This window comes from Quercus robur, chromosome 10 (assembly GCF_932294415.1).
Source record: "Quercus robur chromosome 10, dhQueRobu3.1, whole genome shotgun sequence".
Taxonomy (NCBI): domain Eukaryota; kingdom Viridiplantae; phylum Streptophyta; class Magnoliopsida; order Fagales; family Fagaceae; genus Quercus; species Quercus robur.
The window spans coordinates 29,336,480-29,480,658 of record NC_065543.1 but is presented as its reverse complement, the minus strand read 5'-3'; the positions used below and the strand labels follow the sequence as shown (position 1 = coordinate 29,480,658).

General features: G+C 35.8%; 9 protein-coding genes and 1 long non-coding RNA gene across 14 annotated transcripts; 3 read left to right on the top strand and 7 right to left on the bottom strand.

Moving 5' to 3' along the window:
* Nucleotides 1–16,220: 16,220 nt before the first annotated feature.
* On the bottom strand, nucleotides 16,221–17,767 carry LOC126704029 (uncharacterized). Its single transcript, XM_050403071.1, has 3 exons — nucleotides 17,183–17,767; nucleotides 16,875–17,119; nucleotides 16,221–16,557 (listed from the first exon to the last, which is right to left on the bottom strand). The coding sequence occupies exons 1-3, from the start codon at nucleotides 17,765–17,767 to the stop codon at nucleotides 16,221–16,223; spliced, it is 1,167 nt and encodes a 388-aa protein (XP_050259028.1).
* Nucleotides 17,768–23,218: 5,451 nt separating this feature from the next.
* Nucleotides 23,219–23,935, bottom strand: LOC126704028 (secreted RxLR effector protein 161-like). Its single transcript, XM_050403070.1, has one exon. It carries the CDS (start codon nucleotides 23,933–23,935, stop codon nucleotides 23,219–23,221), a length of 717 nt encoding a protein of 238 aa, XP_050259027.1.
* A 16,002-nt stretch (nucleotides 23,936–39,937) lies between these two features.
* Nucleotides 39,938–43,778, bottom strand: LOC126702287 (uncharacterized). Its single transcript, XR_007647705.1, has 3 exons — nucleotides 43,578–43,778; nucleotides 40,481–40,602; nucleotides 39,938–40,377 (listed from the first exon to the last, which is right to left on the bottom strand). It is a non-coding gene; the product is annotated as an uncharacterized LOC126702287 (long non-coding RNA).
* Nucleotides 43,779–52,014: 8,236 nt separating this feature from the next.
* Nucleotides 52,015–55,780, top strand: LOC126703159 (uncharacterized). The gene is made up of 7 exons (XM_050402087.1): nucleotides 52,015–52,454; nucleotides 52,533–52,603; nucleotides 53,468–53,530; nucleotides 53,641–53,742; nucleotides 53,955–54,020; nucleotides 54,668–54,746; nucleotides 54,932–55,780. The coding sequence occupies exons 1-7, from the start codon at nucleotides 52,091–52,093 to the stop codon at nucleotides 55,450–55,452; spliced, it is 1,266 nt and encodes a 421-aa protein (XP_050258044.1). The 5' UTR covers nucleotides 52,015–52,090; the 3' UTR covers nucleotides 55,453–55,780.
* A 1,753-nt stretch (nucleotides 55,781–57,533) lies between these two features.
* LOC126703702 (translocon at the outer membrane of chloroplasts 64) lies at nucleotides 57,534–76,977 on the bottom strand. Its single transcript, XM_050402757.1, has 13 exons — nucleotides 76,593–76,977; nucleotides 72,258–72,410; nucleotides 71,999–72,123; nucleotides 68,046–68,171; nucleotides 66,949–67,131; nucleotides 66,576–66,717; nucleotides 64,899–65,067; nucleotides 63,658–63,792; nucleotides 63,304–63,504; nucleotides 62,394–62,521; nucleotides 62,260–62,311; nucleotides 58,438–58,507; nucleotides 57,534–58,004 (listed from the first exon to the last, which is right to left on the bottom strand). Exons 1-13 carry the CDS (start codon nucleotides 76,793–76,795, stop codon nucleotides 57,922–57,924), a joined length of 1,770 nt encoding a protein of 589 aa, XP_050258714.1. The 5' UTR covers nucleotides 76,796–76,977; the 3' UTR covers nucleotides 57,534–57,921.
* A 7,502-nt stretch (nucleotides 76,978–84,479) lies between these two features.
* LOC126704027 (uncharacterized) lies at nucleotides 84,480–85,133 on the bottom strand. Its single transcript, XM_050403068.1, has one exon. It carries the CDS (start codon nucleotides 85,131–85,133, stop codon nucleotides 84,480–84,482), a length of 654 nt encoding a protein of 217 aa, XP_050259025.1.
* An 11,781-nt stretch (nucleotides 85,134–96,914) lies between these two features.
* Nucleotides 96,915–104,097, bottom strand: LOC126702258 (uncharacterized). 2 transcript variants are annotated; one of them, XM_050400932.1, is made up of 6 exons: nucleotides 103,624–104,097; nucleotides 102,855–102,989; nucleotides 102,678–102,765; nucleotides 101,885–101,979; nucleotides 99,724–99,792; nucleotides 96,915–97,475 (listed from the first exon to the last, which is right to left on the bottom strand). In XM_050400932.1, exons 1-6 carry the CDS (start codon nucleotides 103,964–103,966, stop codon nucleotides 97,315–97,317), a joined length of 891 nt encoding a protein of 296 aa, XP_050256889.1. In that variant the 5' UTR covers nucleotides 103,967–104,097; the 3' UTR covers nucleotides 96,915–97,314. The 2 variants fall into 2 exon arrangements, with proteins under 2 accessions (XP_050256889.1, XP_050256888.1); XM_050400931.1 differs by having other exon boundaries at nucleotides 99,724–99,891; nucleotides 103,624–104,093.
* Nucleotides 104,098–109,763: 5,666 nt separating this feature from the next.
* LOC126702254 (zinc finger protein VAR3, chloroplastic) lies at nucleotides 109,764–120,916 on the top strand. Of its 2 annotated transcripts, XM_050400926.1 has the most exons (7): nucleotides 109,768–110,202; nucleotides 110,928–111,045; nucleotides 111,216–111,562; nucleotides 116,794–116,910; nucleotides 119,178–119,294; nucleotides 120,171–120,269; nucleotides 120,375–120,916. In XM_050400926.1, the coding sequence occupies exons 1-7, from the start codon at nucleotides 109,862–109,864 to the stop codon at nucleotides 120,490–120,492; spliced, it is 1,257 nt and encodes a 418-aa protein (XP_050256883.1). In that variant the 5' UTR covers nucleotides 109,768–109,861; the 3' UTR covers nucleotides 120,493–120,916. The 2 variants fall into 2 exon arrangements, with proteins under 2 accessions (XP_050256884.1, XP_050256883.1); XM_050400927.1 differs by lacking the exon at nucleotides 119,178–119,294 and having other exon boundaries at nucleotides 109,764–110,202.
* A 3,390-nt stretch (nucleotides 120,917–124,306) lies between these two features.
* Nucleotides 124,307–131,010, bottom strand: LOC126702127 (disease resistance protein RUN1-like). Of its 2 annotated transcripts, none has more exons than XM_050400762.1 (6): nucleotides 130,276–131,010; nucleotides 127,281–128,382; nucleotides 126,852–127,193; nucleotides 125,696–126,769; nucleotides 124,766–125,599; nucleotides 124,307–124,591 (listed from the first exon to the last, which is right to left on the bottom strand). In XM_050400762.1, the coding sequence occupies exons 1-5, from the start codon at nucleotides 130,779–130,781 to the stop codon at nucleotides 125,363–125,365; spliced, it is 3,261 nt and encodes a 1,086-aa protein (XP_050256719.1). In that variant the 5' UTR covers nucleotides 130,782–131,010; the 3' UTR covers nucleotides 124,307–124,591; nucleotides 124,766–125,362. The 2 variants fall into 2 exon arrangements, with proteins under 2 accessions (XP_050256719.1, XP_050256720.1); XM_050400763.1 differs by having other exon boundaries at nucleotides 125,696–126,766.
* Nucleotides 131,011–137,281: 6,271 nt separating this feature from the next.
* On the top strand, nucleotides 137,282–143,271 carry LOC126702128 (stearoyl-[acyl-carrier-protein] 9-desaturase, chloroplastic-like). Of its 2 annotated transcripts, none has more exons than XM_050400764.1 (3): nucleotides 137,282–137,552; nucleotides 139,811–140,306; nucleotides 142,339–143,271. In XM_050400764.1, the coding sequence occupies exons 1-3, from the start codon at nucleotides 137,431–137,433 to the stop codon at nucleotides 142,891–142,893; spliced, it is 1,173 nt and encodes a 390-aa protein (XP_050256721.1). In that variant the 5' UTR covers nucleotides 137,282–137,430; the 3' UTR covers nucleotides 142,894–143,271. The 2 variants fall into 2 exon arrangements, with proteins under 2 accessions (XP_050256721.1, XP_050256722.1); XM_050400765.1 differs by having other exon boundaries at nucleotides 137,484–137,552; nucleotides 139,819–140,306.
* The last annotated feature ends 908 nt before the right edge of the window (nucleotides 143,272–144,179 follow it).

Below are 144,179 nucleotides of genomic sequence, written 5' to 3'. Positions count from 1 at the left end.
AATGAATGAGGCCTGTTTCTATTTAATCATCAACCATACAATTGTTATCGCAATTAAAGTGATTTTTCGACACGTTAAGTACTACAAATATTGCACTATTACAATTTTAAGTTTGAGCTAAAGCTGGAAAGACAATGTATTTTGTATGCCTAAAGGAAGTAAAGACACCGCAACAATTTAAATAAGAACTAAAAAGAAAGAGTTGTACAGATTTACATATGACCTTCTAACATATAAATTTATTTTACCTTGTATGACCAACAACTTAAATAAGTTTGGTGAAAACCTCCCTGTACACAATATTTTTTGTTTCACAACTTTGATCAGTTTCATCATTAATTATGCGGAACTTCAACCCTTCTCTACTTGTTACTCTAGAAATTGCAACATACAACTACCCATGACTGAAAACTGGTTTAGGCTAATAAACTCCCACATGTTTCAATGAATGTCCTTGGCTCTTATTTATTATCATTGCAAAACACACAGAAATTGGGAATTGTCTCCTCTTTAGAACAAAAAGGCCATTTTGAATCACTTGGAGATAATGTTATCCTCGAAATGAACACACATGTGCCTATATTAGTGCCAGTAATATTTTTTGCTTCTATAACCCATGTAGCCAACTTTGTAATAATCAGTCTTGTTCCATTACAAAGCCCTTCATTTTGGTTCAAGTTTCTAAGTAACATAATAGGTACGCCTACTTTTAATGTCAACTTATGATTTGGCAATCCTGGAAATCTTAAGCTGTTTAAAAACTCAATAAGGTATAAAATGTCTTGATCAGCAACATTCAAAGAAGCCTTGCAAATGGAATCTGAACTCAAATATTCATGTTCTACTCCATTTATTGATGAGATAATGTAGTCATTTAACTCCTCTACAACTTCATTTGTAGGGCCAAGAATTGCCCTTTCTTGTATGTAACTTGCATCCATGTATTGAGCATCCAAATCAGGGTATGTGCTATTAATAATATCTTCCAGTGGATTTAGTGTAGGTTGGATGATTAGATCATGAGGAATTGTAATGTTATTGTCACCATCACCTTCTCCCAAATCACCATTACCTATTTTTAAAATCCATTCACTAAAGTCTTGTATAGATGATTCTTGTATTTCACTCATATTGTTCTGCATAAGTCTCACATTTTGTTGTAGTTTAAAGACATGACAATAATTCCATAAGTGTGACTGACAAATTGTAGATTGGACAATATCTTCACGTCTTCCCTTTTTCACAACTGGAAGTTTTTGCCAAAAATCACCACCTAAAACCACAATTTTACCACCAAAAGTTTTTCCCAAATTCCTTGGATCTTCAATTTGTAGTATATCTTGAAGGCTGCGATTAAAAGCTTCAAAGCAATTTCTGTTTGCCATTGGTGCCTCATCCCAAAGTATTATACTTGTTTTCAAAAGAAGTTCCGTTGTTTGTGTTTTTTGCTTTATTTCACAAGTTGACTCATCATTGACATTAATCGGGATGTGGAATGATGAATGTGCTATCCAGCCACCAGGAAGTAATAGAGCAACAATACCTGAAGAAGCAACTACAAGAGCAATTTTTCCTTTTGATCTTACAGCAACCAAAATTGTTCTATAAAGATATGTTTTTCCCGTTCCACCATGACCATAGACGAAAAACATGCCCCCACTTTCAGAAAAAACAGCTTCCATTATAGAATTATAGATAGTTCTTTGTTCATTGTTGAGGCCAGATATCAAGATCTCATGTTCTCTTTGCAAACTTCCTATATCATATGACATTTCTCCTTCAATAAGTCTATTTCCTTTATGAATAAGAATATTTACATTTGGTTGAGGCATTTGAGGATAGTCTTTCAAAGATTTCCCATATTGTTGGAGGATCTGGTCAATTTCATATAAGCCATAATTTTTCAATTGACTATCAAATAATATTAGACCATGAAAATGGGAGATATGTCTTTGTCTATTAAGTATATCTTCAGTAAGAATTTTCCAATTCGAACCCCAAAAATTTAAAGGATCAGATACTTCACAAAACATGAGTATGGTAACATATAGTTGGCGTAATTGCTTGCCACTGGCCCAATGTGCAGCTTCAATTATGCATTCATGCCATTCTTTATCATCATCTAGAAGCCAAGTGCATAACATGCATCTTTATAAGTAGGATAAGTAATGTATTTTACAGTCATTATCTCTTTAAAGTTTTTTGGGTCTTTGACAATGTTAAGCAACGTTCTCAAGGAAAATCGATCTCCACTGGAAGGGTGAGCATTATATACTCTTCCAATACATTTTCTACCTTTTCTTCATTTCCATTGCCTAACATTTTGATGCCATACCCATTTTGTAGGAAATTCAGCATAAGTTAACTCGTGAGCATCTTCAAAAGCTTCATTAGTTTTCATCCATTCAGTAAATTTTGTGTCTTTGATTCCTGGCCTTTGTAAAATGTATTCCAAATTTGCATTTTCTGGATATATGATGGGATTTTCATTTTCCAAATGAAAGTTTAATCTTTCAACTGGTGGATTTCTGAACTGAATCAGAAATTCAAATATTCTCCAACATGCTACAGAAGCTGAAATATACCTACAGTCCAAATATGCTTTGGTCTCATCAACAACAATGCTTGGCTATTGTTTGTCATTACCAGTACCTAGCAGATTCTCTTGTAAAACAATTGTGACTCTATCTGGTCCCTTATTTATGTATTTAAACAAATATTTGATCGATCGAGATCTATTGCACCATTCCACATTCAAATGTAATTGGTACTTTACCAGTAAGTCTACATTATATGGCACAACATACTGATTATCCAAAGTAATTCCATTTTTTACTATTTTCTTCCCATCATTTCTTCTTCTATAAATGGGGAAACCTTCTTCATCGATAGTTGTCTCTTCATAAAAATTTTGTGGAAAATGTTTTGTACATTTTTCATTAACCATACAAGGTGATCTTGGGTTTGCATATCCACATGGCCCATGCATCATAAAATGTTTTACATCTTCATAAGCAATTGGATCTTCATATGAATCTAATATTTCTGCTGTAATAATACTGTCAATGTCTACTAGACTTGGGCACTTATCTTTTGGATCCAAGAAAAGGAGAATATGTGCATATGGAAGTCCTCTTTTCTGAAATTCGATTGCGTATACTACTGCAATGACTCTTCCAAAATGGGATTCATGCCTCAAATCATGTAATAATTCATCCAACTTTATTTTAAAAACCCTTGTTACAATATCTGGTTGGTCCTCAACATTCTGGCCTTCTATAAATTCCAAGCACTTAGTGATTTTAGACCATTTTGGATTGCAAGTAAATGTCATAAACAGATCTGGATATCCCACCTTTCTACATAGAGTCATTGCATCTTGATAGTTCTGAGCCATGTATCTTGGGCTTCTAGTAAAAGAGGAAGGTAAGATGATCCGCTTTCCTACTGTTTTTGGATTTGTATCACCACGAAGCACAGCATCTTTAAGCCCACCATATAGTTCAGATCTTAATTTCAATTGGTTTTGCCTTACCCATTGTAATCTTTCCTCTTCAATGGAAGTATAGGCATCAACTATGAATTGTTGAAAAAGCCTTCCACCAAGCAACAATGTGTTACCCTCATGAGATCGTTGTTGAAGTCTAAAAGCATAATATTCCCTCATTGTTATTGATTCTCTTTTTTTAGATCTTGTTCCATCAAAATTCTTATAAGGTATATCAAATCTATACCCATCCTCACCGTAAAAGCAATGGATATTGTTGTAAAGTCATATAGCTTAGATGACTTCCAAATATATGTTGCAATCCCAAACTTTGGTTTTCAACAATAATATCCCTTTCACAATTTTCGGTATTTAAATCTCCAACAATAATAGTAGCAACTTCAGAAGTATCAGGCAAGTTATATTGTCTAGAATCAGAATTGCAACTTCAAATAAGCCATATCCTAACATCATGCATATCAGACTCATTGAATCTGTCCCTAGCCATTCGAAAGTACTTGACCAATTGATTGCAATTGTCTAACATATTCAATAATCCAATGACAATATCTATATTCACATCTTTTCTATGATCACCAGATGTAACAGCATCAATTCTGTTTGCTATCTCATTCTTAGTATCATAAATATAAAGCTGTGCAAATTGTGTCTTTTGGCCATCAATAGGAATAAGAGATCCAATTTTGTGATGATTTTGGCCATTTAGACAAAAAAACATATGGAGTAGTACCATTATTCACTGAACGATCTATATTACCTCCCAAAGAAGTGAAAGCGAAGAGAGAATTATAGATTCTTATCCCCACTCGAAATTTGTTTGATCTCTGATCATTGCTCATGCTAAGCAATCTTTTAAGAAAAGGTGGAGGATCCTTCAAAAACAGAAGTTCAACTTTGCCTTCTGAACAACATAAACTGAATTTAGGCTTCTTAGGCTTTCTAGATTTAATTGTTCTCTCCTCATACCAAAGTTGAGCTCCACAGTGTTCACATACTTCTGTTGGAGGTCCAAAATTCATTACCTCCATAAATTTTCCTACAAAAAAAATTGAAGGATCATTTTTTGGGAACCTAATATTTAAGGTTTGTATTGAGGACTTAAAATTATAATACCTACGATGTTTTCGTCTAGGGTCAGAGGTTGAAAGATTATTTGATTCTCTATCAGAGTCATCACAAAAATCATATTCAGCAACTGTAATATTCATTGTTGAGCTTTCACTCTCTTTTGTCCGTTCCAAGTTTAAGATGTAAACAAAATCAAAAATGAATTCTTCAAAGCAAAAATACTATTTAATATAATAGAACTCTTAATATACCTTCAGCTGCAGTAGATTGAAGGCTACCTTCTAGCAAAGGCAATTGTTGCTCAGTTATATTGGTGGTAACACTCCCATCTTCATTCACAATAGTTCTTCCTAATATATTCACTAATGAGTTTCTGTTTTCAGCTTCGGGATTATATTGTCTCTGTCGAGTTCTTCTTACAAATGTTTCATCATTGCTTCCAGAATGCAATGATTGTGTTTCATGAATAGTGGTGTGCGACAATACGCTCCAAGAAATTGAGTCTCTTTCAATTGAAACTTCTCCTTGTAAAGCATCACCACAAGATAAGGGACTGAATACACCATCAGAAACATTTCTCTTTTTATTTAATAGCATTCTTCTAGTTACTGAAACATCTAAAAGACTTCCCTTTAATGAAGAATTTGTAAATTTGGTAGGTACATTTCTGTTTCTTTTCTGCGATAGAATCAGTTTTCTTCTCACTCTTGAAAATAAAGGGGACTCCATACTTCGGGAATATAATAAAAAACACAGCATTTATAGAAGATCAAATCATAACTATTATTGTATAAATCAAAGATAGCAAATAGACATTAAAAAATGGAATATTCTTTCAAGCATGTATTTATTGTTAATTAGCATTTTCTAGAAATTTAAAAATATAGTTATGTGGAATTTAATTGCTTTCAGTAATAATTTTTTATGCTGAAAATTTTTGTTGAAGATGACATTAATAATTATTCTGAATATGTAGAAAAGAAATGCAACATAAACTTTAAAAAAAAAAAAATTAGAGCAATTGTTAACAAACTTGGAGTTGACACAGTTAAGTATGCAGCTCTTTCCCTCAAAAAGTATGCAGCTCTTTATCAAAAAATGAGAGGACCTGCAAAATACACATGGATTTAAGAAATTTAATTAAAGATGAAGTGGCTAATTTAGCTTCAGAAAGTATGCAAATTGACTTAGGTTTATATAAGAATGAAAATCTTAAGATGTATTTTTTTTCAATTTCAAAGGGTAAAAAACTTAAGCTCTTTAGACATATTGCAAAGAAAAATTCAGAGATTGAATGAAATTTGTCAAAAAAGTACCAATGATCAGAAATGAAGTCAGCGCAAATTTGATCAGCAAATTTAGACTGCAAAATTGATAAATCTGTATAAGTGAAGAAATGCCTATTTGCAACCATCTAAAGGACTTCTACTTCTTACAGACCATATAGCATGGTTTTGTGCACTATTATGGCATGTGTATGCGAGTGGACAAAAAGAGATTTCATATATCTTTCTTGTTAGGAACATAGTTTTGACTATAAGTCTCACTGAATGTCATTACAACATCTAGAATGAAAACAATTCTATCCTTTTGATGATTAAATTTTTGGTTAAATTGTCATTGAAACCCATTATATTTTAAACCAATAACTTGTCCATATTAACGACATTGTTCTTAGTCCAAATCAAAAGCTTATCCAGGAACCTGTATAAGAAAGAATGCAATTCAAGGTATCATGGAGCACATCAAGTTCAGAAAATTAATCCAATTCCGAAAATGAAACCGAACATCAAATCTACTAATTAAGTACATCGGCTATCTATGCAAGATGCACAAAAAGTAGTCAATGACCAGTAGCAACTTAAACCAAGATGCACAAACTATATAGTGGCTACAAACTAATGCAAGAGTAAGTAAGGCATTTTGTCAAACACATGGTGTGCACAAAATTTCAATGTCTTAGTTATTAACATTCGTTATTATAAAAAAATAAATAAATAAAATAAATAAATTAAATAAATAAATAAAATTTAAAAAACAGAAATACACAACCTATTGACAAATTGAACAGTTCCTGCAATGCTGTTAATAACACAACAAACAAGTAGAACAAACAAATTGAAGAGTATTTAATATATGGAACTACATAACTAATTATATTCTGCCATGAATAATTTAAAGCCAAAAACCCTACTCTTCCATGGCTTTTATATTTCTCATCAACATGTCTAACATTTGTTTTTATATCACCAAAGCAAACATGGTGTAATTTGAAAATTTGACTAAAGTTGTATAAATCAAAACATACAATGGAAAAACAATATTTCTATCAAATTAGTGGAAGGTTACCATAGTGATTTTGCTGGGTTACTCTGTTTTTTCTCCACAACCTTTGTTGTGTTTCTTCTCATAGAGGGAAAAAAGAAAAATGAAAACAAAAAACAAAAAGAAGAAAACAAAAAGTCAACAATGTATATAAACAATAATAAGTAGTTACCCACTGAAACGATGTGGGTTTGAAAGAGATAGACCAACTAATGCAAGAGTAAGCAAGACCAACTAACGTTTGTGAAGAAAAGAATTACTAATAGCAGTAGCGTCAAGGGCACTCTGTTTTTTGTCCACAACCTTCACTGTAAGTAGTTACCCAATGAAACGGTGTGGGTTTGAAAGAGTTAGACCAAGTAATGCAAGAATAAGCAAGACCAACTAATGTTTGTGAAGAAAAGAATTGCCAATAGCAATAGCATCAAGGGCATTCTGTTTTTTGTCCACAACCTTCGCTAGGTTTGTTCTTGCAGTGGGGAAAAAAAACAAAAAACGGAAAAACAAAAAGAAGAAAACAAAAAGTAAACAGCGTATATAAACAATAATAAGTAGTTACCCACTAAAACTAAATAAGCACCACCGAAAAGACACAATTGTTTTCACAGCGGGGAAAAAAAAAGGGACAAACGGAAAGAAGAAAACAAAAAGTAAACAGCATATATAAACAATAATAAGTAGTTACCCACTGAAACTAAATAAGCAGACCACCGAAAAGATACATTGTTCTATGTTTTTAATGGTAGATGTGGCATTAATTTATGTAGTCACATGGCGGAATGAGAAGCGATCAACAAAAAGTCAAACGTTTCGACTATTAGTTATTAGATAGATAAAAATACATTTCATTGTTTACTTATAAATACCTAAACTAAAGGTTTTTTTTTTTTTTTCTAAAAAAAATATATTGATGAACACAAGGAAATCAGTAGGCTGAAAGTTTCGGACATCAATGATCTTAGGGTCACTTAAAAGTCCTGAAAGAATGAACACACAATCAGAGGCGACCAGGGAAGACCGGCCAAGAATCCTCCGATGGTAAAGTCAGTATCTCTCAATTTCTGGTATTCCAATTTCTTTTGAAGTGTCCAGATGACTTACCCTCTTGTAGATGAGTGCTTATATAGCACACACTTGAGATAGTTACTTGTCTAGTAACATCTCCTATCATTGAGGAGCTCGAAAGACTCGAAGGTAACTTTCATAACTGCTATGAAAGTTACATTATTTGGCCTTGTTTTCAATAACCATTATTGGAAACGGTTTGCAATAATGAACCTCGATTCTTGTGCTCAATAGGAATGTGGGGGTTGTCTAAAGCTTGCATTTAAGGTACACGCTCAGAATGTAAAGAGCTCATCCAACCTTCTTTTTGGATGGACAAGCTTACCACGGACGAGCATGCTCTATACAGCCCATCTTTCCATTCTTCCCTTGGACGAGCCATATGGACGATCTTGGAGTTAGGCTCATTTTATAACACCATCATATATAAATTAAAATAGAGGAATATTTAAAGGTAAAATTATATGAAAGTTAAAACTACTCAAGATGAACGTTTAACCACTGGTAGATATGTGTTTTTTGAAGACTAAAAGTATACTTGATTGCTTTAACTGGAACTATATAACTATGCAAATATTGTTGCGAGTAGTTCCATCATTTGCAAATTATCAAGTTTGGTGGCCTTACAAAACAAATATTTCATTTTGCAAAAAACTTTATATGAACTCCTCTTTTGTGACAACTTTTTTTTTTCTTTTTGCCGAAACAACTTAAGAATATTAAGACTTAAGTTAACACATATGGTAGTTGTAGAACACGTCAATGATATGAAAAATAGAAAGGTTTAAATATTTAAAAAGCATTTTTAGTAGATTGTAATATAAAAACATTTTTTTCTCAATATTTTATGTAACTTTTCCCTTTAAGATCAATATTGTTGGCATCCTTTAAAGAAGATACATAATATTTTTGAGAAGAAGAAGAAGCAGAGATGATGCTAACACATAATATAAAATTATTAAGTTTGCGTGATTTAAATTTGTGGCAAAAAAAAAAAATTAATGTATCTATGATAAAAGTTTTTATCTAAATGATATATAGTAGTTCATATTTTTTTTAAACCCAATAGGAAAAAAAAAAAATGAACCTATAGTTTATAAACTTAGTTCATAGATTTTATCTTATGAATCTAGTGAAATCCAAGAAATGCGTAGTTTCATCTAATGATAGCAGAAATTATCTTTATAGAAAAAGTATCCAAAAATTGTAACTTTTGATGTTGAATTTACTATTCCCAGTAGAATTGAGGTGATGATGAAGGCAAATGCTAACAACGTTAATGATAAAGCACATTTTTCCAGAATCTTGCCCCGCTTTAAATTTTTTGGATCTAACAACTATTAAGTCTATTGTCAAACCAAAGGTTGATGCAATGATTGCCAAGGACAATTTTTCCAACCTAATCACTCCATTATTTTTGGGATTTCTTGTGCTCTATCCATCAAATGCAATGCCAGAATCACCTAAATTAAGAATAGGTTTGGTTCTTGAACCTAGATAGCACCTAAAAAATGCATATTCTCAACTCTAACCAATCAATATCCAAATTTAAAATGATATCATTATGCTAATGCAGTTTACCACATAATATAGAAATAAGAAACTTCCATGCATATAAAAAAAATTTAAAAGGATTTGTCACTTTAATATTCACAAAATTCAACACATACCAATGGTTTATTTTGATTGACACAAATCCTTATTTGAAAAATAAGTGCTTTTGGGTTGTAAAAATTGCACAAAATAGCACATGGAGTTGGAGGAATTTTTTGATGCGTAGAGAAGAGGCAAGAATCTTCATTAAATTTGAACTCTGGTTTGTTTTAGTGTTGATCTAATGTAGATTGTATTGGAGCTTATTATTTTCAGATAGTTGGTTTAGGTGATTTGTTGTACATGACTATTCAATTCTTTTGAAATTAATTTCTCATTCATCTAGAAAAAAGTACAGTACAATGAATGCTATCAAAGAGAGAAAAAAAAAAATCAAACACCAGCATTCCTTATAGTAGGTAACCTAGTACACCTTAAAACCTCTCTCCTTATTTCACATGTGCACGCTTGCACGCATACACAATGATGATGCCAAAAAAACCACTAGTGAGCCACACGATCCTCACACACTCGAAACAGTCACCTGCACAACAAAAAGAGATAACCTCATAGAGAGCACCGGTGTGGTGCCGGCCAAATACCCTCCGAAGGTCAAGTTAGAATAATTCTCACAACTTTAGAGTGCCAAAGTTGGGATAAATTATGTGTACCATTTTCTTAAGGATCTTTGGGTTTTTATAGTCACGTAGAGCCAGACTCCTTTGCATGCGTAACAAGTCTTTTCCTTATGGAGAAGATCTTCATTAAGGCGCGCATATTCTGGAATCCTCCTTGTGTTAGAATTCTATTCACATTGGGATTCTATGAACTATGGCTAATCATGTGTCGCAAGTATTTTCCATTTAGGGTTTCTTGGAAACCACATAATGACAAGTTTGACGCCACGTGGGCGCTTGATCTGTCAATGTTGTGTCCGTCCATATGAGATCTATCCACTACGAGCTTCCTCATCTAACACCATCAGGTCCATCTAAATAGGTCCTTCATGTCTAGTTTTTTCCCTCTTCACACAAAAAAACACATATATAAGCATATAATTATTGCATCATCTTAAAATCAATATATGATTTGCTTAGAAAAACTTACTACTTAATTTAACTTAGTAATTATTTTAAGCTTGAGGGACCAATAGTGCATTTTGGTCTAATTTTTTAGTAATTTTGATTATGTGTTGCATTTAGATCTTATGGTTTGCTTGCAATTAGGTTGTTGATTATGTGGGGTGACGGTTCAAGTTGGATCCTGAGAAATGCACCTGTACTTGACAGGCTGACCTGATATCATTTATGACATAGGACATGTGTTGTTTTCTAAATGGCCATTCTCTTGGATCGAAGCGTCACTTCGTCTTCCATGCTATCCCTCTATATATACCAAACTCTTCATCCTTTCATTTTTTTCACTTTCTGCTGAAATTTAGGATTAGAGCGCTTCTGTCATCCCTGCCAGAAAAACGAAGCCGTCCAGTCATTGCACCTGTCGTTAATGCTCCCTCTCAGTTCATCTTCCAATTTTGGTGAGTATTCTCCTCCCCGCACTTTGAAAAAAAAAATTCTTTTCTGGCACTTCATTATATCAAAGATTTTTTATTACCGTCGTCTACTATAGACCCATCATAGTCTTAGGTTTTACCGTCACATGTAGGTCATATCTAGTGCGTCAAGTAACCAGTCATTTGTCCATGACGGGGTGGGCTACGAGGAAGTGTACCCGTCAGGTCATAAAGACCATGATAGTCCTAGGGAAGAGAGGAGTTTGTCTACCTCTTCTCACCTCAAGAAATGAGGATATGGAGATGGGTGGCCTAGAGGAAAGTTCTAGTGACGACGCTGAGCCTCCAATTCAGTCCGTCGTCGGTCCTGATGGACTAAGGGAGTTCATCATGCTACCCCAGTGTACGGTGAACGTTTTTAACTCCATAATCAAGGATAATCATTTCAAAACACTTAGGACCAAATACTAGATACTAGATAACATCTCCATCCGTCTACCATACAAGTCGGAGAAGAATTATTACAAAGGAGTGGAGGGTGTCGGAGTATATGAGCAGATGTTAAAGGCTGGGCTCAGGTTTCCCTTGAGTTCCCTTCATCGTGAGCTACTCAAACACCTAGGCCTATCCATCAACCAGGTATCCCTAAATGCCTGGAAGGTCTTCCTAGCAGTGGAGGTCCTGTACAGGGCTATAACTGATGGTGCAAGGAGGCTGATGGTGCGAGAGTTCCTCCATTACTACCGTCCAGATGAAATAGACAAATCAAGGGGGATGTATAGTTTTGTACCTAGGAGCCCTTTGTTGAGGCTTGTATACGAGACCCTGGATTCCAATAGGAACTTGAAGAACCGATACTTCTTCCTAGAGGGGGATGAGAGGGTGTACCATCCAAGGGACACAGAGCACATGCCCATTGACATAACCTGAGGCATACTACCTCCGTCTGGTATGCACCCATCCTAGTGCACAAAGTCTTTTTTTTTTTTTACGGTCCTCTTTTTGAAGTTCGTGAGCGTCCAAAAGTTACACTTAAGGAGTGGAGCTTCCTGGAAAAAATCTTTGCCAAAACAAAACCAGAAGAGAGAACTTGGGCTAAATTGGTCAACCTTGATACCCTTTATTGGTATTGTGATGGATCGAAGCCTACCCCTAAAGCCCGTCGTTACAACGCACAAGTGTGCCAACGTAAGTCCGTCACTCTTACTTGTGAATTTTGTATTCTTCTATGTGGGAGCTAAGTTCACCCGTCCACTTTTGCAAAAATGAATGATGCTAAGAGGAGGGCCATAATCAAGGCTCAGGCAGCCAAGAAGAAAGAAGCGGGAGGTCAAATCCCTAAGGGGACGAATCCAACAGGCCCATCCTCTAAAAGAAAAGTGCCTTCTAAGCAGGATCGTGCACCAAAAAGGCCCAAGGTCACATTGGAGCCCGTCGTGGGATTACAAGCGAAAGGTGCGAAGACAATTACCCCAGCTAAGCATGGAGCAGGGAAAGGCTTCATAATGGGTCCATCATCCTCTCAGGAGAAGCCACCCGTCCTCCTTCGTAAGGACTCCAAATATGTCCTGGAAAGGCTTACGTCCATCAAAACAACTAAGGATTATAAGGACTAAGGCAACCACTCAACGGAGGCGATGGGGGAGATGGGGCTTTTTGGCATTGCCCAGGTAATTTTGTCCGTTTACTTTCCATCCGTCCGTGCCTTTTAGTTTGAAACTAATTCATTTTCATTTTTCAGGCCATGGTCATGATGAAGGGGCTAATGGGACGATGCCTAAACCAAGAGACGGCCCTGGAACATGTATGGGCAAAGGTTGACTCGACGGAGGGCAAGCTGAATCAGCTTAAAGCCTGGAAGGTCAATATGGAACAGAAATTTGATCACTCCAAGAAGGTCAGGAAGGAGCTTGAGCAGGGGGTGGAGAAAATAAAGAAGGTCCTAAAGGACAAGGATAAGGAGATACAGGACCTCAAGGACCAGCTCCGTCAAGCTAAGGAAGAGGCGATCCATGAATATCGCGACTCTAGCGCTTTGCTGTCTGAGCTAGGAGGCTCCTTTGTGGAGGGTTTCGACGATGCCCTTCGTCAAGTCCAAAAGGCCTATCCTGACTTGGACGTGTCCAATATTAAAATTGATGACCAAGGCCAGACCTCTATTATGCCTGTCAACTCCGAGAATACTGAGGACCTCTTTGCTGATAATGCAATTCTCGGGGACGGGGCATCAGCCTAGGCCCATACCGTTCAAGGTTCCATTGACGGTGATGCTCGGAATGTTGTAGAGAATGTTGAAGATACCCCCCCCCCCCGGTCAATAGTAGATTTTTATGTTTTTTTTTAATGAAAAAATTGTAAAGTTTTTGGGAGAACTTAATTATTTTATCCGTCATATGTATACATTTCCCTTTAAGGGTTTTATATTTTTATTCATCTATTATTTTGCTTAACTACTTGTTCCATAGCTTTTATGAATGCAATGGGCCCGTCCTGTTTGACCCGTCTGGGTCATGTTTAAGCCTTAGTGATCCTTTTGTGGATGATGGCTCTATTTTGATGGACCCGTCCACCATATGATCCTGAGGCTGTTCATTCATGGACGTTGAGTGCGAAAATCCGTCTATCTTAAATTTATATGTCCACATTGTGGACTAGTAATAACTTATTCGTCATGGACTATTAGTTAGGTCCGTCCACTATTATTTTGCAAAAAATCATTTGTTAATGATAGATCCGTTCCAATGATGGGATGAACCGTCCTCCTTATGGACTTAAATTATGTTCATCCACTTTTTGGACTTAAAAAAATTTCATCCTCTTGGGATGATCCGTCCACTTTTTTGGACTTAACAAAATTTCATCCTCTTGGGATGATCCGTCCACTTTATGATCTTAAATTATGTTCGTCCACCTTTTTGGACTTAACAAAATTTCACCCTCTTGGGATGATCCGTCCACTTTATGGATTTTGTAAAATTTTCACCCTCCTGGGATGATCCGTCCACTTTATGGACTTATAAAATGATCCGTCCACTTTATGTACTCAATTGATATTCGTCCAATCTTTTGGACTTAACAAAATATTCACCCTCCTGGGATGAATCGTCCACTTTATGGATTTAGTAAGATTTCGTAGGAAAAACACATCAGTCATATCTAAATATTCCTCATATTATTAAACCAAAAGTAGCTCTTAGAAATAAAAGAAGCTTAAAAAGAATACGAAAATAAACCGTCTAGATGTTAAACTAGAAAACCGAAAAATGTAGCAATAATTAACTAAAACATAGTAAAAATTCACTAAAAATAAGCTGGGAATTTGTCGGACGTTGCTTTCTACTGGTAGTACTTCCTCAGGTGCTCGGTGTTCCATGGGTGGTGTAGCTTTTGCCCGTCAAGTGTCTCAAGGTGGTAGGTGTCTTTCCTTTGCCATGACATGATTCTGTAAGGTCCTTCCCATTTGGGGCCGAGCTTTCCTTGAGTAGGATCTTAGGCGGCGCCCATTACCTTTCTCAAGACGAGATCTCCGACTTGGAAGTCCCTGTGCCTAACTCTGGAATTGTAGTGCTTGGCCATGAGGTCTTGATAACACGCCAGTCTTTGTTTAGTTGTAGTCTTGACCTCGTCTAGTAAGTCCAGTTGGAGGCGCATAGCTTCGTCATTCCTTCGTTCATCATGGTGGTCCACCCTATGGCTTATGAGTCCAACTTCGGCTGGGATGATTGCTTCACTCCCTTACGCTAGTTGAAACGGTGTCTCCCCAGTAGGTGTTCTTGCTGTTGTCTAGAATGCCCACAAAATGCTCAGAAGTTCCTCCGGCCAAATGCCCTTTGCCCCCTCGAGCCGATTCTTGATGATCTTGAGTAAGGATTGGTTCGTAACCTCAACCTGTCCATTGGCCTGTGGGTGGGCAGGTGATGAATAATGGTTCTTGATTCCTAACTCCGAACAGAAATCCCTAAATGCACTATTGTCGAACTGCTTTCCGTTGTCAGGGACGAGCACTCTGGGTATCCCGTACCTGCAGATGATGTTCCTCCACACAAAACTCTGAATGCCCTTCTTCGTGATAATGGCTAGGGCTTCTACTTCCACCCACTTAGTGAAGTAGTCGATGCCAACTACTAGGAACTTTATCTACCTGACTGCTGTCAGAAAGGGACCCATGATATCTAATCCCTATTGAGCGAACGACCATGGGGCTGTCATAGGGGTGAGTTCCTCGGATGGTTGTCTGATGGCGTTGCTGAACCTCTAACATTTGTCGCAGGTTTTAACATAAACTTGTGCGTCCTTCTGCATGGTGGGCCAGTAGCATCCTGCTCTGATCAGCTTATGTACTAGGGATCTTACCCTTGAGTGGTTTCCGCAAATCCCTTTGTGAACTTCTCTCATGACGTACTCCGCTTCTTCGGGGTCTAAGCATCTCAGATAAGGGCGGAAAAACCTCTCTTGTACAAAACATCCTTCATAAGAACAAATCATGAGGCTTGGACCTTCAACTTCCTTGCGGCATCCTTCCCATCCAGTAGCATTCCATTCTTTAGGTAGGAGATTAGTGGTGTGGTCCAATTGCTTTCAGATTCTACCTCCTACACATTCGTTCCGTTATCTATGAGCGATGAAGTTTGGACGAAGGATAATACCCAATCGGGGACAAGCATGTGTTCTGTTGAGGCAGCCTTAGTTTTGTTGAGGCAGCCTTAGTAAGTCGATCGACGCATTCGTTCTCCTCCCTTGGGATTCGAACGAACTTGATTTGGAGACTGCCAATTTAACCCTTCACCTCATCGAGGTATTTCTTCATTCTTTCACTCTTGCATTCGTAGCTACCATTGACCTGACTAGTTATGACTTGAGAGTCGCAGTGTATAATCATATTTTCAACCCTTGCAGCTCTTGCGAGGTCTAGTCCTGCGATCAAGGCTTGTACTCTGCCTCATTGTTGGTCGTATGAAATTCGAGTCAAATCATGCACTCGATCCTATCTTCCTCCAGGGAGATGAGTACTACGCCAACCCCTCCTAGTTGCCTATTGGAAGATCCATCCATGTAAATATTCCACTGTGGAATCTCCTCTGCCCCCTTGCCGTCCATGAGAGTGAATTCAGCGATGAAGTCAACCACAACTTGCCCTTTTATAACTGTTCACAGACGATACTGGATATCGAATTCACTCAGCTCCACTGCCCATAAAGCCATCCATCCTGCAGCCTCGAGGCTACTCATGGCTTTTCTCAGGGGCTTATTCATCAAGACAATGATGGTATGTGCTTGGAAGTACGGCTTGAGTTTTCGTGCTACAGTTACCAATGCGAAGGCCAACTTCTCCATCTGGGGGTACCTCTCTTCTGCTGCTCGAAACGTTTGGCTTGTAAAGTAGACGGGTCTCTGAGATCCATCTTCCTCTCTTACCAAAGTTGTGCTAACAGCGGTTTGCGAAACGGCTAAGTATAGGTAGAGCTCTTCTCCTGGCCTGGATAAGCTGCAATGGGGGAGATGAAAGATATACTTTTAAGTTTTCAAACACCTGCTGGCATTCGTCCGTCCACTCAAACGACCTCTTCAATGTGCGGAAGAAGGGAAGGCTTTTGTCCATCGCCCTTGAGATGAACCTATTTAGTGCTGCTATTTTGCCATTCAAGCTTTGCACTTCCTTAACCGTCTTTGGTAGGGCTAGCCATTATAGCCTGTACTTTCTCTGGGTTAATCTCTATACCTTTTTGGGACAACATGAATCCCAAGAACTTCACTACAGTAACCCCAAACGCACACTTACTCTGATTTAACTTCATGTTGTACATTCGGAGTGTGTCAAAAGTCTCTTGGAGATCGCTCAAGTGATTGTCTTCTCGTACGCTTTTCACCAGCATGTCGTCTACATAAACTTGCACATTCCTCCCGATTTGGTGTGCAAACATCTTGTTCATTAATCTCTGGTACATCGCCCCTGCACTTTTAAGTCTGAATGGCATTACCTTGTAGCAGAAAAGTCCCTGGCTTGTAACAAAGGAATTTTTTTCTTGGTCAGCTTCCTCCATTTTGATCTGGTTGTAGCCCGAAAAAGCATCCATAAAGCTGAGAAGTTAGTGTCTCGCGGTCGAATCTACCAATGTATCAATCTGTGGGAGTGGGTAACTGTCCTTGGGGCAAGCTTTGTTGAGATCCATGATATTAACACACATCCTCCATTTTCCATTGGTCTTCTTGACCATAACCACATTTGCCAACCAGTCGAGGTAGTATACTTCCCGAATGAAATCCGCATCCAGCAACTTTTGAACTTCCTCAGCTATAGCTCTGTCTCTTTCCTGAGCGAACACTCGCTTTTTCTGTCGGATGGGAGGTGATGAGGGCGATACATTCAACCTGTGAACTATGATCGTAGGGTCAATCCATGGCATGTCCTCATGACTCCAGGCGAATACATCTTGGTTTCCTAGTAGGAACGTTGTGAGCACTTGTCGTACCATCTGGCTAGACAGCGTGCCCATTCTAGTCGTCCATTCAGGCCTTGACTCATCAAAGGTTACTTCTTCTAGTTCTTCAACCGGCTCTACTATTGCCCTTTGTTCTTCTACGCATATGGTCTGTTGGTGATTATAAATCTCGAGCATGGCAATGTAGCACTCGCGCGCTACCTCATGATTGCCCCACAGCTCTCCTACTCCATAATCTATTGGGAATTTGATCATTAAATGGTAGGTTGAAGTTATAGCCTTTCATGAGTTAAGAGTAGGCCGTCCGAGAATGGCATTGTAAGCCGACGAACAATCGACCACAAGGAATATTACGTCCTTAGTGATCTGCTGGGGGTAGTCACCTACCGTTACTGACAATGTGATGGTGCTAGGGGGAACATTCTTGTTCCTCCAAAACCAACGAGAGGAGCATTTATCGAGACCAGTTGTTCTTAGTCAATCCTCATCTACTGGAATGCCGAGTAGTACAAGATGTCTGCCGAGCTGTCATTGTCGACCAGAACCAAGTGCATGTTGTAATCCCCTACTTGTAGGCTGGCTACAAGTGCGTCGTCATGCGGGTGGTGAAGTCTTCGAGCATCTTCTTCTGAGAATTTGATGACGGGGTTATCGATCCGCACCATCTTAGGTACAGAGCCTGTAAGTTGGACGTTCTGGACCATTCTGAGGTAGGTCTTATGGGCTTTTTTGGAAGACCCGGTAGTGGTTGTGCGTCCTACGATCATTCTTATATCTCCTATGGGTGGTCTAGGGTGCTCGTTCTCCCATCGTGGGGCCTGCTTCTGGGGTGGATCAGCTCTTTCCTGGCTAACGAACCTCTGTAGCCTCCGCTGTCTTATAAGAGCCTCTATCTGCTATTTCATATCGTAGTAGTCGGCTATGTCGTGTCCGTGGTCACGGTGGAAGCGGCAGTACTTATTCCTTGACCTCTTATTGGGATCTCCCTTCAGCTTACCAGGAAACGTCAGAGCTCCTTCGTCTTTGATTTTGATAGGCCACAAATGAATGTATTGACCCCTTGTGATTAAATTAATTGATTAATTAGCCAAGTTATTAATTAATCAAATTAACATGCAAAGCGCGTGGTACCACAAACAAATCACCAATTAAACTAAGTGCAGCAGAAAATAAATTAACACGGTGATTTGTTTATGAATGGGGAAAACCAACAGGGCGAAAACTCCACCAGGTGATTTTAAGGTCACCACTCCCGAAATCCACTATTATCACAACAAGCAGTTACAAGTAAAGGAATCTCAAGTACCTTACCAACCTACAGTTGAACCCTTACCCCAATACCCAATTGGACTTGTTCTGTAGTGACAATTTCTCCTTTTGATGCACGGCTCCCAAGTACGTGACTAACCAATTTGCGCAAATCCCAGTACGCGACTTTAATCACCAACTAGAAAGGATGTTAGCTGGAAAGTTCTTCAGTTCATCCATACGATGAAGATCAAGAAGATGCTTGGTCATAAAACCCTACGGTGCACATACACAACAATCTTCTTCAAGAGAAAGAGATGAACTAGGGCAAGAACTTCATCTCCGGTCACAATTTGCTTGAACAAAGTTTGCTCAATACTTGTGCAACTTGTGAACACTTTGACGACCCTTAAAATAATCCTTTTATATGTCTAGGGTTAGGAGAAAAGAAGGCCCAAAGACATATTCACAGATCCCAAGAAAAACATGTCAGAATGCTGTTTTCGTAAACCTCAACAAATAGAAGGTGTCGAGAATCTATCGAGCAAGCTGTCCAGCACACAGGCAGAAACAGCTTCTTAAACCTCGACACATGCTAGCTGTCGAGCTAGTTGTCAAGCTAGCTGTCTAGCTAGTTGTCGAGTTTTAATGATTTTGCACTTTTAGCTTGTTTTCTTGGATGGACTTGATGGCTTCAATACTTGATCTTGAAACATAGTTTCTTATAGTATTTAAACACATCCTAATTCTACCCAAATACAAGTAAAGTGCATTTTGTCAAAGTATTAGCCAATTACATAAAATCATGACATATGTTCTTAACATATGAAACACATATATCTTAATAATCTCCCCCTTTGGCAATCCGTGACAAAACCACAACAAACAAATGAATATATGAGAGAAGTCATAAATCACTTAACTCATATTCACTTGTTTAATACAATAAAATCTATCCTAACTCAAACTCTTGAAAAATTTTGCAAGAAGAGAGTTTATGGCAAGTAGACTTTGACAACCTGTATTTCTGAAACACTTTAAATAAAACTCATCAAGGCATCATTGTGTGAAACGGAAATAATAGATTGCATACAAGTTAGAAGAAGCATGTGTATAAAGAGAGTAAAGAAACAACACATGTAGAGGTAGGTGAAAGAAAAACATACATCCACATATAAAGAAGAATAAGTACAATGTATGTCATAAATGGTCACAAGACCCAATGTACAAGAATAATGTATCTATAAAAGAAAGAAAAGATACATAATATCCTCACTACATCCCTCAGCACTCAACACTTCCCCTAACAAAAATGTCCTATACTAACTCTCCCTCTAAGTATGACTACTCTCATATACCCAAAACTACTCCTCCTCCTTTTTGTCACGAGTGACAAAGGGTACAGTGTCAAGTAGACATCTCATCGATAGAGCAAGCATTTCCATCATTATCATCTGAAGCATCATCGTCATCACCATTATCATCATCATCCTCATCAGACTCTGACTCAGAAGCCACAGGAGGTGGTGAAAGAGAAGCCTCAGGGAGCAAAGCCACCCATGATCGCCTACCGTTTAGCAATACGGCAGACACGAACGTTCACCTGATACAACTCAGTAGAGAGTGTATCAAGGTGAGCATCCATGTGCTGCAGCTGCGCCATAATGTCTCCAAGTGACACATCACCCATAAAAGAGGAGGGAGTAGATGTGGATGGAGCCGATCGTGATGGAGTCGAACGAGAGGGAGGATCTATTGAATCCTGTCACAACCTAGCCTCACTACGTTTTACGGTAGCAAAGTCTATGGCACACATGTATATGAAAGGGTCGGACAAAGGAAAGGGGACGGAGGAATGGTGTAGAATCCTCATGATAGCAGAAGGAAAAATAAGCTTATCACAGGACGCCGAGTCTTGATGAACATCTATGATAGACAGAATGAAGTGAGAAGGGAAGTCTATAGTAAGATGCTCTAGGAAGGATAACAAAAATTGAGCACAATGCTCTATAATAGAGTTATAGTGAGAAAGAAGATAGAGTACAAAGGTCATAACCATGTTCAAAAACCATAGGCCTCTTGCAAAGCCCGAACAGTAAGTGAACTGGCGCTCACCCCACTCAGAAGGGTGCTCACAAAAAGCTTACTTGAGCTCATCTTTAGACATAGTCTTAAGACGCTCACAAGTAGGATAGTCTAGAAAGTCTACCCTAGGAACCCTAAGCACATCCGCAACAAGCTGTAGTGTGACAGGAATACTCCGACCTCGAACACAAGTGAAAAACTAAGGTACAGAGCGATCAATACCATGCATGTTGGAGTAGAACTCTTGAATGAGCACGAATGGACAGGTGACCAAGATGTCACACAATGACTCCCATCCCCGAGTGTGAATGACATCGGGAAGGTTGGTGTTGGCGAAGTCCGCCAGAATGACTTGGCGTTCAGAATGAATGCCTCGACGGGAAAAGTTCTCCAAAAAAGCCTTGTGGGCATCCTCATCACGGAACCAAACAGAAAGAGGAGTAGGATCAAAAGAAGTAGATGCCCCAGAATGAAAAGGGTTCCAGGACGGAGTAGACTTACATTTCAATGCCATAGACACTACTAATGTAAACAGAAGAGAGAGAGAGAGACAATCAGAAAAGCTCTAAACTGTTCGCATATATCAAATATATTGAAATGGAGTACATATGCATGGGAAATGCATGAACATGTGACATGCAAAAGAAATTTCATCATGGGCTCAGCCCAATCCAATCCTACTAGCACACAACATATTAACATGTATAACACATAACTAAATGCATGAAAATATAGTTATAATGCACATGAAATGCAATGCATGAAGTTTTTAGGATAAAATCTTTAAAACCTATCCCAAAATTTCAACAAAAACTCATCAATTTTGAAAAATACCAAAAATTTTCAAAAACTCCAAAACCTAAGTTTCAAAGGATGAAATGCATGAAATAGAAGAGATTAGAAGCTTACCAAGTGAAGAAATTCTTGAAAAATCTTGAAGAAACCTTGAAGAAAAGATTTGAAGTGAGATGAGTGTGTTTGGGAGATGAGAAGACAGAGGTATCGAGAGAGAGATCGAGAGAAATGAGCTGCAGATCGCACGAGGTACAATATATAGACCACCAATAAATATCGACAGTTGTAGGTGTCGAGCCATCTGTCAAGGGAGGTGTCAAGAAAATGGTTGTCGACAGTTGTAGGTGTCGAGGAAGAAACCACCAGAATCAAGAACAGAAGCTCGATCGATCAACCTAGCTGTCGAGGAGCTATCGAGAGGTCAAAAACTTTGTCGATTGATCCACCAGGTGTCGAGGAGCTGTCAAGATTACGATAAGAAAAAAACTTAAGAAGCTCGACAGACAGCCAAGTGTCGAGGAGGTGACGAGCAAGCTTTTAAAAATAGTTTTTTGAGAAGAGAAAAACATAGACATGAATGCAATCAAGCATGCAACTCAACCAATGATCCAATCAACACATTAAGCTCTCAAAAACATCTCTTAACAATAATTTTAAGCACATGGATCCCAAAAACACACACACACTAAACAAGTCTAACTGATTTTATATATCAAAAACAAGTCAAGACAGTTTAGTGAGCATACATTAACACATGTAACACCTTGTGATGGCCAAATCACATTGTACTTGCACATGTATCAAGAGTAGCAAAGAATATTTCGTGTTGTGTGTGAAAAACATCGCAAGTTCGTAAATGTGTCAACATGTTATGATGATTTGAGATACGAAAAAATCACTTTAACTCATATACAATCATAATTGTTTGATGGAGACTATCACATTCGAGGTACATCTTATAACTCCCACATCTCCTAGAATACACGCTTGCAATCATATTTCAAAGCATTTTGATCTTTTTGCTATTGAATTTTCTTTGCATATTTTTTCTTTTAAGTAAATCATGCATGGACATATAAGAGATAGAAAAGAAATACCCAATTATGTTAAGCTATTGACATTCCAATTTTGCTATGCCAAAGCACACAAATGTCATTCATGATTGGCGGGCAACAGTGGTGAGATGGTTATTTATGCCTTTCTTTTAGGATTTTTTAGTCCTTCCCATCAAAAAGAGTGATACGAGTGTTAAGTATAAGAGATAACTTAATCTTACTCATCACAAACAAAGAGCCACAAACCTCACTTGCTTAGTTGTGCATAGAGATACTCATCTAAGTACAAAAGATACAAAGTTTAGAAAATTTTATTTCAATGACCATCCAAGGTACACAAGAACCAATGTACACATAACACACACTGTTTTTGTATTTTTCTGATTTTTTAATTTTTTCCTTTTTTTAATTAAAAATAAATAAAATAAACAAAACTAAAAAACAAATAATCAAAAACATGTTAAACAAAGCAAAGCATAAAACTAGATGCAGATGCATGAGAAGAAGGGAGGAGAAGAAAAGATCAACCCATGGAGATAACACCAATGTTTTGACGAAGGAATTCGAAACGTTTACTAACAAGAGTTTTGGTAAACATGTCAGCCTTCTGATCATTAGTGTGAATAAACTCAATAGTGAAAGTACCATCTTCGACAAGCTCCCTAATGAAGTGATGTCGGATCTCTATGTGTTTGGTTCTAGAATGTTGAATCGGATTCTTAGAGATATTAATGGCACTGGTATTGTCACAATAGATGGTGAAATGTTCTTGACAAATACCATAATCATGGAGTTTTTGCATCCATAAGAGTTGGGTGCAATAGCTACCGGCAGCAATGTACTTAGCTTCTGCAATGGATAATGAGATGGAGTTCTGCTTTTTGCTCATCCAAGAAACCAGATTATTACCCACATAGAAACAACCCTCCGATGTATTCTTTCTATCATCAGCATTCCCAGCCCAATCAGCATCAAAGTACCCAGCTAAGACATCACATGTGTCCTTGCTGTACCACACACCAAAATCAGTAGTGGTTTTGACATACTTTATGATCCTTTTTAAAGCAGTCACGTGGGACTCTTTGGGATTAGCCTGATATCTAGCACACACTCCAACACTATAACTAATGTCAGGTCTACTAGCAGTAAGGTAAAGAAGAATACCTATCATGCTTCTATATAGAGATAAGTCTACACTTTTGCCTAACAAGTCAACAGTGAGTTTAACATTTGGGCTCATAGGGGTTCTAACAGAACTAGCAGATTCTAATCCAAACTTTTTCACAAGATTCTTGGCATATTTAGATTGAGATAGGAATATACTTGAATCTTGTTGACGAATCTGCAATCCAAAGAAGTGAGTCAGCTCTCCAATCATGCTCATCTCGAACTCGGCCTGCATGAGTTTTGAGAATCCATGAGCAAGTTCATCCTTAGTCAATCCAAAGATGATGTCATCAACATAGACTTGAGCGACTATCAACTCGCCATCTTCCTTCTTGATGAAGAGAGTCTGATCAGCCTTTCCTCTTGTGAACCCATGTGACATCAAGTATTGAGTGAGTCGATCATACCAGGCTCTAGGGGCTTACTTTAATCCATAAAGTGCCTTCTTGAGGTACAATACATGATCCGAAGAGTGTGGATCAATGAACCCTCTTGGTTGAGCCACATAGACATCTTCTTTAAGCAGCCCATTCAAGAAAGCAGTTTTTACATCCATCTGGTAAAGTTTGAACATTAAGTGGCAAGCTAAAGCAAGGAGAATTCTAATGGACTCCATACGAGCAACTGGGGCAAATGTTTCATCATAGTCTACTCCTTCCATTTGTAAGTATCCTTGAGCTACAAGCCAAGCCTTATTGCAGATCACATTGCCCTCCTCATCAGTCTTATTGCGGAATATCCACTTTGTACCAATGATGTGCTCACCCTCCGGTCTTGGTACAAAAGTCCAAACATCATTCCTCTGAAACTAAAGTAGTTCATCATGCATTACTTCAACCCAACTTTCATCCTAAAGAGCTTCCTCGACTTTAGTGGGTTCAACCTGTGACAAGTAATAAGAATAAGACACAAAGTTAGCAACACATTTATCAACTGTACGTTTCCTTAATATGAGTTCATTCATATTTCCCACAATAACTTTTGGAAGATGATTTAATTTAATCCTGGAAGAAGGTCCTTTCTCTTCATGGGATTCAGAATCTAGTGAAGTGGGTATATCTGCAGAATCTTCTACAACACTGGGAGTACTAGGAGTACTTGGAGATGCAGGTTCCTGTTCAACTATTTCTTGAACTTTCTTAGGCTCGGAAGGGAGAATTTCTTTGGGGAATTCCTCAATATTTTTCGCAAATCCAGAATCTAAAGACTCATCAATAACAACATTTACGGTCTCCATTACCTTCATTGTTCTCTTATTGTATACTCGATAAGCCTTGCTTGTAGAGGAGTATCCTAGAAATATACCTTCATCACTCCGAGAGTCAAACTTTCCCACATCCTCTCTATCCTTAAGAATGAAACAAGTATTTCCAAAGATTCTGAAATACTTCACATTCGGTTTCCTTCCTTTCCATAACTCATATGGAGTCTTCTTGGTACCAAGTCTGAAGTACACTCTACTAATCGTATGACACCCAGTGTTAACAGCTTCTCCCCACAAGTTTCTAGCCACATTCTTACTGTGCAACATGGCTCTGGCCATCTCCTGAATAACCCTGTTCTTCCTTTCTACTACACCATTCTGCTGAGGAGTAATAGGAGCAAAGAATTCTTGAGATATACCTAATCTTATGCAAAACGACTCCATATATGAGTTCTCGAATTCTTTACCATGGTTACTTCAAATTCAATCAATTTTCAGGCTCCTTTCATTTTGTAGTCTTGTGCATAAAGCTTCAATATGCTCAGGAGCATCAAACTTGGATCGTAGGAGAATGACCCAAGTGTACCTAGTGAAGTCATCTACCACAACCATGATGTATCTCTTACCACCAAGAGACTCGATTCTAGTTGGACACATAAGATCCAGATGTAGAAGCTCCAATGGTCTACATGTAGCTGATGTCAAAGGGCCCGGATGCTTAGCTTTTGTCTGTTTCCCAAGCTGACATGGTCCACACACTACATTGCTTATTCTACTAAGCTTCAGTATCCCAAAAACTGGTTCATACTTAGATACAATAGAAAGATGTTTGTAACTAGCATGTCCCATCCTTTTTAGACTCGAAAACCTTGAAAAGAGATTGTTCTCCAGTTATGTGTCTTGAGCATCCACTGTCAAGATACCACAAATATGTGTCCATAACTTTAAATGCAGACTTCATCATAAAACACTTCGTGCTTAGATGACAAATCAATGGGAATGGTGCTTTCTCTCATCTGCCTTTTTCGTGCTAAGCCTTTAACTTTCACTTTTCTTAGACAAACTCCTTTGCACAATTTCATTTTGAGACAGTCTAGTTTCTTCTTAACCAAACTGAGATCCTTTCCAATAGTTATCACAAGTGAATTCAAATAACTTTTAGACTTGTATTTTCTGAGACACTCAAGTAAATAGAGATTAGAAAAATAAGATGTATTTGAAAACAGAGATCTCTTCATGCCGGTTACAACCATGACAACAGGGGTCAATGGATCAAACATAGCAAAGATTAAAACCTAATCAAAATATGTCTGCTCTGATACCACTTGATAGGCCATAAATGAATGTATTGACCCCTTGTGATTAAATTAATTGATTAATTAGCCAAGTTATTAATTAATCAAATTAACATGCAAAACGCGTGGTAGCACAAAAAAATCACCAATTAAACTAAATGCAGCAAAAAATAAATTAACATAGTGATTTGTTTACGAATGGGAAAAACCAACACGACGAAAACCCCATCGGGTGATTTTAAAGTCACCACGCCCGAAATTCCACTATTATCACAACAAACGGTTACAAGTAAAGGAATCTCAAGTATCTTACCAACCTACAGTGGAACCCTTACCCCAATACCCAATTGGACTTGTTCTATAGTGACAATTTCTCCTTTTGATGCAAGGCTCCCAAGTACATGACTAACCAATTTGCACAGATCCCAGTACACGACTTCAATCACCAACTAGAATGGATGTTGGCTGTAAAGTTCTTCAGTTCATCCACACGATGAAGATCAAGAAGATGCTTGGTCACAAAACCTTACGGTGCACATACATAGCAATCTTCTTCAAGAGAAAGAGATGAACTAGGGCAAGAACTTCATCTCTAGTCACAATTTGCTTAAACAAAGTTTGCTCAATGCTTGTGCAACTTGTGAATACTTTGATAGCCTTTAAAATAATCCTTTTATATGTCTAGGGTTAGGAGAAAAGAAGACCCAAATACATATTCACGGATCCTAAGAAAAACAGGTCAGAATGTTGTTTTCGTAAACCTCGACAAATAGGAGGTGTCGAGAATCTGTCGAGGTAGCTGTCGAGCACACGGGCAAAAACAGCTTCTTAAACCTCGACACATGCTAGCTGTCATGCTAGCTATCGAGCTTTAATGATTTTGCACTTTCAGCTTGTTTTCTTGGACAGACTTGATGGCTTTAACACTTGATCTTGAAACACAGTTTCTTGAAGTATTTAAATACAACCTAGATCTACCCAAATACAAGTAAAGTGCGTTTTTTCAAAGGATTAGCCAATTACATAAAATCATGACATATGTTCTTAACATGTGAAACACATATGTCCTAACAGATCTGCATCAAGACTTGATCGATCGGGGCAGTCAATAGGGTGAAACTTGTGAACTTCCCAGTGGGGGGCTTGGAGTGTCTATCTTCCCATCGTTCTCCGGCTATAGCCATCTTTCACCCCCTATCCTGCCGAGTGTCCTCCTGTCTTTCCCTCTTTCTAGGCTTCTCCTCGCGGGCCAATAACGCATCCTCCACATTCATGTATTTGGTGGCCCTGTAAAGCACATCTGACATAGTCTTGGGGTTATTCTTATATAGAGAAAATAGGAACTTACCCTTCCATAGCCCATTGGTGAATGCTGCTATGAGTATCTTGTCATCTGCTTCATCGATCGAGAGGGCCCCCTTGTTGAAATGGGTTATGTAGGACCTCAGCGTCTCATCCTCCCGCTGCTTCATGTTCATCAGGCATGCAATAGACTTCTTATACCTGTGTCCTCCAATGAAGTGCGAGGCGAATTGGGAGTTTAACTCCTTGAAGGAACTAATGGAGTTGGGCGTTAGCCTACTGGATCCTTGCGGGGCCCTTTAGCGTGGTAAGGAAAGCTCTGCACATGATCTCGTCTATTACCACCTAAAGGTGCATCAGGCTCTTGAAAGACTCCAAGTGATCCAGCGGGTCCTTGTTTCCATTGTAGTTTTCCACCTGCGGCATACAAAACTTTGGTGGAAGAGGGAAAGAAGTGACAGACACTATGAATAGTGAATCCATTCGGTGGACCAAGTCATCAAGGTCACTAGATACTCGCCCCTTGAGGGCGTTCATCATGAAATCCATCTGTTCTCTCATCATCTGCATCTCCGCAACAATGTGGGGTGGAGCCATATCAGTGATGGATGGACGACTCATGTCTAGTCGTTCTGGTCTGCTTGGGGCGTTACTCCCTTCCGACCCCTCTTGGTTTCTACGTTCAGCATTGGTACCTTCTTGGTCCTCCTCCTAGGTGTCGTGCCTCGCATTCTGCTAACGCAGCTGCTCTTCCAAATCATGGTTTTGCTTAGTAAGGCACTCCACTACCGTGGTAAGAGTCTAAACTTGTCTCTCGAGGGCAGTCGGGCGTGGTTCGTCTCCTTAAACTTTATTGGTGGTGGTCGCCATCGAGCAAGTAAGAACCATGCAACTCTTAGTCCGAGAAGCGTTTGTTATGGCTTAAAAGTCGTTTCCCATAGACAGCGCCAACTGATGATGCCGAAAAAACCACCAGTGAGCCACAAGATCCTCGTACACTCGAAACAATCACCTGCGCAACAAAAAGAGATAACCTCACAGAGAGCACCGGTGTGGTGCCAGCCAAATACCATCCGAAGGTCAAGTTAGAATTATTCTCACAACTCTAAAGTGCCAGAGTTGGGGTAAATTATGCGTACCTTTTTCTTGAGGATCTTTGGGTTTTTATAGTCGCGTAGAGCCAGACTCCTTTGCTTGCGTAACAAGTCTTTTCCTTATGAAGAAGATCTTCAGTAATGCGCGCATATTCCGGAATCCTCCTCATGTTAGAATTCTATTCACATCAGGATTCTATGAACTATGGCTTCTTAGAAACCACATAATGACAAGTTGGACACCACGTGGGCGCTTAATCCGTCCATGTTATGTCCGTCCATATGAGATCTGTCCACTACAAGCTTCCTCATCTAACTCCGTCAACTCCATCTAAATAGGTCCATCATGTCTAGTTTTTTCCCTCTTCACACAAAAAAAAAACAAATATATAAGCATATACTTATTGCATCATCTTAAAATCAACATATGATTTGCTTAGAAGAACTTACTACTTAATTTAACTCAGCAACTATTTTAAACTTGAGGGACCAATAGCGCATTTTTGTCTAATTTTTTAGTAATTTTGATTATGTGTTGCATTTAGATCTTATGGTTTGCTTGCAATTAGCTTGTTGCCATTATCAAATCCTGAACACTAAATGGTCTTGGTGACATGGACGAAGCCATTCATGGATTAGGGGGGGCAATGGCCGCCCCTATTTTTTTTTTTTTTTTAAATAATATAATTATATAACTCTATATATTTAGGTACTAATTTTAGCAACTTCGTTCAATAAAATTATATTTTGTCCCTCTTATTGATCATTATAAGAGAAATGCTGCAGTTACAAACTTTTTTACAACATTTTTACAGACTATTAAGGTAGCAAATTCTTACTGGCTTGCATCTGGGTCCACCACTTACATCACTTTTTTACTTACTAATAACAACTAATCACAACAAAAATTTGTAAAAAAATTTGTAGATCTAGTATTTTCCTCCTTTTAAAGTCCATAAAAAAATGTATAAATCTAATATCCCAAAATATATATATATATATATATATATATATACAAGCCCAAAATATTAGCCCAACAACAAAATTTACCAATAGGCAGTAGCAAAGCTAAAAATATAAATTAAAAAAAAAATGAGACTAATCAACTAATTTTACCAAAAACAAACAACTAAGCCCTTTAAAAAACTTTAAACAAAATAATTTTGTCCTTACCAACAAAAGACACTCTACACACACATAAAAATAATAAATAAAATAAACTTTTGTCGGTTAAGCAATAGAGCCAAAAGCCAAAGCCACTGCATATAGCTAACAATCGCATGATGGTGATTGAAGGTAAAATTAATAGAATTTGGCTATAAATACAATGTATATTTCTTGTTCACATTTAGTTGTGTGTGGGTATCGAGTACTTCTTGTTCACCTTTAGAAGGAGATTGGAACGTACTTGAGGTTTTTTATTCGTTTGTGAGGTCTCATTCTAGATGGAAGAAATTACCAAATTCTTGGGTTTTTATTACTCTGCTTTCAGAGTATACTTCGGATTTAGTGATGAATTAAATTTATTGGAATCTTCTGATTTGTGTTATAAGGTGGAGGAGGTTTGATTAATTTAGGTTTTGAAGTAATCTGTAAGAGCAAGACGCAAAGAGATGCAGTGGTCTGTTTTTGAGTAGATAACACACTTGTACCCCAAGCAAGTCAAGTTTTTTTACAACTATGCCCAGGGCCGGCTCAACAAGTTTTGGGGCCTTAAGCGAAAATTTTAAATGGGATTATTTTATAATTAAATATTAATAATTTCTTTGAATTATTGCTCTTTTTGTTGTATAATTTCATCATCTTCCAACTCTTTTTGATAAGTTTCTTGTTCATTTGTAATATTTTCACCCAAACTTTCTATTGTGTTTTTTTTAATACTAGTAACAAATTGATCCATAGATCCTTTTTGAGATTCAATTTGTTTTTCAATTTTTCTCTTGTTAAGAAGTTTTTCATATCCGAATAAATATTTTCTAGTAAACATTTATAATGAGAAAATATTTATAGATAAATAAAACACAATTTATAATTAAAAATGATAATTTAACTAAAAATAAAATTTAAAGTATAGAACAATAGAACCTGGTTATTGCAATTTTTCTAAAGCCATGACCACTTGAAAGTTTAAACCTGCACAAATAAAAATTAATTTAATACATGGTTTAATAAATTAATGTCACTATAATACAAATGAGTTGATATGATACACATTAAATTATTAATTGGCATAATAATTTATAATGATAGATAAAGTGTCAAATAAAAAAAATAAAAAAAAGGATGAGAAACCGTTGGACCAAATAACTGTGGTCAGTGGTCTTTAACCAAAAAAAAAAAACTGTGGTCAGTGGTCTGTCACGTCTGTGGGCTGTACTGTATAGCCCACAGACGTGACAGACCTGTACTCCTATAAAAAAAAAGTGAGAAGTTTGAGAACCATCCAGCCTTTTCTTCGCTAGATCCTATATTTCTATGGCTAAATTTTAAAGCAAAAAAAGGTCCACAGAGGGAGAGGGGCAGAATTAGAAAAGCATCATAGCAAAAAACATGTCCCATCCCATCAAACAGTTGTGCAGTGCAGTGAAAGTGTGAAACAAACTAAAAATATATATAATTTAAGTTAAAGAAATAGAAGACTCTTAAGTATTTATTTTCGGAAAGACAAAGAGAAAGAGGGGAAGAATTGAAGCAGAAGAATACCTTCTGTGAGTGCTGGCTGGTAGATTGGTATGCTAGAATCAGCAAAGAAAAATTTCAAGCTAGAGGGGCTGATTGAGTTGATGGAAAAAGATTAAAAAAAAATTAAGATGAAGATGAAGAAAAGAAAGGTAAGACTGTAAGAATATAGATGGAGAGGCAGAGAGATAGAGAGATGAGAGGTTTTTCTTTTGTTTTTGACATTTATAATCTCTATTTTAGCATATTTCAAGACAATTACGTTATATTATTAATGAATTTGTCTGCTATTAATTTTAATTTTAGCATATTTCAAGAATGGGTAATTCTACAGTACCCCCCCTAAAAAAAGGGGGGGTACGGTACCCACTAGTAGGTAACCTATTATACCAGGTTACTTTTTTCTCACATTTGACAGTTTCATCCTCACATTGTGCAGTTCCAACATCACATGTGACAGTTATTTTCTCACATTTGGTGGTTCCCATACTTTTTCTCACATTTGATGGTTCCATCCTCACATTATGCAGTTCCAACATCACATGTGAAAATTCTTTTCTCACATTGTGCGGTTCCCTTAATTTTTTTCTCACATTTGACGATTCCATCCTCACATTGTGCGGTTCCAATATCACATGTGACAGTTTTTTTGTCACATTGAGTGGTTCCTTTACTTTTTTCTCACATTTGATGGTTTCATCCTCACATTGTGCAGCTCCAACATCACATGTGACAGTTCTTTTCTCACATTTGGTGGTTCCCTTTCTTTTTTCTTACATTTGACAGTTTCATCCTCACATTGTGCAACTCCAACTTCACATGTGACAGTTCTTTTGTCACATTGAGTAGTTCCCTTACTTTTTTCTCACACTTGATAGTTCCATCTTCACATTTTGTAGTTCCAACATCATATGTGACAGTTCTTTTCTCACATTTAGTGGTTCCTTTACTTTTTTTCTCACATTTGACGATTTCATCCTTAATTGTGCAGCTCCAACATCACATGTGACAGTTCTTTTCTCACATTTGGTGGTTCCCTTTCTTTTTCTCACATTTGACGATTTCATCCTCACATTGTGCAGCTCCAACTTCACATGTGACAGTTCTTTTGTCACATTGGGTGGTTTCCTTACTTTTTTCTCACACTGGATGGTTCCATCTTCACATTTTATAGTTCCAACATCACATGTGACAGTTTTTTTTCTCACATTTGGTGGTTCCCTTACTTTTTTCTCACATTTGACGATTCCATCCTCACATTGTGCAGTTTCAACATCACATGTAACAGTTCTTTTGTCACATTTGGTGGTTTCCTTATTTTTTTATCACATTTGACAGTTTTATCCTCACATGTGATGTTAGAACTATATAATGTAACAGTTTTTTTGTCACATTTGACATTCCATCATCACATTAAGTCGTACCAACATTACATATGAGCATAGCCAACCCTTACCAACCCCACCAAATTACCTAATAATCGAAGAATATATATATATAACAAAAATGCTCTTAAAGTCTCTAAATTCCGAAATACCCTTAAATATACGAAAATTACCAAAATGCATTCTAACAATTAAAAAATTACCAAAAGTAACCCCGAAATTCTCAAAAATTATTGGGATATCCTTAAAACCTAAAAAATGACCGCGATGACCCTTGTACGGCACCGAGATTCCAAAGCCCATACTGGCCTTGGGCCCAGACCCATCTAGGCCCCGGGCCCAAGCCCATACCGGCCTTGGGTGCAGGCCCAGCAGAAAGTTCCAGTTACCTTATGCCCTTCTTGAAACTGCCTTAGAGTAAAAACAAGTTTTGGGTATTGAGTTCCCGGAGTTGACCGGTCAAGCTTTCTCGGTAGAGCGTATGAGCCATATCCGGGAAAACCATGATATGCACGGGAACGTGAGTCGCCGAACATAATCGGTCAAAATGGAACCAAGTTCCAAGATCATAAATGCTGCACCGCCCTTTCACCTAAACACCCACTTTAACCAGATAATACTGGACCTTCAGTAGCACTAACGGTGACTGTAATCATAATCTCCCCACTAACCTTGGCTATAAATAGAAGAAAGTTGGGAGAAGAAGGGGTTGAGAAATATTGAGAGAAAACAGTCAAGGAGAGGGTACTAACTGGGTGTTACTTTGAGTCTCTCTGCCGAGAACGACCCATTGTAGGAAATACTTAAGCCCACTACAAATAAATTGTGAGCCCAAGTGACCTAAGGTCCAGAAATCTCATACTTGGTTCTTACAATTGGCGCCCACCGTGGGGCTCTCCTACGAAGCTGTGGTTTGAAGTGAGACTCAAGCAAGGGAGATGTCTGAGGAGCGTTCAGGGGGGCACGTTCCGAGCAATTCCGCAAGATCTTCTCGGGGATTGACGTGGAGGGAGAGAAGGCAGAAGCGGCTGGAGGATAGGGAGCATCCAAGAGGAGAGGAAAGGTCCGGATTGGGAGAAGGATCGGCCCAGACACACCGGACGATTTCAAGCGTCTCAACACATCGGCAACATGATGATAGAGACCGGGAGCTGGAGCGGTTACGCAGATTAGTAATGGACTTGGAGCTGGAAGCAAGGGGTCGGCGCCACGAAAGGAACCACAACCCCCAACCCAGGAGAAACCGTGGCGAGGAAGGTTCCAGCCGATCTGTTACACAACGACACCGAGACCGATCACGTTCTCAAGAGTCACATCGACACTCCCGGGAGACGCGTCGTAGACGGGACCGTTCCCGGTCGCATGGATATGATAACCAAGGGTCAGAGTCGCCAGAGGAGCGGCGGCACCACAACGCCGCGATGGACGCCATGAGCAGGGCCTTGCGGATGGCAGCCCGGTCTCCATTCTCTGATGAGATTGAACGGGCACCCATGCCGAGCAGATTCACGCGTCCACCATTCAATTCCTATGAGGGGAGGACAGACCCCGTGGAGCATGTCAGTCATTACATCCACATGATGTCTTTGCATGCACACAACGATGCATTGATGTGTAAAGTATTCCCCTCTAGTCTCGGCTCTACCGCACTGAGATGGTTCAATGGGTTGCGGAAAGGTTCTATACACAGCTTCGCCGAGCTGATTCAGGAATTCGGCAGCAGGTTTGTAACATGCAGCCGAGTGCAACAACCGGTCGACGCATTGCTTTCCATGAAAATGAGGGTCGGGGAAACCCTTCGGAGTTATGCCAGCCGATACTGGGAACTCTACAACGAGATTGGTGGGGGAAACGAGAAAATTGCGGCTAGCACCTTCAGGATGGGGCTCCCCGAAGATTCTGAACTGCGGAAGTCGCTGACAAGAAGACCCCCGGAGGATATGAGGCAACTGATGAGACGCATAGAGGAGTACAAACGCCTGGAGGATGACCGGCTGCAAAGCAGGGGGAAAGCTCCTTTTACGGGGAGATCTCGGCAAAGCATCTTGCCGCCAAAGCCGAAAAGGGACTTCAGAATGCAGGAACCAGAGGTGCAGATCAAAGGGGTTAATGTGTTGTTTAAAGAGCCCGTGCACAAAATATTGGAACGGATAAGGAACGAGCCATTCTTCAGATGGCCGAACAAAATGGGGGGCGACCCATCTCGGAGGAACCAAAGCCTATACTGCACCTATCACAGAGACAAGGGGCACACCACCGAGCAGTGTAGGGTATTGAAAGATCATCTCGGACAGTTAGTGAAGGCAGGGCACCTGAAAGAGTTTGTAGCAAATTCCACTGACCGGGAGACCGGGCAGGGCGCCCAACAGAAAAGGAACCCCCTTCCACCACCCCTGGGGGTAATCAATGTCATTCATGCCGCACCGAGAAGAGCAGCAGCGGCAAAAAGGGTAATGACAGTGGCTTGCGCGGAGGGAGAATCATCCAAGAAGCAAAAGAAAGTTGGACGGCTGGACATCTCGTTCGGAGAAGATGATTTGGAAGGAACAATCCAACCTCTGGACGACGCTTTGGTGGTGACAGCCCGGATAGGCGGATTCTTGGTGAAGAGGGTGATGATTGATCAGGGTAGCGGGGCTGACGTTATGTACCCGGACCTCTTCGAAGGGCTCGGGTTAAAAACCCAGGATTTGGCAAAGTATGACACGCCATTGGTCTCGTTTGACGGGAGAGTTGTGATTCCCGAGGGGCAAATCTCTCTCCCAGTGGACATGGAGGGCAAGGAAGTCATAGTTACGTTCATAGTAGTCCGATCATTCGCACCTTACACCGCAATCCTGGGGAGGCCGTGGATTCACGCCATGGGGGCCGTTCCGTCCACCCTTCACGTGAAAGTAAAGTTTCCTACTGAGTATGGAGTTGTAGAGGTAAGGGGGAATCAACAGGTGGCGAAGCAATGCCTCGTAGCCGCGGTCCGGTGGGAAAAGGAACAGCTCGATCAAGATGAGCACGCCGAGAAAGAGACTGCGTAGCAATTACAGAAACCCCGGGAAACTGGGGCGGACGTTGCCGAGGAGGTGCTGAAGGTAAGAATTCTCCCAGATAGTGAGAAATATTTCCAGATAGGTACAAGCATGAATGACCGGGAAAGGGTAGAGATGTTGTTGTTCCTGTTGCAGAACATAGATGTCTTCGCATGGAACCCGTATGAAGTGCCCGGCGTAGACCCCGAGTTCATTGTTCACAAACTCAACGTGGACCCATCATTTCCCCCGAAAAAACAGAAGCCGAGAAGAGCATCAAAGGAACACGTCGATGCAGTAAACCTGGAGGTCGAGCGACTGAAGGAAGCCGGGGTCATAAAAGAAATATTCTTCCCGAGATGGCTAGCAAACACTGTCGTAGTGAAGAAGAAAAGCGGTAAATGGAGAGTTTGTGTGGACTTCACCGATTTAAACAGAGCGTGTCCCAAGGACCCGTTCCCGATGCCCAAGATTGATCAGCTAGTGGATGCCACGTACGGGCACCCGAGAATGAGCTTCCTGGATGCCTTCCAAGGCTACCACCAGATTGCCTTGGCGCCCGAGGACCGAGAAAAGACAGCATTTATATCCCCGAACGCAAACTATCACTACGAGGTCATGCCGTTTGGATTGAAGAATGCCGGGGCCACCTACCAGCGTATGATGACAAGGATGTTCCGAGAAAAAATTGGATGCACGGTTGAAGTTTATATCGACGACATGGTGGTAAAGAGCAGAAAAGAGTCGCTGCATACTGAAGACCTTCGGGGAGTATTCGAGATACTACGACGACACAAGCTGCGCCTGAATGCCGAAAAGTGCACTTTCGGAGTGGGGGCTGGCAAGTTCCTGGGTTATCTGATCTCCACTCGGGGAATAGAGGCTAACCCCGACCAAATAAAGGCCGTCAATCGCCTCAAACCACCGTGCAATCCTAAGGAGGTGCAAGTGCTCACCGGGATGTTGGCCGCCCTGAACCGATTCATCTCCAAGTTTGCCGATCGCTGCCGGCCATTCTATCAACTTCTGAAGAAGTGGAAGGGGTTTCAATGGGACGAGAGCTGCGATGAAGCTTTTCGAGACCTAAAGGAATATTTGGCAAAGGCGCCAAGGTTGACGGCCCCGGAGCCCGGGGAGAATCTGTTTATGTACCTTGCAGTCACCGAGCACGCCGTAAGTGCTGTGTTACTAAGGGACCAGGGAGTGCAAATGCCGGTGTATTACGTGAGCAAAACCTTAGTCGATGCCGAGACAAGGTACCTGCCTCTTGAAAAGTTGGTTTTGGCCCTGGTGCACGCCACGAGGAAGTTACCACACTACTTCCAGGCACACACAGTGTTCGTCCTCACCGAGTATCCGTTGCAATCACTGTTGAAAAGATCCGACTTCACAGGACGGATTGCTAAATGGGGGACTCGGTTGGGATCGTTTGACATAAGATACCGACCTAGAAGCTCGGTGAAGGGACAGGTTCTGGCTGATTTCATCGCGGAATTTACACCCAAGAATGAAGGCAAGGTAATCTGTAGTGCGGAGATTCGCCCGTGGAGGTTATTTGTGGACGGCGCATCAAATGCTATGGGGGCCGGGGCTGGTATTGTCATAATCACCCCTGAAGGTATGCGACTGGAACACTCCTTCAGGTTGGGGTTCAAAGCCCCGAACAACGAAGCCGAATATGAAGCCTTACTGGCCGGGTTGAGGGCAGTATTGCATCTAGGTGCAAAGGATGTGGAGATCTACTCGGATTCTCGACTGGTTGTTTATCAGATCACTGGGGACTTCGAGGCTCGGGACCCCCGAATGAAAGCTTATCTAAGTACGGCAAAGCAAATTATCGGTCAGTTTGGAACGGTAAAGATATCCCAGGTAGCCCGGTCACAAAACAAGCATGCTGACTCTCTTGCCACGTTGGCCTCATCGGCTACCGAGGACACACCAAGGCTTATCACGATAGAACTTATAAGGGAGCCAAGCATCTGTGTAAAGACTGCTCTCGACCAGGCCGGAGTAAATGGAACCAAGTTCCAAGATCATAAATGCTGCATCGCCCTTTCACCTAGACACCCACTTTAACCAGATAATACTGGACCTTCAGTAGCACTAACGGTGACTGTAATCATAATCTCTCCACTAACCTTGGCTATAAATAGAAGAAAGTTGGGAGAAGAAGGGGTTGAGAAATATTGAGAGAAAACAGCCAAGGAGAGGGTACTAACTGGGTGTTACTTTGAGTCTCTCTGCCGAGAACGACCCATTGTAGGAAATACTTAAGCCCACTACAAATAAATTGTGAGCCCAAGTGACCTAAGGTCCAGAAATCTCGTACTTGGTTCTTACAACCCTAATATCTAAAAAATGACTGAAATACCCTCTAAATCTAAAAAATGACTAAAATACCCTCTAAACCTAAAAAGTAATCAAAATACCCTTAGTTACAAAAAAAATTACCTAAATGATCATGAAACCTAAAAAATGACTGAAATGATCTTGTAACTTAAAAAGTGATAATAATGCCCTTAAAACCTAAAAAATGACCGTAATACTAATGCACTTTAAAACTAAAAAATTACTGAAATGACCCTAAAACCTTAAAAAAATTTGAAATATTCTTGAAACCTATAAAATGACCAAAATACCTCATTAAACTTGAGAATGGCAAAAATACACCGAAAAATTTCAACAATTATCGGAATACCCTTAGAACCTAAAAAATGATCAAAATACCTTTAGAACCTAAAAAATGATCGAATGACCCTAAAACCTAAAAAAAATGTCCAAAATTACCCTAAAACATAAAAAAAAAATTATCAAAATAACCAAAAAACCTAAAACAATGTCCAAAAATACCTCATAACACTTGAAAATGACCAAAATACTTTTGAAACCCTTTAAAATTACTAGAAGACCCTTAGAACCTAAAAAATAACTTAATGACACTGAAACCTAAAAAATGACCGAAATGACCTCGTAACCCTAAAAAATTACTTAAATACGCATAGAACCTTAAAAATGACCGTACTTTTATCACATTCGATAGTACCTTTACTTTTTTCTCACATTTGATAGTTTCATCATTACATTAGGCAATACCAACATCACATCTGATTATATTTTTGTTACATTTGGTGGTACCGTTATTCTTTTCTCACATTTGATAGTTCTAATGTCACATTGGGCAGTATCAAATCACATATGATCATACTTTTGTTATATTCAATAGTTCTATTATTTTTTTCAAAATAATAAAAACAAAACAATAGTTCCATTATTTTTTAGTCACATTAGGCAATTCCAATTTCACTTATACTTTTATTGATTCATAACAATCTTGGTAATAATTAAAATGCTAACAATGAATTTTCCCAAAATAGTTATAAGCTTGAAAATTAACAAAAATACCTAAAAATATATAAAATGACTAGAATACATTTTTAAACTTTCAAAATTAATAAAAAAAAATCACTGAAAATGAACAAAGTAGTGCTAAAAATACCTAGAATGATTACAATACTAAATATTTTGAAAATGACCATAATAGCGTCAAAACCACTCAATTTGGCCATGTTAGAGTGATATCTTGGATTTTTTTTTTAGTGATTGTAAAGATATTTTGGTCATGTTAGAGATTTTCAAGACAACTTGGTGATTATTGACATCTCATGAGTATTTAATCAAACACATCTCAACTTTTTTGGTGTTTTTATGGTGTTAAATTTTCTCAATGAAAAAAAAGGTGACCCAAAGCAAACGTTATTTGTCAGGAAACATTTGCTCCTCTAAATGATTCCAAAGAAGTTATATATTTAGACCATACAATGATGTAATTGTGAACCATAAAGAAGAAAAAAAAATTGAAACCTAAAACAATTTAGGCCTCAGTGTGTTTTCTTGAAGAACTTGAAATTGAAATCTAAAACAAATTTAGGCCTTAAAGCATGTTCTTGAAGAACTTGATATCCTAGATATGAAGGGAAAGAGTGTAAAATTTAGAAGCAAATAAACAATGCATTCTAATTAAAATAGCTAATGATATTCTTGTTAGGAAATAACAAAATAAAGCAACCAAGCAAAAGCGAAAACACACCTAATCAACAGCAAGCTATAGCTACATTTCAAAATAATTTTAGATTTTAAAGTCTGCCAAAATGCAATGTTATCAACAGTTAACAATTACATTCAATTGTTTTCAGTAAACATGAGCACTCCTAGCCAACCTCACACGGGCAACATCACAAATCTAATTGTCAACAACATTGCATGTGTGCATACAACACATACATTTGTAATCATGATTCATGAATGATACAAATTCAATCTCCCTTTCAATAGAAGAGAAAATTCACTAAATTGCAGCATTTTCCAAAAAATTCAGTCATCAATTTATACAAGTCACTGTCATTTGAGTGACCGAAAATAATCATGTAGTGGAATATTTCTAGCATTTTCTATTATTTTGGAACATTGTTCATTTTCTTTTGAAAGCACTAGATTTGATGCCAACTTGTATTGCAAACGTTCCGACCAGTTCTCCTACAAAAAGTAGACACTGTTGATAAAGAAGCAGAAGCAGTTAAAGCAAATTATGTGAAAACTGTAGAACAAGTGAATATATAATGAATTGCGTGAATCTTACTAATAAATTAAAAATGATCCAAATGGTCTTTTCGGAGGGCTAACTTGGAGAGCATCTTGCTCTTCAACAGCATCTTGCTCTTCAATGTTCTTCACTCTCCCCATACTCCTATCGCAATATAGCTTGAAATAAAAACAAGGTAAGCAATAACATACATTAAAAAGTAAATAAATTTCACAGTTGAAACATCCTAGAAATGTTTTTTCACTCTAAAGTATTTCTTGTCCTACAAGTTATAACACTCCATCTTTAAATCTCCTTTTACTAAACTTAAACTCCAAGTACTCTATTTTAGACTTGCTTAACCTAAAACATTTAGATTCTAAATCCTCCCTCCAGATTTGCGACAGAGGACAGTTCAGGGGAAGTTTATGTCCCCTTTAACCCATAAGGTTTTAGGTATGGTAATTGGTGAACCTATGTAACACTAACACTTGTAGTCTGTGGCCTTGTGGATTTATTTTTTGGTCTGACATTATTGGTTCAACCTGTCAAAAAGTGAAAAGCTTCTTCCATTTCACTCATTGCTGAGAAAATATATTGGGAATTACTAGGAGGCAAGCCTACCTGCATGTGTGAGCAGAGAAGTCTCACACATAGAAACACAGGGCTTAATAGTAATGACAGAGAAAGAAAGAGAGAGGGAAACTGGAGTTTGTGAAGTGTGTCTTTCTTGTCTCCACAAGCAGACAAGTGAGTTTGGCCTAAACGCCATGCATGGTTGAAACATACCATCACCCTTAAAAAAAAGTTTCAAATATCTTACATTTTCTCCAGCCTCATTTCATGCCAAAATGTGTGTGAGAAAAGAGAGATTGCAACCCCACCAACCCAAATTTCCAAGATGGTGTCTATTATTTGTCGAACAATGAGAGGGGGAGGGGGAAGTTAACAACAACAAAAAAAAATTCAAGTTCCGGACAGCAATAGGAACATTCAATCAAATTAAACAAAGGAGGAACATAAGGGCCAAAGAAGAAGAAAAAAATAAATGAGGAAGTTAATTAATAAAGCGATTCAAATATTCCCTTGAATTAGAGTAACACTTAAGAAAGTGTGTTCGCTTTTTAAATTAAAGAAAAGGCCAATATGGCCCACAAAAGCTTTCTTAAAATCTTAGTTATGAGTAGAAATATGGGTGTCTTTTTGTCCACCTCTTTAATCAAGTCTCTCAAAGACCAAGCCAGTAGCAACCTGACCTTGGAACTCATATATTTACACGCTATGCAAATTTTCACTGCAACAACACACATGGGATGGAGGGACAATGTTATGATTAGAAGTAAAGCAAGCAAAGCAGGCACCATAATAGAAATCCAAAGAAGTATAGTATAGAGCTACCTAGCTATAGCTTTAGCTTTAGCTTTTGACCTCCTCTCAGTCTATTGGTCTAAATTGGGAGAGAAAAAGTCCTAGGATCTGGTGAGTAAAGAAGAATAAGAAGTGCAATGGTTTAAGGCGTGAGGGAATCTGTTGGTGAGGTTGTTGGCTATTTTGCCTATTTGCTTGCCATGGGAGGTTTCAGAAATTAATGCAATTCAATCTTTGCAGCTTATTATAAGAGACTCATTTCAGGATATGGAGGACAGCGATTCTAAGGCATTGAAGTTCATTCAGCAGAATGATACTGAGATGCAGGGGATAGATGAACTCAGTTCAGTGGCATGTGAAATGGTCAGATTGATTGAAACAGCAACAGTTCCAATTGTAAGGGTTGATTCAGCCAGTCTCATCAATGGATAGAATGTAAAAATCGTGCTATTTGCTTAGTAAATAGGATTGTGCTAATTTAAGTCAAAACCCTATAAAACAAGTACTTCCATAGGCTGGTGAAGAAAAGAAGAGTAAATAATATGGGCAATGTTTATTTCATACTGACACATACCAATTGTAGCACATAACTGTCATGATTTCAGTGCAAGAAGTGTGTGCATAGTTGTATGCAATAACTGGTTTGCACTAATATTTACCCAAATAACAGAATATCAAGACTCAAGCAGGCATATGGGCAATGCATTGGAGTGACTAGGAACAAGTTGCTGCAAAAGTCTCGGTGAATCGACTTAAGCCTGGTCTCAAGTTGATAATCACATCACTTCAAAGTGCTATATGGCAGTGAGGTTTTTTCTTTAAAAAAAAAAAAAAAAAAAAAAAAAAAAAAAAAAAAAGGGAGAGAGGTAATGTGTGCCTTGAAATTGGACATGAGCAGGTCTATGACATGAGCAACTAAATTTACCTAGTGAGACAGTCATAAAAAAATATAAAAACAAAAAAAAAACCTTGCCATCTAGCATAAAAAGTAGCAGTCCATTTCATTCTAGTTGGCCATCAAAAAATGCTATTGACTGATTCAACATCTCAATATAAAATAACAGGATGGTTCTAAAAATTTCGTTATTTTGATCTACAATCTCTTTAATTTATTTATTTATTTATTTGATAAATCAGAAAATTTTATTAGCACAGACACCAGAAACAACCTGAGATGCAAATAGCAAGCGAAAGTACAAAAAACCCAATTCTGTACTAGCCAAAATGCAACACAACAGCTCTCAAACTCTAAAACTATAAAACTAGAAAACACTCAAAACAAAATTCAAAATTTGATTTCGAGATGCTGCAACAGCTACAGAATTACAACTTAGTTGTACACCACATAGAAAAGAAATGAAATAGAAACAAAGAAATAGCAACTCTATACCCATGTCCTCCCTAGGACATAAAAGAAAAAAAGTATTTCTTTATAAAAACCCTTCCCCCTTAAATACATAGTCGTTGCCTTTTTCCTCTGCTAACCAATAAAATAAAAGAAATACAAATAAAATTTCAACACCACACTAACAAGAACCCACACCCCCTGATGAGCAAAACACAAAGCCACAAGTTTTGGAAACTGAATCCTTAAAAAGCATTTCAACAAGCACTTTCTGTGCCACTTATATGAAAGAACAAAATTGGAACCTCACCAGCACAGAAATTTGCCAACGTTACAGTGAAATGAAATTTAAGAGCGAAATTCCAAAATTTTCTCAAAAATCAAAAAAGAAAAGGGGCACAAAACAATGACAGAGAAATTAGGGTTTTGTTTGATTCTTACCTTAAACAAAATCAAAAGGATTTGATCCCTTGAAAAACCCTCAGTGGTGAGTAAATGAGGACGCTGATGGGATGAAGTGAAGTTGACGGACATGGAAGAAGAAGCAATCTGAGGTTTTTTTAAGAGAAGGAAAAAGAGGGAGCACACGAGAGAGAGGATATGAAGTTGAGAGAGAATCACCTGTTTTTCGTTTTTTTTTTTTTGGCTTTTATATAATAACCTAGTCTCCCGGTGACAGGTTTCGTACTAAACTTAAATCAACGGTCACAATTAAAATAACATCAATTAATGGTATAGATTTAAGTGGGTACCGTACCCCCTAAAAAATATAAGGGGTATAGTAGAATGACCCTTCAAGAATGGATTAATACATTTGTCTCCTAAAATTTAATTGTGTTAGCTAAACTTTGACAATTTTTTTTTCCTTTTTAATCTTTTGCATTTTAGGATACAATAGGGCCTTTTTAATGCATTTTATTGACCAATAAAAATGCTTAAAATTTTTTTAACTAAAATATATAAATAAATATATTATATATATAATTTTTTTTTTACAAATGGGACCTTCTTTTATTTGGGGGCCTTAGGCGATTGCATCTCTTACATCTACTGTTGAGCCGGCCCTGACTATGCCACATTGCCACTAAACCCTTTTTTTTTAATGTGGAAAACACCCAAACGTTGTTCTCTAAGTTGTGTTTTGCACAATGAAAATTAAGTTGAGTATTTTGAAAACAGAAAACTGAATGCATGTGTCAAACAAGAATTCAACGGTGAGGCCCGTGAGTTTAAAAGAAAAAACGCAAACAAAAATCACAGACTCAGAATAGCCTTTACCAAACAAGATCTAACAAGCAAATCAATTGGATCTTATAGGCCTCACAAGTTAATTAACAACCGTAAATATAATGGGTAGAATCCAAAACCTTTGTTCTTTTAAATGTCTTGCGTTGTATCAGTAACTAGGTAACAAAGGCAAGCAAGCAATACAAAAATCCTGGAAACTTGGAAAACAAGGAGAGCAAGTACTTTTTTAAGACTATAACATATTGATATTCTTTGTTCCTATAAGGGACATTATCTTTTATAAATAATCTTTTAGCCGAATTCTCTAGTAATGGAACCACATATTGTTGGGGATATTACACAAAGTAATAATGGAAGAATAAGGTTAACACAAAAGACAAACAGAAAATAGATAACTTAGAGGCACCATTTCGTTTTCCTTAGACAATATTTGCCCCCCACACTTTTGTTGCTAAAGGGTTATTGTAAATTTGTCACCAGGATACAACCAAGATGTTGGATTCTACAGATAGCAATTCTGAAGAATGACCACAGGATTTCTTGTGTTTCTCTCAAACTTACTCTTTTGTGGAGTTAGTTTTTTCAAGAGAACATAAGCCCTCTATTTATACTCATAAGGTTATGTTTCATGAAAAGGCACCTATGGAGAGTTAGTTATTTTTCAAGTGAACATAAGCCTATTTCATGAAAAGGCACATATGGAGAGTTAGTCATTTTTTTCATAAAATGGTAAACAAAGATTGAAACCTCTTCAACCTTTTTGAATAGTTACCAAAAAATTCTAGAAAATTTCAGAAAATTAATATTTTCGAATTTTCATTTAGAAAATTTCAGAACTTGAATTTTCACTTTATGAAACCATATTCTCCAAACTCAAATATCATTATTACAATCTATCCTTATATATACCTATATATACAATAATCCCCCATTAGGTTGTAATAATTTATGTCTCACTTGATTGATATCCTATCATGCATAATGGAAGGTGTCTTTCAACTTAAACCTCTCTTTAGTGTAATTGCTCAAGAAATCAATAGAGTTAATGGTGGCTTGGTGCTTAAACCAAAACTCTTATGTGTTGAAATCGGAAACAACACACACATGAGAACATCTACAACACATTTAGAAATCCAAGTTGTTAGCACTATTATGGCCTTGTGCTCTACCCGGTTTAGTGAACACGTACAAAAGAAAGCCCTTTTACTCTTGCTGGAAGCGGCACCACTCCTATGTTCACAAAGGTGAAGTTCCTTCTTATGCCCCTGTTACACAAACATTTATGATTTATAAACTTCATTAAGAGTTTAAAACTCATCCTCAATTTCATCATAACAGTCTGTACTAATCTATCCTAAATTAGACACAAATTTAGTGCTCTTACTAACCACGTATCAATAGCTTGTTGTTACTCTTTAAACCCCTTAGATATAATCAGTTCAAGGTTGGGTTCTCACTATTAGTGATTCTCTTAAAAGAAGGATTTTAGTTCCATTCCAATGGATGTTATCCTTTACCAAGTCTCGAGACACACTTCGGTAAATGACCTATTTTATATATAGAATTACGTAGGCAATGGACTAGTCCAACCACACTTGACTTGCCTTACGTATTCTTGTCTTAGACTTTTAAGTCTAAGTTCACATTGTACACCATATACATTGTATATCAGTTCAAGGTTGACTTGCCTTATGTATACCATATGCATTGTGGTTTCACAATTACAGTACAAGGAATGGCTCACTATAGTCGTGGCCACGACACTTTATCAAAACCTTAGTCATTTTCTTTCCCTACCTATTACCATTATAATCAATGCTCTCAATTTAATTCTATTGTAGAGTAAGAAATACACCTTATTTCTTTAATGCTTACACATAGCACCCCCACATGTAGTGATTATCTAACTAGACATAGATGTTATCACTCACATCAATAATAAAATTAAACTTGAATATTCTATATAATAGATATTCATCACAATTAAGTACTTTCTAGTGATCAACCTCAAGTTTTAAAAATTTTGAAAGTCTACATACTGTAAAGGCAATGTCTAGTTTAGTTCCATACATGATGCGCAACATGTACTTAATTCACTAGCAAACTCAAGCTATGCATCCGCCCTTCCAGTAATTTCTTTATTTATTATTGGAATCAGAGTGTCTTTGCCTCTTTAAAGATATTAAAATCTAATAAGCAAGTTCTCAACACAATGAGATAATACAATTCCCAATAGAATGAGAAATCACTAATCTCAACAAATGGGATTACTCAAATCTCAACAAAATGAGATAACATAAATCTCAAAATGAGATTAATATAGTGCACATCTCCACTATATTTTTTTACTTGATTCTCATTCATAAAATACTTTCATTTAATTAAGTAAGAAAATAAAACTCACAGGTCTTTGAAGCAAACTTCCTTACCAAGATCACTTTTTAAGAAAGTCACTTCACATCTTTATGATGCATACTCAAATTATATGTGGAGACACAATCCAATATTTCATTATTGATCCTTGAATGTTCAATTAATGAACTCACTTGTACTCTCTTTATTTCACAATGAGGTACTTTCAAAATAGGATCACAATATGTGCTTGTTTAAACTCAAGACATATACCACACATGGCAGAATTTAATCACAATGAATTTAACATCCCTCGATGTTAATTCTCAATACCTTTATCAAGTACATCTTTGATGCACATTAGCATTCTTATGAGTTCATGACTCGTTTAAGGGTTATACCCCCACACTTTCTTGGAAATTATAATTCCACAATTTGAGTTTCTAAACCCCACAATTTGTGTTCTCAACCATTCCAAAATTCACATATATACACACACTATAGTTACATATATCAAAATGTAATAATAGAATATAGTGAATTTCTTTAAAATTATATGAATGGTTTTAAAGATATCAAACTAATAACACAAATAATTACTAGTGTATAGATATTAAAATTCTATCTTTTTCCCTTTGTTTCAAACCTTTGACTATTAACCTTAGACCAAAAGATTTTATATCTTATTCTAATACCCACTCACAACCAATTGGTTTTAAAGCTAGATGTAGATCTATTAAGACCCAATTATTATTAAATAATATCGAGTCTATCTCATCATTAATAGCTTTTACAATAGAAAGCTACATCTTTTTAGAAACACAAAACTTTCTAAAACTTTAGCATCACTTCCCTCAAAGAATACCATGGTTATTTAATTAGGACTACACTTTTATTACCTTTAACAAGGTAAACAAGGGCTTCACATGAAATAAAATTTGGATTAAAATCCTTTTTATTTCTCAAACTTTGACTCCACCTTTGTTCACTTGGTGAACGACATTTAAATCTTTAACATCACTTAATGTGATATTTAAGATTTGAGTCATTTACTCGTGTTTAAGTAGGTATCAGGGTATCCTTGAAATCATCTTTGAATTTAAACTCAATAAATTTAATATCCTTTGATTTCACTCTTATATTAGACTTTTAAGTCTAATAAACTACATACCCTCGAATTTACTCATAACCTACATATACACTTTATATAACTCTTTGACTAATTAGTCATCTTTGGTCTATCATTTACAAAAGGTTAAACACCCCCACAGTTTAAAATGATAAGCATTGGTCACTTTCTCATTTCATAACACATATGAAATACTTTTGAGATGAAACTCTATTATGCACATAGTATACACTAAGCAAAGCTTCTTCCCATTGATCAGATAGGAACTTAGTTAATTGCACTCAAGTTTATGGCATTCACCATATCAAATAGAGTTCTCTCTTTTGACCAAACAATTTTATTAGAGTGTATAAGGGAATGCACTTTAGTGTATTATGATATTTTCCTCACAGAGAATAATATACATTTAGAAATATTCATCATTTCTAGTGAATACATCATTCAATTCAAATCATCATGCTTATATAAATTATATCATTCTTTGATATAAATTTCAAGAATTTGAAATTTAAAAGTCTCAATCTAGCATGCCACAAATAAAGAATCAACAATATAAGCACAACCAAAACATATTGATAAATAACACTCAAATATTAACATAACCATTGCCTATTAATATCTCATTCTTGGACAAGACCATTCTTAAATAACAAATTGGCTTTTCTTGATATTAGGTACATGAAAATATAGCATTGGTCAAGAGAACTTACTGCCAAAACTCAATTTCACTTCAACAATGCACTTTCCATGAACTTTTGCTTTACTGTGGATGTCCACAAGCACCTCTAGTTCTATAGAAGACTCCTTATAAGTCGTGAATTGTGCCTTGTAGTTGCACACATGCAACATTGCACCTGAATCAAAACACCAATCGGAAGGATTTGTAATTACAGCCATATGAAATATAGTGATCTTTATTACATACATCACTCACCATAGCAATAATGTCCTTAATGACAATCGCTTCATTGGCATTTCTATCTTTGTCCTTCTTATTCTTTGAGAACTTACATTCTCAAATGTAATGGTCTTTCTTTCCACAAAGGAAACATGACATTCTACTTGTTATTGTTGGGATCCTTATAGTTGTTCTTGTAAAACAATTCACACACTTATTCACATTCAAGTGTTTATTGTTCTTACTAGAACTTCCAATTTTAACATTGTTCACATTCACTTTAGAATCGGTGTTAGATGATACACCTCTAACCGAACTTTCCTCTTCAATTCAGTAATGTGGTCTGAATTGATCTAAAGTGAAATCTTTTGACATGTTCCTTAATGTTTGACATAGTTTAGAAAATCACTTAGGAAAATATTCTTATACTCTATCACTTTAACAGTTTAAATTCCCATCCTTTAGATTTTCTACTTCACTTTATAACATTTAAACATGTTAAAATTTCATTTTTATATCTCAATTCAAATAAATTCGCAACACATGCAAATATTTTAACAAAGAAACTCATCAATCAATTTAAAATTCAAATTGCCATGAACAAGAAATTCATACCTTCAATGTTCAAACTATGAACATGGCTTTTAAATGCAGTCACAATATGAAAGAATCATCACCTTGTCTTGCCAACAAAGAAACTTGTTTCTTTAAGCCTTATTTCATTGAATCTTCTTTATGATCGATTCATCATTTGAAGAACTCTTCAAATCCAAGCCAATTGCTCTTTCTACTGTGTAAAATTGGTTCCATCAAAGCGATCCTATTTCACCAAACCATGGTTCAACATCTTCAAAGTTGTACCATCATTTACTCCTTGTCATGTAGTCGAATATTGTCTAAGATTGTTGGGGATATTACACAAAGTAATAATAGAAGAACAAGGTTAACACAAAAGACAAACAGAAAATAGATAACTTGAAGGCACCATATCATTTGCCTTAGACAATATTTGCCCCCCACACTTTTGTTGCTAAAGGGTTATTGCAAATTTGTCACCAGGATACAACCAAGATGTTGAGTTCTATAGATAGCAATTTTGGAGAATGACTACAAGATTTCTTGTGTTTCTCTCAAACTTACTCTTTTGTGGAGTTAGTTTTTTCAAGAGAACATAAGCCTCTATTTATACCCATAGGGTTATGTTTCATGAAAAGGCACATATAGAGAGTTAGTTATTTTTCAAGTGAACATAAGCCTGTTTCATGAGAAGGCACGTATGGAGAGTTATTTATTTTTTTTATAAAACAGTTAACAAAGATTGAAACCTCTTCAACCTTTTTGAATAGTCATCAGAAAATTGTAAAAATTTTCATAAAATTAATATTTTCGAATTTTCACTTAGAAAATTCCAGAACTTGAATTTTCACTTTATGAAACCATATTCTCCAAACTCAAACGTCATTATTACAACATATCCTTATATATACCTATATATACAATACATATAATATAATACGAATTTTGGAGAAAGAAAATTAAAAGAAAAAAAAAATCTAAAATGTCACAAGGGAAGAAAGATTACTAGAAATTTAGTATAAAAAATGAGACATGAACTGGCATATATGGGCACAACCAATCTAACATTTGCTTTATTTTTCTTTTTGCTTATTTTTTATTGTCAAATTGCTTATTTTTCTTTTTAGCTTTATCTACAGTACTCTCAACAAAAGGTTTTCAGTTTCAGCTAAATAAATTGTTCCCAAACACAACACGCACCAATATATTTTACCATCTAGATTAATTGTTATTGTCGTTCAACTAATATATTTGAAAGACTCATCTTGTTGATATTGTCTAACTTCCGTCTAAGCTAAGTGGCTTGGCCACCAACCAATACCATGACCATGCAAAATGTGTTTCGTTTCTAAGTTCTAACCCAAAATATTGTTTTTATTTAGTCAAAATAATGCATGCATTTTGAGAAATATTACAATTTGGTATTATGAATACTTGCGAGAATGTTCATGTTGAGATGTTTCCCATTCTGAGAAAGAACTTTTTGTTTAAAGTATACATGATAATTTAGAAGTAATTTGATATTTGTTCACCTTTAACTAGCAATATCACGGTATTGAAAGTATATGTTGTTGATCATTGAATATAGGAAAATGATTTGCTTTGAAACATATGATGATATAAGCACATTGACTCGGTACTGTAGCTAAGTCCTAAAAAGGGGATTGCACTTTTGGTAGCTCCAACAAAAGAAAAAAAAAACAAAACAAAACAAAACAAACAAAGATTTTATTAGTCTTAAGTTGTGTTTGTTTCCGGTGCTAAAGAAATATGAAAAAGATTTTACACTATCAGTTGTGTATGGGTTGGCTGCAAAAAACTCACTCAAACCAAAAATAAATTTCAGTTGTGTGTAAAATTTCAAGTGTAAAACCATTTACACTTGTATTTCACCTTCAAACGAATCACATCCGTTTTCAACTTCTATGAGAGAGAGAGAGAGAGAGAGAGAGAGAGAGAGAGAGAGAGAGAGCTCACCGTCACTCCAGCCTAACTCCACTGCCATCTGTGGGCAATCCTCTCATCGTCAATCACGGTAAACTTTTCCTCCCTCATCCTCTCTCTTCCTCCCTCTGCCACCAATTTTTCTCCCTCTTAGCTTCCTCCCTTTGCCACCATGTCAAGATTTAACCTCACTCTCTCTCCCTCTCTCAAGATTGGTGTCTCGTTTGAGAAAGATTGGTTTTTTTTTTTTTCTTATTTCGGATTTTATATTTATATATTGGGATTTTCTATTTTAATATTTGTTTGGAAGTGTGAAAATATGATAAATTAATAGAAAATGTGATTTTTGGAGAATTTTCAAGAGCATAACCAAACATCTTAAAATATTTTTCCTTCCAAATCATTTTTTGGGATGCAACTAGACACTTAAAAATATTTTCCTCTCAAAAAAATATTTTCACTTAAAAATAATTTACACTCTAAAAATATTTTATATTGAGTCAAACACAGCCTTAATTTCAAAGATGGACTTGGCTAGCTTTAGCTCCAAAAAGGGAGCTACCTTAGAAAGGTTCTCGGTCATTTAAAAGGAGTCACATCATTATTCAACTAGGGGATGTAAATTGAAAATCTTAAAACATGAGTGACCAAAATAATGACAGTAATAATCATTAACAAGTCAAAAAAGAGGGAGTAAAATGCAATTTGGCCAAACTTAAGAAGTGTGGAAATGTGGGAACATTCATTCAACATTGTTCATTTCCCGCGCTTGCCAAGCCAAACAGATACCAAAACCCAAAACCCAAAATGGAAGAAGAAGAACAACAAAACAACCCCAACCCCTGCCCCTGGGAAGCACTAGATATAGACTTAGACGATGAAGAAGAGAACCACTCACATTCACTACTACCGATTCTCCAACGCTGCTCTCAAACCCTAACCACTCAGTCCCAATCCCAAACCTCGAAGTCAAAGTCTTCCTCGCCTCCGCTCATTCCAGGCCCCGCCGGAGATCTTCAATCTGCAATGCACCACCGCAGAAGGACCCAAGAGGAATTGGTCCCTACTCAGGAGTTCATAAGGAGAGTTGTTGAAAATCCTCATCGCCACGATGATCATGATTTATCCACCAATCCCTGGCTTTGCGCTCTCGATTTTCTTAGCCATCAAGGTTATATATTTTATTAATAGATTTTGAGAGTGTTAATTGCCTGATTAGTGGTTTCTGACTTCTTCGTTTTTTTTCAAGGTAACGGTGTGGCGACAAGGACGACTCTGAGCTCAATCAAGAATGGGCTTAATTCGGAGAGAGTGGCTCAGGTATTGATTCATTATTGTGAATTTTATGATATTTGGATTTGTTTGTTTCCTGAGAAAACATGAGGACAAGATGAAAAAGGAAAGTGGGTTTAGTTATTAGAAAAAGATTTAGGAACTGATATATGAAATAATTTTATACTCTAGATAGTTCAATTTTTGAAGTTGGCCTCTTCTATATGAATCAAGATCATAGATATGATTTTAGCAATAATTAGAGGCTTCTTATTTGAAACACATTATTTAAATTTAGGTTAAAAAATTGTTTTCATCCTTAAAGTGTGCATGAATTTCTTTTTTTGTCCCTATACTTTAAAAGGTTTGTTTTTTGTCCTTAAACTATTGAAAATGTTTCACTCTTTGTCCTTAATTTTTTAATTAAAAAAAAAAAAAAAGATCTTTTTTTTATTCTGAACTATTGAAAAAAGTTTTTAATTTTTTTTCATCCCTATTTTCACCCCTAAACTATTTGACAAAAGGTCTTTACAAAGTTTTGGACGAAAAACGAACTACATGTAAACTTTAGGGAAGAAAATAATATTGAAGCCTTTAATTTATTGTCTTAAATACATGGTTGGTATTTAAAGTTTAGCACACGGGTGATTTTAGTTCCTAAAGCTTAAAGTAATCATTTTTAGTCTCTCAAATGACATGAACAAACAAAAAAGCAGGCATGTCATCACTCCATAGGGACTAAAAGTGGTTACTTTAAGTTTGTTAGAAACTAAAAGCGATCATTTTAAACTTCAGAGACTAAAAACACTAATGAGCTAAAGTTTAGGGACAGATGGTATATTTTAGTCTAATTTTTTTAGAACTTGATGATTATATGTTGTATTCTGATTTTATATAGTTGCTTGCATTTAGGTTGTTGCCATTATCAAATCGTGCACACCAAATGGTCTTGGTGACATGATGGTGACTCTGAAGGTAAAATTAATAAAATGTGGCGATAAATGCAATGTGTATTTCTTGTTCACCTTTACATTAGTTGTGTGGATATTGAGTATTTCTCATCTGACTTAAATGTTTGATTTCAGGATCCTACAGGTTCAATCAATGCTAGCATACACCACAAAGCTCTTAGTGAGGGAGAGTTTGCAAAGGATATATCTGTTGGTGCAGTTTTAGTCCTCCAGAAGGTATGATTTCATTCTTTCAAATTGAAAGTATTTTGGTTTGTAATGAACGTGTTTAAATTGGTATTTCTATCTTACTAAAGTAAAACCAGCATTTTTTTTTTTTCAAAATAATGAAAACTTGAAGTCTTGAACTTGATTCTGTATTCATGTTGTTTACATTTGGGATTGGTCAAGACATGTTTCTCATTATTTACTTATTCATTCATTTTCAGGTTGCTCTGTTCTCCCCTTCACGCTCTGCACACTACCTGAATATAACACAAAGCAACTTGGTCAAGGTACATGCTCTTCTGGTGTTCGCAAGTTAGCCAACCTATTACTAGGGCTTAGTTCTAATAATAATAATAAATGAATAAAAGACTTCTTGGAGTGAGTGATTGTGGTTTGGCCACATTTATGTCTTTTTTCATTTCTTTGACATATTAGAGGTTAGAGGACATTAGTACTTGGGATTTTGTGTTTTCTGAACAATGAATGTGCTTCAGATATATGTTTGGCCAGTATCAGTGCCCAGTTTGTTGATATCCACTTGTCCATCGGCTATGGATCATTTTCCTCAGTATGGATTTCTGCAGTCACTGGTATAGCTTGGAGTGAAGCTCTCTAGGATACTGCATGGTGGGTACATTGTCTAATATTGCATAGTGTTATGCCAACTTGGGGCATAGATGTCAACAAAACTGAAGCTTAGAACCTTAGTTGTATGTATGAGATTGAGATGGTACAAAGATGTCTTACCGTAACAACTTCTACTCTGATATACCATATAATTTTCTTTTTTTTTTACTTAAGCATATAGTAGTGTTTATTCCATGTCCAAGATCTAAGTGAGATCTAAGTAAAATCTTTGAGTCTACTTCACATTGAAAAACATGCCCCAAGCAATTCCCTTTCTGTACCCTGATGTAAAATGTTAAGATTACAGGTCATTTCAAAGGAGAGTGCACCTCCAGTAAAACAAAAACTTTCTGCATCACCAATCAAACACACTGCTCCTGAACCTGGTAGGTGGTGTGATTCTTGTTCTGTTTTCTAATTTTACAATGTAGTTGAAGTTTTGTTGAGCTAGGTGCTGGCATTAGTACTAGCTAATGAGATTTCCTTATAACCTTTTGATTTCTCATTGATAGAGGCAGAGCAGAATTGTTTTGTGTATCTCACTGTCGATTAATACCCCTTCATGTACCAGAATGCAGTAAAAAGTCCTGGATACCACAGAGAACGTTTTCTCTTTCACAGAATGGAACTGAAGGAATCATGAATAGCCTCAGACAAACTTCTAATTCGTTTGTATCTGCCCATAATGATAAGGAGCTGGAGAGAGGAAATGCAGCAGCACAACGTGACTGCTTTGGCAATGGAAACAAAAGAAACCAAAGTGATGTTGTAGAGAAAGAACCCTTATCAGCGAGACTTGGTACGGTCAATGGAATCACTGCAGTGGCTTCTAGAAAGGAAATCTTTTGTAGTGACGAAGAAATTGTGATGAGTGACAAACCCAACTCTTCTAAACAGACTGAAGGAGGCAATCCATTACGCAACAACCAAGCCAGTAGTAATGCAGCAAACTTCATTGATGTTCCTGATGATCAAGAAAGTGGTCGGATAACTGGAGTTAGCAAGAAGGATCAGCCATTAATTTCAAGTACATTACTCCCACAGTGGACAGATGAACAGTTGGATGCGCTTATGGAGATGGAATTTGACTGAGGTAACGATGGGTCTTTTCTTCAGCTTTTCATTTTGTCACAATCATAATCAGAGAAGGTGACATTGATCCTGAAAGTGTACAGATTACATGTTGTACTGTTTTCCATCTATTGTAAATGTTTTCAAATGATGAAAGCTTAGAAATCAGAGTCTCGGTTCAGTTTATTGGAATTTTTTGCAGAAATGTTAGAAAATTTTGTCATTTTATAATTGCATTTAATGATTTTTGCCATGCTTGTGTATATGGTGGGACAATAATAGTTTGCTATTGGTCAATGGTCAATATATCTTCCAATATATATCAGATTCTGCTGCTGAAATTCGTTTATATGTTGTACATAATCCTACTGAATCTAAACTTAATAAGAAAATTATAAATCAGAAGTAGTGTCAATTAAAGTTCTAATGCATTTGTATCCATTTTTATATTTGGCGAACATAATGATGAAAAGACAGGTTTCTCTGGGACTTGGGGCCTGGGGGATCAAAGCCGGTTTCTACTATGCTGTTGTGATTCCTTTCCCACGAAAGTAGACATAATATCTAATAATGTTTGAATTAAATATATGGAGTTTTAACCCATGCCATTGGAAATAAACATCTAATTATGTAAATAGACGTATTTTTGCCTTAATTTTGCTGGTATAGTTACTTGAATGCAAGGATTTGTCAACTTCGAGAGTAAAAGTGATCCACTAACCAAAATAATATATGTGCTCAACTATCAAACTCGTTATCAAGTTCAGTGCCCACTTCGACTCTGCCAATGACTTTAATGAAACTACTAGGAATGAATTTCTTTTCATCATAGGATACAACAGAAACGGTAATGAGAATGAGATTGTGCATTTTAAGCTGCCAGTTTAAGAGCCAACCTTCACGGTGTTCTGCAGCACTACTGCAAGCAAATATTGTCTGTCCCCATCTCATCACTTTTTCTTTTCTTTTTCTTTTTTTTTTTTTTTTTTTTTTCTTGTAATGAGAGAAATTCCATGTACTTCCCTCATAGAAATAAGCCCCATCTTAACTTATCAAAATGGCTTTTATACCCTTTCTCACACTACGACCCAAGGACAGCTTGGGGTAATTAGGTATCCAAAAAGATATCCCACCCTGTTTCTTCCCCCTTTTTTTGTGGATAATTTGATATTTACAATAATAGGGGAGAAGTTAGTTGAAGTTTAGACATCTCTGTTTTAGGAAGTACTAGTTGAGCTGCACGACCTTTAACCACCATTTTTCATGAATTGTCCAATAAGCTGGAAGTCCACAAAGATGTGAAAAGTTGTCAATCTCCGCTAAGAATCAATGAGGCAATTTGTGGCTTTTGTGTTAATTGGCTTTGGTTGTTAATTACGGTGAAATTTTGTGGAGTATGGGTCATGAATCTTATATGATATGAACCTATTAGTTATTTTTTCATTATTTTTAACAGTTTCATACTTGGGCAGTTGGAATAACTCTATTCCATACATATTCATTGCTAAAGTACACAAGGTATTTGGAACAATTGGTATTTTTCTTTTATGTAGATTTCTATACCATTCAATAGAAAATTTTTCAAATTTCTTTGTTTGGATAGCAAGATTTGGTCACATGAATTTAAATTTGAATGATTAAAATCCAAATACCTTGTTTGGATAGTTTCCAAAAGCTGAAAGATTTAGATTTGGATTTGGATTTAACAAATCCGCCAAACCTTAAAATCTTTGAATTTGAAATAAATTCTCAACCTATAAGATTTTAAAAATCCATATGATATATTTAAATATTTATAGATTTGAAATTACACATTTCAATCCATCACTTTAAAATTCAAATTTAAATCCAAATTTAAGTATCCAAACGCAACCGTAATATAAGGGTTCTCTCCATTGTATTTGATTTGGGTTCATAGTTAGCGACTGATAAGTATAGTTTCCTCCCAAAAAAAACTTATAAATAATAAATAATAAATAAATATATGAGAGTGGACTGAAGAATTACATTGACGCCAAGAACTTTGTGACGAGAAATCCGCTTACTCTCCATACAACCATATTACTGGTGAATACATTACTCTCCATACAATTATATACTAATGAACAAGTAATCGCAAAATCCACTTAAATGAGCAAAAGCAAATTCCACAAGAAGTTATTTGATAGTTATACTCAACCATATGCACTGAACCTCACCTCAAAAATAGAACAACTTGAATGCAAAATACTTGGAAGATACAAAATTGACCTATACTTGCACATACTAGATTAAGCAACAAAACAATTGTCAGACCTCTAAAAAGAAGGAAAAGATTATCGTATTTCTTTCTTTCTTTTCAGTACATAAAGTTTTTGTTTTTACTCGTAAAGAAGACCCCAAAAAATCCATCTTCATGAGATTGTTAAGACCTGTGGCAATCATCAACCGTTTGAAAGGGTCCAGAAACAAATTAAGCCTCCCAGAAGTTCTGCCAAAATTTGAATATGACTACTGAAATAGCTTCCTTAATCTGTCAACAGATTGTCCTGCTCTTTTATTGGTGGGCTCAAGGACAAGTGCATATCCAAAATCTGCAAAAATACCATTAACCAAATGATTCAAGAAATGAAACCAAAACAAAAAAACATGATGAAGTGAAACCAAAGTTAAGAAAACAAGATGTGCTCTAGAAACAATCCCAGGTTAATACAGTGTTTGTTCATTGTTATTCTACATAGTTATTAAACAAAACAATAAATTAACTCATGAGTACTCATTGCAAATAGAATGATGAAGATAGTTCTGAACAATTATCATTCTCCAGCTAAAGATTATTTTTGTACAAAGTATATTACGACTTTCCTAAAGATGCCATTGAGGACCACTTGTTTCTTCAAGTTATTAATAGCTAACAGTACAAATCATGAAACATTAGTCAACATACACAAAAAATAAAACATTAGTCAACCTATTTAATAAACACAACATACACAAAAAATAAAATAAAAAAGAAGGTAAATTTACCATCAATTGCCTCCTTATAATAGCCCAGCATCTCTCTTGCTGTAGCTCTACGTAAATAGGCCTTCACATTCTAAAGAAGAAAAGACAGAATACAAATGTCAAAACACACACATAACGTGAAAAATCTCCAGTGGACATTTGCATGAAATGGTAAAGATGCTATGAAGGTGCCCCATTTTTCTGACTACACTAAGTTTGAACATGCAAAATTATGCAGGCATCATGTCCTTAAATTAATTATACTGCCAAAATTTAAACCTAAAGTATATTAGGATTTGACAACATGACAAAATGGATTGAAAATCACTATTGGGAGTATAAAGCTTTGCCAGAGCATGTAAACAAATTTTGGAGAATCATCTTTTCAGTTTTTGTCACTGTGGGGCTGTGTGTTTTTCCCACAGTAATAGCCTTAAAAATATTATGACACATACACTTACATTTTGTTCTAGGCAATTTAAGAAGAAACACAAAACCCAATTCACAAGCAAGATAAATCTACACCAAGACAGACACCTATACTCAACATTCAAAGTGTCAGATTAACAGTCCTACATTTAGGTACATGCTATGACTGATTAATATATCATTCAATCAGTTATTATTGAATACGATTCCAAATACTTAACTTTGTTTAGGTTGATTCCAAATACACCATGATCTCATCATGATATGGTCCACAAAAGATACATTCACAACTGAGGTATCTACATGATCCAATAACAGCTACAATTGCAATGGGAAAAGTTGCAACTGTTGCTGGTCTGTTCCCCTATGTTGAAAACTCTAGGAAAATTACTAATCAGAATCATTTCCTGTCCTAAATGTGTCTTTATTTTTTTTAATGACATAAAACCTCACCAAGGCAAGGCCTTTTAAATGACCCACCCTTGAGGAGTAAACAACGGGTACCACTCGCCAGAACCATGTATCAGGTAATCCAGGGGAACTCCTAATAGGGATCGAATCTAAGATGTCTAGGTGTACAGCTTAACCCAAGCCCCCAACCACTAGGATTACACCCTAGCAGGTTAATCCTATATGTGTCATTGAAAAAGAGAGGATATTATTTTTTTCTAAAAGAGTATCAATATACTCAGGGTAATGCCATGCTTCATGCTGAGCTTGGGGAAGCCTGAGAACTGTAACTCTATTATGGAGCTACATCCTGAACCAGAATTCATTTCAGCCAAATAAGGATTAACCCAAAATATTTGAGGCTTTATGAAAAAATTTCATGCCAGCATGAGCTACTTTACAACTATAAAGCCGTAAAATAACTGCATTCTACATATCTGTTCCATAATCAGACTCTAACACCTCCAACAACTCATGCTCAACAGGGCTCAGGTAAAAGAAAGAGGGTGGCAGTGGGGGGAGAAGTGCCAAGAGGAGGTAAAATTTGTAGCATAAGTTGGATCACAAAGGAACAACTCTGTAACATTAAAATTGTAGTCTAAATTACAATGGAATTTATGTTGAATCCTTCCTGAATTGTAAGCCTCATAGAAATTTTTGACAATAGATTATACATATTTCTCTGTGTGTTTATATACAGAATTAATTATAAATACTGCACATGAGCCTCACATCAGATACAAATTGTAGGATATTATCAAGAGTAGAGAGCAACAAGAAGAACCAAGTTTTAAGCTTACAAAAAACACATGATGCATACTTATCATTACAACATGAAATCGGACATACAAATATGCTATAAAATTTTGAGGGAACATATAATGTACGCCATGATACAAATATTGCATAAACCAATAGAAATATTTTAAAACAACTTTAAACTAGAACATGGCTTGTAAAGAACACAAAATAGGCCCATTCAAAAGCCGACGGGAACCAATGGAACCAGCTGAATTGAGCCAAACTAGCCAGCTCAGCTGGTTTCCTACCAGTCCTCCTCCCTTCCTCCCGCTCTCTTCTTTTGATTTCCATCTCTCTCACTTCAATCTAACATTTTTTTCCCTCCTCTTTCTGAGGGTTTTTTATTGGTAAGCTAACTACCTCAGCCCTTCCCTTCTTTGTACAGTTCATGGTATCCTTTTGCTATATTCTCAATCTTTTTTTGAAATTTGTTGCCGGAAAAGCAATCTGAGTTGAAAAATCCTCAAATTTTCTCCTAGCTCCCAAACCCTCAAATCTTTAATGGTGTGTTTGGATGGCAAGATTTGGTCACATGAATTTGGATTTGGGTGATCAAAATCCAAATAATTTGTTTAGATAGCTTACAAAGGGTCAAGGATTTGGCTTTGGATTTGACAAATCCACCAAGGATTTTAAACCTTAAAATCTTGAATTTGATATAACTTCTAAATCCATAGCATTTTAGAAATGCATATAAATACTTAAATATTTAAGAATTTGGAATTAAGGCATTTCAAATCCGTCACTTTAAAATTCAAATCCAAATCCAAATTCAAGTATCCAAACACAACCTAAGGTTGCGTTTGAAAAGTTGAATTTGGATTTAGATTTGGATTCGAAATCAATATATTTGAAATGCCATGATTTCTAATCCATTAATTTTAGATATCATTTCAAATCCAAGAATTTTAAAGGTTTAAAATCTTTAGTGGATTTGTCAAAATTCAAATCCTTGACTTTTTTAAAGCATCCAAACAAGGTATTTGGATTTTAATTACTCGAATCCAAATCCACATGCCCAAATCCTGCCATCCAACTCTGGTTTTCGTTTTCTATTGATTGTATATTTGTATTTCTGTTTTTTTTTTTTTTTTTTTTTTGGCATATAATTTGCTATTCGCCTGTACAGCTGACTGCACCTAACTGTATACAGGTCCAGTCATAACAGACACATAATGACATAACACTTAACCAACTCCTTATTGTGCAATAATATAGTAGCAAGTTTCTCTTCTATAATTCTTAGAAGGGCTTGAAAGGCATGCTCTTCTAAATCAATTAAAATGTGGAAAAATTAATACCAAGAAGTTCAAAAATATATATTCAATAGAAAAGTTCCTAGAATGATTTTTTTTTTTTTTTTTAAATTAAAGCTACTCATGCACCTGGTGAGCCAAGAAGTTATAAGTTAGAACCTCACCCTCCACCTTATCCTTACAAAGGAAGGAGGTACCATTTGAATTAGAGCTCATTGTCAAAGTTCCTAGAATGATGAGATTTTAGTAAATAATTATAACCTTACGCATATTGCACCCAGTCAAAATCTACTCTCCATTGAGTGTTGAGACGTCTACATAATCGGTTACAAATTATTCCAGACTAGAACAGACTGGGTGGACTGGATGCTTAAACCACCCAGTCTGGCACCATTTCTAGTGCAATACAACACCGTTCATTGTGCTTTTACAACCTCAAACAGGAAGCCTAAGAAAGAAAATAGGAAGGAGTATGCATGACTAAAAGAGGATCATCTAAAGAACTTTGCATGCCCTAAAGTAGCAATTTACTCAATATTTTTTTTCTTTTTGGATAAGTTAGAGTAGCAATTTACTCAATATTCATTCCAATCAATCAAAAAAGCTTATTGTTTGATTGAAGAGAACTTTATCAATACAGAGTTCTCATTTTTTTCTGTACACTACATTCCATTGAACAAATAATTTGATAGTATACAATAATGAGATTTTTTATTAAGTAATATCAATTCTGATATACCAGTCACTGACATGCAAACAGACTACAACAATTAGCAGTAAAGTAAAAACAACACTAGGGACAAACCATTTTTGGATAGCTAGCAGAAGCAAATTCACTAATACTTATTAAACCCCAACATAAAACTAAACAATTGCACCAACAAGTATTTTGGGGGGAAAAAGTCACCTTTTTATCAAGATTAATAGCTTGAGTACAATCTGCCTCTGCTTGTAGGTAACTGTATGGGCAAAACAAACTGGTCAAGAATATCTAACAAGACATTAATCAAGGAACTTAAACTACCAAGATGATGGTAATACCTCCCCAGTTCAAGATATGCTAAAGCCCTGTTACTGTAATATGTTGCATTTTTGCCGCTAAGTTTGATAGCTTCAGTGTAAAAGCCAATAGCCTTCTGCCACTGTTTATCTTTGAAGGCTTGGTTGCCCTAATTCATAAAATCCAGTGACATGTGATTTAGGAGAAAAGCACCAAAGTACATAAAATCAAGCATAACTAATGAACTCTTCCTCCATCCCCTTTTGTTGATCCTCTATTCCACTTTCATGTCTCAAAATGTTGTTCCCTTTGGGAAGTCATTGGACACAATATCTATAGCTTTCCCAAAATCAATACCCTTTTTTCATTAGCTTTTTTTTTAGTATAAATTAAAGATGATAGTTTTGAAATTTTCATTTTTATTTTTATTTTTATTTCAAAGACAATCTATTAAATGTTGTTTTCTTAAAAAGGTGGATTTCCTAAACCAGACCAACAAAAGGGAATAGAGTATTTAGAAAGAAAAAAAATAAAGAATACAGAAACCCTAAGAAGAACAAGTATCCATCGACACTAACTAGCACATCTAGTACTGGTCAAACAGTACAAGTACTTTTCTTACTTTGCTTGGTAAATTACACACACACACACAATGGGTTTTGAACCCACGACCACACCCTCCACCCACACTTGTGAGAGGAGGAAATGACAATTGATCCAGGAGTCATTAGGCAGATGATACCAAGTACAATAAACTGAACTCCAAACAGCTGGAAGTTTCTGTATATCCGGCGAAAAAATAAATAAGAGTTAATCATTCTTTACTAGTGAGGTGAATGGAGACATGGCCCTACATAGAGACAAGTGGCGTAAAACGCTAAAAGGATACATATAACTAACCCTAATTAGTTTCAATTAAGGCTTAGTTGAGTTAAGTTAATCATCACGTACCTTTTCTTTAGCAATCTCAGCAGATTCTTCCTTGCTGACAACATTTCTTGATACTTTGGATTTGGCAGCAATATCAGCCTGCTCCTGGAGAGTTGCATACATGGCCTGCGTTGTATCTAGTAAAAAGCGATCACCCCCATTCCTGGCTATGAAGGACACTGAAATAGGACACTTGTTGTGAAATCCTAGTGGTATTGTGACCTGAAAGGAGACATCAACAGGACATAGATGACATTTAAGCAGTACACATAAGTGTAGAAGAAAAACCCCACAAACAGCATGATTTTTAAATATTAAAGATTCATGAGAAAGAAAAATAATGTTTATGAAACCTTATATGAGAAAGAGAATCACCTGACAGCAACCTGATATGCTAGCAATACTCAATAAACTACATGCACGGCGCTTGTAGTCCTCTGATAAGATCTCCTTCCCACCAAGTTTTGGAGGAGGATCAGCAATGGTAGGGATCACCAGAATCCCATCATCCTAAAGAAAACATCAAATATCAAAACAAGTATAATTAAAAATAGAGCCTAGAAAACAAATTACAAAAACTGCACCAACAAAAGTAATATATCAGTTATTTATTATCTATTTACAGAAAGAAAATGGGGAAAATATCTAAATAATAAAAACTGGAAAAAACAAAATTTTGCTAACATGCACAATAAGATATTTTCATATAGTCATGTACTTATCAGTTATCACCAAGATTTATTTTCTTTTTTTGGGTAAAGTATTTTGAAGATAATAGACACAAATTTTAAATTTAAAAAAAAAAAAAAAAAAAAAAAAAGAGCATACTTAAATGCATTCCAGGATGCGGGACAAAGTTAAACATACAACATTGCTATTGGATGAAATGGCAGCAACCAGTGCTAAAATCATGGTAGTTTATTAGATATTAAGGAAAGGTCATGGCCATAATACTGACATCATTAATAAGGAGCAAAGAGGGAGATGACCAAGTGAGACATGTCAGTCAATGCATGCATGATGGCAAGGACTACTGCAACATGCTCTCTGCTAGAGGCAATGGATACATTAGAGTGTTGGTTGGACAAGGGTAACCATATTAAAAGAGAAATGCATCATCTCCTACATAGTTTAATCCATTACTCATTTATCCAGATTCCCAATCCTTTCTTTTTATGTCCTTTCTTCATTTTTCATATTTTCATTCTTCTTTTTTCTCCATTTCAAAACTTCCAAGAAGAAAAAGGATTGACATCTAGCAAGAACAAAAAAAGACTTTTTTATTTTGTTTGAGAACAGATCAACTAAGTTGAAACTGCATTAAGCATGTATCTTCCACTCGCAGAACTATGAGGTTAAAACAAAATATCAGCTTTATTCTTCTTAAGCAGTATTAAAAGCAACATACATTGAAACTTCATAAAAAGAAAGTAGAGAGTTGTTACATATTTTAAGTTCTCTGTGGTGTGTACAACTTGAATCAATTTGAATCCAAGACCAACAAAAATGCAACATAAACTTCTCTAGAATCATTACCTTCTTTTTGAGAAGTAATATATACCAAAAAAAAAAAAGAGGTGCAACCTTGTACATGGGAGGTACACGAGAGCCATTACCTTCAAAAGGGAGTAGATAGCTGAACGCATTTCATCCCGGATTGATTTGTAGCGTTCAATGTCTGTATCTGCTGTCTCCACTGTTTCATATATTTCTGCTGAGATAGCAGGATCTAAAACAGGCTTTACCGAACTAATCCATTCCCCATGATTATGTTTGAACTCATGTCTGCATTAAAAAGGGGCAAAATGAACCTCATTTAGCAACTTGAAGGCTTGTCCATATAAAAGTTGCCATCTTTCCTTATTAATCACACCAAACTTAGTTCCAACAAGGGTGAAAAGGAAACAGCAAACAATCAGCATAAGCAACTGCCTCCCATTCAACTTCCATACTGGACAACTTAATGGAAAACACTGCCAGTTGCCTGCAAAGACCTACAGTTTTTTCTAGTTTTGTATGTTGCAGATTTATTTTATGTCAGTTTTCTTAGGCATATTTTTGTAATTAAAAAACATGTGCTGTAATAATGATGTATAAGTCTTATTATGAAACGTCTCATGTTATTGTTTTTTTTTTTTTTTCACAAGTAATAAATCATGTTCTAAGGTTACTATTTGTGGTTTTGAGTAATTCTATTTTGGGATTAGTAGTAAATGTCCATTGAGTCCTAATTCTCCATGCAAACAGATCTTAATGAGTCTTGAACACATGACATCACCCTCCACCCTATTCTTACAAGAGGAAAAAGGTTCATTTAAGCTAGGGAAGATAACATACCCAGGGTTTGAATACATCACATAATTTTTTAAGAGCTTAATTGTATTAAAAAAGGGAAGTGCAAAGGGACAAAGAGACAAGCCTTCCCACCTTCTTACCTACAACCTGCAAGGGTTCCTCAGTATAATGCAAAGCTGAAACTTAAGAATATACCAAAATCATGCTGCAAAAGCACAAGTGTAAACTAAATGACATGAGCTTGTTCACAGACGTAACAGTATAGCACTATTACTTAACACTAGCCTTAGGAGCCAATGCAATATAGCTTCATCCACATTGATTTTCAAGAATCAAGTCTTTAAGGCTCAAAGGGTCTACCTTCCTTCTTAGGTAACTGGGTTGGGATTTTAGAGTTTCAACAAAGAATATATAATAAAACTGTTAAAGTTATTTTAGTAACTCAATTCTATATTTAAAAATCAAATTTATGTTGGATAAAAATGAAATTTATTTATGCAGGTTAAATGGGTTCGTGTCAAAAGGGGTCAACCCAACTTGACACAAATAAGTCTTTTTGGGTTGATTTTGGATCAAGCAGGTCAATATGGAATTGACCATTTATTAATCCTGTTAAAGCAAGTTGACCCACTTTGACACAAAACCTTTTACAATAAATACTAACCCGCAAAAAAACATGTGTTTGCAGTCATGTCAAATATTGCCCCCCCAGATATAGCACCTCTAAATACATCTGGCAACCTAATAGTAATATTTACTCAGCACTAACTGCATATTTCTCCAACATCAATTCTCCTTTTGATGCTAATCATTTTCTACTTGTTCCTATACTTTGTCACATTAAATCAGAAAACTGTGGCACATGCATTCACACACACATACCACCCCACCCCCCCAAAAAAAAAGAAAAAAGAATGAGGAAGATCTTCAAGAACAAGGGGACAAAGGATGAAAAATGATCTATAATACCATTTTAAATCATAAAGAAGCAACCTCACCTTTGAATAAACTGCATAACATTTGCAAGCAATCGTGTTGAAGTTTTAAATTCACCATTAGATTTCTTGCTGGGAAACTCTTTCAAGCTTGGAACCTTTGACTTGAGATAGTCCTCGACATTTTCATGCTTCAATGCTTGTCCTGAAGAAGTTCAATTAGACATAGTTTAAAGAAAATACAGAATAGATAGTTGTATTAATTAAAAAAAAAAAAAAAAAAACAAACAAACAAAATTTAAGAACACAGTTGTAAGGCAGTAGCAGCAATATTAATGAAAACAAAAATGGCAGCAGAAACAAAAATAAAAAGGGTTAGAATAAAAAAAGTATAAATAGAACTTTTTGCTTAGAGGCATACAGTAAACTGACATACTTCCAAAAAGCTTCTCAGTGGATTTGATCACCACCTGAGCAACTCTGTCAACAGGAATCTTTAACAGTTGAAAGCAATCATCAGCAATTATAATTTGCCTGGGACTGCGTTGAACTGTGTATGGAAGTTGCAGCAGAACATGGCCAACACGACGTAGAATATTAGGATCCTTAGCAAACCATCCTATGAAAGTGATTGCACAGGAGAATTACAAGGGAGTTAGATGAAAACACTAGACAGCATTTTACTGTAGAAATCAATTTTCTAACAAATGACCAATTCAAAAGAAAAAGAAAGAAAGAAGGACACAGTGCAAAACACAATCATGACATACAGTCAAGACACGGCAATCACAAACCATAATCACATGTAATGACTTAATAATCTAAAACTATCTAACAATTTAATGTTAAAAAATTCTTAAAAAAACTTTAAGCTGATATTTCAAAGAGAATAACTTAAAGGGATGCAGTATCATCTGCATTTCAGTGAAGTTAGATGCACATGCACAAAGCACAAAGACATTCACATATAAATGGTGCAAAAATGACACTGCAAATCTTTAGTATCCAACTCCAATCAAAGGTTACTTCCTACAGATATAGAATTAATTAATTCATGGAACTTTGTGAAGGGAGGTAGTACGGAAACTTAACTTCCAAAATATATGGTGTGGAAAAAGAAAAACTTCTATGTGAAATAAAACCTTCTTAATTGGTCCCAACTTATAATGACTTGAGCAAAAATGTTCAAAACAAAAGGCAACCCAGAAGAGAACCATACCTTTTAGTCCATAGCTAAAAAATAACATATGCCAAACAGTAAAGTTCACTCATACGTTCCACTCCTTTAATAAACAAAAGTAAAAAAAAGTTCGAAACGTTAATCAATGACGTAAACCACCAGTAATCAAGGGTAGAAAAAATGTAAAAGTTATATAAGTGCAGTTAATTCTCTTTATCTCCTTCAGAGAAGCTCAAAAGGAATCAGAGAAGAGCAACATGTATGCATATCCTAAAGATTAACCGGGACATGGGCAACATGTAGATTATAGTTATCTGAAATAAGACAGCATACAGAATTGTAGTCATACATACCAATTGTGTCAAGGCTTGTTGAAATAGGTAGAATTCCAATTTGAGAAACAGCCCCAAGTGAGGGACGGAATCCTAAAATGCCACAAAATCCAGCAGGTACTCTCACCCCACCAACAGTATCAATACCTGCCATATACTGTTAGTACGAAAGGCATGATCATAAGTCAAAAAAACTAGCATGCTCCAGAAGTTAAAATATGATCAATCAGCAGTTCTATCAACAAATTTTAATCAGCCTTTTATCAATATAAAAATTAAATAGATAGACCAAAGTACATTTTTAGCCTTTAAAGTTTGACGTTTTCATAAAGGCCCATTAAGTTTCAAATTTTTCATTTTAGCCCTTTATGTTTCAAAATTTTCATTTTAATGAAAGGTCAAAATAAATGTAAAGGGCCAAACAGAAAATTAAATTAAACATGAAGGGTCAGAATGAAAAGTTTGAAATGTAAAGAACCAATATGAAAATGGAATTAAACATAAAAGGCCAAATGAAAATTCTGAAACGTAAAGTTCCAAAATGAAAACAACCCCAAACTTTAAGGGCCAACAGTGTACTTTAGTCTAATAAACAACACCAAAGGAGGCAATCGTCTGCGCATGGGAAGTATATGATAGAAATACCTAAAAGGAAAACAAGAAGAAGATAAAACCAAATACACAAATCCAATGCATTGATGTCCAAAAACGGAACCGCAATAAAAAAAACTTGAAGTTGTCAAAAACCATGAAATATAAACCGTTCCAAAATTGAACTTGATCTTGCAGATAGATATCCAGCCCTCAACACAAAGTTGATCAAAAGATAGATGACATTTCTGAGGCTTTATGTCAATTTATGCTCACTTTATAAGCATGATAAAAAAAAATGTGTGAATTCTCACTTATGCACAATAATTTTACCACATCACAAAGTTAAGTACTTAAATAATGTCAAAAAAAAGTTGGGAAAATTACACTTTTCCCCCCTAAACTATGACATCTTTTATGTCCTTACTTAAAATCTCCAGTGTGTGAAGCAAGTGAAAGCAAGCATCTATATGTTCCGCACTAAACCTAAACATCTTCCCAGTAAAGAATCAATAACACAACTTTTGACACAAAGGAGTCTAAATATTTAATTCAATGGAGAATCCTTCATGTACAAATTTTGACACAAAGAAGTCTAAAGATTTACAAATAAGAAAATTACTTACAAAAAAGCAATGGCTCAATAAATTCTGGTATGGAGTTACTATGAAGGTCCAATGGGAAAAGCAATCCTAGAGTCCCACATCGCATGGGGAATCACATGGAGATGTGCTTATAAGGAGTGATCTCCTTTCAATGTGTGCTCTGGTGAGAATAAAACCATAAGGGATATGGGCTCTAAAGTAGACAATACATACATAGTTGGGGTGGGGTCATTACAGATGGTATCAGAGTCATGCACCAGCCGAAAGTGTGAGCCCACACGTGAGGATACATGTGGCCATAAGGGGGGTGGATTGTGAAGGACTAATGGGAGAAGCAAATCTGGAGTCTCACATAGCCTGGGGAATCACATAGAGATGTGCTTATAAGAAGCGATCTCCCTTCAATGTGTAGAGGTCTTTTCTTCCACTACTATGCGCTTTTGGGAAGAACAAAACTGAGGGGTTTGGGCCCCAAAGCGGACAATATCTACATAGTTGGGGTGGAGTCATTACAATTACTATTGGTAAAACCCCATGCATGGGACCACTCATACAAAGATATAGAAAACAATGCTATCAATTGAGGCACTGAAATTTCCATACCCTCAAACGCACATTCAGTTTCATTTCCTTCACAAATGACGCATCAAACATTTTTTGAAAAGTTCCAAATATCCAAGAAAAGTTACCAACCCAATTCCTCCAACCACACAAGAGATCAAGGACTTTTTCTAGTAGCTCCCATTTGCATCCTGAAAGATCTAAACAAGAAACTCCACAAATCAAATGCAACTATGTAGCATAAAAATAAATGATCCACTGTCTCCTTGTTACACCGACACATACAACACCAACCTACTAACATATAGCCTTGCTTAACAAAGGAGTCACATGTGAGGATCTTCCCCAAGCTGCAGTCCATTCCAAGAAGGAGAACCTTCCCATGGCGTTAACACATCAAATACTCTTCCATGGAGAAGACACTACAAATGGGCCGCTCTTAAGGCATTTTAAAAAGAACGTAAATCAAAATCCCCACTCCCTTTCAATTGGTTCAACTAGTAAAGTCTCTTGTCATTGAACAAGAGATCTGGGGTTCAAACCCCGCCTACAACAAAAACCAATTGGTGTCTTGGCCAGATGATAAAGAGCAATCATTATGAAGTTGATGTCATAGGCATATTTTATCGAATCTAACACTTCAAACTCCCAATCATTAAAGTTGAGAAGAGAACTTACATCCCAACTCCTCATTTTCCTTACTGTTTGTCTAACCAGCATAGAAGCAACAGATGCCTCTCTAGCTATGGAGCATTCAAACAAAATGGGAAAAACCTCCTTCAAACAATGATCTCCACATCATCTGTCATGCCATAAATGAACATGAGTACCATCCCCTACATCAAAGTGTTTATACTGTAAAACTTTGTCCCAATCCATCAATACATTTCCATAAGCCACAACCACGTGTCCCTTGAACAGGTACTACACAGCTACTACATAACTCCACAATTGTGTTCTTCCATCCCAAATCGCCATGGCCATTTTCCCAATAGGGCTAGGTCAAAGGTTCCTATCTTCCTAATCCCCAAGCCACTGATCACCCATATCACCCCACAAAAGATTCCACTGTAATCTCCTCTCAATCCTGTTTGCCACGCTAATGGGAATTGTGAATAAGGAGAGATAAAATGTAGGTAAGTCAAGAGTGTAATCTTCAATGACATTCTCTGCCCCCCTTTGACAGGTATAGTTTCTCTTCCAACTAAATAATCTACAGTCCAACTTCTCTAAATGGGAGTTCATACCAATTTCAATTTGATAGAATTCCACAATGGTATACCAAGATAAGTCATCATCAAACACCTAATCTTAAAATAAAGGATGTTTGCAAACCCTATCATGTTACTAATGCTCCATTACCTATCTAATTAATCTTCTTTAGTACTTCACTACTTCTACCAGGTTATTTTAGGCCATCCTTTACCTCTTTTAAATTCTCAACTTGAATTAAATCACCCATTATTTTGGGTGCATTAATTGGTCAACCATTAAGCGAATCTTCCCCATCTTTGGCTTAATAGGAGCCATCCCTAGCTTTAAATCTTTTCTTCAATAGGAGCCACCCATATCTTCAAATGGATGACTTTAATTCTTATGTTATATGTCCTAGTATGCCCACCCATCCATCTTAACATTTTCACTTAGACTATGCTTATTTAATGAGCATGTTACTTCTTAATACTGTATAGCATTCTTCTTCAAGTTACAACTAAACCTCAAAACGTTGACATTTTAGTATAAAGGAACAATATCATTGTTAACACTTGATATTTCACCTAGTTTTAATATGAACATAGATTAGTCATTGTTGGATTTCTTTTATATATATATATATATATAGTAAAAGCCAAATGGGAAATGAAAATTTTTTTTTTTACATAATTTTTTTTTTACATCATGAATTGTAGGTATTTCTAATTGTTTTAACATAACTAAAAGTTATAGACTGCATAGACTGAAATTTCAGTCAATTTAACCAGCTAAATACTTAGGCCACCACAACCAGAAATTAAAAAATAAATACCACATGTCTACCTCTGCCTATAACTACTTCAAAACAAGCCCATCTACACTTTTCTTTGTTTTATTTAGGGAAGACAAGACAGGAAAAAGAAAATCAAAACAATAAAACTTATTCAGCATAGTTAATGTATGTGTTGAGACTAATTATTCAAGGGAACGAGGATAAGCTGTTGAATCTAATAAGAAGCTCACCCAATGAGAAGTCAACAAGATTAGCAGCCACTGCCACAGCAGCTCCACTGGAGGATCCACCTGGTACTTTTGCAGGTATTGTGGGATTGGTGGGTGTACCATAATGCTTATTTTCTCCACTGATACTGAAAATAAACATGCCAAAAACAATAGTCATTATTCCAATCCGTACAAATGCTAGAGTGGGACACACTGCAAAGGTGTGTGTGTTTGTGCAGCCCAAGCAAATGTTGCTATAAAATGAGTACAAGACAGATACCCATATGCTAGTTCATCCACAACAGTTTTTCCAATGCAAGTGGCACCTCCTTCAACAAGTGCAGTAACCACAGGAGATGTCCAAGAAGCTTTGCCATGTGTCTTCACCCATTCTGGATGACCAAATCCAGTCACATAACCATCAATGTCGAATCTGGTGATTATAATAAAAGATTAATTCAGTTTAAAAACCACGAAAAAAAACTTCAGAAATCAAGAATGCAAATCATGGGTTTGATTTTTTTTTTTTTTAAATAATTCAATAGTTATAACTTGGGGGGGGTGGGGGGGGATTTGAACCATGGATGTCCCCATTGGAAATACCAAGAGGGAAATGCATAGGTATGATCTACTAAAACCAACCTAAAGGACAATGACTAAACAATGATGAACTTCTCTTTTTACTCTTCTCAAAAACAAAGAACAAAAACAAAATAAAAGAGTGACAAACCCAATCAATATGATCTTGACCAGGACTGATAATAACTTGCTTAACAAATCCAAAATAAAATTTCCCCCTTCCTTTATAAGATCCTCACTAATCTTTCTTCTCATTCCTTCTAAAAAAAGGGAAGGCCCCTTCAGGCTTTTACCAAAGTAATACACTATTAAAAAGTTGAATTTGAGGATATGAGTGTACCCAATAATGATTAATTTCTATCAATAACCTTTTACTCTCACCCTGCTTGTTTTGGTAGAAAACTTTTTCAACATTTTATAGTTTTTAGTACAGTAGAAAATAAAATTCCATGGAAAATATTTTCATGGTCAACAGTATAAGCACCAAAGAGAAAAAATTTCCAGAATGTTAGCTACAAAACAAACTCCACACCAAAAAACATCACAATGGTAATTATCTCTTCCAAAAAGTTTTGCTCACCACCTTTAAGTACTTTTTATTAGTATATGTTGATTTGCTAAATTCACATATCATTTGATATAGGGGAGTTTTGCGTTTGGAAGTTGAATGAGAATGATGGATTTTGTTATCTTAGGACACGTTTAGAACTCATTAGGGATATATGACAGGGTAGTTCCCCCCCCCCCCCCCCCCCCCCAACACCCCCCAAAAAAAAATACTTGACTTAAATTGCTACATTACTCTCTCTTGGAAATATGATATTTTTGCTAATTAATGGAAGCCATAGTTTCTTTTTGCTGCCAACTTTTTTAAATTCTTTTATAGATGTCATAATGTTATACTCATGAAATAAATGTGGATCCTTTGCTCATAGCATGGCCTTTTCTTTTTTTTCTTTTTTTCTTTTTCTTTCACTATTTGTGATTAGTTATGTGATCATGGCTTAATTTACTCAATTATTTTGTAGTGAACAAACTTAAAAGATAATTAGGACTTATAAGATGTGCATAATATCAGGTATGTTCTAAACGTGCAATATTCAACTTCATGGAACCAAATTCCAATATTTGAAGAATGTTTACCCATCCAGTTCCTCCAACCAAACATAAGATCAATCACCTTCTTTGGTAAGACCCAGCAGATCCCAAAGGATCAAAAAACAAAGCTCCACAACTAGTAAGCCTCCTTGAAATGAAGCAAAGGGTGATCCAGCACCTCCCCACTATATCGGCACATGTAGAACCAATCTATTATAGTGTAGCCTCTCTCCCTAAGATTATCACAAGTGAGTATCTTCCCCCACACCACTGTCCAAACAAAAAAGAAGACCCTCTGTGGGGACTTCACACCCCAAATGCCTTTACAAAGGAAATTGACAGAATTGGAACCCCTCAAAGCATTATAGAAAGAATGAATATCAAACTCCACATTCTTCTTCAACCTCCACCTCGCCCAATCTCCATCCTCTTTAAGAGGAATATGAAAATCCAGAAGATGATGAAAAGCAGCCACCAAATCCAGCTCGCAACCATTAACAGTCCCAGATGAATCTAACATCCCAACTCCACCTCTCCCCCTCAAACTGCCTCAACAACAAATACTCCACTAAAGCATTCTAGTGGAAGTGGAGCCATCATACAAGGCAAGAAAAGCCACTCTCAGGGGTTGGTTACCACAACAACAATCATGCCAAAATCAAATTCAGTTGCCAACTCCAACCTCAAAAATTAATATTCTAAAGTAACCTCTCCCAACCCATCCTAAGACTCTTCAAAAGACCATGACCATAGGTACCCGGCCTAACAGCCACTTCCTTAAGAGAGCCTGATTAAAGAAGATAAGCTTCCGCATCCCCAATCCTCCATTAACAATAGGAGTGCAGACCTTATCCCATCCTACCAAATGGTGTTTAAACTCATCCCCCATTCCTTCCCATTAATAAAACCCCTCTCCTCTGTTTTCTTCAGCATCCTACTCAAGACCCACATGACCAATATATAGAGAAAAGGGGGTAGCTGGTTACCCTGTCTTAATCCCCGTCAACTAAGAAGCTACCAGGAGATCCATTGATCAAAACTGAGAACCGAACATTACAAATACAGGCATGAATCCAACCCTTCCATTTCTTCCCTAAATCTATCCTCTCCAACAGATAAAAACCCAAATCCCAATTAACATGATTGTAAGCCTTTTCAATACCCAACTTACAAATTACCCTAGGAATAGGACTCTTAATTCTACAATCCATGCATTCATTTTCAATTAGGACTAAATCAAGAATTTCCTACCACAAACAAAGACATTTTGGTACTCGAAAATGAGCTTGTCTAACACCATTTTCATCCTATTAGCTAGCACCTTTGCCAATAATTTATACACAGTTCCCACCAAGCTAATAGGATTGAAATCGCTAATATTGATGACATTACTCTTCTTCATAATTAAAGCAATAAAAGAAACATTACGGGATTTTTAAAACTCACGGTACCTATCAAACTCCACAAAAACAGCCATCACATCAGATTCATCCACCCTCAAACAATGTTGATAGAATGTCATAGTAAATCTGTTTGAGCTTGGAAAGCTTATCACCTTGCAAGTCCTTCAAAACATGTAGGACCTCATCCTTTATTAAATTCCTGCTCTAACATTGTTTATCATGCTCATCAATACTTGCAAACTCTGCCCATCTACAGGTGGTTTACAATCCCTTGTTTCTGTGAATAACTGTATAACGACATGTAGAATTGCACCACTTGCTCTTGAACCTCAAACTCCTCATAAACCTACTTTCCACCTCCAGTCCACCCACATAATTGCTTTTTCTATGCGGATTAGCCAACCTATGGAAAAAAACTAGTGTTGTTACCCCCCTCCTTCGACCATAAAGCTCTCGATTTTTTACACCAAGTCTCCTCATGTGTAGCAACCCGTTCTATCACAGATTTGGACTCCTCCCTTCAAGCACGTTCCTCCTGTGTAAAGCTTTGATCACCTTCTTTCACATCTAAACTCAACAGCTCACACATCAAGCTTTTCTTCTTAAAAGCTACAAACTCGAACTCATGCTCATTCAATATTGATACAAGTCTTCCTGTGGAGCCTTCATTTTAGGGCTAAAATAAAGCTAGAGGATTAAATAAAAGAATATCCATTCCACCAGGCTATAGGGTGGATTAGATTGAAACTACCCTTAATAATAGGGTTTAAAATGTAATTTTCCCTTACTTTCAAATCATGGTTATGCAGAAGGTTGAACTTGAATTTCACTTTTTTTAATATTGAAGCATGTTGAACTATTTTAAATGGTTTGATATATGTTTTTTTTTTTTTTATAAGTAGTTTGATATATGTTGTTTAATGTCCTGATACCATTGTTTTTTGTTTGGAAGCATATTGCTCACAGTTTTTCTTCTATGTTAAAAATGGTATGTCCTTTGATTTTTTAGTTGCTCGACATAATTTTCATATTCAAATGAAAGTTAGCAGTTACACATTCACCAACGGGGAACCCACAGCCTCACCCTCGTTGTTTCTTTTAAAAGGAGAGGGGACCATTTGAGAGCTAGAGAGCTAGAGCTCATACTATACATAATACTATAAGGAATTTACGAAATATCATTGATTTTTCATGGGAAACAAAGGAAAATGTTTTCCGGCTCATTTTCAGCATCACAATCAAACACAGGAAACAATTTACTTTTTTTTTTTTACAAGCTGCAAACAATTTATTGGAACTCCAAAACCAAAATCCTGGACTCAATCAATCAAGTAAACCATTCCAACTCTTTCCATTTGAATTCAAACAACGGCAACACAAAAGACAAACAAACAGTCACTCAAGTTAGCCCATCTATACTGTAATCAACATAAAATAAATAAAAAACACCGCATATTCATATATATTTACTAGACCGAACATTTCTCGGGAAACAAACAGAATTTAAGAGAAAGAAACAGAGGGCGAGGGCTTACACGTCGGAAACCGCGAAAGTGAGGCCGGTGAGAGGATGAGGAGCTTTGGGAGGAGGCGGCGGAGGAGGAGGAAGCAACTGAAACTTCTCGATAAACGCACCGAAGTCTTCCCTTATAGCCTTCTTCAGCTTCCTCGTCATAATCAGAATTCCGGCCAAGCCTAAGCCCAGCAAAACCCACAGATTCGCCGATTGAGACCCCATCTCTTTCTCAGAACCAAACCCTAGGTTTTTTTATTTGAACTGAGACTTGAGAGAGAAAGAGGGTTTTAAGGCTTTATAGGTTGGGACTTGGAAGAGAAGGAGGGAACAAGGAGATGAGAAGATAATACAGTGAAAATGAGACACTTGAGTCTCACCCAGTTTTTGTTGTTGTTGTAAACTTAACTGGTACACTATATATAATATCTATCCACTAAAACTACAATGTACGGTAAAATATGATGAGCCCGAACTCCCAGGCCCGTGGGCTGTGGTCCTGTGTGCGCAGACCCTGCTGGGAGTGAGTTGGACTTCGAACTTGTAAAAGTTTTTAGATTTTTATGCTTTTTTTTTTTTTTTTTTTTCTTCTTCAATTCATTTCCATATAGTTGGACTTGGATCTTAATGGCTCAACTTTCTAGTATCTTCAATAAAGAGATTTATCGTTCAAATCATTCAATTTTGTTGTAAGTATCAAATTATTAAAAATTTAAAATTTATATTAAAAATACTCAATTTTATACATAAACTTCCAATTATTATCTTTTAATTAAAATAAAATTGTTAAGGTTTCATCTAGAATAAATGTTTTTTTTTCTTTTTGGTGTAAGGTATGTAACCTTCTAATTTCATTTTAATTTAATTCTAAGATGTGAAATTGAAATAATTGAAAGTTTTGTAAACAAACTGAAAAGTGTCAAAATAAGTTTTGTCAAATCGGAGAAATTTCATTTAAATTTAAATTTATGGTCCGTTTGAATGGAGGAGGAGTAAAGTAAAGTGGGCCCAAAAATTTTCTATTTTCAACCAACTTTACTCTACTTCCTTCCACTCCCTCTCCCCTCAATCCAAACAGAGTCTTAATCCGGTCTACTCTCTCATTGAGGGTGAATGTAATATAATAAAAAACCATTGTCTATTTGACATCAACATATTTTTGTTTATTGCTTTTGCTAAATGTAAGTTAAAGTATACTTGTACTTAAAAAAATGTGAGATTTTAAAAAATTGCACATAAACAAAATAAGATTTTTTTTATTATTATTTGATAGTTGAATATCTCCATTAAAGACACTAAAAGGCGTTAACTAATAAAGTTACAAGATCCTTGATGAAATAAGTTAAAAGTTGAATGGAAAAGTTGTGACAAATTAACAATTATCATTTCCTTGTATTGTGAAACTAATTTCTAATACATTTATAACAAAGCAGACCTTTTAATACCAATCATATTTCATAAAAGACATTTGGCATTCAAAATGTGATTTTCAAAAGCATTTGAAAAAGTAAGGATATAATAACAATAATTTGATGATTGTAAATTCTAGTTAACTCAATCATAAATTAATTTGTCTTAACATGATGATAAAGAATAATTATTATAGAATGAACGTTATAGTTTGAAATTTTATTGTATCTATTAAAAAACAATAATTTGATAATTAAAGTAAGAAAATAAATATTTAATTTCCAGTAACCACTTCTCTCATTATACCTTCTTCCACATGTACCATAAATCTCTACAATAAACATCGGACTTTCTCTCTCTTCTCCAAGTTAGTTCACTACGTAATCTTTATTTTATTTCATGATTAAAATTTTTATTTGGGCTTTGCCAATACATTCACTTGGTTCAAGAGCTCTAGATCTTTAAATTTTATTTGAAAGGCCGAATAGTGATGTATGATGTCCTACTCCTAAGTCCTAATAGCAATGTTAACAACCAACTAGAAAGCCATGGTGATGGTTGGGTGCATGAGTGTTCCTTTGTTTTAAACATTTGTTACAGAGAAAAGCCAAATATATGCAAACGCAAAACCAAATCTCTGATCTGTGAATGCAAAATATAAAGGATTTGTTCATAATTTAGTTAAACCTATGAAAAAAAATTTTAATGCAACAACAATAATAATTGGCATTCACTTCAAACCACATTAGAAAAAAGCATTGATCATTAAATTGCAACCATGAAATTCTCAGACATTATTAATATTCATGGACAACACACCATGCAATTCAGTTTTGCTTTAAGGAGTTCATCCAGCCCAAGATTACCAAAATGAACAGCCAGAAGTGGAGGAAATTTGGGCATGTTCAATTCATTCCAATCATAATGTAGAATAGTAAATGTTTTACAAATTGGATATCATCAGAATAACTGCAACTCTGCCAGAGTATCACAATCCAAACCCGACGTTCTATTATTTTGTATTATTGCCTAACATTACCTATGGTAACATATATCATTTCAGTTTACATATAATCAATTGTAATAGCAAAATTTAGCTTACAAGAAATCTTTGCCACAAAACAGAAGAATTTTTTTAATTGAAAGGATGAAGACTGTTTCTTGTAATAAATTCTTTAAGTTGTTTTCTTGTGTCAAATATACTCAAGTGGTAAGCGAACCTACAAACCCTAGGTACAGAAGAAAGCATGCATGATAAAACACGTGATCAGAAAGAAAGCCAATACCAAATGCCGGGTACAGAAGAAAGATGCACGTGAGCATCAAATATAGCCAAAATCTTCAAGGTTGTCCATATTTTGTCTACGACATGAAATAAATTAGGATGATCCTGTAAGAGAGTTTTTTTGATGTGAAATACAGCTAAAACTTTATTAATCAAGAGAATTGGCCAATACATCCTGGTTGAGAGCTTGTTCAAGGAAACAAGGAATCTCTTCAACCCAAACAGAAAAATCAGTAATGCCTAAAGCATGTCTAGCTAGTAAATGTGCTGGTCTATTGCCCTTACGACCAATATGGGCAAAGTTCACACTACGGAAACTATGAGCAACACTTATGGAACTATAGACCAGAGCAGCCATAGATAAAGGGGGAGGATAAGAGTCCCTTAGAGCATTAACCAGTGACAAAGAATCAGTCTCTAGCGTGAAGTCCTGGATAGACATGTCTTTTGCAAATTGAAGACCCATCTCAACCGCCTTAGCTTCAACCTCAATGACACCAAGAGGAGCTTCAATTTTTTTACTATAGGCTCCGATCAACTGACCTGCATCATCTCGAATTATAATCCCCACCCCTGCCGTTTTCTGCTCTTTGAACACAGCCCCATCCACATTTATTTTGTAACGAGCTGGAGAGGGAGGCGTCCACACTGCTGCCCCAGCTGGCTGCTTCGAATCCGTGACCTGTATACAAGCCTGGTAAGCACATAAATACTCCAACGCATCATGCACTAAGGTCTGACTTGACTTTTTCGCACCACCATTCCTGCATTCATTCCGGTTCGACCATAATGCCCAAGCTATCACAATCAGTTTTTCCACCCTTCTGTGATCCCACTGAGCTATCATCACCACATACCAGAGCAAGTCCATGAACGACCCAAAATGGCAACTCCTAGAGCCCTGAAACAAAGCGGAATTGTGCCATATTTCAGTAGCACGTTGACACCGCCAGAACAGATAGGCTGAAGACTCTTCCTCCATGCGACACTCATCACAAACACTGTCCAACAGCACTTTGCGCCTGACCAGATTCTCTTTCGTGGGTAAAACATCTTTGCAGGCCCTCCAAGCGAAGTGGCGAATCTTGTGTGGAACATTACAGCTCCATAGATGCTTCCAAAAACTTCTTAACTGACTACCATCAGACACACCACCCACCGGTACCTTTAAGCTCATCTCCATGGCCAACTTATATGCACTACGGACACTAAAGAGTCCGTTAAAGCCCAGACTTGCTTATCCTCTGACAAATTCGCACTTAGAGCAATGCTACAAATTAAGTCAGCTTCATGAGGAAGGAAGATTTGCCGCACCAACTCATTATTCCATGCACCAGAAGCTTCATCAATAAGGGTTGCAACCCGAGAGTCCTCAGGTAGTCTTGAGACAGGAGAAAATACCTTATACGTTGAGGGGGATGGCACCCATTTATCCTTCCAAATCCTTATGCTATGACCATTCCCCACCAGCCACCTTTTGCCATTCTGGACAATTGCTTAAGCCGCCAAAATACTCCTCCAAGTAAATGAAGGATTTTTTCCAAGACATGCATCCACAAATTCACACCTTGGAAAATATTTGGCCTTAAAAACCCTATATAATAGGGAATCATTCCCAGACTGGAGTTGCCACCCTTGTTTAGCCAACATGGCTAAATTAAATTCCTTCAATTGTTTGAAACCCATTCCCCCACAAGCCTTTGGAGTACAAAGTTTCTCCCAACTAATCCATGCCATTTTCCTCTCCTCCTTACATTGCCCCCACCAAAAATTCCTAATAATACTTGTCATCTCATCACAAAGGGAATCAGGAATTTTAAAGCAGCTCATAGTATACGTCGGAATAGCTTGGGCTACCGCTTTTATCAAAACTTCCTTCCCGGCTTTAGACAATAGCTTTTCCTTCCACCCAGCCAATTTTTTGGCCAGTTTTGTTTTGACTTCCTTGAAAGTATTCTTCTTATTTCTTCCTACCAAAGAAGGGAGGCCCAGATACTTCTCATGCTGCCGAATGACTTGAGCACCAAATCAAACTTTAATCTCTTCCTGGATCTCCTGTACTGTGTTAGGACTAAAAAACAGAGAAGTTTTGGCACAATTTAGCTATTGGCCAGAAGCTTGCTCATACGTTCTCAGTACTTTCTGAAGGGCTTCACATTCTTCAATAGTGGCTTTGCAAAAAATCAAACTATCATCTGCAAAAAATAAATGAGATAGACAATGGCCACCCCTACACACAGAAACACCTTCCAGCAAACCATCAGCTGTAGCTTTTTTAATCAACGCAGAAAGGCCTTCTGCACAAATCGAAAATAAATATGGGGAGAGTGGATCACCTTGGCGGAGTCCTCTAGAAGGAATAATATGGCCACTAGGTTTACCATTGACCCGTACAGCATAAGTGACTGAAGAGATGCATTGCATCATCAGGCTCCTCCATCTTGAATGAAACCCCAATTTCTCCATTATCTTCTCTAGGCATGCCCATTCCACCCTGTCATATGCCTTGCTCATGTCTAACTTGAGAGCCATCTCACCTTTAGTTCCTGATTTCTTCAAATTAATCTGGTGCATTGCCTCAAAAGCTACTAAAACATTATCAGTAATCAATCTACCATTCACAAAAGCACTCTGAGTATCACTGATAATAGATGGGAGGATTTTTTTTAAGTCTGTTGGCTAGAGTTTTAGATGTCAGTTTGTAAATAACATTACAGAGACTGAGTGGTCTATACTCAGTTACTCTTTTAGGTGAATCAGTTTTAGGAACCAAAACAATATGTGTTTCATTAAATTTTGGCGGGGTAATGCCTAAATTAAGGAAATCCAATATTGTCTTAGTTACTACACCACCTACAGTAGACCAGAATTTTTGGAAAAAAAGAGGGGGCATACCATCCAGACCTGGGGCTTTTAAAGGATACATCTGTTTTAGGGCTTTGTGCACTTCACCTGCCTGGAACTCCTTCACCTGCCTGGAACTCCTTCACCAGCATGGAATTCATTGAATGAGTCACTCTAGGTTGAATGGCCTCCAGAATTTCAGTGAAATCTGATGGTGCTGAGGAAGTGAACAACTCAGAATAGTAGTCAATAAACGCCTTCTCAATCTCCCCTTGGTCAACCCGCCACACCTCATTAGCATCTAAAACCCCCTCAATTAAGTTCTTTTGAAACCTTGCTGAGGCCTTAGCATGAAAGAAGCGGGTATTTCTGTCACCCTCCTGAAACCAGTTCAGCTGAGCCCTCTGTTTCCACATGGCATCTTCTTTGTCAAGCCAACAATTCAACTCCACTCTAGTATCTCTTAAGTCTTTTATAACCGTAGGTGATGAAGCTTGCATCTCCAACCCTTCTAGGCATTTTTGTAAACCAGCTATCTTCTTTCCCACATGCCCATACTCACTCACATTCCAAACCTCCAACTTGTTTCTGCATGATTCCATACAAGATAAAATAGGAGAATTAGAAGCCATGCACATCCCTTCCTCCCATGCCTCAGTCACCACTTTCTCACATCTCTCATCTTTTAACCACATAGACTCAAATCTAAATAATTTCTTGTGCTTCTGGTATTTTTTCTTTGAGAATAGATGCAGCAAAAGAGGATTATGATCAGAGACAGAAGATGACTTATGATGAAGCTTAGCATTAGGGAAAAGAGAATGACAATCTGTAGAAGCTAAGGCCCTATCCAACTGTTCCCTGATCTGAGTGCCATCCCTTTTTTGATACAACCAAGTGAATTTAGGACCCACAAAGCCAACCTCCTTAAGCCCACAAAAGTTAATAGAAGCATTAAACCTGGCTATTTGCTGTACTGGCCTAGAAGCCCCTCCCTCCTTCTCTGCTTGAGACCTGATTTCATTGAAATCTCCAATCACAAGCCATGGCAACTGTGAGCTATCCCTTAAGGAATTAAGCAATCTCCATGAATCCATCCTTAGTGCAGTCTCAGGATGACCATAGAAACCTGACAAATGCCAACATCCAATTCTTTCACCCCCCCCCCCCTCAATCAAAGCATCAATAAAGAATAGCGAAGAATCCAGAACATCCACTTTGATATCAGATTTCCAAAAGAAAGCTAACCCTCCCTTTAAACCATCACTAGGAACAATAAAACTATCTTTAAAACCACATTGATTACGTACAATTTTTACCCACTCTTCATTCGACTTTGTTTCCATCAAGAACACCAAATTGGGATCTTCTAACCTAATAACCTTTTTCAAGGCGTTAACTATCTGAGGGTTCCCAAGCCCTCGACAGTTCCAACTTAGGAGACTCATTGGACCCGGTGGGGTTGCCCAGCAACCTCCGCCGATCCCAAGTGTGTAGCAAACAAGACACTGAGCCTTTTTATCTCATCATCCACTTTCTGCTTCTTTTCAACTTCAATCACATCCTCCTCCGTACTACCCCCTTCTTCAGCTTTTCTTTTTGGGCCTAAAGTCACCACATTCTCCACCTGCATCTGGTTATTATTGTGCTTACAAGGGAGCCTAGTCCACGTACCTTTTTTATTACCTGTAGTAAGTTCAGTTCCAACACCCCTGGCTGCAACAGTTGACCCTTTGGTGGCTTGTTTACCATGAACTGATTTCACCTTTGGTTTCTTCTCAGACCTTTCAGTCCATCCCATAGAAAACTCCATGTTGCCTAAACTAGGCTGCATGTTAGTGGGGACAATTTCATGCCCCACTATTTCGGACTCCCTTACCAACTCCCCAGATCCATGCATCCCCTCCGGACCCACCACCTCCCCTTCCTTTCCTTTAATGCCACGGATTACCTCAGCAACCAATGCATTCGAAGGAGAGACATTACCGGCTAACTCCCTATCTAATTCCTCAATCACCATTTCAAAATCTGCTACATTATGTGAAATATTTGAAACACCAGGCAACTCGGACGGTACACCAGCCAACTCCCTTATCACATTATCATTCCTGGGTTGCTTGGTCAACATGCTTGACTTACCAAGGCCCACACGTTCCACTTGGGTTTCCTAAAGCAATGGCGCTGCAGGTTGATGAACAAACCCACTTAAAACCCCCATTCCACCCCTATCGGCCTGTTTATCCATGCCTCTAACCGGTTCTGAGTCATACCCCTTCACTTCAACTACCTGTCTCTTGGCTGGACTGAATATCGAAGCTTTAATCCAGTGTCCATATTATTGACGGTCCAGCGGCAGAGTACCGTTGCTTTTCAGCCATAGTTCGCATTCCTTATCATCATGTGACAACATCCCACACCAAAACATATATTGGGTAATCTCTCATACTGAAAAGAGACCCAACCTTCTAGATCATCCTCAAAGTTTACCTTCCTTCCTCTGCATAAGGGGCGAGATACATCAACCCAAACTCTAACTCGCATGAAAGTTCCTCCCCTCATCTTGGATTCGTCTCGCGACATAACCACCTCTCCAATTGATTCACCGATTTTAATGGCTGTCTCCGGGGTCATAAACTTGTATGGCAAATCATGAATTTGGATCCAAAATTTCACCCTGTTAAACACAACCTCCTTTATCGGTTTATTACCTTCAAATTGCTTTAGCACTACTAAATGGCGATCATAAGACCACGGTTCCCCAAGCAAAACTTTTACAGCATCCACCTCCTGTTCAAACGTAAATAGCAGTATATTCTCTCCCACATTAGTAATATGGAAGCTCGCCTTTGTGCGCCAAATAGGTCGAAACGTGCGTGCCACTGTATCAATATTTAGAGCCCTCTTCGTAAAGAATTTTGCTGCTAAGACACACTCCGGCCTCTGGTTTTTCTTCGACAACACTACTTTCTTCCCTTCCCATTCCGAGAGTGATAAGTTATCACACTTAGCCATAAGGTCTTCCATTATCCGTCACACCACTGAATCTCCAGTCAACGTAGAAAGAAACAGAACCAAACCCTACTAGTAACAGAGTACTACAGGGAAACAACCAGCCCTACTAGTAGCAAAGTACTATAGGGAAAATATCACGTCTTTCTCGAAGAGAAAGGCAACAGCACTACTACAGCCTAGGTTTGGGGAGGCGGCGGGAACCCTAACCCTAGACCGAGAACATCCTGTAAGAGAGTTGATAAGAACAATTAAATTAATGTTATTTCTATCAAGACTTGTTCTTAGAATTGATAACGTTAGTTGATAAGAGTTAAGTTGTTGTCTGCCAATTGGTAAAACCCAATTTGTCATGTATAGCTAGTCTTAAATCAGTCAACCGAAGCCATTTAATTGTATCAGCTGGTCGGAATTAATCATGAAAAATTTCCCTTAGAAGTTATGTTTTTACTGATTTAATTCAATAGATGAATTTGAAAAAAAAAAAATACAATTTTTTTAACATACCTTGTCATAATCAAATTGGGACACAAGCTAGACCACCACCTCAATGCCACTCTAAAACTAGCAAATTACAATCACGTACCATAGTCAAAAGTAGAGTCCAATCCGGTCTTTACTTACTATATGATTAAAAGAACCATTCAAAGACCAACCATATATCTATATATAAAGCAACAAATCCTATGGAAAAATTAAACAACATTGTAGTTCAACTTTCAAGCCATGGGAAACTTGTCGCTGAAAGATCAGCTATACTTAGAAAAAGAAACCCACCATGACCAAGTACAGGAAGATCATTTAATCTTCACATGCAAAATATGCATGGATCTCATACAATCAAACCAGAAATTAAAACAACAGTAACAAGTGTGTGCAGTGTGCACTCTATTTGCATCGTATGGACTGCATATCCAAATACATCGAAGTCAAGATTAAGGACAAGGTGGCCAACATTAGATGCCCTAGCAAGAACTACGAGCAATTTTTGGACCCTCTCTTTGCAGGCAAATCATATCAAAATCACTGTTTGATGAGTTGTGTGATATTCTTTGCGAGTCAACCGTTCTACAGGTTGAAAAAAGGTGCTACTGCCCAAACCGTGAATGCTCTGTGATGATACTTAATTAACGAGTGCCAAACTGGGACACAATCAAAGTCTCCTGTGTGCAAGGACTTTTGTTTTCAATGCAAGACTCCATGGCATGCAGGGTACCGATGCAACGAAAGTGGGCAATCAAGAGATCTCAGATCAGAATGATGTTGTATTTGGAAAGTTTATTGAAGAGAAGAATTGAGAGATGTAGATATTATAACTGCAGTCAAGTTATTGAAGGTGTTGATGGCTCCTGTTCCCTCCATCATAAAGTGCAGGTATTTGCTCTAAACAACTGAAATATTGTTGTTGGATTCTCTGCTCAACCATGTAATGCATATTGCACTACACATCATACTCGAAAATATTTTTTCATTAACACTATTAAATGGTTTAACAATACTTGAAAAATCTAGAAGCATTGGTAACCTTTTAATGTATAATGAAACCATAAGTTCAATTTTATATATGTTAGATATATATATTAGACATATTAGCTCAATATAATAGGCCCAAGCCCATTCCTGCTTGTACTAGTAGTCTAGGGTTTAGTCGCCTATATATATTCATGTTAGGGTTCATTGTAATACAGGAGGTTATTGTACTACACTCTCATACAATAAAGATGTAGCCCTTAAGGGATTCCTCCGTGGATGTAGGTCGTAAGGCTGAACCACGTAACCCTCGTGTTCTCAGTGTTCCTCCTCTATGCTTCCTCTTCCGCATCTATATTAGCATATTCAACATGGTGTCTCTATGCTAATATATTTATCATGGTATCAGAGCCAAACTTCATTCTTGGCATCAAACAAATATCTCTACACAACAAAGAAGAATATCACATGCACACCACCATCAGAAGTCACGCATGCTTCTCTGCTGGATCTAGACTCCACGGCATCTCGCAGCCACCGTGGCGCAGTGCTGTGTCCAAGATCCACAAATTCAAGCAAACCCGTGACATCAATCTCAGATCTATGCAACTTCAAGCTTCGCCTGATGAAACCAACACCACAGACGTGCTCCAAGATCTCTTGCGACCAAAACCCAGAAATCCGGTCACCCGAAGCCTTGCCACGCACCTCCACGCGCCTCCGTAGCCTCTGGAAAATCTCCCACGCGCCGCCATAGAATCCTTACTTCTAGATCTTCTTCTGGGCGCACGCGCCGCCCTGTCGGCCTCCTCGTCCGTCGATCTACGAAACCTGCGATTCCAGCCCTCATCTGAGATCACACGCACTCTCACGCGCTTCCAGGATTTCTGGCTTCTCCTCCACACGCCGGTAACGCTATCACGTGCATTCCACGCGCCGGAAAACTATTGCTGATGTCATCTAACGTCATCGGATGACGTCATCACTCCACGTCAGCAACCACGCAAGCACGTCCACGTCAGCACTAGTCCACGTCAGCGACATGTCATCAGCCACGTCAGCAGTGTCGTCTCGTCAGCACCACGTCACCTAGCTGACCGTTGACCGAACCGACCTGACCCAGACCACCCGAATCTGACCCGTGAGCACTTTGACTGTTGACTTTGACTCTAGACCAATTGACTTTGACTTTTTGCGTTGACCTTTGATCAAAAGTCAAAATTTCCAAAAGGGCCTATCTTGCTCAGTTTTTCGCGTAGATTCCGATTTTGGCCTCCGTTTCTTCATTTGAAGCTTCGAAATTGGACAATTGGCACATTCTTCATTGTGGTTTCTTCAAAGGCATTCTACAAGGCATCTTCAAGTGATCTTCTCATGCTTATCCAACCTCAAGTCTTCATCAAGCTTCCGCCTTGAGTTTGAGGGAGGGTGTTAGAGATATATATTAGACATATTAGCCCAATATAATAGGCCCAAGCCCATTCCTGCTTGTACTAGTAGTCTAGGGTTTAGTCGCCTATATATATTCATGTTAGGGTTCATTGTAACGCAGGAGGTTATTGTACTACACTCTCATATAATAAAGATGTAGCCCTTAAGGGATTCCTCCGTGGATGTAGGCCGTAAGGCTGAACCACGTAACCCTCGTGTTCTCAGTGAACCCTAACATGAATATATATAGGCGACTAAACCCTAGACTACTAGTACAAGCAGGAATGAGCTTGGGCCTATTATATTGGGCTAATATGTCTAATATATATCTCTAACAATATAATTGTCAGGTAATAGTAATCATCATTAAACCTAATGCTTTTTATAAAAGCATATCAAATTTTAGTCTTAAAACCATTTTTGGCCAATTTTCATTTTGGTCCACAATTTTTTTTTTTTTTTTGGGTTCCCCAAAAATGAAAAAGCGTACTCATTTTTAGTCCTTACAGTCGTCTCACTAACAAAAATTACCTACTGTAGGGGCCTTTTCTGTGTGATATGGTATGTTGGGCTGCCTCCTGTGGTAATGGGCTGGGCTGCCTCCTGCGGTAATGGGCCCTAGTGTTTCTAAGTAAGGGAGCTGGGGTCGGTCCAATTGTAACTCAACTTGGGCCAGTTTATGCACAAACTTATGCCTTGTCTGCCAGGAGCAAGTTTATGGCAAGCAGAACTGTTGCAGACAAATTACGGCAGGCGGAACTGCTGCAGACGAGTTACGGCAGGCAGATATAATAATAACTAAAACAGAGTATTTTGACTTATTTAAATAAACAACTATGTATTTCCTACTTAATAAAGCATGATTACAGTCATAATGATATCGATCACAGAGAAGAACGAAGAAAATAATACTGGTTAATTTAAATGGGCATAAATTAAGTTTTAAGCTTAGTTTGCCGCAGCAAAGCCAAAGAGGGGAGAACGCCTCTTCTCAATGCAAATAACCCCCTGAGGAAAAGGATCCTGCCGGGGGGATTAATGACTTTGAGGGAGTCGGACCTAAATGGTTGTTGCCCAAAAGAAAAAGTCCTTGTTTGCGTTTTGGAAGAAGGTAAGATTTGAAGGGGGAGAGGGAGAAAACGATCTATGGGTGCATGCCCTCTTTGAAATAACTCTCGTTTTTCTTAGTTTTTTTCTTATCTTTTTTCTTTCTTCTTGCTCTGTTTTCTCCTTTTTACTTAAGAAAATATACTCTGTTTTTCGATCCCTTTTACAGGGCACGGCAAGAGCCTTTTTATAGTGCCTGCCGCGACCATGGTTTTACCATTTTGCCCTTTAACCGCCTCTGTCCGGTCTGGGCATACTTGCCGACCACCAAAGGTGTGCTCCACTCACCCTTGCTAGACAGAGGCAGGTTTCAGTTCTCCCCCTACCGTAGCACTTCTTTCCTGCCACGGTATAAATGCTTTCTCTCTCTACTCTCAGAGCATGCACCAACGGTTCCCCCTCAAACTTGCCTCTTTTGGGTGGTCTATCATCCCAGCAGGACGTACCTCCCAAAAGAGGCTTGGGCAGGAGCCGTAAATAGGTCTTTTCCCACCTCCCCACCACCAAACCACACCCCCTTTACCTCTTACCTCTGGCCCATGGCCCTACCATGTCCTATATTGGCTAAGTACAGGCTGGTGGTGCCTGGGCCTTGCGCGTGCTTCCCTTTCAAATTTGTCCAAGAGTCTGCCTGCTGCTCATGCGTCTGCCGTGACCTGGAGACTCTCCATCTGCATTTTCCTGGCCTTTCATGTGGGCTTTCCTTTGGTTTTTCGCTCTATTCAGGAGCTGGGCCTTGTATGATAATGGACTTCACATTTCTTTGGCCCACTTTTGATTTTCTTTACTGCTTGCCATGTTGAACTGTTATTCCTGTCGTAATAACTTAATCCTACAGGACCTCCTTTTGGGCCAACCGTTTATCTCTTTTCTCAGTGGCCTATTGTGGGTACTGTTTTGCTTTTACTCATGGGCTCTTATGTCCCTTTGGGCTTTTCCTTTAGACATCCGTGGTCCGATTGCTTTTCTTGGACTTCCTCGGCCCGTTTGCTAATTCCACACTCCCATGGGCTTTTTACTAACTTCATTGGACTTCCCCAGCCCAATAACCTTATCCTTATCTTTAGAGTTCATGGGCTTGTCATAAACTCCTTACTCTCTTAGTTTACAATTGCCTTGGGCCTGCGACGGCCCTTTCTCACTTTTCTACCTCATACTCTGCCCATGAGATGCTACTTCTTTCTTTCCTGACTTCTTTGAGCCCGCTTGCCTTTTTAAGACCCATTTATTCATTTGTTGGGCCTGTAATCCATTATTCCTGCCGCTTGGGCCTAATGGGTTCTTTGCTATTTATCTTGTCAATTCTTTGTGGCCCTCATTATTGGGCTTTTCTGTCTGCTGGGCTTCCACAAATGGCCCTCAACACCTACGAAACACACAGAGTATACAGCTAGCACGTTAGACACTGATGTGGCGAATAAAATAATAATTTAAAATTTTGTTTGGTATTTAATAAATGCCATATCAACATCCACATCAACGTCTTAATTATTTTTTGATTAATTTATCAATTTACACCCCCCCCCCCAAAAAAATTGATAACCAAAACAAACTAAGAAAAATCATAAATGAATATTGTACAAAACACAACCAATCCACATAAATAAACCAAATTATCCCAAAAAAAATCAATTTAAATCCAAAAATTTAATCAATACAATCAACCCACTGTAGCCTTCAAAACAATCAAACCACTATCTTAGATCTTCAATTTCTCAACCAAACAAACAACAAACAAATCCAACTCAATCCCTCAACCATACCAATAACAACAAACACAAACTCCCACCCAAATTTGAACAAAATACTCATAAAACCCATTAACCTAGCACAGCCCCCCCCCCCCCCAACCCACCTTCACACCTCAAAACTCTCTCTCTCTCTCTCTCTCTCTCTCTCTCTCTCTCTCTCTCTCTCTCTCTCTCTCTCTCTCTCTCTCTCTCTCTCTCTCTCAGTAAACCCCCTTGACCGAACCCTAAGCCCTCCTCACCAACCCAAATTTGAACAAAACCCACAATTCCTTACCTTGAGTTTGGGTTTGAACAAAATCGATCAGCTAAAAATGGGTCTAGGTTTGCTATTGCTGTCTCAAAACTTAAAGGGTGGAGCCACTACATGAGGTGGCAACATTGGTTAATGGCAATGGACAAAGCTAAAGGCTTCGAACATAGCTGGGATTGGGCCAGTAAGAGAGGAAAAGAGAGAGGGTGAGGTAGAGAGAGAAGGTTCTACAAGAAATGGGTGAGAGAGCCTCGCGCGGTGGGTTGATCTTTAGGCTTGGTCAATCATGGTGGCTTAGAGAGAGAAAGAGAGAGAGATTTTGAGACAAGAGAGACAAAGAGTTTGAGATGAGAGAAGAAAGAGAATTTGAGATGAAGGCAAGAGGGATAGAAGAAATTTGATTTGGTTTTGTGGGTTTGATTTTTTAGGTTCTTTGATTTAATGGGAAGAACATGATCAATTATCTTCTAGGTTTTTCATGTTCTTTCCCAAAAAAAACTAAAAGAATTTTTTTTTTTTTTTTTTTAAGCAGAAGTTTATAATTTGTTTTTATAGCTATATCTAATGTGGCTTATTTTATAATTAAAATGTTGACATGGAATTTTTTAAATGTCAATTTTTTTTTTTTTATTATTATTATTATTATTATTATTATTGTAGGGTCCTTGGGCCCAAAAGTTCATTATTTATTCATATATTGGGCTTGTGGCCCAAGCCAAGAACGAAGATCTACCCGAGTAGGAGATGTCTTTGTCAAAGGAAATTGCGCTGATGAATAAAAGGTGGGGTTTTGGTCCTAAAGGCTTCGAAGAGTGTGTCGAGGATGAAAACTTCCTCGGCCGAACTTGGCCGAGGTCTTGGAAAATGGATTGACAGCAACGATGACAACCCCTGAAATTCATTTGGGGCAGACAAGCACTGCAGAGATATAAGATAAGGATGAGCCCCAAAATATCTGAGGAAAAGGCTGCTACCTCCGCATTAAATGCACTACAGCTAATCCCCTGGCCGCATTAATATAGAAGTGATACCTGAACTGTGTATTTCAACCTTACAGTTATTACTTGAGGACTTATGAGAAGGGCTGATGGGACAAGTATCAACCCTAACCATCTAGTTTACAGGTGGATGGTGGAGGTGAAAAGGGAGGAGAGTATAAAAGAAGGAGGAAACAAGAAAAAGGGATGGAGAAATTGAGAGAAGAATTACTATAGCATTCCACAATCAAATTTGTAACGATATCTAAAAACATTATATCAGAACTATTGTCCTCGGATTTCACCGAGGACGTTCTTTCTTCATTTCATAATTGTCCATTTTTATCTTTTTGTCATCAAGCCTATCTAGATCGTTGTTTGATCAACTAAAGCCTAGTTTTCCAACCCATTCCTCTACAAATTCATTGTTTTAGGCTTCTTGGGCCTAAGTCCGTCCACGTGCTGGGCTAGGAACTCAAGTCTGGTCTTTACAATTATTATTATTATTATTATTATTATTATTATTATTATTATTATTATTATTATTATTATTTTAAAAGAAATGTTATGTCCACAACATTTTCAAAACATATCCTAAGTGTCAGATTGTTACTAGATGTTATTGTTGGGACAAAAAAGTAATCTCAATGGTAGGTTCAAATTTGAACCAATAACAATTAATCACCTATAATTTGTTATGAAAAGGTTATGGATGTAGCACTTCTCTCATTTTAATGGTCACGTCAATGTCTAACGTGCCAATTTAGCATTCCATGTGCTACATAGGTAATTTCCATTAGTGAGATGAAGGTAGAGAGTAGGGACTAAAATAAGAATGATTTTTCATTTTTAGGGACCAAAAAAAAAAGAGAAATGCTATGTCTACAACATTTCTACAACATTTTTACAACAAATCCTAAGTGGCAAGTTGTTACTGGTTGTTTTTGTTGGGGCAAAAAAGTAATCTTAGTATTAGTTTTAAATTTGAACCAATAACAACTAACCACCCATGATTTGTTGTAAAAATGTTGTAAAAATGTTGTAGACGTAGCATCTCTCAAAAAAAAAAGGTCACCAAAATGGAAATTGGCCGAAAATGTAGGGATGAAAACGATATTTACACATAAATTTTATAATGATGTGATCTAAATATCCAAGTCACATTCTCCTTTAATATATTCCAAAATTTAATAAAAACAAAAAAAAAAAAAAAAAAAAAAATCTATCACCAGAGTTAAATATGAAAATTTTTAGTTTAACTGGAATCTGCCATAGATAGTAGCAATCATATCATCGCCAATTCAAGTCAAATCTCCAACTATGTCACCCCAACTGTGTAGATATTGTCCTATTTAGGTCTTAGAACCTCACAATTTTGTTCTTCTCCCAAAGCACACAGCAATGGTAGAAAAAATGCCTTGACAGGGACATCACCCCTTATAAGCACATCCACATGTGAATTCCTAGCTAGGCGATATGGGATTTCAAGATTGCATCTCTTTTTGGTCCTTCACAATCCACCCCACTTATGAGCACATGCGTTCTCGCGTGTAGGGCCCACACTTAATGGCTATGATACTATAACTGTCACGAGTACCCAAACCTGTAACTAGGATTTAGATACTCAACCTGTCAAAAGTACTAAAATTCAAATAATGGAACAGGGCTTAACTAAATACACATAAGAAATCAAATGATCAGTTCTCTCAAATAAAATCCATCAAACTAAAATTTATAAATTCTCCGAATACAATTTCAAATAGTCTCATTAATACTAAGTTCATTATCCTAAGAAAACATAATTACTTAACTCCCAATGGCACCCCATGCAACCTCACAATCTCATTAATATAAATTTCTGTCAGCTTGTTAATTGAGTAGTTCATTCGAATCAAAATGAAATGGACAAACCTATCCATCACCACCCAAATAGCATCATGATTCCTAGGTGACCTTGGTAACCCAAATACAAAATCCACGGAGTATTTTTTTTTTTTTTTTTTTTTTTTTTATGAACACAAAATTCATGGAGATATGTTCCCACTTCCTCTCAAGGATGGATAGAGGTTGCAACAACCCTGACAACCTTTGATGTTCCACTTTGATTTGTTGGTAAATCAAACATTTTTTTTTCACAAATTGAGCTATTTCTTTTTTCATGTTGTTCCACCAATAAATCTCTCAAAAATTAGGATATATCTTAATTCTACTCGGATGCACTGTTTAAGGTGAACGATGCGCTCCCTCCAATATCTCCCTTTTAATTAATGAATCATTAGGCACACAGAGCCTATTATTGAACCTTAAAACACCATCATTGGAGATATTTAATTCAAGTCTACTACCACTACACAGTTTTCCATGATCTTCAACAAATGAGTCACCAACTTCGGTAACATTATTTTTTATCAATTAGACATGGATGAAAACTCAAACTTACCAAGTAAGATTGGGAGTCTCCAGTCACTATCTCTACTCCAAGTATCACAAGATCAACAATGATATGCTTCTAAGTAATTAACAAAGCAGTTGAGAAACTAGACGACTTTCGACTAAGTGCATATGCCACAACATTGGCCTTACTAGGATGATAATTTATGGAGTACTTATAATACTTAATTAGTTCTAGACATCACCTTTGCCTCAAATTTAATTCCTTTTGGGTGTAAATGTATTTTAAACTTTTATGATCTTTGTATATTTCTCATCTCTCACCATACAAATAATGCCTTCAAATCTTTAATGCAAAGACATATTAGTTTGTTTCTTGATTAGCATACGACTTCAGTTTAGCATTCAACTTCTTTCCTCTTAAAATTTGAAACACAATTCTCAAGTGCTCGTGATGCTCTTCCTGGCTTTTAGAGTAAATATAAATAACAAGCCTATCAAGGTAATCAAGGTAACAAACCAATATGTCTTTGCATTGAAGATTTTGAGGCATTATTTGTATGTGAGATATGTGAAATATACACATATCATAAAAGTTTTTTTTTTTTTTTTTTTTTTTTTTTGAGGAAACAGATCATAAAAGTTTAAAATACATTTTCATCCAAAATGAATTAAATTTGAGGCAAAGGAGATGGCTAGAACTAATTAAGGATCATCAATACTCCACAAATAATCATCTTGGTAACGCCAATGTTGTGATAGATGCACTTAGTCGAAAGTCATCTGGTTTTTTAGCTGCATTTTTAATTACTCAGAAGCATATCATTGCTGATTTTGTGAGAATTGGAGTAGAGGTAGTGACTAGAGACTCCTAATCTCACTTGGCAAATTTAAGCATGCAACCAACTCTAATTGGTAAAATTAAGGCTACGCAAGGTGGTGACCCTTAGTTGTTAAAGATCATGGAAGAAGTGCATAGTAGGAGTAGACTTGAATTTAATATCTCCAATGATGGTATTTTGAGGTTTGGTTTGTGCCTAATTATTCATTGATTAAAAGGGAGTTATTGGAGGAAACGCATCGTTGGCCTTACATGGTGCATCTAGGTAGTACAAAGATGTTTCTTGATCTTCAAGAGATTAATTTATTGGTGGAAAAACATGAAAATGGAAATAGCTCAATTTGTGGAAAAATGTTTTATTTGACAAGTCAAAGTGGAACATAAGAGGTCGTTAAGTTTATTGCAACCTCTATCCATACTTGAAAGAAAGTGGGAGCATATCTCCATGGATTTTGTATTTGGGTTACCAAGGTCACCTAGAAATCATAATGCTATTTGGGTGGTGGTGGCTAGGTTGACAAAATCTTCCCACTTCATTCTGATTCAAATGAACTACTCTCTTGACAAGCTGGCAAAACTTTATATTAATTAGATTGTGAGGTTGCATGGGGTGCTTGTTTCAATTGTATCTTACAAAGATCTAAGATTCACTTCGAGGTTCTGGGATAGCTTGCAAAAAGCCTTGGGCTCTAAGTTGAACTTTAGCACTGCATGCCACCCCTAAACATATGGACAGTCTAAGAGGACTATCTAGACTTTTGAGGACTTGTTGAGAACTTGTGACCTGGACTTCAAAGGGCTAGAATGACCATTTGACTTTGATGGATGATCGTTGAAGCCATAGATTGAAGACTTCGTTGGAAGCTATGTTATCATGTTTTCTTAGAATAGTGAACTTAGTAATCGTGAGACTATTTGAGATTGTATTTGGAAACTTTATAAATTTTAGTTTGATGGATTTTATTTGAGAGACCTTTTTTTTTTTCTTGACAAACAAACACACACACACACAAGAGAGAATGAAAGGGGTTCTACCACAGAGGCATACCACAGACTCCTCTCAAAAGTCATTGTTTATTTGAGAGACTTGATAGTTAATTATTTCCTTGACAATTTGATTTATTATACATGGATTCAATTATGCTCTTGTTACATTATTTGAATTTTAGTACTTTTGACAAGCCGAGAATCTAAAATCCTAGTTATGGAATCAAAGTGTGCCCTAACCAGAAGTGTGGGCCAACACTGAGGACACGTGTACTCATAAGTAGGGCAGATAGTGAAGAACCAGAGGGAGAAACAATCTTGAAGTCTCACATCACCTGGGGAAGAAGATAGGGATGTGCTTATAAGAGGTGATCTTCCTTCATTGTGTATAGACTTTTTCTCTCAATGTTACGTGCTTTGGAAGGAGAACAAAACAGTGAGAGTTTGGAACTCAACGCATAAAATATCTACACTGCCAGGGTGGGGTCATTCATGGACACCATACACACCCATGCAATTCAATTCTGCTTTAAGGAGTTCATCCAACCAAAAATTACCAAGAAAGAGCCAGAAGTGGAGGAAACTGGGGCATGTCCAAATAATTCCAATCCAAACCTAACAATCATAATCTGGAATAGTAAATGTTTTACAAATTTGATAAACCAGAATAACTGCAATTCTGCCAGAGTATCGCAATCGACACCTGACTTTCTATTATTCCGTATTATTGCTTAACATTACCCGTGGTAACAAATACATTTCAGTTTCCATACAATCAATTGTAATAGCAAAATTTAGCTTACAAGAAATCTTTTACCACAAAACAGCAGAATCTTCTAATTGAAAGGAAGAAGAACGTTTCTTGTAAAATCTCTCAGTCGTTTCTCTGTATCAAATATACTCAAGAGGTGAGTGAACCTACAAACTCTAGGAAGGCAGATAAAAGCAGTTAAACAACAGTTCAAGCTTTTATACGCAATTAACCAAAAATTTAGGCTTTAATCCTTGAAGACTCTCCCACAGCATTCTCCATTCTTGTGTACCAGTCACCAATGCGAGTGTGCTCCACCATATCTTTACCAGACCTCAAGTAACGGATAGGTCTTAACACCCCATAAACAGCAAGGTCGGCTAAATTAGGCTTAGAGCCCCCTGAACCAATAAGAAATAAACACAATTGAACAATATGATCATAATGGGAAGAAAAAAACAGGTAACAAATTTTACATATTAGCAGCATGGACATGTACCAACATAAACAATATTAGTATTTTTATTATTGACATAAATAATACTGAATTTCCTTTTTAAAACAATATTACCATTGACATAAAGAAACAATTTAAAACAGAGAGAGACAGTCATCAATGGTGAAGTAGATTTTACTCCTTTAAATTATGAAATACAAGAATGCAAATTGTTGTGACAAAAAGGTCTCAAGTTCAAGGAGTTGTCAAAAAAATGGTGGGAAGCAAATCCTGCTGGTTTTTTGTCTATCAAGAACACAACATTTTGAACAATGCTATTGCAAGAGAGCTTTGGTTGTTTTGTTTTTTGTTTGTCCGGGACAGAGTGGCAATGCCTAGAACTGAGGCAAAATTGGTGGCAAACTGGATGGGCACGCTAGAAGTAGAAACATTTGGAAGACCATTCCTTTGTCTTAGAGGATTCACACTGGAGCTGCTAAAATAGTTTTTTAGCTATTTTAGCAGCTCCAACACCAAAAATCACCCTGCATCCAAGTTTTTAAAGCTAATATTTTTTAACAACTTACTATAGCAAGTTGTTACTTCCTTTTTATTATTTTTTATTCCCCTCTCTCTCGCTCTCACTCTTTTCACTCGGCCCTCTCCTTCTCCTCTCAGAACTCTCTCTAGCACCAGCAACAGCTCTTGTGGATGGGTTGCTTCAGTGGGTTCGTGGGTCGTGGGTGACAGCTCTATCAACGGTGATAGTGGGTCATGGTTGATCTGATTTTTGGGTTCATGGGTTGCAGTGTTGATATGGTTTGGGTTTTTGGTCACGGTGGTTGATTGAGTTTGGTTTGAGTTTTTGGTTGGGTTGATCACAATGGACTAGCCGTGGTTGTTTGAGTTTGATCTTGGTTTTTGGTTGGGTTGATCACTGTGGTTTTTGTCGATTGTGGATGATCTAGTGGGCTTTTGGTTGGGTTGATCATAGTGGGTTTTTTTATTTTTGATTGGTTGTCGGTGGTGGATCATGGTGGTTCTAGGTTTTGATGGTGCTGTGGGTGATGTGAACTAGTGGGTGATCATGGTGGTTCTGATGGTTGCTATGGGTTGTGGATGATCATCGTTGTGCTGTGGGTTATAGGGAAATTAATTTTTATTGGATTTGATATATTATTTTATTGGGTTTTATGTTAAAATAGGAGATGGGATGTTGAGTGTATTGTTAAGTGATGAGTTAAAATGGAAAGTAACATTTTGAGGGGCTAAAAGCTAAATTTTTCAGCACCTCTGCTGTGAATGCTCGCTTGCATTGTGCATTTGGATGAAAAGAAAGCATAAACTTTGAGGCTTGTGAACAATCAGTTTTGGAATTTAAGCTTCTGTTTTAAGGGTAATTTAAGTGGTTTTTTTTTTTTTGCTTTCATTAATGAATTTTATTTACCTATCAAGAAAATATTTCCTACTTTTTTGGATTATAAATTCTATGATACAAAGGGTCATTACCTAGTGTTGGTTCCATTTTAGGGTTTTGAGAGAGACTTGGATATGGTTATATCCTTTATGTATATCTTCCACCCGCCCCCCCTTTCTTTTATTTTTTTTACAAATATGTATATCTTCCTTGATATACATGTTTTTTAGAGATATTTTATAGCATTCCTGACTTTATAAGCTTAGAAGAACATTTGACATTACAATAAGTTTGGTTGTTCACCTAGTTCTGCACTAGATTGATGATGCAAGACCATGAGATCATGTAGAATTTTGTAGTTCTTTTGGCTTCTTCATTCTTTTTATTTGACAAACGAGGTATCTAGACTTCTTCAAGTATCTAACTATTCCCTCAAGCATGTGCTTTTGTGCATGAAATAGTCTATTTTCAACGAAATTATTCTTAACCATAAAATAAATAAATAAAAGTCTATGTAGAATTTTGGACAGGCCATATCATGAACTGATATGAAGTCAACACTTAACTATCAATTCAAATGATAATGTGAAAACCATTTGATGGAAAAACTCCAACTTGCACGTGTTTGTATCTATATCATTGATTGCAAGCCAATGAATTTTAGCTAAAGTGGCAGCCCCTCCCCACTTAAGATTGGGGTGGGGGTGAAGCCATTGATCATCAATTGATTAGATAAAGTGATGCATGCTAATCATTTTTTGACATAACGCTGAGAAAATTAAACTCGAATTCATACCAAGGAAATCCCTGCCATTAAGACCATCAACCCATGTTTCTGCAGCCTCATACAGTGCAGCACGTTCATCTGTAATGTTATATTTCTTCTTCAATTTCTTGGATACAAAATACATAGCAGCAGCTCCAGCATATTTCACAGTAATTTTTTCAGAGAAGCTAAAATTACCTACAAGCATAGGAGACATGCATATGATTATTAGGATTATCAACCAAAATCTAAAGCTCAAGTTCAAAATAAACTGGAGGATCTAAGAGCAGGAGAAGAAAAAATGATATAAAAGGAACTTAGAATGATTAGTTGGTAGCATACCCCCCTTCCCCCCTTTCTATAGAAAACACACACAAACAAATCCTTCAGCGACTTTGTCTTAATCCTGGAATGAGTAAAGATCCAACAACCAAACATAGAGGCAACATCAACCATGAGTCTAGAAAGACATAATAGACCAAAGCCTTGACACATGTTGAACAAAAACAGAGAGAAGTGAAGGACCTTCAACCAAAGCTTAAATGCCATAAATGCAACTCCTTTTTTTTTGGTAAAACATAAATGCAACTCTTTCAACAAATCAAACATAATCTCTCTGTGAATTAACATTAGTTCGCAATTTCTGTTTTATGACACATGGAAGAAGAATGCACTACCACTACCACAAATGAGAAGCCAGAAAATTTACTAACAAATTCTAATCTTCAATTTATCAGGAAGCAAAATTACGAAAGATTAGTTGATACACGTTCAAGGCCTAGACAAAGCCTCAAAAAGGGAATCTCATCACAACAGGCACACTATTACACATATTTCTATTGATAAGACACTGACCTTGGAAACAAGCACGCCCAAAGAAACCCTTCTAGAAGCCAGCAAAGTTATGACACAGGTGCTACAACCCTAAGAGGTTAATTTTTGAGGATTGTACACCAACAGAGTATACTACTTATAATTCTGCCTTTAGTGGTAGTAACCAAAAGCATCACTTCCTTTGTCTTTTCCGTAAGAGGAGACTGAGCTTTTTGCGGTTAATGACAACCCAACTACCAGTAATCAGAAGGCCAAATTGACAATGTTTTCAAAATATGAGAACAAAATTGAGAAAATTGAAACTTTAGGGACCAACACTTCCCAGAAACTTCTCCATAGGAATACCATGTGAAAGAAAAAACTGCTTAGATTTTTTTTCACCCCAGATAAATAAGAATAGATTTTTTTTTTTTTTTTTTTTTAACATAGGAAGTAGGGAAACTTTCTAAAGAAGAGTCATTTGAACTCCTCTCTAGCAACAGTAAAGTACATGGGTATGTAAAAGAAATCCCTAAATGAGGCGTTTGGTATGGAGTAATATTTTAGGCTTCATGGGAATGTTTTAGGATTCCCTAACAATCCCATTTTGGTTGCAAATCACACGAGCAAATCAAATGCCTATGCGTATCTAAATTCCCACTCAATCCCATTTTTTTAGGAATGTGGATTCTCTTTTTAAAAAGTGGGTATATACACATTCCCGTGATTTAAAAAAGTGGGTATAATTTTTTTTTAAAATTAACAATTTTGTCCATTCCTCCCTACCCTTTAACCAATAAAAATATTTTAAAAATTATGGATTTAACTTTATTTTTTAAATTATGGTTAAGAATTGGCCTCTTTTTTTCTTTTCTTTTTTTTCCATTTTTATATTTCCTATTAGGGATTGAGTTAGATGCTAAAATAAAATAAATTACTTTTATTAAAAAGACATGATGCCGTGATTGCCATGAATAGAAGAACAAGAATTTAAATAATTTTTTTTGTGTTATACATGTCATTCAAAACGTCCAATTATAGTTTTAGTGAATTTGCCACGATTTATACTCATTATTTATTTGTGGTGGAAAAAAAGACTTAATATTGTGTTAAAAAAGCATCACATTCCTAGGAATCTAGACCCTAGGGTAATGTGGATTCCCCAAACCAGACACCCCCTAAGAGATTACAATCTGAAGTACACACAATCAAGAAAATAAAAAACAAAAAAAAAAAAAAGGCAAAAGAGGAGATTTAAGCATCACAATTATTGATAGAAGATTTATCAAGTACCTACTTTTTTCCATATTAAGATATGAAAATACAATAAAGTAAAACCTAATTTAAATAATAATATGCAAATCTGCATAAGTCTCACCATTGCTTGTGATATAGTCAAAGGACTCAAGTGCCTCAGAAGTGTTTCGGTATATGTTTGGTGATAAGATATGCACCAAGTGATTGTCAACCCACCTATATCAGGCAGCCTCAAATTAGCAAATTGGATGTGTCAAAACCATGGTTGTAACCTTAGTTCCTAATTAAACATTAACTATAAATATTATTAATAGAATGCCAAAAAAAGCAAAAGCATGCAACTCAACTCAAGTAGAATCTATTAAACAATAACAAGTTGTAGTAGAGAGGGAGAGCATTATTTTAAAATGTCTTCACATCAAAGGTGGTTTTTTTTTTTTTAATATTGTTTTTCATAATTTTTTATTATATAATACACATATTGTAGCATGTACATGTCTAAGAATGATATACACATGCAAACATTCATACGAAGGCATAATAGAATTCTCATAAATAACATATGCAAACATATTTTCATAAAGAAAATAGAGCATTTTCCCATCAACTTGTAATACTCACACAAAATTTACCGATATTTCCCATAAATGAATGAAAAATCAAGTCCCAACAGCCTGGCTCTAACAATCAAAGGTCAAAGTACACTATGAAGATGGGAATAAAAGATGTGTGACCATTCTTCATGCCTTTAAGAGATTACTAACAGGTGAAGTATTATTATAATAATCTCAAACTTCTCGAAGTATAGTGTTAACCAGAATTATTTCATGCAAGATACATAAGTCTTCAGATCATGAACATATGCTTAGCCAAGAAAAAGAAAATGAACATAAGCTATTGCATAAAAACTGTACCCTCGCCACTTTTTCTCTTCATCATTATCCGATTTTGAATCAGCCCTTTTGTCTGAATGAATCTTGCCACCCAGCTTGTCAATAATAGCTGCAAACATGCCACATATGAGTTTGATGGACACTTGAATCGGAACTTGAAAAGTTAAAATACTTCCACAATCACTCAATGACAAGTACCAGATGAGTCGATCAGTTGTTCCCCATCAACCATTAATATCGGCACCTTCTTATAGTCAGACCACTTGATTTCTTTCTTACTAATTGGGTTGACCTCTACTACTTTGTATGGTATATCATAATAGTCGAGAAAGGCTGAGATGGCAAAAAATATCACCTTGTAAAAAAACTGAACACAAAACACCACAACACATTAAGAAAGTAACTAGCTCAATAACGACATTATCATGCAGTTCCTTTACTTAAACAGAATTTCCCTCCCTCTTTTTGAAAAGTAAGAGATTAAACAGAAAATCAAACAAAAAAAGAAGTTGCTTGAAAATATTCCCCTATTCACCCAAATTATTATAAATGGATTCAACAAAATCCGCTAAATCATTCAAAACTCAATGTTGCCTACCAATCACCTCTCCTAGACCCCGAAAAGTTGGAGCTTCGTGCATTGGGTATGAGCCCATTATCCCAATGAAGTATTGGGCAGCAGAGAAAATGCTGGAAAATGAAATTTCCAGCATTTCCATTATCCAAATCAAACTGGCACAATTGATTTGGATTCTTCAATTTTTGTTTTTTTATTTTTATTTTTTCCTTTTCTTTCCTCTCCTCCAATCTCCATCATCCATTTCTTAAAAAATACAAACACATACATAGAAACCAACACAAACAATTCAAAGCAAAACAAATCACCAATTCAGGAAGTTAAATTTGGAAGCAATAAACTTTATACAAAAATTTATTTCAAAGAATTAAAGAAGAAAGAGATCCATACCTTTAACTTTATTGCAGAAGGGGCAAGCTTCGTACTGGTAAAGAACCACGTCCTTGGGAACGAGTTCCGGCGGCGGTGGCTCCTTCGCGTGGACCTCTTGGGCGGCGGCGACGGAGATCAAAGCCCCGGCGACACCGAGAGACAAAACTCGCGCCGGTGATTTACTCCACCAGCGGGTGTACGAACCCCTCGAGCTACTGCTACTTCCGTAGAGCGCCACCTGGAGAAGCCTCTGGTTGTGGTGGACGGCTATGGAAGTGGCGACGCCAACGCCGACGCCGCCGTGGGCGGTGGCGAGGGTTCGGGAGAGGACGGAGGAGGCGAGAGTGGAAGCTCTTCTCATTGCGTTGAGTTGAGATGAGGTCTTTCTCGTGGCCACGTGGTTACTATAAACTATAACTATAAAGATTTTCGACAAGGGTTTTTGATGGGGTTTTTGGGCAGTGGCTACGGTTGGGTCACTTCTAACTGGATATCGACTTTCTGCTCCTAGAGATTTCTAGCATTTGTTTAAGAAAAATGCTACGCTACAAATTAAATTATTTTATAATATTTTTACAAAATATTATTGTGTTCAACTTTTTATTAGTTTTTATGTAGGTCTATTATTAACATTATTTTTTTATTTATCAATAATTACTTACCACATTAGTAGTTTGTAAAAAAATTTGTAAAATAGTTTGTATCTCTAACATTATTCTTTGTTTAAGTGTTATGAAAATACGTTTGGGTTAAAAAGTGTTAGTGAAATATGAGCCTGAAAACTATTATTTAAATGCTCCCTACCAAACACCCCCCTAATATCTTTTTATGGAAAACTCTTTGTTGAATTATGCTTGTATTTTCAAAATATGAGAAAAAGTAAAAAAAAAAAAGAAAAAAAAAAGGTTAAATTTTAAAAATTTAGTTACATAAAAATTAAAAAGAAAAAATGTAGCTTATAATTTGTTTCCAAACACATACCTTGTGTGGATTACTGTGATGGGTTTGGGTTTAAAAAAATTATAATCGCAACTTTTTTTGTCAAAATTGTGATGTGAAAAATTGTAAGTGATGGAAAACAAATGATAGATTAATGTGAAAGTGATAAACAATCTAACATAACATCTTGTCAAGAGTTTTGAAACTTAACTAAAACTTCCTAAAGTATCCAACAAAGACTACCATGCCCCACAGTTTGAATCTCCCCCTTCCACACACACATATATAAAACATGTATCCTTTTCACATATAGAAGATAACAAAAAGAACTTCAAGCATTTGTTTTTCTCCCTTTCACAGTTCCAGTGCATATAAGGGAAATGGGCTAGTTAGTAGTTACCATTTTGATCTCTAATGTTTGTTCTATATGTTAAAATGGTTTTTAATATTTCAAATGTGCCAATTTAATCATAATTTTTTTGGTATTATGTCAAAATAGTATCTGCCGTTAAGTAGTGGATGCAAAAAGTTGACAATGATATTAAAATAGTATCATTTATATGTCACCTTGATTAACACATGTTCTTATTAAAATAATAATAAAATAAATTATTAAAAAAAAAAACATTTAGGCACAAGACAGTTGAAAGAAAAGCAAAAATATTAGAAAATGAATGGAAAAATCTCTCCTGCACCTAGCGCATGAGACACCAGCTCAAAAGGAATTAGAGGTTTTGACAAAAGGAAGCAGAAAATCTAAGTGCAAATATTTGTACTTGAGCTGGTGGTCATTCACTGGTCTCTGTCTTGATTGCTAAAGCAATTAGGGGTTAACACCAGCAAGAACAGTAGACCAATAGTTGGTTAACACCATTATTTTTCCTTAAACAAACAACACAAATAGCAGACCAATTTAAGTATGATTTCAATCTTGGGTTCAATAACGCACTTTTTAGGCTCAAAAAGCCGAACCAAACGAGCACTTAGAAAGGCCAAACCTGTCGAGGAAACAGGTACTCGACCTGACTAGATAAATGTAGATTTTACTCAACCTAATAGGAAATTTGGGTTTTGGGTGGGTTTTTTTTCCATGCCCGAATCTAGCAGATCGGGTATACTATTACTTGGCTCAACCCGCCATTTAACAAACAACAACAAAAACAACAAAAGTAAAATAAATTTTTTTTTTTTTGTGCATTAGCCCTCCTGTTCTTATGATGGTTCAAGATTTTCCATCAATTATTTGAGAGCCCCAGAAAGTGTATGACACAGAAAGAATATTCCATAGAAAGAATATTCCATGGAAGCCCACAATGCACCAAGTTTGATTCCCTTGTCTGAAGGAATCTAAAAAACCACAGCCTGGTAGTGACAACCCATGCACAAGTTTCTTCTTGGTTAGTACGATTAATTACTAAAACCTACAAATAAATTAAGTAATTAAACCCTCTTTTTAAACTAAATTACTAATATAGTAATATAATTTCTTTTTATCATGTGTATTGTAGCAGTAAACATATTTTCTCTTTAAAAATTTAGAAGTCTATTTTTCTTTTTGATAGATAGGATCGAAATATTACCATAACTACTGCTTTTGAATATTCTAAATTCTAAATAGCCTACATGGCTATATTAGTAATGTCGCTAACGATTAATATTGGAAGCATATCAGCATTAACTATTTTTGTGGTGATATGACTCTTGTGTGCTTGTGTATTTAGAGTGGGATGTGTATAAGTCCATTTTTCTTATTTTTATTTTAGGAGTCGCCATCAATCATTAGTTTTACATTAGGTGTGATCGGTCACCTAGATATTTATTTTTATTTTAAGTTACCTAATTAACTAAACCAAATTTTAAGGATCCGTAAATTAAGGTAAACCAAAAGCCTTTAAACCAAATATCTTCAACTCAGAAGTTTGGTTACGTGTGAAGAAGGTGTTAGGCACCCCACAATGCCTATCCGAAAATAGTGCCTCATTTTAATTTATTCCAAACGTTAACTTTTTTATGAAAAAATAGAATACTTGACATTTTGATTTTTTTTTTAAATGGTTTTTTAAACAATATACATACATACATATATATATATATATATGTAGGTATGATAGGCCCAGTAGTTTATATCTAAATATATGATGGGCTAGCGGCCCAATCTGAGGACCTTTAGTAATCTAAGGATGGGTAAACGCTGTCATAGAAGTCTGCATTAGTGAATGAAGAAATGGGGTCTGGTCATGAGGGTCTAGGAAGGTGGTCCGACTGAGCAAAGCAGAAGTCAGAAGGTGTGGTCTGCCATCCAGAGCAATGTTCCGAGAGATTCTATTGTTAAGGATACACATCATGAAAGCACAGGACAAATGGGAACTATGAAATATTTAAAAAAAAATTGCTACCACCGCATTGAATGCTCTGTAGCAAACTCTCTGACCACATTAATGTGGAAGTGATATCTAAATAGTAATTTTCAGCCTTACAACTACTCCTAGATACTTCAAGAAGGTGCTAATGGGATAGGGATCAACACCAGAAACCTAGTCTACACGTGGAGGGTGGAGAAATATAAAAGAGAAATAATACCCTGAGGAGGGGGGATTGAGAAATTAAAGGAAAAACACTGTATCAACTAGAACTAGACTTGTAATCAAATTCAAAAGAGATATATATATATATATATATATATATATAAGAACACATCTCCTCGGATTGTGCCGATGACAATTTTCTTTGGATAAAACCTGTTTATTTTTGTTTTCAGTTCATCTAAACCCACCATAATTGTTGTCAAATTCATTAGAGCCTAATTTTCTGACCCACTTTCTACAAATTCATTGTATTGGGCTCTTTGGGCCAAGATCCTTTTGACTCTTGGGCTTAGGACTCAAATTGGGTCCTTACAATATATATATATACACACACACACACATGTGAGTAAATACTTACATATAACTAGCATATGAATATTAATTCCAACAAAATATATACAATCAAGGCATGTGAAGTATGTACATAAGTAGCATGTGAGAGAAAGAGCATACAAGTATACTTTACAATAGCATGTGAGTATTTATTTACTATATAGCTAGCATGTAAGTACTAAATGCTATATAAAAATAATCCACAACATAAAAAAATAAATAAATAAATAAAAAGGGTTGGACAAGTAGCACCTTGTTGTCATCCACCATTTTCTCATTTTTATTTATGCAAAAAGATTACAAAAATAAACTCATTATTGCCAAGAAATGTTAGAGACAATGTAAGCTTATAGGGTGTTTAAAGACTCAAGAGAAAGAGCCTTGAACACAAATCCACAAACTACAACTATTCTAAGAAAAGGCTTGGAAATAAAAAGTTACAACTTTAACTTTATTATTTTGGAAAAGCGCATTTTTTTTTCTTAGAAAAGATTTTATTGTGAATACTTATACAAATACAACATAATAAAAAGAAAGGGTTGGAAGAATAACACCTTATTGTCATCCATCAAAATTTTTTTTTTTTCATTTTTGTTTATGTAAAAAGATGAAAAAAAGAAACTCATTAGTGCCAAGAAATGTAAGAGACAATGTAAGCTTATAGGGTGTTCAAAAACTCAAGAGAAAAAGTCTCGAACACAAATCCACAAACTACAACTATTCTAAGAAAATGCTTGGAAATAAAAAATTACAACGTTAACTTTATTATTTTAGGAAAGGCAGATTTTTTTTCTTAAAAAATATTTTTTTTGAAAAGAAAAACATTTTTTTAGTGGTAAAGGTGTTTTATGAAAACATTTTCTTTTTGAAAACCACCCTTTTTTTTTGAAAACATATTTTTGTATGTAGAAAAACATTTTTGAAAACACTTTAAGAAAACTTTGAATTTTTTTTTTTTAAATTTCAGGTCTCCTCTAAAAAAACAGATTTTTAATTTTGCAAACATTTATTTTAAAATAAATTTTTTTGTCTTTTGAAAAACAGTTTTAGGAAAAAACTGATTTTTTCAAAAGAAAGTTTTTTTTTTAAACAGTTCAGATTTTGAAAACAGTTTCCAAAATCAGATTTTTATTTGAAAACAGATTTATAAAAACAGTTTTATATTATCTTTGAAAAACAGTTTATTGAAAACAGTTTTAAAAAACAGATTTCAGAAAACAGATTTTTATTTTTAAAGCAGTTTTTTTTTTGGAAAGCAGATTTTTATTTATTAAGAAAACAGTTTTGAAAACCGTTTTTAACAGATTTATAAAACAGTTTTACATTATGAAAACAGTTTTACAAAGACAGATTTTTTTTTTTAAAGCAATTTTTAAAAAAGAACAGTTTTATATATTTTTTAAAAACAGATTTTTTTTTGAAAAGGTTATATATATATATATATATATATTAAAAAGGTTTCAGGTTCCCCCATAAAAACTGATTTTTTTTTTTTTTAATGTTTCAGAAACTTTTTTTTTTTTTTAGAGGAGAGGAAAAAGCATTTTTTTTAAATGGGGTTTTTTTTTCAAAAAAAAAAAAAAAGGTGGAACTCGAGTTCCATTTGTACAGAATTCGAGTTTCTGAAACTTGAGTTCCATTTTTTTTTTTTAAAAACAAAGTCTAACTAACTAATTAGTTAGTTAAGAAAACAGTTCCATTTGTACAGATTTTTATTTTTAAAGCAGTTTTTTTTTTGGAAAGCAGATTTTTTTTGATTAAGAAAACAGTTTTGAAAACCGTTTTTAACAGATTTATAAAACAGTTTTACATTATGAAAACAGTTTTACAAAGACAGATTTTTTTTTTTAAAGCAATTTTTAAAAAAGAACAGTTTTATATATTTTTTAAAAACAGATTTTTTTTTGAAAAGGTTATATATATATATATATATATTAAAAAGGTTTCAGGTTCCCCCATAAAAACTGATTTTTTTTTTTTAGAGGAGAGGAAAAAGCATTTTTTTTAAATGGGGTTTTTAAAAAAAAAAAAAAAAAAAAAGGTGGAACTCGAGTTCCATTTGTACAGAATTCGAGTTTTTGAAACTTGAGTTCCATTTTTTTTTTTTTAAAACAAAGTCTAACTAACTAATTAGTTCCCTCCACATGCTTTTTTGCTAATATTTTTCTAAAAATATGCTTTTCTGCAAATTTTTTTTCAACTTTTATTATATATAATAATATAATTGTTATAAAACTAAAAATATGTGATTAAACACATGAATCAAAGATGCTCTCTAACTTCCAAACGGTGGTGAGAAAGGAAGCAGGATATATTTTGTAAAGCCCTGCCTGCGTGTCCATTTATAGTAAAACCCTCACTCACTCTCACAAAACCCCGGCCGCTGATAAGAAAGAGAAATGTCAGTCTCAAAATTCCTACGCTTGGGAACCGCTCTCTCCCTCCATAACCGCTTACCTCTCTCCCCACTCCCACTTCTCTTCCCAAAATCCCTACAGTTCCACCCCCGCTACTGTTCCACCGCCTCCTCCGCTGCCGTCGCCGCCGTCGACAGCACAGAATCTCTATGCTCCCCCGACCCCCACCCGTGGCCCGAATGGGTGACCTTCGTGGACCGCTTGAAGTCCAAGGGTTACTTCACCGAATCCTCCTCCTCTCCAACCGATAGCGTTTACAAGGACATGGGAGTCGTGAGAGACGCTTGCCTTAGCTTCGCTCGTGACCGATACGATGTCTTCAAGTAAAACTTTACTCTTCATTTTTCTCATTTCATTTCATTTCTTTTTTTTCATTCCCAAAACAATGACTAATTACATAACATGCATATATAAATAGAGCAAAACAAATAGCAATTAGTGGTTGTAGTAGGTAACTAGTAAGAGAGAAAAAAGGAATTGAGCTAGAGCAGGAGAAAGTAGGTAATTATGCTAAATTCTTGAAAGAAATGGAATGTTGGTTGCTATTTGTTTCGCGCATTGGGACATGTTAGCTCGTGTATACTTACTTGTTTTGTAAGCACTTTATTTAAAATAAAGGAAACGAAGTAAAGTTTGTCGACTGAATATATGTTGAAGGATTTCATGAATTTTAATAGCAAAGAACATTGTAGCTTAGTGACATTACCTGTTCTTTGTTATGAGGAGAACTAGGGTTCGAATCCCTCCTCCCCCATTGTTGTAACTATCAAATTATCAAAATATTTCATGGCTCGTAACAATACTACTATTGGGAAAATCTAGTAGGACAATATTAACATAGGTTAGGCAAAACAAATGATGCACGAGTCTAATGCAATATATGGATTTTGATATTGTGGCATGGTGACATGGCTCAAGGCCAGCCAAGTCTAAGGGCTAAATTTTACGTGTGCCATGTGGTTATTGAAGCTAAATCCACATAAGCATTGAGCTAGGTTTTATTATTTTAAATAAATCTTTAATTTGACCATCCCTTCTTGTTATGCAGATCATTGTCTATAGATGATATTCAAAAAGTTGTTGAGTGCGGATGTCCTAATCTTTACCGGAAAGCTGTTAATTCAGGAAAAAGATTGAGAGCATACGTGCGATTGGATGAAGGGGATGTATGTTATTTCTTTATTTATGATTTCAATTCTATTGTTTAAACTTTTAAGACATATCTCAGAAAACAGAAATGGTTGTACTGTATTGAAAAGTCTGAATTATTTTTCTTTTGCTATATTTTAGAAGACATTTCATTGCCTCTGTATCTGACGTGTTTACTTATGTTCAGGTCTGTAGTACTTGCAGTCTGCGGGGATCTTGTGATAGAGCTTATGTGATTTTGAAGGAAACTGAAGCAGATGCCCGAACTGTGGATATAGTGCGTATATTGTTGTTCTATGCCCTAGATTCACTTGTTCTTTCAGGAGGAGAGAAACCTCCTGGTCGACAGACAATTGAATCTTCTGCAAGGAAGTTGCTTTCTGAGTTGATTGAACTGAGTGAAACATCCCCTGATCCTGCACTTCCAAAGCCTGCTGTTAAAGCTTTGAAACAAAAGGATGACTCTTTGGATTTCATGGATGATGTACCATCACAAGATGTTGAAATGAAGAGAGGGGATTGGATGTGTCCTAAGTAAGTTACATAAAGTTTCTTAATTATGCTTGTGTGTGACCAGTTAACTTGATTCTCTGCTTTTTTCTTAGTTGTTTGAGAAGAGGAGGATATCTCCTCTGCATGTTAGGGAGTCGAAGTAAATGAGTCTTAATTAGAAACTAGCAATCTTATCAGCCTGTGACAGTTAAAACCAAGAAAAGATATTGATATCAAATGATGCTCTCTCTCTAAAAGACTTTTCTGATCGGTCTCTCTCAAATACGTTTTAAGTGCTGCCCCCCATCTTAGCTTAGGAGCCACTTTAAGAGATTGCAAAAAGAGGAGACCTGGATGATTGCAAAAAGAGGAGCCACTTGCATATATCAAATATGCAATTCTGTGATTTCTCCTCTTTTGGATGATTGCAAACTCTTAATTGATCAAATCCCTCAAGTTCGTGTTAAGCACACTTACCGGGAAGCTAACAAATGTGTGGATCGTCTTGCAAAGTTAGGATTGTTTGAATCTATGGATTTTTTTGTTCATTCTTATCCTCCTGTAGAGTTGATCCCTCTGATTGAGGCTGATTCGCTGGGTTCTTGCTGTATCAGGCTTTGTCCTGGTCCTTTTTCTTTCAGTTAGTTTAATATACTTCCCTTTAGACCAAAAAAAAAAATTTATTTACTAGAGAGCTAGGATGAACTCCACCTTAAAGTGGAATTGAATGGACTGAGGGATAGGAACAACTATCACATTTGCCTGTTACCAAAAATAAATAAATAAATGAAAGGAAGAAAACTAATTTCTCTGCATTTAATTACTCATGATCACCTTAAACTTCACATTCTATGTTGCAATAAACTAGGAGAGGCCTTGTCTATACCTCCACCCAACTAGATATGTAGGGCATCATGCGATCAGGATTTTAAAAAAAAAATTTATTTGTCTTATCTGCATCACAAATAGTAGGTCCCTTTTGTTTCTTTTAATCATATTTGGTGCTTCTATTTGTCCATATTGTAACATGTTGGGTTTAATTTAGAAGCCCAATGTTTTTGTACCTATATAATCACTGCTGAATGTATGGTATTACCTACTGAAAACTCAGGGGCCTGTTCTGTTTGCAAGAAAATGTCAAAGGAGGATTTCTTTTTGTCAACAAATTGACATATGACTGACTTGGATCCTTTATATGAGGAGACCATGAGATTGGTTGTTGGCAGCTGTGCCAACTATGATATTGTGCCATTCCTCTATTATTGGTTCAATTGAACTGGCATAAGGAGGTTTGGAGAAAAAAACTAATAGTAGCCTTGGATATTATTAAAATTCCTCAACAATGATATGTGACAAAAGCTTCCCAAAATCTAGTTGCGCAAGAATTGGAGCTTTTGTCATCACTGTTTTGATATATTTAAATGCTTTTCTTTAGTTTGACCACATATCAATTAATCATCAACATAAACAACCACGAACAAACTCAAGAAAGATTTGAGTACAGTACCTATGTCATAACCTGCGCATGAAAGTGCTCGGTGCATTAAAGAGTCCAAATGGCATTACTAGCCAATTGTAAAGCTCATCCAGTGTCTTGAATGCAGCTGTCCACCACTCATTCTAATTTGATGGTAACCCCCAAATCTATTTTGGAGAGCACATAGGATCCAATTAACTTATTGAGATTATTTTCTAATTGAGGAATTGGAAATCAATACTTGATTGTGTTCTTTTTAATGACCCTATGATTTATACACATCCTCCATAGTCATCCTTCTTAGATGTAGGCAAGGCAGGGTTAGTACAAGGGCTTTTGCTTTCACGCACTAAACCTTTGGCAATCAACTCCTCGATCTATCTATGTATTCGTCTTCTTGTAGATATGGCATTCTATAAGCAGGTAGATTTAGCAGATCTTCCCTTGGTACTAATCAATAGCATGTTGAATGCTTCTCATTGGTGGCAAAACTTGTGGTAATTCATCACTAACTAGCTCCTTAAAGTCCACTAAGAGCCGTCGAACCTTAAGGGCACAATCATCAAACTCCAAAAGTTGTAATTTGCTTCCCAACTTTGCAAATCAAGGCAGACATTACTCATTTACTCCCATATCTTAACACTCAGCTTCAAACTTTGTAGCAGTCAAGAAGCCATTAGCCTTGTTGTATTGAGGTCCCGTTTGGGTGGGGTGATTATGGGGGGATGCCAAAGGGGGAAATAGTGCACTTGTTTGGTTGGGGGAGTGATTCTGTTTTCTCCCCAAATTGGGGAGAAAGAGGGGCTTAGATGGGAATTTACACATTTGCCTCTTTGCTCCCTCCACATTAGTTTCCTTTTTATTTATTTATTTATTTTTTTTTATTTATAAATAATAATAATAATAATAATTATTATTATTATTATTATTATTTAAATGTAATAGGGCACGGGAGTAAATTTATACAAACTCCATTTTTTATTCTTTCATTTTTTTTTTTCAACCAAACAAAAAAGTTTTCCATCCTTACACTTTTCCACCCAGACCACCCCCTAGCCAAACACAAATGAGGGAAAATTAATTCTTTTCTATCCCCTCACTTTTCCATCCTCCACCATTTTCTATTCCCCTGCTTTTCCATCCCCCAACCAAATGAAGCCTAAGTGAATATAGTGACTTATTCCTTGAAAGGATGCAAGGTATAGTTTTCATTACCCCTTCAGATTGAGTAAGTATTGGCTCTAATGTGATGGACCATGACACTGTCAATGAATGGAATCTTTCATACAATTTCATTGCATAATCCGTTACAGAAAATGGTTTTGTAGCTTCTCTTCATGTGCTCCTATGTGCTAATTTTTGGCTTGCCTTGTTGAGCCCGTTGCTCTTCATTTTTTTTCCACCATTGAAGCACAGTACCCTACTACCCTTCAATTGAAGCATCACAAATAGCACCTTTCTATCTTCACTCACGGGCTTCTAGTCAAAATACGTCTCTCAACTAGCTTTTTAGTCTACTTGATCCCCTACATGCATCTTTCCAAAAAAACATTAGCAACTTCTATTTTGATTCCCCCATCATTCATTCAAGCAGACGTACCAACTAATCCTCCTATCCACCTTGTGCCACATGTACAGGTACAACATCATGGAAGAGGATTTTGTTGGGCTATGTGGAGCCTGGTTTGTGTTTGATTCAGTTTGTGACCTGATTCTACTTTGACACATGCCAATTTTAAGTGGGTGATTGTTAGAGGCTTAGTCCATGGAGTAGAGGTTTGGGCCAATAGGCCCAAGGCCCCTTTTTTGGCCCCATTGTTTTAGGGTATATATCTGTTGCTTCAAATTAGACTTTACTGTTGTATTGAAAAACTGTGTTGTATGGCCGCCCTTGTATGTTTCTCCCTGACATAGTAAAAACACAGCAACTCCATGGATGTAGGCAAATTGCTGAACCATGTAAATATTGTGTTTAGTGATTGTTTTCTCTTTGTGCAATTTTTCTCAATTTTTTCGTCTCTCACAGGTTTAAAATTAGGTTAAATTCCTAACAGTTTTCTTCTTCTATATCCTCATTCTCCTGACCACCTTCCAGAATATCTTAGGGTTTAATTGCCTATCAAAATCTCCATACAAGCTTTAGCTTGTTTGTGTTGCTAAAGAACTTGTACAACTTGCAAATAAATCTTCAATCATATGCCTCATCTCAGCCATCTCTGTTTCTTGGTCTTGATTTCCTCTACCCCATGACCTCTGCGGCAACCCTTAAAGTTGCAATTTTTGACACAAATCTGAATTTTGTAGATCTAGGATCTTTTTCTTTGATAATACTTGATGTGGTGAGGAGAACTTAGGTATAGTTTAGAAGTTGAGTTTAAGAAGAAACTCCACAAACAAATAAGATTAAAGCAAAGAAAAGATAATTGGATTGAAGATGGAACAATTAAATATCAATGTCTAGACTCAAAGAGCTCAAGACTTATTTGTATATGAAAGTTCATGAGGTAGATAAGAAAAGTCAAATAAATACAAAATAAAAGTCAAATGCTAACTTCATTAAAAATCAGATGCTAGTTGCATGACCTTTTAGTTTTAAAATGCGAAAAACTTGATACTATATTAAACATAACATTGAGAAATAAAAGATTATCATAACAATCAGCTAACTGAAGAAGCAAACCCTTACTACTGCCCCATAATTTTTTCAGTCTTTATTCTTTGTTTCGGCTCCTTTCATCTGTCAAATCCAACATTTTCCAAGTCATATTCAATTCATTAAATCTAGCACATCCTTATACAATTCTGAGCCATTAACCCACTAATCTACCAAACTCAAAGCCCACTAAAGCACAAAGATTCTCTAAATCTGTCCAACATCATGAAGGCAGCTGACTGATATTATTAGACACACACTGCATTTTCCTACCTTTTCATTTGTAAATATGACTTTTATTGATGAAAATAGAAATACCTGGAGGGTCCTAATCTCTCCCTTGGCTGGGTTTTGGATTGGTCTTGTTCAAAGACCGTTAACAGCACTAAGCCTTTTTTAATCCCCCATTCCTACATTTATTATAAAAAAAAATCTCCTCAACCCATTCCTTTCTTTGCTAAAGCTGATTTTGGATGGGTCACACGGACATTATTTTGATGATATTTCAATATGTGTTGTTACCTCTGTTACTAGATATCAGTTTATTTACAAAAAAAAAAGAAAAAAAAGAAAAAAGAGGAAGAAGTAGATATTAGTCTATTTGGATTGGTAAACTGAAGTTGGTTGAGATCATTAGTGATTTTGTCTACTTAATATATAATGGATGTAAATAAGTGTAGACAACAAGAAATTTGCAAGATAGCTGGTTTTTTTATTGGTTAATTTACTTTGTTATTTTTATGACAAGTGCCTTCCATAAAAAGCAATAGGTCGCATGTTTGAGTCCATGAATTAGCCTCTACAAAAAAATGTTGGGGATAAGGCTGCCTACCATGACCCTCCCACCGATCCTACAAAAGTCGGAGTTTTGTGCACTGGATACGACATTTTATTTTTATTTTTTAACTTTGTAATTTGTCTGTGTGATGAGATCACTATAGAATGAGCTTTAAAATGATGGGAAAATTTAATGCCTTTGAGAATTGGGCCTGTTTATTGGAAATTTGTGTTGGTATGATGTCAAAATTTTTTACATTGCATTTCCTTCCTTCCCACTGTGCTTGTAATAACTCATTCCTTTCCAAAATTTTCAAATATGATTTTACTTGTCCATCAACTGATTCCCTTGCTATCTTGTTGCAGATGCAATTTTATGAACTTCTCCAGGAATAAACAGTGCCGAGAATGCAATGAAGATGGCCCTAAAAAAGTTGGTATGGGTGATGTTGAAATGAAAAAAGGAGATTGGACCTGTTCTCAGTAAGTCCCCTTGTGTGTTATCAGCGGTGTATCATAATTAATGATAAATCTTTAACAAGGAGTTGTATTTACTTTTTATTTTCCTTACAACAAGTGGGGGTGGGAGGATTTGAACCCAAGTTATCCTCATGGGAAGAATTTGGCAATGCCACTGAGGCGCAAAGCTCTTGGCAGTTGTTGAGTTCACTTTTCCAACTATTGTCTGTTGACAATCACCTAATGATGCTATATGCTGTTCTATATGTAGGACTATCTTTAATGTCATGATTTTCTAATTTTGGAATTGTTTAGTTGATGCTGCTGAAAATGCCTTGAACTGTGTGAAAGATTTGCCTGAGATCATTCTCAAGCAGTTTGTTATTGTCATTGCCTTATTATGATTTAGTGGTGTGGATCATAATTTTACCTATTCAAAAAAAGATTTAGTGGTGTGGATACAATGTTCATATTTCAATGGGGATGTGGGGTGTCACATGATGTCTTTCATAAATATTAAATACTATCATAGAGGCCAGGCTTTTCTTCTGTACCTTTGTGAATATTCTATATTCAATGTTTCATCTGCGTTCTGGCATTTGGGAGAATGTAGATGCAGCTTGAAGAAAGATTCATGCTGAAAGTGATATTTGGAACCGGGTTTTTATTACCAAAAATTATTTGACTTGCCTTCTGCACTCTTGAAATAAATAAGAGTTGGGTATATATTGTAATTCTGGAATAGATGCTTAAAAAAGTAGAAATTGAAGTCATTTCAACGGGAGTATGGTATCCAATTTTTGGTTGGGAGAAGTTATTATATTGATTTCATGATGTTGTGGGACTTTTTTTGGACTCATTTCTCTTACATAGGTCTATGCTATTTTAGGATGGTAAGTTTGATGTGTAACTCTACCATGTTGAGAGGATCCAATGGTGAACAGCATCAATGCAAGAGTAAATGGTGTAGTAAAGTTTTGAGAAGAGTTGCATTTTTTGTTTTGACAGCTGCTTTGGGAAAATCTTATCAATAAGAGAAATGTTTTGGTGGTTAGAATGGTAAAATTCATTGTCCAATCCTACTATGACGCGTTGAGAGGATCCAACAATAAATTGTTTCCATGGAAGATAGATGGCATGGAAAATTCTGATAGGAGTTGCCGTTTTTGTTTAGGGCTGCTTTGGGAAAAATCTAAACAGTTGATAAGCTAATCACAAGGAATATCATTTTGGTGGATTGGTGTTTCATATGTAATAGCCAATAATACAATTGATCATCTATTGATTCATTGCACCATTGCTAGAGAGCTATGGTCTTTTATCTTCCCCCACATTTGGGATATGATGGGTAATGCCAAAAGGATTCTTGAGTTCTACCTTTGTGGAGAGGAATGTTTGGTTGAGATCGTGATAGTTTCATTTGGAATGCAGCTCCTGTTTGCCCTATTTCAACTATTTGGAGAAAGAGGAACTATCACACATTCAATGAGTTTGTGATGATGATAATGGAATTTAAATCTTTCTTTCAAAGATATTTGTGTTAGTGGATACTTGCTTTTGAAGGTATTCCTATTCTATCTATTGTAGATTTTATTAATAAACTTTTGCATATGGCCATTGTGTCTTAGGATTCACCCTTTTTCAAATAAAATTTTCCTACATATAAATGTAGGTATGTCAGGCAAAGGTAGTCTGTTGACTATCAGGTACTAACTGTTGATTGGATGGTTTTTATAAGACTTTAGTTTATTGTAATTTGTAGCTTTTAATGGTTTTTGGTCTTCTCTTCTCATTCGTTAAAGCAATTATGAATTTTTATACTTCATTATATGATTTCTTGTTGATAATTTTTCATAAATTATTGGTTTGGCAATAGTTTCAATCAGGCTTAGAACCATGCTTTAATGCTTCCACTTTTCTTTTACTTGTCAGTCAATGATTTTCTCACTCTATCACATGCCAATGGATGTTAGTAGATGCAGTATAATATTACATAAATTTTTGCTTTTATGGTTTTACCTATAAATACGTGGTATAACATATAACGTTTAGTTATCTTTTTTTTTTTTTTTCTTTTTTTTTTGACAAGATAGTTATCTGATATGGTTTGGCAATTAGTGAAACTTTATTTTTCATGTTTGATATACTACTACCAGTCATGCTGATGATAACTTCTCTCCTGTCCCCTCCCCTGGTTTTCTTTCTCTAGTCCATTGTCATCAATTGCTTGACTTTAACGCGTCACATACTTTTCTTGGTAAGCTGACTGATGCCATTGGGATTTGTTACAGATGCGATTTCATGAATTTTTCTAGGAACATACGTTGCCTAAAGTGCAAAGCGGAGGGGCCAAAGAGGGTTAGTGCAGACAAGGTTGAAATGAAAAGAGGAGATTGGAACTGCGAGCAGTATGTTTCCTATATTTCTTTTCTGGCCAATCAAAATAAACTTTTACTTTTCTGGAGAATGAGCGCTAACCTGGCACCTCCTCCCCTTTCAAGTATTAGGTGGAGGGTGAGGTGGTGGGTGCAAGACCCACCAGATGCATGTAACTTATCAATAAAAAAAATGATATAAACCTCTATCACTACTTAGTGTAGCTCTACTCTCTTAAAGGCTATTAATAGCTTTTTGTGTCATATTTGGTGTTTACAGTGTTGTATTTTCCTTATATGGGTTTCCTTTTTTTTGGTGGGTGGGGGACCTGGGGATTTGGAATTATTTTGATCTGATCAAATCTATTTTGCTGCAAAGTGTTCCAAAAAATATGCTTCAAGCCAAATTAGAAGAGTTATGCATGCATATGTAATGGTCCTGCTCTCACACATTTCTTTGTGCATCCTTGTGAAACATCAAGTTTGAATAATAGAAGCTACAAGATGTGGAAGAGATTCCTTTAGTCGCTCTTGAGAAAAGTCCTAGTTTACCAAACCTGTTTATAGTATGTCCTCAATTCATCATTTATAAAAGTATTTGTTGTACACTCTGCTCTTGTGAGCATATTCTGCTTCACATCTTTTTTTTATTTATGTAATTATATTATACTTCATTTTTTTTTTGTGCAATGAATGATAAATAATAATAACAAAAAATATCAGGCCAGTCTCTACCTTGGTTACTGTAAGAAGTGTTAAGAGGAGGCCTGAGAATAATCTAGTCATAGGATTATCATTTTTGATGAGGATTATGATCCATCTACTTTTGGTCATCACCGTTTCTGTTAGGCTAATATATTGTTTCTTTGTGAATTGGTTCTATCCTCATGAATTAGCTTCTTTCTGTAGGTGTGGTTTTATGAACTTTGCTAGTAATAGGAACTGTTTACGCTGCCGAGTGGCACGTCCTAAAAGACAGTTAAACCCTGGAGAATGGGAATGCCCCTCGTGAGTTTCTCTCTCTCTCTCTCTCTCTCACGCGCGCACACACAGCTCATATCAAATTTCAATATTGACTGAAGAATTTATTAACACATGGGTTGCTTTCTGTAGATGTGATTTCTTGAATTACAGAAAGAACATGGTATGCCTGAAGTGTAATTGTGAACGCCCCAAGGAAGCTGCAGCAGCTTCTGAGTATGAGGAGCAGTTATGGAAGCAGCCTCACTAGTGGTTTTTATCAGAAGGTCAAAAGACTTGGTTTTTGTGTATTTTGCCCAAGACGTGACCTTGGATGCTCATAATATCAGGTTGGTGACCAAAGAGTGCAAAATTAAACTGAAAATATTGATGACCAAAAGTGAGAACAATTAAGCAGAAACTGCTCGTCTCTCACCAAGCTCTGTTTATTATGATGTTTTTCGGGCTTCCACAATTAGTTTTGATGTTTCCCCAATTCTGAGAAATTCATTGGTATGAAGGATTTGGTGGTTGTCAGGTTACTTGAGTAATGTATAGCTTGCGAATGGAAGTAAGCATTGTGTCTGTAGATTCCTGTTGTTTCCATACTGTTAAGGCTCTCTGCTTTCACTAAACATGATCAGTATTCACAAATCATCTGATTTAATAGCGCATGAGTGGTCAATATCCTTATAGCTCAATTGTCACTTAGTTTTTACAACAGAGACGTCTCCGGTTAAAATCTACCTCCCCTCACTTTTGAATTATCAAATAAAATAAAATAATAAAGCATGAGTGATAGGAAGAAAATGTGCGTTAAAAAAATATTTAGAAGATTTATAGGCTCCTAAAGTTTCTGTCAATATTTGGGCTGCAGAAACAAGGAGCATTGGCTAATGTAGTTTAAAGGCGTTAACATTCATGGCAGTTGAATTTCCGAGAATCAAAGAGTAATTAAATAAATAAGAAAAGAATTATGGTCAAAATGCAAAAAACACCCATGAGGTTTAGGTCCATTGCAAATTGATCCCTGGGGTTTCAATTTTTTCCTTATAACTCCCTCGTGTTTTCATATCTGAAAAGACTGATTGACTCTTATATATTGGAAAATTTAAAATAATATTTTTTTTTTCAATTTTTCCAATCTTTTGTCTACCAATTATATTTAGGAGGATTGTATGACTTTTAATAGCCAAGAGCATTGTAGTTTGGTGATATTACCTGTTTTCTGTTATGAGGAGATTTGGGGTTTTAGGGTCCGTTTGGATACAGCTAAAAACTGAAAACTGAAACTGAAAACTGAAAAACAATGTAGCGAAATAATTTTTAAATGTGTGAATAGTATCGTGGGACCCATTTTTAATGAAAAAGTTGCTGAAAAGTGAAATTTGTGGGTCCGTGAACAATACACGATGTGCTGTGATTGGTCCAAAAAAATTTGAAAAGTCAAAGTTTGCGGCTACTGTTCATTAAACAGTGCATGAACAGTAGCCGCAACACCCAAAACGCTCCAAAACGCGTGAAAAAAAAAAAAAAAAAAAAAAAAAAAAAAAAAAAAAAAAAAAAAACGTAAACGCAGACGCAGAAGTTTTCATCCCAATCCAAACGCAACCTTAATCTTCCTTCCCCGTTGTGGTAATTATCGAATTATCAAAAAAGAAAAAGAAAAAGAATCATGATTCATAATAATCCTATTAGGACAATATAAAGCAGTTTAGCCAAAACACATGTTGCTTCAAAAAGTGAAGCTCTTGGTAATATAAGTCCTCGATGATGAAGAGTCTAATGCAATTTAATGCAATATTGGATGATGAGAATATGGCATGGTGACATGGCACAAGACTAGCCAAGTCTAAGAGCTAAATTTCACATGTGCCATATGGTTATTGACTTATTGTAGCCAAATCCACATAAGCATTGAGTTGGGATTTTTTATTTCTTTAATTCAAAGGTTTGGTACATCTCTAGTACTTTAAAAAAAAAAAAATATATTTTTTTGTTTTAATGAGAGATTGCTACATTACCCACTAACTAAATAAAATGTAGGGATTAAAATCCATTACCACTTGTCATTGTATATTTAAAACAAAAGGTCATGTCTAATTAAAAATATTCTGGAAGTAAGCTAAACTCATAATTCAACATCACTGTTTGTTATTCAAATCAATGTCTATATATGATATTCAAACAGTTATTAAGGGTGGATATCCGAATCTTTACCAGAAAGCTGTTAATTTAGGAAAAAGATTGAGAGCCTATGCGTGATTGGATGAAGGGGATGTTATTGGATGGAGGGAGACTTGGACAAGGGGGGGGGGGGGGTGGGGGTGGGCAATGGCCCCCCTAATATATATTTTTTTAAATATTAATATATATAGGTACCAATTTTAGCAATTTTGTTCTATAAAATTGCACTTTGCCTCCCTTTACAATATCATTGATTCTTTTAAGAGTACTACTATAGTTACAAACTTTTTTACAATATTTTTACAAATTGTTGAGGTAGTAAATTCTTATTGGTTTGCATCTGGACCCATAACTTACATCACATTTTTAGTCACTAATAACCACTTACTACATTAACAATTTGTAAAAAAGTTTGCAATTTTAGCATTTTCCTCCTTGTAAAGGCTAGATCTAAGATCTAAAACAAAATAAACAAGTCCAAAAAATTACCCAACAACAAAAATTACCAATAATATAGCTAAAAACAATTAAGTTCAATTAACCAATTTTACCAAAAACAAACAACCTGGCTTTTTAACAAATTTTAAACCAAATAATTCTGTTCATACCTAGACGCACACATAAAAAACATAAAAATAAAAAAATAAAAAACTATTAGCTGTTAAGCAACAAAGCCAGAGGCTAGAGTCGCTGCACGTAACCAACAGTAAAGCCGCCCCCTCTAACCTCAAGTCTTGGCTCCGTCCATAGGGATGAATGTTATTTCATAATTTATGATTTCAATTATTTAAATTTATCAATCTATTGTTTAAACTTTAAACTTTAAGATAAGACATATCTCAAAAAACATAATTGAATGTATCGAAAATGTTGAATTCTTTTTCTTTATGATATTTATTAGATCCATGACTTTATTTATCTATAATATTATTTAAGAGACTTCCCTTGTTTGGAATTCTCAATTTAGATACTCAAAATATCTTCAAATTCATCAGTTTCTAAGGCTTAAATCATAGAGTTAAACATGTAAAATTAGTAATTTAAAAACTTCTAATTATTAGCTAAATTTAAAAAAAAAAAAAAAAGTTTTTTCTCCCACCTCCACATTTCTCTCTCACATTTGTTGTCAAATACTAATTCAACTTCTTCTTTTTGAAAAAAATATAAAAAATAAAACTGCATTTTTCCCCCCACAAACGTCCATTTTTTTTTTATTATCACTAACCTATTTTTTTTTCCACCTCCATATTTCTCTCTCCCATTAGTAGTTAAGTATTAACACAACTTCTTCTTTTTAAAAAAAAAAAAGAAAAATTGCTATGAGTAAAACGTATAAACTCAAAAAGTAAAAAGCCTCACCACACATGCGAAGCGCATATGATGAAGCCAGTATTTATAATCAACATGTTGATTACTTGATTTACATGATTAGATCCATACATGTTAAATTATGGTTTTCATGTAAGATTTCATGCTAACCCATACTTACCCATTTTTCATCTCTTGAATAAAACTTGCAATGTTTCTTTGATTGACATGATTAAGTAATCTTGGTAATATATAAATCAATCCATGGTAATTTAAGCATGTAGTTAAGTCTCCTTATTCCATGAAATGGTGAATATAAACATGTGTATTTGAGATTTAATGAATATACTTGGAAATGTATGATAACATGCATGTAAATTAATTGGTATGAGATTAATTGCAAGTAAGAATAATATATTTGATAAATTCTATCTTATTTCCATGAATAATTGAGTTGATTTTACTTGTAGTTTTTCTCATGAATTAGAATAAGGTGTGAGTATTTATTTATATACTAACGTTGTAGTTAGCACTATTTTCCGAAATTACTATCCAACTTGTTTTGAAAATAATCTAAAGAGAAGGTCAACTTTGGGAAAAAGGGCCCAAATTTTCTTCTTTTCATTTGATTACACATTGAAGTGGCATGCATCTATTGTAATCTCCTATGGAAAATTATAGCAAATACCATAAATAGAGCAGCAAAAGTGCCGACCCTCTAACAAAATTGAACAAAAATGATGAGCACACAATCAATTGCACATATCTTCTATCACTTCGGTTTCAAAAGAAATTGCACACATCTTCTTGCCTGCTAGCAATGTGATAATATCTCCTTGCCAAAAAAAGTCCAATAATTTCATCGTATCCAAAATCTGGCAAGTAGCAAAAATAAGAATCACAAATTACTGAACTAGTATGGCCCATGTCACAAATTATTAAAAAAGAAAAAGAAAAAAAAGTATATGCCAAATTGCCAATGAATTAAAAAGAAAAAAAAATACAGCTATAAACAAGTTCCATAGAGAAAGAGAGAGACTGTGACTTACACCATAAATCAGGAAAAAAGAACCCTGCAAATTCATCAAAGCTGCCACTTTCACGGGGATTCCTCTTCCTCACAATCAGAGTTTCCTTGTAATTGTGTGCTTAAATTTCCAAAAAAATTTCCCAAACTTAGAGTGAATCTTTCAATTAGATTAGAGTGTCGAATCCTTTTTGGTTGTGGTATGTTTACATCATTAGAGTTAGAGGTACCTTCTCCACCACTAGGTCCAGCCTCATCCCCACCAAAGTCATCATGACTTCGCTTAATTTTGGTATTTTTTGTTGAATCTTCTAAATCATCGTCATAAGGAGTGATGCTACAGCTGCTAGGCCTAACCATATTTTGTTTGAGATCTTCAACATCCTGCTCAAATACCAAATGGGCACCACATTTTGTAACCTCCAAGCCTAGACCATCGGTTTCAAATAAGATCTCAATCTGACTGAATCCATTATCATCAACTTGATTCAATGCTTGTTTCCAGCCCCTATTGAAAAATAGAGAGGGAAAATATTCCAACCAAAGGTGATGCGATTTAATCTTACAAAATTCATCAAATAAAGGAAAGTTCAATATGGTACATTCATATTCGTTGGCTCTAAGAACACACAAGCTCATGTGTAATTTTGGAATATCTCCAATTAGGTTGGTTAACTGGATGATGCTCTTGGAATATAAAAACAACACATATAGCAATTCCCATCAATTTATTACATAAATCTGATGGCACTTGTGCACTTATTGACTCTCCCACACTTTGATGGCTAAACCAATTTGGAATTTCACTTCCAGGAATTTGGAAACCACATGACTCTCCGTCTAGCTTACAGTGTTTCTGAAACAAACAAATCATGATACTTAGAACTTTACATGAGAGAGAGAGAGAGAGAGAGAGAGAGAGAGAGAGAGAGAGAGAGAGAGAGAGAGAGACCTTGATGACATAACGTCTTAACATTGTTAACAACATGTCACTGTAGCCTTGATTCTCAATCAATTTGTCACAATTGAGAAGACAAAATTCTGGATGAAACTCATCTTCTGGTCTGAATGATAATGTTTCCAATGAGGTACACTCTGTTGCATCAATTGCTTTAATACTTAATGGAAGCTTGGGCAATGATTGAAGACTCGTGCAACCACTCAAATGAAGCCTTTGCAGTTTAGATAGTTCAATGATGCTTTTAGGAAGGCAAACAAAATTATTTCCTCTTAGATTTAAATTTTCTAAAGATGACATGGAGCCAACAATATAAGGAATTGCTTGAAGATTGCAATAACTTAGATCCAGATCGGTCAAAGACCATAAGCCAGATAAAGAATGCTCTAACATAGCCATGGGATTTGGACTTCTTCTTCTGTGCATTAAAGGAAAACTGAGGAACTTATTTGATGATTTAGGTGATAACTCTTTACATCCATGTAGATGTAGTACTTTTAGATAATTTAAGGAAGGTAGCTCTCTTATAGCAGTTTCACTTAGATCAAGCTCCTCCAAACCTTCAAGATTCCCCAAGTTCTCTGGTAATTTGTAAAGTTTTGAGCAGCCAGATAAACTAAGAGTTTTTAGAGACGTCAAACTACAAATGGCATCAGGAAGACTTGAAAGGTTTTTGCAGTATCCTAAATCCAATTTAATAAGCCCAGTTAAATGCTCCACAAATAATGGTAGATCTTTGATAGCAGTCTTGTTCAAATAAAGCTCTGACAAACGTGACATATTTCCCACAATCTCAGGAAACTTCTTCAATCTTGAACAACCAGAAAGAACAAAAATTTCAAGAGATTCCAAGTTGATCTTGTGTGGAAAGCTTTCAAGGCGTTCGCAACCATTCAGATCCAATCGAATAAGCAATTTAAGATTTCCAAGAGATTCATGAATCTTATACAATCTTGTGCAATGTCGAAGAATTAGTTGCTTAAGATTTGGGACTCCACTAAGGTTCGGGGTTTCAATCAAGTTTTGAGAGTCACTCAAGTCTATGAGTTTTAACCCGTCTAAATTCTGCTATAAACAAATAATTAATTAGATAAACTCAAGGCTTAACGAAAAGGAAGCAAATACACATTTGCATAAATGAAAATCTTACCATAGTTCCTTTCCACAGTTGTTTGATGTTGCTGCAATGCATTATGAATTCAACAAGTTTGTTTGGTTCGAAACTTCTGGGCATAGATTTTAAAGGATATCCATGCCATTCTATAATGCGTAACTCATTAGGGAGATAATTGAGTCCTTGTGGAAGTTGCACATTACCTTTAATTTGGCCTTGTAGTAGTTGCACATTACCTCTAATGAGGCCTTGTGGAGCTTGCACATTACCAATTTTAAGCAATCTCAATTTTTTCATCTTTGAGAAGGCTTCAGCATTCAATTGTTCCTCTTTATGAATAGGTATTTTTAGAACTATGCCTTCAACTACCTCTGTTCCCTAATGACCAAGAATGACGAGTTTATAAAAATTGGAAATTTTAGAAGAATATATATATAAAATTTCATGTTTTGATTAGTAACTTACTGTATTATTCTTCAACACATGAAGGATATCGTCATATAGCCACAACCTACTACGTCCACCCGGCTCTCTAGGAGATTCACGACGAACAATTTCTTGACCCATTTCTTGTAGCAAATCATGCATCCACAAAGTTCCCATTTCATTAATGGTAATGAGACATTTGTCCATAAGAACATCAATATTATAGTCTGGATAGTAACCAAAACTTTCAAGTATATCTCTTTTGCAATATACATCCTCTCCTTTGAAGAAACATGCAATATCTAAAAATAGTTCTTTTTGTGTATCCATTAGCCCATCAAAATTTATTTGAAGTATATCCATAATGTTGCTATCAAGTTCTGCTTTTAGTTTATCTCGTGCACTCTTCCATGCATCCATTCTTCTACCAAATAATGCAGAACCTAATACTTTAAGTGCTAAAGGAAGGCCATTAGCATAATTCACAAAATCCTTAGACAAATCCCCATAATTTTCCTCAGGATGGGGTTTCTTGAAAGCTCTACAACTAAAAAGCTCCAAAGCTTCATCATCATTCAACCCTTTAGCTATATATATATCATCCATTCCATGTCTTCTCAACAAATGGCTATCTCTACTTGTTACAATAATTCTACTCCCTAGACCATACCAATCATGTTTCCCTGCTAATGCTTCTAGTTGTTCTTCTCTGTCCACATCATCAAGAACAATAAGAACCTTCTTATTACGTAATCTGTTCCCTAAAAGATTGACTCCCTCACGAACATCCCATATGTTTATCTTGCTTTCCATAAGGATTTTAGAAAGAAGTTGTTTTTGTAAAGAAACTAGACATTGATTTTTAGTTTCTTCTCTAATATTAGCAATAAAGATGCTAGTTTCAAAGTTACTAGAAATTTTTTTATAAATTTCTTCTGCGAGAGTTGTTTTACCCATTCCTCCCATCCCGCAAATCCCTACAAAGCGAACACTACTCAACCCTTCATTCAAATATAGATCCAACATTTCTTTCACACGGGAGTCTATTCCAACAAGGTCCTTAGAATCAGTACTTGAGAATTTGCAATTCAATTCAGTAAATATGCTTTTAAGAATTTCTTGGATAACTATTGATTCATGCCTACAAAGAAGACAGCAAAACAATCATTTTGATGAGACAAAGTTCATCACATTATGAACATAAAACAGTTAGCATAACTATAATCTTAGCAAAATGAGACAAAGTTAGCCACATTATGAATACAAAATATTTAAGATAAATACAATCTTATTTCGTTCAGTAGTTAAAATGGAATTCAAAAAGTGTATAATATAGCACTATTTGAGGTCTGATTTGTTTGGCAAATCATACAGACTAATAGAGAACCATGTGGTTACTTATTTAATGAGTTATAAGAGTGAACTTAATTTTATTAGTCCTTTGTCTTATGCTTCTTTGATTTCTATTTTTGTACACTTTTTTTGTCTTTTTTTTTTTTTTTCATAATAAGAAAAAAGATGATAACTAATAGACCACTGAACTATTTAAGCTTCGGGCCTATTTACTTGTTCATGATGTTTTTTAGAACCAGCTCATCAAAGCTATTCTGCAGCAAATGTGAATTAGTGAGACAATGAGGCTAAAAAGATTAGTCATCATCAGTTGTTGTGATAAGTGTCATGGTTAAGGTCGTGCACTGTTGCAAATCATACCAATAGCCTTTTGAATCTGAAATTTACAGCTTTCAAAATGCTTCCCATCTGTTTATTTCCAAAATGTAGACATTCCTCGGAAATATAGAGAACAACCCAAACCTGTATTTTCACCTAAGTGTAAACATTCCTCGGAAATTCCAAGGAAGAAGAAATAAGATTCAAGTCCTAACACATCACACAAACTTGACTTCTAAGTTCTGGCACTATATTTTCAATTCTCTTTGTGGAAATACTGTTTTAGACTCAACTGTTGGTCCTAAAAGCCCATCTCTAACAAATTAATTGCCTTGGATACAAGCCCAACCCATCAACTAGGGTCTTCGAATTTTAGCCTATACAATAAGCTTGTTAATTATATATGGGACAAACTGGCAAAACTTAAGTATAGTTTCTCAAGTGCAATACAATAGATTTTTCTAATTAAATTCAAATATATGACTACATTGACCAACAAAACATAAACAATGTTATCTTTTCTAAGGACAATTAGATTTAATGCAACTTTGTGTTTGAATTTAATTCGAGAACCAAATATACTGTGCTCAACAGGGGCGGAACTACAGTGGGGCAGGAGGGGGCCATTGCCCCCCCCCCCCCCCACCCCCCCAAAAAAAAAAAAAAAAAAAGCATGTATATATATATATATATGTTGAAATTTTAAATTTTGGTTCTAATAGACCCCCCAGTTAAAAAAAAAAAAAAAAAAAAACTGGTATACATATGTAATTTGAAAAATTAAGATTTGCCCTTAAATATATATATTTTTGGATCTCCTCTGAAATAGTGCCGAGTTCCATTTTGATAAATGCGTTAAAATGTTTAAGAAACACTTATTTTATATGTAGTATTTTGTTAAATATGAAATAGATGTTAGTTTTTATTTTCATAAAAAAAAAAAAAATTATTTTAAGCTTTGCCCCCCTCAGATTCGAATCCTGGTTCCGTCCCTGGTGCTTAAGGTATTGTACCTAAATTTTAGCCTTAAGTATATATGTCTAAGCAAAATTGTCCTAATCATGGCCTAGTATGAGTCTTACCGAGTTCTAGTCTTTCTTTGTCCATATTGAGTAATTCAATAATAGAATACCACGCCTCATAGGTTCTTCAGCCAAAGTCCAACTTGATCTTATAATTTCCCAAGTTCATAATATACATTTAGGGGACAAGCTGAAAGTTTCTCTAGTTGGATTGGACTTGAAAAAGCTAATAAAATTAGTCTTGTTAATGAACAGGAAAGTCAGCAATAGAGTTTTAGTGTAGAAAATTATGATATTGATAATAATTCGAACAAAATTACTCAGCAAAAGACAGATGTTACCTATCATGTAAATGCCATCCGGAGATATTGCCCACTTCTTTCAAAGCACCTTTCCATGCTTGTACATCTTCAGTGCTGACCTTAGGATCTTTTTCATGTTTAGCAAAGGCTTCAACGAGAGTTCCCATCTGGTTCCGTACATCAGAGGGATCCAAATGGTAAAATACCGGCAAAACTGTCAACCCGATCACCTTCATGCATCCAACAATCTTTGCTAGTTCAATCAAGCACCACCTTGAAGAAGCGTAGTTTGGTGAGAGAACAACGATCGCATACTTGGACTCTTCTATTGCTTTCAAGAGTTCTGCAGAAATATATTTTCCTCGCTCAAGTTCCTCATCATCCCTAAAGGTGATAATACCTTTCTGTTTCAAAGCAGTATAAAGATGGTCTGTAAAAGTCTTGCGGGTGTCAAAACCGCAAAAACTAAGGAAGACATCATATTTCCAAGAAGAAGAAGAGGAAGAGGAAGAGGAAGAGGAAGAGGAAGCTATTTGAGTGGCCATGGAAGCAACTGGAAATTCACCAGCTTGTAAAACGATGTACCAGATAACCAGAGAATGTTAACAGAGTTGGAGAATATAGGAACAAAAATAAGAGAATTTTAGTGTCTATCGATGAATTTGCAAATTAGGATTGAGATTCTCTGTATTTTAACTGGCAGGCACTATGAGAAAGATAGTCAACAATTCATTTTATTATAGTGTTTGTGTGCAAGTAGCCGCCCTCCTCTTCCTGGTCACCCACCGTCATAATTGTTAAAGGAAACTAGCCTCATCGCATGGACGTAGCCAAAAAAAAAAAAAAAAAATTTCCTGTTTTTATTTTATATATATAATTTTTATTTTGAGAATCTAATTTATAAGTATTTTTTTTTAAATGAATTTAATTTATAAGTGGATAAAGTAATTTGAAAAATTACAAGAGAGTACCTATAAAAAAAAAAAAATACAGGAGAGTAGTCCTATTTTTTAGGCGATGAATATCCTTTAGTTTTGTCTCTACTTAAATATAGAGATGTAGGGTCATTTTTGAACTAAAAAATGAGGAATCCAAACAAAGAAAACCCCTTAAATAGTAGTATCGACAAGCATATAAAAGTCTGCACGTGCAAAGGTTTTAGAGTTTTAGGTAAGCAAGTGGCACTGACTAACCCCACTAGCTGTTTATATATATATATATATATATATATCAATTCCCCCATAAAATCCTATAAAAAAAAAATCCCCATAAAATGTTTTAAAAAATAATTGATTAATGTGTGCCGCCTAAGCCATACATTAATCAGACCCAAATATATATAAAAAGAGTGTGACAATTATGTGTTAATTTTGTTGGGGACAAGATTATACAGTAAGAAAGCTGCAGCCTGCATATGATTTATTGGTACACTATTTGTAATCCAAAATTTCTTGGAGGGCTAAACTGAAATCTATACAAATATATAAAAATGGACTTATAAAATGTCTGCTATGCCAGGAAGGACTCGTTGTCCCTCTCTCTCCCTTCTTCTTCAAAACTGTTCCACATCACCAGCCGGTCTTTTTCAATTAAATGGTTGTTTCAGGTTACCACTAGTAAAGACAATGGTGATGGCAATTGAGTATTGAGTAGATGCAGTTAACTTTAGGGCCATCTATAGCAGAAGCACTGTTATATATATTTTTGCCTTGTGGCTTGCTGCTGATGCTACAAATAGAATATTGGAATCGAACGTCCATGACAGGAACAGGACTACATAGGTTGGCAGCAGATGTCAACAGTATTCACAGTAAAGTCAGTTGCTTCTGTTGTAGTCACAGCCACAGGCTATGGCCATAGCAACAGCAGTGGCAGCCCATTGCCACTCTAGTTAGATCAAATAAGAAAAGTTAAAAGTTTGGCTGCCAAAGGCAAATACATATTGCTTCTCCTGATACCAGGCAGGAAATTTTATCTCTTAAATCTCTTTGTTTTGCCTTTTCAGTGGCGGAAAGAAATCAGTTTTTGAAATGCTAACCAAGCATTACTCCTATATAATAGTCACAGCTACTGCCAATACATGCTTAACCAAATTATGGCAGGTGAAACATACATGCAGCTCTACAATCCCATAACAGAAACTTGATTCGATTTTCAACCTAAGAAACAAATTAAATTATAGGAAACCTTTGGAGTCACTAAGTCCACAGCAACTATAGAACCTTTTTAAGTTCATGTGTTTCAGACATAAGCCGGTCATGGTCGTATGCGATAATTTATAATTTTAAATGAGGCATTTTCATATTTTAAAAAATTAATTAAAAAAATATTTATTTAATTTTTGATATTAAGTTTTCATTTAAAATTTATTTTTCTTACTTTTTGATATATAATATTACTAAATGAATTTTTATATTCAAAATTCGTTAATATAGTAGATCTTATATTGAATTTTAACAATTTTTGTAATTTTGAAAAAAATTCTTTTTGTAGATGCACCTGTAACCGATATTGTTAATAAAATTTATTTGTCACATAATTCAATAAACTAACATTATCAAAAGTATGATAATATTTATACTAATTAAAAGACTTGCTAAATGGAAAATTAAAAATAAGGAAAAATAGTAGAAGAGTAAAATTGTAAGCCCACTTGGGATGAATTAAAGACAAATCAACTGGCAAAAATGGCCCGTTACCATCAATTTTGGAAATAATTTGCCCAGAAACACTGTTTCTGAACTATATAGCAATGTACCACTTTTTCTGGTACTCGAGCTTGGTGAGCTCGAGTACCATCTTTTCATTGGTCAAACATCTTCTCAAAAAAAAAAAAAAGCCGCTATAGTGCCCAAAAACGTCACTATAGGGCTTAAAAACGCCACTATAGGGCCCCTTGAACTTGTTATGGGGACTTAAAAAAAAATTTTGCAGGAAAACGCCGCTATAGGGCCCAAAAACGTCACTATAGGGCTTAAAAACGCCACTATAGGACCCCTTGAACCTGTTATGGGACTTACAAAAAAATTTTGCAAAAAAACGCCGCTATAGGGCCCGAAAACGTCACTATAGGGCCCCTTAACCCGGTATGGGGGCTTAAAAACGCCGCTATAGGGCCCGAAAACGTCACTATAGGGCTTAAAAACGCCACTATAGGACTCCTTGAATATGGGGCGACAGTGGATTAGAAAAACATGGTACTCGAGCTCACCAAGCTTGAGTACCAGAAAAAGTGGTACGTTGCTATATAGTTCAGAAACAGTGTTTCTGGGCAAATTATTTTCAAAATTGATGGTAATGGGCCATTTTTGCCCAAATCAACTGGTAAAATCAAAACAAAGTGCGGCCCACTACTTTTTGTATTTACTAAAGTTGAATTAAAGATTACAGTAGAAAAGAAGAAAGTCCAAAACTCAATTATATGAATAAATTGCAGTTCACATGGGTTGATGTGATAAGTTTTTTTTTCTTTTTTGGATCAGGTTGATGTGATAAGTTCTATATGAATATAGACAAAAATGCAAAACTGACCCTTTAACTTTCAAGTTTTTTTTTTTTTTTTTTATCAGTCCTCTAACTTTCAGTTTTGTCATTTCAGTCCTCTAACTTTCAATTGTTGTCAATTCGGTACTCCATTAGACCTCAGTTATCTAATGCCGTTAAGTGAGCCAAAATGACGTCGTTTTGGTTTTTTTATTTTTATTTTTATTTTTTTTGTAATTAAAAGAAATTAAGAAATAATTTTTGATATTAAGTTTTCATTTAAAATTTATTTTTCTTACTTTTTGATATATAATATTACTAAATGAATTTTTATATTCAAATTTCGTTAATATAGTAGATCTTATATTGAATTTTAACAATTTTTGTAATTTTGAAAAAAATTCTTTTTGTAGATGCACCTGTAACCAATATTGTTAATAAAATTTATTTGTCACATAATTCAATAAATTAACATTATCAAAAGTATGATAATATTTATACTAATGAAAAGACTTGCTAAATGGAAAATTAAAAATAAGGAAAAATAGTAGAAGAGTAAAATTTTAAGCCCACTTGGGATGAATTAAAGACAAATCAACTGGTAAAATAAAAACAAAGTGCGGCCCACTACTTTTTGTATTTACTAAAGTTGAATTAAAGATTACAGTAGAAAAGAAAAAAAGTCCAAAACTCAATTATATGAATAAACTGCAGTTCACATGGGTTGATGTGATATGAATAAATTGCAGTTCACATGGGTTGATGTGATAAGTTTTTTTTTTTTGGATCAGGTTGATGTGATAAGTTCTATATGAATAAAGATAAAAATGCAAAACTGACCATTTAACTTTCAGCCTTTTTTATTTCAGTCCTCTAATTTTCAGTTTTGTAATTTCAATCCTCTAACTTTCAATTGTTATCAATTCGGTACTCCGTTAGACCTCAGTTATCTAATGCCGTTAAGTGAGCCAAAATGACGTGTTTTGGTTTTTTTTTTTTTGTTTTTTTTTTTTTGTAATTAAAAAAAATTAAGAAAATTGTTATTAAAAAAAAAAAAAAAACATTCATTTTCTCTCTCGTCGGACTCTCTCTCGCTTTCTCCTTCTCTATCTCTTTGTCTCACAATGTCCTGGTGCAAGGCCTCACTGCCGCCGTCGGCCTCCACCCACAACCTCCTTGCCACCATTGGCCTTCATCTCTCCATCTCTCTCTCTTCGTCACTCACTCCACCAAAATCTGAAACCCAAAGTCTCATACCCCCTTTCCACCAAAATCTAAAAGCAAAGAAAATAGTCTCACACCCTTTCCCCCATAATCTCAAACCCAAACTTCATTCCCAAAATCCCATGATCATTTCCTTCACAATCTAGGTAGTATTGACCACAGCCCTAAATTGTGAATTTTGGGGGAAGAAAGGAGAGTCCATCTGGGTCGGCAGCGGCAAGAAGAGTGAGAAGAAAGAGAGAGAGAGAAAACAAACCGGGAAGAGCGGGCATGGCACAAGAAGCGATGGGTTTAGGCTTTTTCTTGACCTCGACGAGGCACATGCGATAGTTTCCTGCGATGGAGAGGCGATTGTGGTCGCAGAATCGAGGGATATCGCAGTCTTGAAGGACCGTCATGCCTTTTGGGACTTTCACGGAGTACCCATCGATGAACAACACTTCAATGCGTCTTCCGGGTTGGGGAAATGGACTCAGGCTTCGACCACAGGGGATCAGGGCGACGGAGGAGGGGGATCTGGAGTCAGGTCGGGTTAGTTTTGGATTTAATATTTGACTTAATCTGGAAACAGGAAAGCACATATACAAGTGGAGTTGGTTGACCAATCAATAATAACAAGAAAGATAAAAGAGAAATTAACGAAAACCCATATAGATAAAAAAGATTTTAATGAAGACCTAGAAATAGAATCAAAAGAGACAAGTTGAATTTCTATTGAGGAAGACAAGTAGACAAGAGAACACAATCTGGGTACCTCAGAAAAAAAGTTCCACCAAATCAAAGACACAATCTTGTAACAATGACGAGTTGTGGTTTGCGTGCACACACACACCCAATATATTCTAGAGAGAGAAAGAGACGGTTGGACCATGTTTATATTCTTAATAGATGGTTGTTACAACTGCCAGCCTGGAGGTTGTGGGTGGAGGTCGACGGCGGCGGTGAGGCCTTGCACCACGGCACTGTGAGACAGAGAGATAGAGAATGAGAAAGCGAGAGAGAGACCGACGAGAGAGAAAATGAATATTTTTTTTAATAACAATTTTCTTTATTTTTTTAATTACCAAAAAAAAAAAACAAAAAAAAACAAAACGACGTGGTTTTGGCTCACTTAACGACAGTAGATAACTGAGGTCTAACGGAGTATCGAATTAACAACAATTGAAAGTTAGAGGACTGAAATGACAAAACTGAAAGTTAGAGGACTGAAATGAAAAAAAAAAAACTGAAAGTTAGAGGGTCAGTTTTACATTTTTGCAATGAATAAATTGCAGTTCACATGGGTTGATGTGATAAGTTTCAGAGGAGGAAAAAGCGGTGAATTTCAGCTTGGACTTCAGAGAGAAATGTTCAAAAACTTGAGCATTAGCAATGGTTGTATAAGATATAAGTTTATAGGTCATATAGTAAATAATATCCGATTGACACAAAATTTGACATATGTATTAAAAATGTAAAGAACATGCAATTCAACTGTTAAATTTTCAAAATATATAATAATATTTATTTTATTAAGTAAAATTGTAACTTAAAGTTATAATTAATTTTATAACTAAACTTTGTCTATCGGATCCACTGAAACTAGAGGGCCATATTAATAAATTAATAAAAAAAATCAAATTTAAAACTCAAACTTAAACCTAAAAACAAACCCACTAGTTTCTTTTAAATAAAATAATAGAGATCGAACGCTCACTAGCCACTCCCAAGTTGACGCTTTAATTGCATCATGGTGATGTCGTCGTCTCCAATTGGCAATTGTTAAAGCGCCTTTCACTGCAGAGGGACAGAAGTTGGTGTGGAGTTGAATATGTTTGTTGAAATGTTGATTGATGGGGAATCTAATTTTGAAGGACTTGACAAGGCAAATTATAATCAAAAGTTAATGATTAATAAAGTGAGAGATAGTTTTTGTGGTCCAATACGTTTAACAAGAATCAACCCTCTAAAGTAACCTTAATCAAATCATACTAAAGGTGAACTCAATTAGCAGGGTTTTTTTTTTTTTTTTTTTTTTTTTTTTACCTCGAATATGAGATTTTCAAGATTTAGGTTCAAATTCTGCCGACACCTAAAAATAATTTGTATTTGACATGATAATAAAAAAAAATTATCATAAAACAGATGTTTTAAGTTGAAATTCTATCATATTTATAATAATAAAAAAAAGATACACCTAATATAATCATTGATTTCTAATAAATTCAACATTTAAAAAAACACTAGTGCCCATTTCATCATCCTTCTAGACATCAATAATGTAATTCCATTAATTCATTAAACTCCCTTAAAAAAGCAACAACAAAAGCAAAAACAAACAAATAGACATTAAACTCTTTCCACCATCCATCTTGTCTTCTTCTACCTCTCTCTCCCTCACTGATTTCTATGTATATATTCATAATTTCATAACAACTAAGTACTAACCAATCCCCTTTATCTTAGTGCTTGGTGTTTTGGAGCTAAAAGAGAGGTTAAAGAGAAGACATGGCTTTAATACTCAACTCCTTCAACTTTTGCTTTTTTCCTTCAACACTTGCTCTCTCACTGATGAGAACTCAGAGATCTCCTAAGTTTTCCATGACTTCCCCCCTCTTCTCCAACAAGAAGTAAGATTAAACTTCAAATTCTCTCATCTTTTCACAAGAACTAACATTTTTCATAATTAGAATGAAAGATAGATCAATAACTCATTTGAATTGTTGATTTTCATATCATGTATTATAATATCTTGATATATTTTATTTGCTCTTTATACATGGTATATACGCACACACACACAAAGTCACAATGATACCTTCACTTTTTTCTTTTATTTAAATTATTAGTATGATCACTTAATTCTTTAGAAATTATAAAAGATATGTTGATACTCATTTTTGCTAAAGACCTGATAGGCCCATGCAAAGCAAATCCTAGGCCCCTGGGACCAATTATCTTTGCTCTGAAATATCTTATTTTATCGTATGAATGGTCCAAGTCCATGTACTTTAATGGAGAAAGTAAATGAAATAGGTATGAAAGGTAAAGACTGAGGCTATCTTGGGTTTAACATGGTCCTAAGATATAAGATATAACACTTGCAAAGTGGGCTGGTGACACTTACAAAATATGAAGGCTTGTGAATATACCCATATGCTGGCCACTTACACACAAAAAGGATACCTTCAAGAGTTGCTCTATGTGACTAGAAATTCAGTCTGACTCCGTTTAGTAATAAGAAGCATGCCAACTTCGTTTAATGCTTTATGACAAGCTTTGGCAAATTTAACAGGTTCTCCAGGTGTCATTTTTGGCCCAGAAGAGTTCAACAAATTAAGGCTAGTAAAAAAATTACCCAAACTATGATTAAACCAACCTACCATAAAACCTAAGCAAAAACAAAATTGAAGCTTTCCATCTTATCATGGATCTTAAGAGCATCTCAGATTTAATTCAAAGCCTTGCATTAATAACCCAATAATACCCATCTTACCTAAGACACTTACTCAATTCAACACTTAAGAACATTTGAGATAAGAGCTCTTAGGGTGTGTTCGGTAGAGTGGATTTTAGAGAGAATGAAAAAAAAAAAAAAAAAAAAAAAAAAGGGAGAGAAAACTTTTTAGAAAGTTTTTGGTTGAGAGGGGGAGAGAGGAAAATGATGGTGGGGCCCAAGTAATTTTTTCCCGAACTCACTAAAAAGTTCTCTTTCCAAAATGAGAAGAAAATTAAGTAGAGGAAATTGGATAGGCAAATGACGAAAATGCCCACGTGTACTTGGACATGGGCTTGTCTAGTACATTGTTTGTTTGTTTTTTTTTTTGTTTTTTTTTTTTTTTTCTGTAGTCTGTACGTTGCCTCTGGTAAATGACGAAAACTTCGCCGAAGTTTGGTCTGTACGTTGTTGCCTTTGGTCTGTAAGTTGTCTCTAGTAAATGACGAAAACTTTTTTTTTTCTTTTACTTTCTTTTGTTTTTGTTTTTGTTTTGTTTTGTTTTTTGTTTTTTTTTTTTTTGTTTAGATGTGATTTTTTTTTTTTCTAGACATGATTTTTTTTTTATAATAAATTTGGGTGATTGTTTTTTTTTTTTTGGTCACTTTTTTGTTTTAATGGGGCATCATTTTTTTAACAAGGGTATATGAGTAAATTTAAACAAACACATTTTTTCCATTCCTCCACTTTTCCACTTCCAACCAAACAAAAAAGAAAGAAATTAAAATCTTTTATATCCTCTCATTTTTTCACTCCCCCACCATTTTATATTCTCCAACTATTCTACCTTTTCAACCAAACAAACCCTTAAGGGTATATTGTACATGTGGCAGCACAATAGCTCTCTCTCTCTCATAGTTTTACCATCTTATTTGCTTTCCTCATCTTGTTGTATTTGACACAAATAGATATTGAAAGTATTTTTCATCTATTTTAGCTATTGTGAGTTCATTTTTTTGAGTATTTTTCTTTGCTATGTGCCATTACTCTCTATTGGACATCTATAATGAGTTTTGGAGTTGACACCCTTCTCTTTTGAGCTGAGGTTAGTTGGGCCAATTCCCTTTTTGCTTGGGCTCACCTAAAATCAACCCCTAGTTTAAATTATACACCTTATTAGTAGATGATGCATACGTTTGTTCATGCTATTTGGCATAGCAGTTCGAAATCACTTTATTTTATTTTAAGTTTTTTATGATCCAGTTTTTAATAAACTTTTTTTTTTTAATATAGGTAAAAAATATTTAAACAACTCCATTCTCATAAAATATAAAGCTAAAAATTACTGTGTACCAAACAGATATACATAGACAAACAATTGTTTTCATATTGCATCTTCGCTTCAACATCCTGACATTAATTACTTATCTCTCCTTTTTTGTTGGAATTTAGAGGAGCAGAAGGGGGTTTAGACCATCTTGGTGAATTCAATGTGAGCCTGGCTTGCTCCATGCCACCTAAGAAGGTTGAAATTTTCAAATCTATGGAGAATTGGGCTAAAAACAATGTCCTAACTCTCCTAAAACCTGTCAAGGAATGTTGGCAACCACAAGATTTTTTGCCAGATCCTACCTCAAATGGATTTATTGAGCAAGTCCATGAACTAAGAAAGAGAACAAGAGACATTCCAGATGAGTACTTTGTTGCCTTAGTTGGTGATATGATCACAGAAGAAGCCCTTCCAACTTACCAAACTCGAATTAATTCCATAGAATGTTTTCATGATGAAATAGGTGTAGATAACACTCCTTGGGCAATTTGGAATAGGGCATGGAGTGCAGAAGAAAACAGACATGGTGATCTTCTCAATAAATACCTTTTCCTTTCTGGAAGAGTGGACATAAAACAAATTGAGAAGACAACACAATACTTGATTCGGTCAGGAATGGTAAGATATGCAACATAATTATTTTAAAACCTCTTAAATTTTAAGAAATTGAGATTTTAATAATTTAACTGTTATTTTAACATTTTTTTTACACCATCTTATATAAATATATATATATATACACACACAATTTTGTGTGTGTGTGTGAGAGAGAGAGAGAGAGAGAGATGTATTAATTAATTAATTATAATAATAGGAATATTTCATTTTTATTTATAAGTTTTTAAAATAACTAACAACTATTAAAATCTTTAAAAACATATCAAATTAAAACGGACAAGTATGTAGAAGAGTCTCTAGCTTGTCCAACATGGACATGTTGGAGGTTTTAAAGTGTTCATACTTCTTTGCCCAATTGTTCTAATTTTCACTTTTGATAATCACATAGATGCAACTCCTATCAAACCGGTTCTTGGTTTTTAAAGGATTTGGTTTATCTCTAGTATTTTTTAAAATGAAATCTCTTTTTATTTTAATGAGAAACTGTCACACCACCCATTAACTAAATAAAAGGTGGAGAATAAAATCCACTATCACTTACCATTGTATACTTAAAACAAAAAGAGATATCCAGTTGAAAATATACTGAAGGTAAGCCAAGAACATCCTAAATAAAATTTTGAGCCCATTAAAAAAAAAAAAAAATTGACCTCTCAAAAATTGTGGTCTATTGAAGATTGAACCAAAAAATTGCAAGAAATGTATTGTTCACAACATTTCCACCAACACTTTCTCAATAAATCTAAGTGTTCTGTTGTTACTGACTGTTACTAATAGATAAAAAAAGTAATTTTAGTGGTATATATATTATAACTAGTAGCAAATTGTCACATAGGATTTGTTGTGAAAATTTTGTGGACGTAACATTTCTCAAAAATTTTCCAAACAAAAAAATTAACCTAAAAGCCCAAATCAAATATTTAATTGTGATGTTTTAATTTTTTTAAATGAATATTTTAAAATCGCTATTTTTTTATATTAAAAATCCATATTTTTAAATTTATAATCGGTTAGTGCTTGTTTTAGTCTTTAGTTTGAATTTGTTGGATTTATATGATATATCTTGTATATATGCATATGCACTAAAATAATGCACCAATGCTTTATTGAACATGATTAATGTAATGGTTTAATGCTAAGTTGAATATATTGAATGAGCTTATAGTTTCCCATTTATTCTTTTGCTATCATTTCTATTGCAAGATTTATTTTCTAAGAAAATTTGTATTGACTTGAATAATATTTTTTTGGATCCTAGGCTATGAGAAAATGTCTCATCTTTTTATCCTAATGATCATGATGAAATAATTAAAAAGAGCATATTGACAAAGAAGTTCTTGTCAACCTCTTTGTCATGATTTTTCTTTTTTAAAAAAATGTGGAACTTTGCATCGATTTAATCATAATTAGTTTAAATAATACAAAAATTTTATGGAAAATATCATAAAAAAGTATGATGTATTTTGTTTATATTGTTACTTATTTAGGCAAGATGTTGGTAATTGAATGAGAAATCAGTATTTTAATGATTGTTTGATTGAGTACATTGAAAAAATGTAACTAATAATATTAATAATGAAACTATCATATAATGATTTCAAAATAAGAAAAACTCATAGAAAGAAATTTTTTAAACTTTATGCATTTGTGCTTATTTATTTATTTATTTTTTGTAATCTCGTTATATTCAAGTTTTATTTTTATTATATTTTGTTTAATTTAAATTTCTTAATGACCACCCGACAAATATTCCTTCAGTGGCCACTATCTTTGACCAAATTGTTAACTTGATTTAAATACAATAATTATAACTCTCTTTAATACTATGTCACATGGAGTTTGCATCTAAGCCTAAATTGCCATTGAGGAGTTAAGCCTTGCTATCATATTACATTTAGATAACCTTGCTTAAGCTGTTCCTTATACGATTTCCACATGTTTAATGCCCTTAAAAGTTATAATGTTGGGTGGAGATCTATTGTCTTAAAATTCATATAATTCTTGTTAATGTCTAATTGCATTTTGCGCCTAGGATATTGGCACCGGGGAAGATCCATACCTTTCGACCATTTACACATCATTTCAAGAACGAGCGGCATTTATCTCCCATGGGAACACAGCCAAGCTGGCCATGCAACATGGGGACGTAAAGCTTGCCCAAGTATGTGGTATAATTGCTTCGGATGAGAAGCGCCATGAAAGTGCTTATACAAAAATAGCTGAGAAGCTTTTTGAGATCGATCCAAATGAAATGGTCATAGCCTTTGCAGACATGATGAGGAGGAAAATCTCAATGCCAGCCCATTTGATGTATGATGGCCATGACCATAATCTTTTTGATCACTATGCAATTGTTGCATCAAGGATTGGGGTCTACACAGCTAGGGACTATAGAGAAATTTTGGAACTTTTGGTGGCTAAATGGAAGGTAGAGAAGCTAACTGGACTTACAAGTGAGGGACGAGAAGCCCAAGACTACGTATGTAGGTTGACTCAAAGGATGAGAAGGCTAGAGGAGAGAGCTATTGCAAAGGCCCAAAAAGCACCCACCATTCCTTTCAGCTGGATTTCTGGTAGAGTGGTATAGCTAGCTTATTAGATGGGTCCAATTCAGAAAATTTGTGGAGGCAGCTTTTGTGCTTCAATTTTTGTCACAACTCTAATGTGGTTAATTATGAGTAATAAAGAAAAAGTTATGAGTTTATGTGAAAATAATAGCCGGTTACTCATAGTCTACCATATCAAAGTTTGTGGTGAAAGTTGTAACACAAAAATTGTGGTCCTATAACAACTTGGTCCTATTTCCTTTTACCTTCTTTTCACTTTTTTTTTTTTAATATCTTAAATATTACAATAAACAGGCAGGAGATTGGGAACTTGGTTGTCCATGTAAAGAAGTTCGAGCAATGTCACTTAGCTACAATTAAAATAAAATCACAAAAATAAAAGTCCTTATGTTTGATTATATGAACAAAATAAAGTACAAATCATATCTTGAATTATAAAGGATAAGGTGGTGGTGTTCTTAGCCCTCTCTAATTATAACCAAAGAATTTTATTTAGATTAATGTTAGATTTATAAAGAATAAAATCATTCTCAAAAGTTTGTGTCATCTTATAGATTGACATGGCAGCTTATGTTACAGAGTTTGAATTTGGTAAGGATAGGGTGTAAAACATATGTTTTACACTATCCAATAAGAGATTATCATATCAGCATTTTACTTAAAATTCAATACATTCTACTTAGAGCATCCGTAGCAGATGTTGCAAAAATTATGTCATTTTACCACATCAAAGACCTACTTTATTATTTTACCACATCATTTTACAACATCCCATTTATCAGATGTTTTATTATTCAATTCTATACATTAAAATAATATTTATTACACATTAAAATAATATATTATCACATTCCCATTATCATCAACAACAGCCACAACATTAAAGTCCAATAAAATAATAATTTTTGGTTTACCACATTTGTCCGTACCATTGCAAATTTGCAATGGTACGGACACAAATGGTATAATTTTACAACATTTGCAATATCTGATGGGGAGCTGATTTTCCTGTTTGGTGTGGGATATGTGCCAAATATTTAGCATTTGGCACATATCCCACATCTACTGTGGGTGCTCAACATCTTAATAAACTCTTAATTTGGTTGAATTTATATACAGATATTAAAATTAATTGGGTATGGTTGTACTTATTCTTAAATACAATTCCACATTGATTGTTTTGTTAAACTTTTTACATACATTTGTACCACCACTATAATCCCACCGTAACTAGTAAATATCTTGTGATTATGTTTTGTGGAGTTAGCCACTCATATATTATGAGACCCATACATTTGTGAGACCC

What these genes read in the sequence shown, in the direction of transcription:
- LOC126704029 (XM_050403071.1), bottom strand. Translation starts at nt 17,767, where the DNA reads ATGATCAAATTCCCAATAGATTATGGAGTAGGAGAGCTGTGGGGCAAT. An exon ending in TCCCACAGATTGATACATTG is followed by an intron (nt 17,120 to 17,182) that starts GTAGATTCGACC and finishes GGCTACAACCAG; the next exon opens with ATCAAAATGGAGGAAGCTGA. An exon ending in ACTTTTGACACACTCCGAAT is followed by an intron (nt 16,558 to 16,874) that starts GTACAACATGAA and finishes CCCCCATTGCAG; the next exon opens with CTTATCCAGGCCAGGAGAAG.
- LOC126704028 (XM_050403070.1), bottom strand. Translation starts at nt 23,935, where the DNA reads ATGAGCCCAAATGTTAAACTCACTGTTGACTTGTTAGGCAAAAGTGTA.
- LOC126703159 (XM_050402087.1), top strand. Translation starts at nt 52,091, where the DNA reads ATGGAAGAAGAAGAACAACAAAACAACCCCAACCCCTGCCCCTGGGAA. An exon ending in CGATTTTCTTAGCCATCAAG is followed by an intron (nt 52,455 to 52,532) that starts GTTATATATTTT and finishes TTTTTTTTCAAG; the next exon opens with GTAACGGTGTGGCGACAAGG. An exon ending in CACAAAGCAACTTGGTCAAG is followed by an intron (nt 54,021 to 54,667) that starts GTACATGCTCTT and finishes TTAAGATTACAG; the next exon opens with GTCATTTCAAAGGAGAGTGC.
- LOC126703702 (XM_050402757.1), bottom strand. Translation starts at nt 76,795, where the DNA reads ATGGGGTCTCAATCGGCGAATCTGTGGGTTTTGCTGGGCTTAGGCTTG. An exon ending in GCATATCAGGTTGCTGTCAG is followed by an intron (nt 63,505 to 63,657) that starts GTGATTCTCTTT and finishes GTCTCCTTTCAG; the next exon opens with GTCACAATACCACTAGGATT. An exon ending in TTATAAGGAGGCAATTGATG is followed by an intron (nt 58,005 to 58,437) that starts GTAAATTTACCT and finishes GTATTTTTGCAG; the next exon opens with ATTTTGGATATGCACTTGTC.
- LOC126704027 (XM_050403068.1), bottom strand. Translation starts at nt 85,133, where the DNA reads ATGGAAGACCTTATGGCTAAGTGTGATAACTTATCACTCTCGGAATGG.
- LOC126702258 (XM_050400931.1), bottom strand. Translation starts at nt 103,966, where the DNA reads ATGAGAAGAGCTTCCACTCTCGCCTCCTCCGTCCTCTCCCGAACCCTC. An exon ending in CTTCTGCAATAAAGTTAAAG is followed by an intron (nt 102,990 to 103,623) that starts GTATGGATCTCT and finishes TTGCCATCTCAG; the next exon opens with CCTTTCTCGACTATTATGAT. An exon ending in TGACTATATCACAAGCAATG is followed by an intron (nt 99,892 to 101,884) that starts GTGAGACTTATG and finishes CTATGCTTGTAG; the next exon opens with GTAATTTTAGCTTCTCTGAA.
- LOC126702254 (XM_050400926.1), top strand. Translation starts at nt 109,862, where the DNA reads ATGTCAGTCTCAAAATTCCTACGCTTGGGAACCGCTCTCTCCCTCCAT. An exon ending in GGGGATTGGATGTGTCCTAA is followed by an intron (nt 111,563 to 116,793) that starts GTAAGTTACATA and finishes ATCTTGTTGCAG; the next exon opens with ATGCAATTTTATGAACTTCT. An exon ending in GGAGAATGGGAATGCCCCTC is followed by an intron (nt 120,270 to 120,374) that starts GTGAGTTTCTCT and finishes TGCTTTCTGTAG; the next exon opens with ATGTGATTTCTTGAATTACA.
- LOC126702127 (XM_050400762.1), bottom strand. Translation starts at nt 130,781, where the DNA reads ATGGCCACTCAAATAGCTTCCTCTTCCTCTTCCTCTTCCTCTTCCTCT. An exon ending in AACTGTGGAAAGGAACTATG is followed by an intron (nt 126,770 to 126,851) that starts GTAAGATTTTCA and finishes ATTTGTTTATAG; the next exon opens with CAGAATTTAGACGGGTTAAA. An exon ending in TAAGACGTTATGTCATCAAG is followed by an intron (nt 125,600 to 125,695) that starts GTCTCTCTCTCT and finishes TGTTTGTTTCAG; the next exon opens with AAACACTGTAAGCTAGACGG.
- LOC126702128 (XM_050400764.1), top strand. Translation starts at nt 137,431, where the DNA reads ATGGCTTTAATACTCAACTCCTTCAACTTTTGCTTTTTTCCTTCAACA. An exon ending in CCCCTCTTCTCCAACAAGAA is followed by an intron (nt 137,553 to 139,810) that starts GTAAGATTAAAC and finishes GTTGGAATTTAG; the next exon opens with AGGAGCAGAAGGGGGTTTAG. An exon ending in ACTTGATTCGGTCAGGAATG is followed by an intron (nt 140,307 to 142,338) that starts GTAAGATATGCA and finishes TTTTGCGCCTAG; the next exon opens with GATATTGGCACCGGGGAAGA.